Source organism: Nycticebus coucang, chromosome 1 (genome assembly GCF_027406575.1).
Source record: "Nycticebus coucang isolate mNycCou1 chromosome 1, mNycCou1.pri, whole genome shotgun sequence".
In the NCBI taxonomy this organism is placed as follows: domain Eukaryota; kingdom Metazoa; phylum Chordata; class Mammalia; order Primates; family Lorisidae; genus Nycticebus; species Nycticebus coucang.
Window position 1 is genome coordinate 64,007,765 of NC_069780.1, and position 144,179 is coordinate 64,151,943.

Sequence of the window (144,179 nt, forward strand, 5' to 3'; positions counted from 1 at the left end):
TGACATTCTAAATTTACAAAACTGAATGGACGTACAAGACAGAATGGGGGTGTGGTTAAGAATGACAGCCAAATCTCAGACTTAAAGCAACAAGATAAATGCTAATATCAATTTCAAAGGCAGAAAAACACAAGCCAGGGGCGGAGTCAGGGGAAAGTCTCATGTAGACAGGGCCATGAGAAAATACGTGAGGCCAGAGTGTTTGATATGTTTATCTATTTGTCAGTGTGGTGGCAATTTTCTACACTTATCAACCTCGTTGGAGCAGTATCAAATCCTATTCATTAGCTGGTTACATCCTGTGATTTAAACTTACAAAAGAACCAAAAAGCAGTGGAGACATAAGAAAATGTTTTACCAAAGGTAATAAAGTAGTGAAAATAAATGCTTACACAATAATATGCTTTAACTCATTTGGAGTAAGTGCTGGCTATTAAATACAGTCACAACAGATACCATGCTGTGAATTACAGGGTCTTAAACAACCCTTTAACTGATATTTGACTTGTGAGAGTGTAATGGTGGAGAGAGGAGTATCACAATAAATAATAGAAGACAAATACTAGGCTGTCAGCAATGATTTCTTACGTGTTATTTTCACTTAAATACTGAAGGAAATGACAAAGGCATAAACAGAATAAAAGCCAACTTAATGAAGTCTTTTTTATACAGTCAGCAACACTGAATCTAAACCAGACAAGGTGATTTCAGCACTAGGTCAGACCTCAGGACTGGTTTGCTGGAATGAAAACTAAGATGCATTTCTAGAATCATCTTTGTTGGAGTGAGTTAAAAGTGTCAGTATCTTCATGTCATCTATTTTTTGTGTTTTCTTTTCAACATGATAGTGTCTGCAAAATCCTTTCAGAATTATCAGGTTCACTCAGCAGTACAAAAAGCTGTGCTGCAGACGAGTGCTACTTGGTCACTTCAGAATTTTGAGGGTAGCAATAAATCAAAAATAATGAAACACTATGAACTTCCAAAGGTTAAGAGGCCTTCAGTACTAGCAAGTCTATCTTTCAGCTTTTAAGGAATACTTATATCTGAACTGCGATTGATCTAAATTTACATTGTCATTGCAAAATCAAACAAGTCAAAGGTTGTGCTGTGTTAACCTTCCACACACAAATAGTTGTGAAGAAAAGTTGCTTCAAAAAAGTCAATTGGTATTGAATTAATCCATTCATTTGGCCATCTTATTTGAAGTTCTATTTTCTGTCAGACTCCATGTATGTATCAATATAATCCAAATATTAATATTAAGTGTGTCTTTCCTGTCTCTCTTAGGAACTTAGCTATGTAAGGAGTTGAATAACAAATTCTAACAGGGTTGAAAATCTAAATATAGTGTTTCTCATAATTTCTGTAATTCCAGCACCTTACTTTATCTTGGTGCCATCTACTTCCTTGATCTACTCATAAAGAAAAATTAGTTCTTTCAACAGTAAACACACACATAGACACACACACATACCTATTCTCAAGTTCAGTAATGCTTTAAAAAATTTAGTTCTCAGAAGTACAGAATTATATGGCAGAATGCACAGTCTTCTCCCATTTCTCACGTCCCTGCATATACTTCTGTCTTTTTCTCCACTCTCTCTCATATCTCAAGACCAAAATAAATTGTTTTTCAACCTGACACCCCTGAAATATTTCTTTGGAATGTTCTAATAAAAAAAAAAATTTCTCGGGTGGTGCCTGTGGCTCAAGGAGTAGGGCGCCGGTCCCATATGCCGGAGGTGGCGGGTTCAAACCCAGCCCCGGCCAAAAACCACAAAAAAAAAAAAAAAAAAAAAAATTTCTCTTTCCACTTTGCAGTACCTAATAACATCTCTAATCTCTAAAATAGAGTTCTTTACTGGGATTTTTCTATAATGATAGAAATGTTCTATATTTATCTTCTCTATAGACTAGCTACTGACCATATGTGAAATGTGGCTAGTGCAATTGTTAACTTTTTAAAAATTTTAATCAATTTAAATTTAAATAATCCTATGTGTCTAGGATAGCACTGCTCTAGATAATTTCTGCTAAGCATTCAAGTACTTGCTTAATAATCAGAGCTTGTTTGCAACCAAGTCACCAGTGTATTTTCATAGGCCTCATTTTCTTCATAGTAAATATTTTAATCTCTTAACAAAAAAACTCAAAAAATCCTGAATTATCAAATTAGACTCACCTGAATCAAGGAATTTACCTCGTATCAAGATTTCCTAATAATTCTGAGCTTAAATGTAATTCATAGTATGAGAAAAGTAAGGAAGTCCAGGGCCTCTCCTGGTGTCTCCTCATGATGTCAGAATACTTTCTGGCCCTGAATAACTTACCTGAACTCTTAATAACATCTACAACAACACTCCTTACACAAAAGGAGGTTTCTTTTAATTATAAAATATCTCCATTTTATACAAAAATATTTTCATGAGCTCTCCTAGAAAGCTATACCCAAACATCGAGAGATTTCATTCCCAACATTCCAGTTTGCCATCAGCAGCCAGTGATAGACCAGGCTCATCTGCTCAAAGCCTTCCATAGATGAAGACTAGCAAAGGTCATTAGTGTGTTACCAAATAGGTTTATGATTTGAACGTATATAAAATGACTTGACTGGGTTGCCTTTTTTTTTCCTCTTGGGATCATTTTCCAAGTAGAGAGAAAATACATGGAAAACCTGATGCTTAACCATGTTCTGCCTCCTCAGGAAACTGTGTTCATTTATGTTAAGTTGATACATCCAACAATTCAGCAGAGCACACAAATGAGATTTTAATATTGAATGCAGATTATCTACACTACAGAGACTTAGACTTGATGTCACAGGACAAGTCTCCAGGGGGTCTTGGCAACCCAGATCTTCCTCCCTTTCTCATTAGCAGTTCATAGAATAACTATAGATTGTGCTGGGAATGCAACCCCCAGGTATTAGGAGAAACTGACTGGGAAAGGTTGGCCTCTGTTCTCATCCTTCTAGAACAGAATGCCTGCAATGCTCAGCCAGGCAAGTTACTCCTGGATAGAAAACCCAGGGTGGTGAGCCTTTCAGAGTCCTTCAGCTGTGCTGTGACAGCGGATGAGACTCCACTTGCCTTGCGCATGGTTCCTCTGCCTTGAGACACTGGTTCATCATGAATCCTACGTGTCTGTTGTCCCTTGCTGCCTATCTGTGAACAATAAAGTTGCTTCACTAAACTTGCGAGTGTTCTGTCTGATGGACTGATGCCAGAGTATAGCATTGGTAAGATAATTAGAGTCCCCCCCAGCATTTAAACTAGTGCACAGAGATCCTGCTTCATGGATGTCCAATATGGTAGCAACTAGCCACATGTGGCAATTAAAACAGTTGCATACCAGGGCGGTGCCTGTGGCTCAAAGGAGTAGGGTGCCAGCCCCATATACTGGAGGTGGTAGGTTCAAACCCAGCCCCAGCCAAAAAAAAAAACAAACAGTTGCATACCAATAGGGGAGGGGTCAGGGACATGCAAAAATAAACAGACTCTGACCCCTCATTGGTATGCTACTGTTATAAACATATGAATTGTGGCAAGTCCAAAACTGAGATGGGCTATAAATGTAGAATGCTCATTAGATTCTACCAATTTGGTACAACAAAAGAAATATGAAAGTTTTTTTAATAATTTCTATATTGCTTACATACTAAGATGATAATATCTTGGATATATTGTATTAAATAAATATTAAATTTACTTATTTATTTTTACTTCTTTAATATGACTACTATAACACTTAAAATTACATATGTGGCTTGTGTTTTATGGCTCACATTTAATTTCTATTGGGCAGCACTGGTTTAAAAAATCCTATTTCAGACACCATTGGCCTATGAAAGTTCAAAGCCTCTCCATGATCTTTTTAAATTCCCAGATATTACATTTTGATGAGACTTTCTTCAAAAATCTGCTCTATACACACTGTCTCTGTTTTGCTTTATATCAACTCAAACAAAAATTCTGAAACTTTATTAGCTATCAATTTAAAGAAAAAGATTGTTCATGTAGAAACATTATTGACAATTTGTAGGTTGTAGACTCACATTATAAGATCTGCCTTCTCTTTGGCTCCCCTTTTTTACCTCTTTATGTTTTGATCATTCTTCTTACCTTCTCTTTAATCCTCAGGAGCAAAACATTTTATCTCTTTTTCTCCTACTTTGTAATTCAGTAAGCATCTCAGTTTGTTTGAACATGCTTTTGAGATTTGTCTCTCTCTTCCCTGGAGACAGGCCGTTTTCTCCTTAAGTTAAGGTGTAGTGAATACAATTTTCATCATTTTTTTAACACTTGCAGAATGAAAATGAGAGACATTAAAATGATTTTTTAGTGTGTTCACAGTCAGGGGGGCAATACAGGAAAGTTAAAACAAAAATGAAAATGGAGTGTGAATAGCGCCACCCTAGAGGGATATATTATAAATGCTGTAGGAATACTGGAAACAGCAACACTTATTAATGATGTGAATTGGTGAACGTACTCAGTAGCTGCATCCTTTGGCCACATTCACACTCTGCTCTAGCCACCTGAACTGGGGTCATTTATCATTTTCTACTCAAAAGGTTTTCAAAATTTAAATATAATTTATCAAATAAAATCCGATGGCCAAAATGTAAAATAACTCAAATGCAGTTGACTCCAATTTTGGTGAAAAGTGTGAAGTCACATCTATTCATTCCTCTATTCTGATACAAAATGTGGTAACCTCTAGTGGGAATTTGGGAACACAATGTTAAAACCAATGCCCTGCTCTCCTGGTTCTCAGGAGACACTACTCTCCCAGTTTCCATTTCTGACAAGTCCTCTGTCAATGCTTAGGGCTTTTCGTCTGTCAGACAGGGCTAAAATGCTAACTTCCTGTTGGTCTTCTCACTCTGGAGCTTGCCTGTCGTCATCCAAAGTGGTTTCAACTCCTCTCCCTAATGGCTCAGCACATCTAAATTTAGACCTCCCAACCAACCCTGATGCAGGCTTCAGGTTCAGATCATAACACACCTGCTACATATTTCCTGTTGGCTTGAGGGCCACAGGCTCCTCAACTTCTACTACATGCCCCAAAGAAATTTTCTTCCCAGTATACTTCATTTCAGTGGCTAACACCTCTGTTCTTAACATCATTAATAAATAAATTAAGTGCCTGGGAGTTTTTTACTTTCTTACTCATCTCACACCATCTTCATAAATTAATACGTTGGCTCAAATGTTTTCTCAACTTAGTCCCTGTGGAAGACACTACAGTGGCCCACCAAAGACGTCCACATCTTAATCCCTCAAACCTTTGAATATGTTTCATTAAATGGCAAAATGGACTTTGCTGATGTTATTAAACTGAAGGTAAGGAGACAGTCCTGTGTTTTCTGGGAGAGACAAACCCAGCGTAATCACAAGAGACTCTAAAAGGAAGGCAGAGTGTCACCATTGGAGAAGAAGATGTGACAACAGAAACAGAAGCTACAGTGATGCCGGGTGAACACCATGACCCAGTGCAGGAAAGTGGCAAAGAAATAGATTCCCCTCTAAAGCAGCCAGAAGACTCTGCTGACTGCTAATTTGCACATACACCAAAAAAACTGTGCTTTGTGCTAGAATGCACAACACAACTTGGGACATACTAGTTGCCTATTCTTCTTGCTTATTGGATGAGTGAATTATTGAATTAAACTATATAATATTGTGTGTCTATGAAAAGATCAGGTTCTAGCAAAGTGAAGAGAATTACTTAATATTTAGAAACTATGATAGAAACATACATCACCAGGAAAAGAAATTTTCAGGCATGTTATAAACCATGGGTGTGAACATCTGGTGGGCAATTTAACCATCCTTCTTCTTTTTTATTTTTTTCTCTTCTCCTTTTTTAAACATCAGATGCATACTTAACATAAAAATTGGTGGTTTTTTACAGCATTCATTGACAATTTTTCACTGGTATGTGCATTTCTATCCTGTTCCTCAGTATCATTCTGATTTGTTATTAAATATCTCATCTTCTTTTCTAAAAACTGATTTGAATGATGTACATTATTACCACATTTAATTCATTCAAAATTATTTTCTTATAAAAATATTATTATGTTCATGATCCTTCATCTTGATCAGCCTGTATAGTCCTCCTCTCACTTTTTTTTTGTTTGTTTTATTTTGTTTTTGTTTTTTGAGACAGAGTCTCCTTCTGATACCAAGGCTAGAGTGCCATGGCATCAGCCTAGCTTATAGCCAGTTCAAACTCCTGGCTTCAAGTGACCCTCTGCCTCAGCCTCCCAAGTAGCTGGGACTACATGCACCTGCCACCATGCCTTGCTGATTTCTCTATTTTTAATAGATGGGGAAGGAATTGCCTCACTCTTTCTCAGGCTTGTCTCGAACTCTTGAGCTCAAGGGATTCTTCTGTCTTGGCCTCCCAGAGTACTAGGATCACAGGTGTGAGCCACGGTGCCCACATCTCTCTTGGTTTTGTCACTACTGTGTTATTGCTATTATTATTTCCATCTTCTAAGCCATATTTTCTTTACCCCATTTCCCCTACAAATTAAAGATGCTGGCTTGCTGCTTTATTCACTATCATCTACTTCTAAATATTTCGTACTTTTTTAAATCAACTTTTTTAACAACTTTTTTTTAGGATTGCAGATACATAAGATTTTAAGCTATCCTTTTGCTACTGATTTCTAATTTTGCTATATTGTTGCCATAGTCTCTATGATATTAAATCCTTGGAATTTGGTTTGTTTCCATTGAGTCCCAATAGAAACTCAAGGTTTGCGAATGGTCCATGAGTGTGTAAAAAATATTTTTCTATATTACATGCTAAGCATATACATTGTATACCAGTCGGCTTAATTTTACATATGTGTATATATATACATTAAACACATTCTAGATCTTCATGTTTTGTCAGTTTGATCTAAATAATTTCAGAGGACCTATTAAATTCTCCAACTAAAATTGGTAACTCATCCAAATATCCCTGTTGTTCTACCCACTTTTCAGTCCTACCCCACTTTTAACAAAACAGAAACTTCTGAGACCAGGAAACCAAGGAGGAAATGGAATTTTTTCATTAGAAGTAAAACCATTTTTTACTAACTATGGCCTCCTCATGGCAGATTTGTAGAAATGAGGTCTGTAATTAGACTCATTTTCTGGATTTTCTACTGGTAAGAAAATCTCTATGGTGCATCTTAGAATGGGTACAGGCGATTGCACTAATGTACACAGCTATGATTTAACAATAAAAAAAAGAGAAAATCTGCCAAATTATAATTCCATTTTTAACATCCCCCTACAGCTAGGGGAGGCCTTGTCCAGATAAACACCAGTATAACCTATCATCAGTGGATAGCCTAAAGAACCAGGTAATATTCATCATCAATCCTCCCATTGATGGAAATGTCTTTTGCTCTTAACAATAAGAAAAAAAATCCAATGTTTATGAATAAACTAAAAAAAAAATTTGATAGAAAGGAGGAATAATTTTAATATTTAAGACACTTACTCCATGATTTTGGACAAACTAACTCCAACTTGCCTCAGCTTCTTCATAATACACATAGTGTGAACCTGATAAAGTTGGCATAAAGTGATTAAGCACGAAGTTAGTGCTTCAATGGTGCTAAAGTCATATAACGTACATTTGATACATAGTAGCTATTTATATCTGATCACTGGCTGCATTTCATACTTCATATTCCTTCCAACTTCTTCATTTCTTCATGCTATATGAGTATGTATAATGTGTGTGGGGGTGTGTGTGTAGAGGAAAGCTTTTATAAATATTACATTTTCTGGGAATTCTACCTCTTCAAAATCATTCACCCATTTACTTGTATAGGGACCTTAGGGCCATTGTTGAACTCTATTTGAGGTTAAAACTTAGTCCCTGTTATTGTGAGTAAAACATTTCAGTATTGAGTTGTTCTCTTCATTGAGAGAGATGTATAACCTCAGGCATTGTGTAGAGAAAGCCAGTACATGAAAGGATAGAGGTATAATACAATCATACAGAAACATAGAGATAAAAATGGAGACTGTTACTGCTTTCTTTTAACTTTCCATTTCCAAATTTTAGGCCTTTTTTGAGGCCATGTTGTATTCATGACAAAGAGTTTTCAAGATATTACTCTACCCTGTTCATATCCCTCTTTTTGCTTTAAATACTTGAATTGGTTACTGTTTTTTGCATCTAAAAGAGCCCTAAATAATACAATATAATACATCACTACAAGCCTGTTAAGGCTGAAAATTGTACCCTTGACAGTACTGAGTCTGGGATTAGAAAACAATACAGTAAGCATATTTTGACAGCCTTTCACTTACCTTGTACCTGAGCCACAAAGTCCAGGATGTTTGACATCCCTTGAACTTGAACAAATAAGCGAAATAGAGGATAACATCAATGGAAGTATTCTGAAACTACAATAAATTGTTTCATCATCTGAAACAGGAATTCATCTTGAATCCAGAGAGTATTAGTAGATGCCCACTGCTCTTTTCCTTTTTAGTTATTCTACCTCATTCTATTCCCAGTCCAAATCATGCAAGCTTCCACCATGCGGCTGTGCTCTTCTCTTCCCACACTCTCTCCAATGGAAAGGCATCAAGTCACATCATCTTCAACTGTCAATTTTATTTACTCACTTAATCAAAAAGTATATGCTTAGATTAATATTTTCCAAGCACCATACTTGAGTTAGGTTGTGGATACAAAGTACAAAAGACATGATTTCTAAACCCGGGTGTCATCTCTCTGCAGAGTACCGCTAAGTGTGATGAGGTTGGGGAAAAGGAGAGATGGTTGCTTCCATATAGGAGCCATGTTAGGGGAACCACTCTCGGCATCTTTCGAGAATAGTAGTGTCTTCACCCTATTGGTGAGTTTGGAAATTAAAAACAAAAGCTGGTTATATGTGTTTCCTTCTGGGGAACTAGCCTGACAACAGAGGGCATTAATTATGCTGCACTACTCTATGCTGTAAGTTTTACAGGATTAGAAATCCATGAGAAGGAGCTTACATGGTACAAGGCTTCTTGAGATGAAATAAATAAATCTTTCTAACCCTGCAGTTCCATATTAGGAAGTCCACTTACCCATACCTATGAGTCATATTCTCCTATGCTTGCTGTATCAGCACAAGGATGATATTTTGCTCTTCTTTCTGCCTTACAACTTTGACTTATGAGGCCTAAGAATTAAGTTTGCTAACTTTTTACCACACACTTGTGTTGGCAGCTCTGTACAAACAGCTCAGTAAGGTTTCATGACCTTGGCAGTGTCTCACAGCTGTGTTCATGTTGATATACGGTGTGGTCTTGCTGAGTGGCATTCATTATTGTGTTGTATGTCATTGCAAAAATGTGAGAGCTTGATAAGAACAATGAACAAACATTAAATTTCTTGCTAAAAATCAGGGCCATGTTATCCAACTTCATGAAGATAATGCCATGAAGAAAATGGCAGTGTACAAATTGATTAAATGTTTTTCTGAAGGGAGAGAATGTGTCACTGATGAAAAGAGGTTGGGATGGCCAATAATGAGAACTGACAAAAACATTGCAAAAATTCATTTAATCATTCATCAGAATCATGCCTTGACAGTGAGAAGCATAGCAGACCAAGTAAACATCAATTGAGAAAGTTAAAAAAAATTTAACTGAAAATCTTGGCATGGGAAAGATGGGTGCAAAATGGTTGTAAAGGAGCTCCCTGATGAACAATAACAAAGGAGAGTCAAAGTTTGCTAAGACTCTTTGGAGAGGCAAGACAGTATGTGTGGCCATGTTATCACTGGTGATGGAACATGGGTGTACCAATATGCCCCTGAAACAAAGTGTCAAAGTGCACAATGGAAATCAGCCAATCTCCACAACCAAAACATTTTGTCAGTTCAAATCAAGAGTCAAAACTATGTTGCTAACCTTTTTTAATATCAGAAGGATTACTTATTACAAATTTGAACCAAGTGGAGAAATGGTTAACCAGTTTTACCATTTGGGAGTGCTGAAAAGACTGTGAAAAAGTTAGATAACGAAGCTCTGAACTTTTCACCAACTCGTGGCTCTTACAGCATAGTGCACCAGCTCACACAGCACTGTCTACGAGGGAGTTCTCAGTTAGTAAACAAATAACTGTATTGTAACACCCTCCCTACTCTCCTGATCTGGCTCCCAGTGACTTTTTTCTTTTCCTAAAGATAAAAGAAATATTGAATGGAAGACATTTTAATGACATTCAGGACAACAAGGATAATACAATGAGAGTTCTGATGGACATTCCAGAGAAAGAGTTCTAAAACTGCCTTGCAAAATGGATTACGTGCTAGCATCAGTGAGTTGCTTCCCAAGAGGAGTACTTCAAAGGTGATATTCAGCAAGGCGGTATGTAGCACTTTTTCTAGGTTAAGTTCGAGAACTTGTCAGACCTTAGTATGTCTTGCTTGATATACAGTTCAAGTGTTATTTGCACTTGGAAACTTCCTCAAGAATATTGACAAAGTATATCTAGAATCCCTGTCCTCTTCCCACTGTATACATTCATGATCGTTAGATTGTATTTGCCCTATAATCTAACAATTGTGAATATATACAGTTAGAATTTTCACTACCCAAATTTAGCACTTCACAAATGAGAATGTGTGACAATCTTCAATCACTCCATAAAAGGAAATTAGGGGTTTATCACCAAACAAACCTGTTTCAGTCACATCCTTCCTTATTCGTCAATTCATTCAGGCCTGAAACCTCAAAGTTACCAATGACCCATCCTTCTTGGCACAGAGTCCATTTTTTTACTTTAGAGTTCTTCACTATCTGCCCTTTGGTCTCTAGTTCTAATCTAGACTTCTTCACACCTGCTTCTTGTAAAAGCTCATCAACTAGATATTGCTAAGCGCAGCCTTATTCCTTATTAACACTCTAGCAAAGCTGACAACATTTCCTTGCTCACTTGTCACATTGACCACATTTTTCCCTCCAGAAATGCCCTCAGTGTATTCCATCTTCAGATTAAATTCTTTTTCCTGATTGAAAGGCTCTGCCATAAGTGGACATGATACAACCTCTTCATACTTGTGATTCTGTGTTCTACTCAGACTTTACTCTTTTATAAGCCAAAAGCATGGTATGTTTTTACCAAATATCTTTACTCTGATTGTAAACCACATACACATCATCATTCAAAATCAACCTCTACCCTGTTTGTCACCTCCAAACATTTGAGAACTACTACAAAGTCCCACATCTCTTAACCTAATATACTTTACAATTGTAACATACAGTTTCACAATTAATCACACTTTATATTAAGTTGTATGTTCCTGTGGTTTATTATACATTCTTCCTTATCCTGGTTGAATTATTATTCCTAGGCCTGAGGAATCCTGGTATATTTCCTATATCATAAAAGTTACTATTAATCATATAGCAGAAAAATGAATATTTAATTACTGATCACTTTATACCTAAAATAAAGTCATTGTCTTTGGTGAAGAGTCAATTTGATTCAATAGTGAAATTTAAGAGTGATTGGATAATCATAATTTCTACTCTGACCTCTGTGATTTTCTCTGTACATGAAAGAGAGAGTTTGGACTCATTTTCTTAATCCAAAAAGTGTAAGTAAGGCTTGTCATTTGTCTTATTCATAAAGAGTGGCAAGGAGTATCCTAGTCAATGCAAAATACATGGCCAATACAAAGTTTAATAAAAATGATAAATAACATCTATTACAAAATTGAACCATTGTTCAATTTCTTCTGCCCTTTCAGTTCCTTGATTCAATATTCTTTCACTGAAATGTGAGAGCTTTAATTTGAGAAAGTGTTTTACTAATAATTGTAGACTTTCTGTATTAACCTCTTTTTTTAGTCAGTAAGCACACCTGGAGGATATGAAATGATTCCTTAAAGGAAATCAATATATCACTAAAAATGCATAGAAAAACATCTGGCAACAGGATTTCAGGTAAGGGAAATTTGAGTATAAATAAATAATATCAGAAAACTTTGTTTTCCATGGAAAGTTTCTTTAATAATTTAAAATAATATTTTCTCTTTATTTTATAATTCTTTAAGCAAAAATTCATGTTTTCTTACTAGAAGAAATACTTTTCTTATATTATAACTTGTGAAAAGTAGAGAAAACAAAACTTCATACTCTATTTTTGAAGTATCAGGAAAATCTGTAAATAATTTTATTGCATTGAAGACTTTCATAATAAACCAATGCAGTCAAATAAATGATACTACTTGTGAGATAATAACATGATTAATAACCTATTGTGTGAGGTAGGTTTTGTTTGGCATGTGAATGTGGGTTAGAAAAAATTTTAGAAGGGATGAATGGATTAAAACAACAGAAGAATCCCTCCCTTCCTCCCTTCCTCTCTTCTTTCCTTCCTTCCTCCCTTCCTTCCTTCCTTTTTTTCTTTCATAAACGGATGGGATCTATTGCTGTATTACCCAGGCTGTAGTGCAGTGGTGTGATCATAGCTCACTTCAGCTTCATCAAACTCCCAATTTCAAACGATCATCTTGCCTCAGACTCCCAAGCAGCACTACAGTTGCACACCACTATGTTCAGCTCACAAAGGTATTTCTCTAAAAAGAAAAAAGAAAAATCACAGGCTATCCTAGAGGTGATAGTTAGTGAGTGTTGAATAGCATATTTAGATAGATAATCTAACATGGAAGAGATGAGAAACAAGGAGACGATAGTACAACAGCACTAAGGAGTGACAGGAAAATTTCTAGAAGATTTCCCATTTGTTAACTATATAATTTCTCCAATTATTTTCTCTTTAAAAATATGTATCTTCACCTATTTCAGTTTACAAACACTTTTGGCAGTGCGAACTAATTAGGTAAAATTGCAGAATAATACAAATGAAATAATAGTCAAATTGTGTTTTTGCTATTAAAAAGAATTTCATTTGGGGGTGTTGGAAGAGGGAAAGATTTTAAATGTTGATATAGCTCAGTGTTTATATTATGTGTGAATTTCATTTGTCTACACTATGTCCATCATCCTGGATAAAGTCCAAGATCTAGATATTACCAAATAAACCCTCTACAATTGCTCCTTTGTGGAGTGTATTCGGTACTTTGCCCAGTGCTCAAGTTGTACTGGTCTTTCATTTATTTCTTTCAACAAGCCTTCTGCTTTTTCTGAGCTTAGGACCTTTATCATACAGTTTACTGAGCTTTTCACTCTCCTCACCTTCTCCCCTCTTGCCTGGATGTATAATACGCACTTTTATCCTTCAATAACAACTCCTGCTACTTTCTTAAGAAAGCCTTCCCCAACCTCCCAGGCTAGATCATATCTGCCTTGTAATACTGTCTTATATAACATGAGACTTACACTGATTTGTAACTATGCCTTAGAATAATGAAGAAAACTCATTGCAGCTGGGCATGGTGGTGCTTGCCTATAATCCTAACACTCTGGCAGGCTGGAGGAATTGCTTAAGGCCAGTAAATCAAGACTATGCTGAGCAAGAGTGAGACCTCATATATACCAAAAAAAAAAAAAAAAAAGAAAGAAATAAAAAGAAAAAGAAGAAGAAAAATATATATTAACTAGGCATGGTGATGCCCACTTGTCATCTCAGCTACTTGAGAAGCTGAAGCAGGAGTATCACTTGAGCCCAGGAGTTTGAGATTGCTGTGAGCTGTAATGACATGATTGCACTCTACCCAGGGTCACAAAACATGATCCTGTCTTAAAAAAATAATAATAATAAAAGGTGCTAAGAAAATTGGATAGCCACATGTAGAAGAATGAAACAGGATCACACCTCTTGCCATTCACAAAAATTAATTCAAATGGATAACAGACTTAAACCTAAGACATGAAACAACAAAAATTCTAGAAGAAAGGTAAGAAAAAACTCTTATAGATTATTATCCTGGCAAAAAATTTATGAAGTAGACCCCAAATGCAATCACAGAAAAAAGAAAATTTAACAAATGGGACCTGATTAAATTTAAAAACATCTGTACAGCCAAAGACAAAATCAATAGTGTAAATAGACTACCTACAGAGTGGGAGAAAATATTTGCACACTATATACCTGATAAAGGGCTAATAACCAGAATCTACAAAGAATTCAAACAAATCAGCAAGAAAAAATTAATATAACATCACAAAAGAGTGGACAAAAATCATAAACAGAAGTTTTTCCAAAGAAGATAGTCTAATGACCAATAACCATATGAAAAATGCTTAATATCTATAATCATCAGGGAAATGCAAATAGAAACCACCATGAGGTATCTTCTAATTCTAGTGAGAATAGCTATCAAAAAGTCCCAAAACAACATATTCTGGCACAAATGAGGAGAGAAGGGAGCTCTTATATATTGTTGGGAGACTACAAACTAGTATAAGTTCTATAGAAAATGGTATAGAGACATCTCAAAGAATTAAAAGTAGACTTATCATTTGATCCAATAATCCCACTATTGGGTATTTACCCAAAGGAAAAAAAGTCCTTTTATCAAAAGGACATGTGTACTCAAATTTTTATTGCAGCACAAATTCACAATCACAGAGATGTGGAATCAACCCAAGTGCCCATCAATACATGAATGGATTGATAAAATGTGGTATATGTAGACCATGGAGTACTTCTCAGCCATAAAAAATGGTGAACTAATATCTTTTGTAACAACCTGGATGGAACTGGAGACCATCCTTCTAAGCAAAGTATCACAAGAATGTAAAAACAAACACCACGTGTACTCAATATTAAATTTGAACTAATCGAAGAAAATCCACGTGCACATTTGGTAGTAAAATTCAACTGAAAGCAAGCAAGTGGGAGGGAGAGGAGGAGATAGGTAGATTCACACCTAATATGTGCAATGCGAGCTGTCTTGGAAATGGGCACATTTATAACTTTGACTTAAACTGCACAAAAGTGATCCATATATTCAAAACATGAGTACTCCTATAATGTTCTGAAATTTGAAAAAAGACAAAAAAAAAAAAAAAAAAACAAAGAAAAAGAAAATTATCTCTCTTCCCAACTAAAAGTTAAATTCATAAGGCAAGGGCAATGCCTAAACTGTTAACTAGTGCATCTCTAGCACCCACATTATGGTTTGGCATAAGGAAATGACTAATTTTTGCTGCAATGAATAACTAAACTTTATCTTTAGATCACTGAGTAATGAATTATGAAAGGAACACAGCAATGTGATAATAAAAAGTAAACATCAGTAAGTTGAAGGCAGAATTTGAAACAGGGAAGAAAATTATATGATAGCTTTAGATTTTAGGAAATGTATGCATGAAAATCATGACAGGTTATATAATTATAATGTTAATTACTATGACAAAAATAAAATTAGTTTCTCTTATTTTTAATAAAAATCAAAATAAGAGGAAAATAACTGGCTGTGCTCACATTTCTTAGGGTTATATTCATTTACACTTATAAGTTACTGTAGCTGAAGGTATTTTGATTTTTGTAATGTTTAGCCTGTATTAATAATACCTCTGGAATCCTATTTAATGCCTTTCAGAGGTTAATAAATCTTAGAAGCTAAAATTTTCAGAGACTTGACTCTTAATTATATTATCATTTTGGAATTTTTTTCAAACATCAGGCATTTTTTTAGATCATTGTTTCGGCCAGTTCCTACTACTGCCTGGGTATTCTTAAGCTTAAGACCATAAAAACTAAAGAGCAGTGAAGTCCTGACTTTCAAAGTCAGATCTCGAGGAGTGTGCAAATTTTTAGTGCTTATAGAGACAAAAGCAATAGTTCACTTATCCACCCAAGGCCTGTCCATCTCAACCAAACATACATAATCATATCAAATATTTATAAATTAGACACAGCCTAAAAATTTCAGCCTAAATTTTTAGACATAGCCTAAAAATTCTATATTCAACTAGAATATAACTAAACATTTTTAGTTATATTCTAGTTGAAAAGTCTTTGTGAACCTGAACCCATATGTTTAAAAGCTGAATGATGGTACAAAACCCAATTACTAGACATTATATTTTCATTAATCACATGCTCTGTCATATTCATTAATTTTACAATAATATACCAACATATCACATGGTTTGTATTTCTTTTCAAAGTAATACAAATTTAACAGATGCCAGAGTTATTAGGGTTTTTTTTTTTATTGTTCTCTGAAAACATTTTACCAGAAAAAGTGCTACTTAACTTTCATGTCTATTTCAAATCAAAATTTGGGAATCAAAAATTTCAGATCACTAATCCTTTTCAAGGTCTAATGAAAAGATATTAAGTTATTAATTATGAAATGTCCAATTTTCTTAAGTACTGACAGTTGATATTTCTGACATTTCACTTTGACACTTCTTGTTTATTATTTTTATTGTAAATATACATCCTCATGTTTTAAAATGCATATTTTGGCTTGTGATTATCTTTTAGGGTTTTTTTTTTAGAGCAATTTTTATGAAATCCTGGGTACATCAAAAACTTGTGTTATTTTTTAAATATGAGTTCCATTGTGGAACCAATGCAGTGCAGACAGTTCACAATGTCAAAGAAATGTTCGCAAAAATGTGACTAATGAATGCACAGTACATAGACGGTTTGAGAAGTTCTGTTCTGGTGATTTTAATCTTGAAAATGAGCCATGCAGGTGACCTGAAACCAAGGTGGATAAGGATGAGCTAAATCTGTAGTGAAAGCAAATCCATCCCAACCTATATGTGAATTAGCAGCAAGTTTTGACCTTACTATTCCAACAATATTGGACCATTTGACACAAATTGGTGAGAAAAAAAGAACTGGAGAGATGGGTTATATATGAATTAAATGAATGTCAGAAGACAAATCATCTCAAAGCTTGCTTTGTTTGCTGTCACAACATAAAAGTCAACCACTACTACCCTGGATTATTATGTGTGATGAAAAATAATTTTTTTTGACAATCATGGGCATTCAGCACAATGGTTGGATAAAGATGAAGTGTCAAACACAGCCCCAAACCAAATATTGATCAAAAAAAAGCTAATGCTGCCCGTTCCGTGGTCCAGTGCTGGTATTATCTACTATAACTGCATGAAACATGGTGGATTGACTATAGAAGATGTGTACTGCAACTGGTAGAGTGAAAGGATGAGGATGAACAGCAAGATTGATCAACAGAGACTGGCTAATCCTCTTGCAAGACAATACTGTTACACAAACAATGCTACTCGAACTACAGAAGCCAAACTTTAAAACTATCGTCTACTGCCACCAGACTTTATGCCAACTGACTACTGCTTCTTTCAGGCTTTGGACCACTTCTTGCAAGAAAAAATATTCAGTTCCCAACAAGCTGTGGAAAACACCTTTTGCAATATCATTGCCACTCACTCTCCAGGTTTCTTTGCTGCTGGCATACACAAGCTACCATAAAGATGGCACAATTGTGTTGATAGTTTAGGTGTATACAATGACTTAAACTGCTTCTTGTTTGAGACATAATAAAGTTTTGATTGGACATGAGACATTTCAGATTTAATGACCTAATGTCTTATCAAGAATGCAGGAACCTATATCTCCTTTATAGGCTGGGTACTGGTTCATGCCTATAATCCTAACACTCTGGGAGGCCGAGGAGGGTGGATTTCTTGAACTCAGGAGTTTGAGACCAGCCTGAGTAAGAGTGAGACCCCGTCTCTACTAAAAATGGAAAAAACTAGCCAGTCCTCATGGAAGGTGGCTGTCATCCTCGCTACTTGGGAGGTCAAGACAAAAGCATTTCTTGGGCCCAAGACTTCGAGGCTTCTATAAGCTGTGGTAATGCCTTGGCCCTCCACTTATGGGGACCGAGTGAGACTCTGTCCTTTTACAGGAAGAATTCATAAGAGGTTATTTAACTGAGAGTTTATTTTATCGCAACCTACCTACCTATGAAGGTTGAGAGATGGTGAAAAAGAGAGAGAATCAAACTTCCTAGTCAGTTTGCTTTTGTTCTGAAGGTAATAGATTTTATAGAAATTGCATTTCCACAGAACCTAATGGGTTGCCTGAAAGAGATTTAAAAAAAAAAAAACAAAAAACCCTGCATCTAAGCTTATCATAAAACCTAATGTTATTCATGCATGCATTCATTTATTGAATTTATAAATTTAATAAACACCAGTTCAGTACAAACTATGCTTTAGTCACCAAAAATTCTACAAATCCAGGCAGAGAAATGAGCCCATTAAATCAATTACAACATTGTACAATGAGTTCTACAAAAGAAATTTTCTATAATACAGATGTGCCCCAGATAATGAAGGATTTCAGGGACTGAGTCCTGAAACAACTTGAAGAACATTTCTGGAAGAGGTGACTTTTGAATTCAGTCCTGAATGTTGGGTAGAAGTTTTCTATGTGCAGAGAAAGGAGAAAAATATAATTCCTGTAAGAATATAAAGTATATCAGAATAAATAATGGCATCTGTTTTTGTTGTTGAACTACTGAAAAGACTCTTAATATGGTTGCAGAGAATGTGGAAAGCCGGAGAAACAAAGCCTTGTAGCTGGAGAAAGAAATGTGACAGCTTAGGCAACTCCTTCTATGATACATTCAGGAGTCTGGATTGTATTCATCCATAACAAATAAATAAATATGAAACCATTGGAAATTTTGACCTTATTTGCATTTCAGGAAGAACATTCTGGGGAAATGTGGAGGCTGCATTGTACAGAGGCAAGAGAAAAGACTCCTATTAAAGGCAAGAAATGGAAAGATTCTGAAGTTGCACAGGTGAAAAAAGAAAACGGAGTAGACACCTCAGGCCAGAGGCCAAATGAACGTGCACCGTAAAGAAGAAGAGCATTTACAGGACACTAAATCTGCCACCACTTTTGGGTTTTAGTTAATATTGAGTGAGATGCTCTAACAAATTCACAAAATCAGTGACAGGTAAATTTTATCATTAAAACGGAGGCCTTTAACTTAAATGAGCAGACAATGCTAAAAAAGAAAAGAAAATATGACATTTGTTATATAAACTATCAAAGGTTTATTTCAATTTTCCTTTAAAATGTATTCAAGTAAAAATATGTACAAAAATGATAGTAAGTTTGAGGCAACTAGAAGCATGACAGGTATACACACCCTTAAATACAACTAAAATCCAATTCAATGCCAAATTCAGTGACGTCACATTGCTCCAAAATTTATTCCATACAGAAGGACATGCATCAAGAGTTCCCATCAGATGAAAGCACACTTATTTCATAGCATCTTACCACTTACACAAATAGCCCATAAACACCATCTGGCAGTGTGAGTACTGCACCAGAACGCTCCCCAGAGGGGAATCATTTAGCTGTAGAAGAATCCATTTTATTTCACATACCACATGCTGGTACAGGCTTCCACGCCAAGGAACCCTGAGAAACACACACAAACTACAAATGAAAGTCCCTTTGCACTGTTTATATTTTCATAAATAAATATGCTAGTGCTCCTAATATGATCGGAATGTAGATGTAGAAAAGTAATTTTTCTCTTTAAAGTTTATCAATTGATGCAAGATATCATGTTAAATTTACATAAAGTAAATTTACACAATCATCTTTCCCAAGGTCTATTGTCACAATGCCAGAGTGGAGAAATCTTGCTAGAGATGAGGACCAATTAGCATGCAGAGGGTCATTCTTTCTCAACTGGATCTCTTTCTTTCTGCATTTTACATCATTCAGCCCTAAAATCCACCATGCCCCAGCAATTTTGAGAATGGTACAAAGTTAAGACAAATGCATTCCGGATCCAAGTTAAAAATTTAGCTGGTGTATAGATTACAATTCAAGCACAGATCAAAGATATGGGTGCAAGCATAACCTTCGAGAGTAACCTGACTACCAGCTTTTTGCGGGGCTAAATTGATCCCCCTATTCCAAATTGTTGATGTTTGTCACAGAATATGAAAGATACTGAAATACATTCATTCATAGTACCTAACACTATATTAGTACGAACATACGCAACACACGTACAAATTATTCTATGCCTTGAAAACTGAAAAAGAAGTTTGTTTTACTCAATTGAATTTTTAAATAAAGCTCTTCCCAAGCCCATTTTTATACAGTAAATTCAGATATACTCACAATAAAAAGACATGAAAGATTCATCATGAGATGAATTCTGAGTCAATAACTAAAAACCCTATCCACCAGTGCATCACTACCATGTAATCCACTCTATGATAAATAAGAAACAAGCTCAATGAAATTTACAGTCAAACCCTTGTCAGAAAGGTAAGACAAATCAAATTCACCAAGCGTTCAGTACAGAGACTGTTTGTCTTGCCTTTTTCTGACACGTACTTACTATAAAACCACAGGTAGCCAACATTTACTATCAGTAAAACACAACTACATGTTTGTTCACCTGTTTGGCTCAGGAAGAAAACAATGTGTTTCATAGCATTTAAGTAATACATTCTTAACACATCTGATGCTTATGTTTGCAATGTTTCCAAATGCTAAAAAGTGTTACCGAAAACTCATTACCATTATGCTACAACCCACCTACAGAGAAATAGAAATGTGGGGCCAATGTCCCTATTCACAAACCAAATTTTAAAGCAAAATATACACTAATATTACTACAGATTCCAGTAACTGTGCTAAAAGAGTTAAATATTATCTCACTCTAAGAACATGAATAATATCAAAAGAAGAACCTGGTTTTCAAGATTTAAGTATAAAATGTTTGGTTCCAGACGTATAGCAGATGCATTAATATTCACAAGGGAAAATAATTAGGCAACAAATCTCTCCGAGGAGAAGATCAAGATTACTGAAAACTGTTGAAGAATTCTGGTAGATTTTTACTTTCAGAGCAGTAAGGAAGTGGTATGGAGTTGTGCTTGAAATACTATACACAGCAGTTTAATGTAGATCATTTCTAATGTAAGCATATATTCATTTGAAGCAATCCATTTCGTTTCTCCAAAGTATGTTTCTACTTTAATATCTTATACTTTATATTGTATTAGTAAATGTAAAATTGGAAATAAAGGAGAAATTCCAGGAAAAATTAAGTCAGACATCCTATAAAATAAGACCAGCGAACCACATTGCATTGCCTCCCCGGGTTATATGACTGTGCTTGTGAGCCTATGCCTAATAAAGTTAATTAGTAGGAATATGTGAGGTCCAATTTTATAAGCCACCCTTAAGCCAGGCCATTCACTCACAACCCAACCAATTATATGGCTGTAACATCCAAAGGCCTGATATGTTTTCCCATAAGCTGCTGTGCAAAAGACTTGGTGGCACAAAGGGTTCAAAACAGAGTTACTTTTACGAAAGAAATATCTGTGCATTAATCTTTCCTCTCCATCTGGCTTTTAATATGGCTTTTAGAGGCTTCAACATGAGGTAATAAGGACTTAGCAAGCAATTCTCCCAACCAATAAATCAATTCACTTGAAAGTCCTACTTTTCTTTTTAAAATCAGTAGTGTATATGGTGAGGGGTGAAAAGTATATATTCATGTTCAAACAAATGTGGCCAACAGTATGGTTCTGAGATTCTTATGCCCCACAGTTGCTTGAGAGAATTATTATCTATAAAACTGCAAAAGTCATTGATACTATAAATGTACCTTGCTCCACCTGCACTGTAAGACACACATATTACAGACAGCAATTTGGAGACTGTAACCATTCTCCGTGCATTTTAAAGCCAATGGTAACAAGAGAAGGAGGAACAAAACTCCCCCAAAGTAAACTTAATTGGTAGATTCACAGTAAGAAAATCTACATAATGACATACATTCAAATTAAGACTCACTTCCTATTTTGAACACATATCAAGAAATAAATGAAAGAAATTAATTCATTCAAATAAAATAGAGAAAGGGTTTAAAAACATCAAGTGAAATTGGAAGACGATACCTCATGACATACAGAAAATTGGTGAACTTTCTGTAAAACCATAGTTTATGTTTTTGTAGATCTGTATCTGATCTAAAATTAGACAAAACATTTATTTTTCGATACTCATTAATTTGAAAGTGCAACAGAAGAAAGAATTACCTCCAAAAATTGACTATTAAAAAATATTTTTAAAGTACAGTACTAAGAAACGAAGGCCTAGTTGGAGGTCACACTTTTAGGTATCATATATATTAGGATAGATTTAAAAATACTGTTTATGGGACAGTTAAGCTAAAATACATATACAGGTAATAATTCTTTTCTCATACATAAGTAATGTAAACAGAAGCAATCATGATAACTCATTATCAATTCTGATTATACTCACTATGAACTTCTTGCTAGTTACACAATGCTGTATTTTAATTCCTGACTTGGAATAGTTAGGAGAGTAAAATGTAACTCTGTAAACATTATCAGCACCAACACACTGCATATAAGATGGGGTAAAATGAAGCAAGATTATATTCAAGTAAAATCAAATTACTTAAGTCATTTGCATCACATCCCAAATCTCTTTCTATTTCTTTATGAACTGAGACAAAGAGCTACAATTAAAATCATATTTGTTTTTTTCTATTATGCAAAATGAAGGTGAAACTATCTCCTTATATATTGTACAATAAGTATTATGAGAAAGCCACTTACAGTTATAGATATTTCAATTACTCACAAGCTTAATATTCAAAAATAGATTTTACAAGTAAGCCATGCTTATTTCTAGTAGAAAAATAATAATGAGAGTTACTTTACCTTACTCACAGGGACAGATGCAGATTTTTGTGGGGCCAGAAGGATACATAATTTTGGTAGCCTCCTTCAAGAAAATTGATACAAAATCCCTGACGTAAAGTTAGGTTTAGAACCTTGAAAGTGGCATGCTTAAGTAAGGGGCCCTGAAACTTATATTTCATTAGCTTTTTGGAGTATCTGCCTATGCATAGCAATTAATTTTTAGTATTTTTCTATGTTGCAAAACTCCAAAATATTTTTACCTCCAAACACATACTGTGATATCCTGCTACTCTGACCTTCAGTTTTCCATCTTTCCCTAAATTATACCTCAATTATAAGAGATCAACTTTAACAAAAGTCAGAGTTTCTCCCTTCCTTAGCTTTACTTTAATCTGTAAGTCAAGATAAAATGAGTTTCTTGAAGTTTGATTATAGTTTATGAAGATATCTGTTATGTAATTACACTCTTGTTAACCATTCGTTGATATTTCAAATAGAAATAGGGAAAATAATTTATTGGAAATATAAAAAGCCTGAAAATGTGTTTCGATGTGCATATTTCATGTTAGAGAATTGCCATGCATGGCTAATATAGCTTAATAAGTGCAGATACGCGTGTGTGAACACATCTGACTTGTATGTTTCAAACTGGAGTCAACCATCTTTTCTAGGACAAATTTTTTATCTCCTAATGACAAGGAACAAGGTCTACTTTCAGCTGACCCATTCGCCATTTATAATATTCCAGTTTTCCACGTTTGGCCAAAGGAATATATTCTACCTCTTTAAAAATTGGGTCAAAATAGCACTGTGAGGAACATATTTACTATAAATATTCATAATTATGTAATGAGAATCATTTCCTCTTTAACCACATTTTTTTTTGTGAGTCTTTACTAGTCTTTTAGGATCATAATTAAATATGTGCCTCTATATATGCCCCTCCAAAAAACTTGAAAATAGTGTATTATTTATTTTAAACTTTATTGGTTATAATAAACTCATAATATGTACTAAACTTTTGGATATACACTGGTACCAGTGTAGCACATGTAATAGTATATATGGGTGTATATGTGTGTATATCATTATAAAAATGTGAGAAAAAATTTTACTTAGTATAAAAAGTATACTGTACATACAGAGGGTGCCAAAGAATGTATACATATTTTAATAAAGGAAAAAACTATAAAATTGTAACGTGAAATGTTATATACAGATAACAAAAGATGAATATAAGTCACATTTGACTTTTGCAATTACAAGAGATGCTCAAAGTGGTTACCATCAGCATCCAGACACTTCCGATTACAGCAAAATACTGCTTGAACCATGTTCACTCATGTCTACTTGTATCACTGTCTGTGCTTTTTTCAACTTCTTCCTGAAGCAGTGCCAGCATAGCCAGTTTTCTACGGTACACTGCATCCTTGAAAGTTCCCCATAGGTAGAAATTGGAGGGTAAGTCAGGAGATCCTGGGGGAAACTCAACTGCACCCCTTCATCCTAGCCATTGTCCTGGCAAATTCTCATCAATGCACGCTCTCTATCACCTCTTCATGCATGTAATAATCTTGGGGTGAAAACTTTCGGTTTTGCTGTTTTAAGAATGTGTCATATGCTTATTCTGCTAACTCCCATCTCAAGTGCACATTGTAGCTTTCCGTGGCAAGCATGTAAACTGTTCTAACACCGTAGCAGAAGCAGAACTTGCTGCTGTGCGAGGCCTCTCAGGTCTTCCTTGTGCACATCACACGCAGCACCATATGTCTCAAACTTATCACGAATATGTTAAATCGTTAGGCATGTTGGAAGTTCTGCTGCATACTCATGCTGCCATTGCTGATACACTTCCACAGTGTTTTCAGATATCAAATACCACTTCAAATGGTCTTACACTACTCAAAGGACAACCATGCTCCTGCCATTTTCTTTGACTGTCCTGCCTGTTGTATGGTGGTGCTCACATTCATTTGATTAATGTCAACTTTTGAGCAAACATCATACTGCACATTGCATACTGTTCAACCTCAGAAAGTAATACACAGATAATATCACTTAAAATGTGTATGCATTTTTTGGCACCCTCAGCATAAATGTGTGTGTTTGTACAGGAGAGTTTTTTAAACTAGAATGTACTTTACATACAACCATTTTGAATAACAATTATGAATGTTGATTTCTGGATTAGAGAAACCCTGTGTCCTCTCCTGATGGGTCCCAAAAATAAGATGAAGTACAATTTATATTCATTCCTTTTTTTTTTTTTTTTAATACTGGCTGACTTTCTGTCTGGCTATAATGGTATTACAGTCACAGTAGAAATTTAATAATGTAGAAATCATTTTTGAAAATAAGAAAAAATAATGAACATATATTTTAGTTAGCTTATATAAGGGTATATTCAAACAGACATTAGAATAAAAAATAACAAAAAAATGATGAAACTGATCTGCAACTATCAGTATAAGTACATTACCCTTGGGAATAGCCAAGAACTATACAAATCTCTTCAAGAGACTTTACTGGTTTTTTCATTAAGCAAGAAACAACTCAAGAGTTTATGTGTTTAGATTTTATAAGCCTCGACTGTATAAAAGATAGGGATATAAAAGAAATTTTTACTACTCACCACGAAGAATTTGGAGACGTGGACAAATGAATAATATATACTGAAAATAGGTAACAATATTGTTTCCTATTTTCAACATATATTGAAAACCCTATGCTAAATGTAAGAGGAAGAAATGTTGTCAATTCAGTTGGACAAACCAACACTCAAGTTTGGCTAAAGAAAGGTCAGTCTTAGATATATACTAAATGTTGTCAAGGGCAAAAATTGAAATTTTTCAATTTTTTTGAATTGCTCCAAATTATAAACAGCATTTCTACTCTGGACAATTGTCTATGAATTCTATGTTTGCTCTTAATAATTTCAACCAGTATAATTCTTCTAAAAATTCTAATTTTCCAATACATAAAAATTAAAGGATGAAATGAACTCTAACAACAACCATTTTGTCTTAGATGTATATAAATAATTGCTTAAAATTTCATTATTATTTTATTCCTATTTGTAAATTTCATAATAATTTCTAATACTGGCATACCAACACTTTCTGAACACATGCATTCAAAGTTTTTCTTTCATTCAATGAACTCATTATTGGTTATCTCTTTCACAAGTTGAATGAAGTTAAGGTGAGACAACTATTCACAAAGTTTAGATATAGAAGTAGAAAATTTTTTAGAAACATCAGTTGTAAATCTTATTTAGCAGAGACATTTCTGTCTCAATTTTTATGTTACTATATTCCTTTTCCTAATGGATCTAGACCAGGGGATCTCAACCTTCCTAATGCTGTGACCCTTTAATACAGTTCCTCATGTTGTGGTGACCCCCAACCATAAAATTATTTTCGTGGCTACTGCATAACTGTAATTTTGCTACTGTTATGAATCATAATGTAAATATCTGATATGCAGGATGATCTTACACAATCCCTGTGAAAGGATTCCTGACCCACAGGTTGAGAACCACTGATCTAGACAATTTTATCCAAAGAGATATTTTAATAGGATGTAAAATATATAAAAGAAATACACCATCTCTCAAACTTCGTCACCACATAAAAATAGCCATATTTTTTTTGAATGTTCAAAATTACTAACATTTCATGTAGGTACGATTATAGAGATGGGGTTAATAATAGGAATATTTTCTTTACTGGTGATTTCCCTCATGTTGATCATTTGAAGCCTAAAAAATGTGTATGTTTAGATATATTCATCCAAGGTAAATTATTAATGAAGCAGATGGCTAGTCTTAAGAGGATTTTAATATCAAACTAACTCTTGCTCAAAAAAGTGTTATACATTTTCCAGATCACACAGACTCATGTGAAAATGAAATGGCAAAGAGCTGTGCAACTTTCTGATAATGAGTGAAAAAACATCTAACATATACTCTCAAGGATTTTCATTCAAACATAAATCTTGTATTTGTCTCATAAACAATAATCCCTAGAAGCTATTTTTTCGTGTAGTCAAGATATCCCCTCTGGCCTTTGTTCAAAATGCTCTGAGTATAATTCATTGAAAGATGAGTGATATTACAATTGATATCTAAGGGGAAGCAATGCAATGTCAATATAAAATAAATTACTTTTTGTCTTCTTTCCTATAATTATGATGTATGCTTTTTTAAAAAGAATAAAAAACACTTTTCATAGTATAGTCACCTATAGTGTTTAAAACCATGTATACAAAACCCATATATACAGAAAACACCTCAGTCTTCAATTTGAAGGCTCTTAACCATAAGATACGGTGTTGAGAATGATCACTAAAGTAATTCACCATTTTCTTAGTCTTTTTTCTTAACTCCAACAGGTAGAAGGTATTAGTCACTCAAGAACTATGTGAACACATAGTACAATTGCATATTAGCTTTCTATAACTACATGGAGTTATAAGTAAATTTCTTAGAAATTAGTTTAAATACACTAAATAATACAAAGAGAAATAATTGATGTCTTTAGTCCATCACCAAAGTTGCAATTCTCTGGATTTTCGCAAAACGAGAAGTCAAAATCCACATTGTTATTATGTCTTTGCCCTTGGGAAGATGGCCAAGATTTCAAATGTATTAGTTCATAATTTATGACAGTCGTCTTCTGGTACTACTTCAAGTATTATCTGTAATGTTCTCGTTATTCTGTCTACAAAGAAATAAAGAAGAGAAATTAAAAATGCGCAGAAATCAGAAATGCATAAAAATAGCAAAATATGAATTATTTGTGTTGAATACTGAAAACACACAACCACCTATTTCATAGAGAACTTTCAAGAATTATTTACTTCATTAGAATCCTATCATGCTCAATTAATTTATTTGTCACTTCTGTAACTTCCCATGATGGCTTCTCAGCAAGAATACATTAATATTTTGCATTCAAACAAGGTTGTTTATTCATGAACCAAGGGGCTGAAAATATTTTGAAACAATAGAACCAAGATATAAATAAATGTTCAAAAACATACTTCGTATTAAAACTGGTTTGTCCTTTTCACACCTAGGAGATTACAACCTGTTCCTCAGAAGAATCACTAGAAGAATCAGTATATAATTTCCAGTCTCTAACTTGCAACATATTACAGAGGAAATTATCTTATCTCTCAGGGCCTTATATACCTCATCAGTCGAATTGAGAGACCAAATCAGTGTTTCTCAAAATGTGGTTCTTGGACTAGCATTAGCATTACCTGAGATATTTATTAGAAATTAATATTTTCAAGCTTAACCCTTCAACCCTAGACCTACTGAATCAAAAACTGAAGGTGGGGCCTAGCAATTTGTAATTCTGATAAACACAAAATGTAGAAACCCCTGGATTAGATGAATTTTAAAGTCATTCTATCTTGGCAGTCCTCGAACTCTGTGGCCCCATTTTCCAGGGACATTCACTCTTGTTTGCCTCTTATCTTTATAATGAATCCCTACAGAAACTCTTCAACTTCCCACTGGACCTAGAGAAGTCTATGGCCTATCCCTCTTGATTGTTTTAGACACAACCCTCTCTCACCTGGATATATAATCTTTCTTCTCATGTATGACCTGTTTCCTGTAGTAGCCCCTTCCTAGAAATATTTAATGGCATTGCAAAGGTATTCCTTTCATCCTTTGCTTTCTACCATGTTTTCCAAAGGTCTTGTCCCGATACTGATTTTACAGTCTACATTAATTGTAAAGGGCCGAGCATGGTGCTGGCAAACACAAAGCTTCATATAATTATTTTTCAAAGAAACTGCCATTTTCACAGCCTGCTCTTTACATTGAGATGTATGTGTGGAATAAGGGAGCACTCAAGAGCAATTAAACTTCGTATTTATATCAAAAGGAAATGATAAAATTGTCCTATAAAAATAGACTTTTGTGGGAAAGCTAAGTGTCAATCAGTAGTAAAGGAGATGTGAGGTGTGGAGGCAGAGAAGGGTCTGGGGCTATTTGATAGTAGTTTGAAAAAACAAGAGGTCCAGGCACCTGCAATAGCCAAAAGAAAAACAGTAGTATTGAGAAGACCTATTCTCTGGCCTCGTCTCCTTGAAGAGGTCCTGCCCTAGCCTCCTGAACTGATCTCCATGACATCTGCCCTCCACAGCCAACACCAAAGCCTTTTCCAAAAGTGTTTCGCTATATCCTGGGACCCCCTATACATGTGCTTTCTTAGCCATCGTGCACCCCATGTCATAACAGTGGCTCCATTCCAGACAAATAACAAGCAACTTAGATCCAGCTGCGCCCCAAGTATGTCACTTTGCATCCTCAAACCTGTTTGGATCCTCTGTTTGGGAGCACAAAGAGGGCTAAAGAATCTCTCTTCTGATTCGGCACCCTTTCTAAAGTCTTCTATTCCTCCCTCTTTCGTCAGCCCTCTTAACAGTCACCCCTGCAGCTTTCATATGCTCTCTCTTGGGATATCAAGATTTGAATAATTTTCATTGTAATGAAGGATTTTGCAGAGTGATTGATTTTGGACATGATTCCCTTTTGGAATTACATCAGCTTTTCCTTCTGAGTTATCTAACAGCAATAGGTCAGACACAGGAAAGTAAGCCTCTAGGGAAGCCTACTTCTTGCCAGAAACACTGCAGACCGTGAGGCATTTGATGGTCATTTCTTCATCCATGTTCACGATGAGGCTTTGGCTTGGGGCTCATCACCTCTATGATGTTACTGTTTTAGGTAAAGGCGAGCCAACGAGTGTTTTCAGTAAAGGCAAGTTATAGGACCAAATAACACTTGCAGTATTTTTAGCTTTATCATTCATATTCAGTAATTATTCCTGAAATAAGTTGAAATAACAACTGATCTTGCAAACTCTGATTTATGCAACTGTACCTGGTACCTACATGGGAACTCTACGGTGAAAATTGAGAACGTTTGTAAAGTAACACAAAGCCACTCTTCCCTGCAGGTCAAGATAAGAATAATAGTAAATAATTTTTAAATATTTCAAAACCATTTCACAAGTGTGACTTTACTTCATCCTCAAAATTGAGATGGTTTGGGATCCTAAGGTATGTAGGCAAGTTTAATTAATTGAAAATGTTGTACTGCAGTCGTGGAAAGGCTGTTAAATGCATTAACCTGCTTTTATAAGTTATCATCAAACACAGTATGCGATATGTGCTTTTAGACTCTAGAGTTGCAAAATCACTGTCCACAAAGATGCATTATAGTCATTCTGCTGGTGTCGCCTGGTGTGATTTCTTTTTATATGAAAGATTTTGTTTAAATAAGGCTGTTTACTGTGTTTTTCCCAGAGCAAAAGGAATCAACCTCCGATCACTCTCAGCTGTCACAGGGTTTGGCTGACAGAAAGACAGCCAAGTAGCAAGACTGGGGTTTGCCAGGTCTTGCTACATTGGTATATTTGTGTATGTCACTGGGGTATTTGCCCCTTTTGTCTTCCATGAGAATCTGGGGTTTCTATGAGTAAAGAAATAATATAAATAACCAAACTGGAGAATTAACCACTCTGTCACAGATGGGGGGAAAAAAGAGCTTTACACAGTATCTGCCTATTCCCTAAAGAGCAAGTTCCTTTTCTCCCTAGAAATGCTGTCAAATGAAAAGTGGTTCAATACTGGCATCCTGTGGCCAGAAAAATTCATCAAATCTCTGAAAATCTCAGGTCCTCGGATCCTAAACATTCCCTGGCTCTCGGTACTTAAACAGCCTTTCAGCATTTTCGGAACACATTTTTACTTCTCATTTTTCATAGAAACAACCCCGGTAAGATGTATTTTGATAGGCTATCATTTTCACAAGGCTAATCTATGCATGTATGTTAGGGTGAAAAGAAGTGGTAATGTAAAATTATAAGAAATTTGGCAATCAAAAAAATGATTTTAAATCACTGAACAAACTGCTACAAGTTCTCCGGGTCTCCAAGTTCACACTGAGTTTCTCTGTAACAAAAAGGTCAGAGAGTAGCTTGGAGAAGGGTTAGAGCAGTGGTTTAGGACTCTGTTGCTTTGTGTGTCTGTGTGTGAGTGTTTTGTTTTGGCCAAAGGCTAAGAAAATACTTGCTATTGCAGCAATAAATATTATGAATTTTCTTTATTTTACTACAAGAATTCTGCCTAAGAGGAAAATAAAACAAAATTATGGAGGATTGTTGCTTTTTGCTACTCACTTTCAAGGCAGCTATAAAGATAAAGAGTTACAATGATCGCAGTTTAAAGGCAGAATTGCCGTGCTTCCTGGTAAGACTTAATGGCAGTTCTGAGAACCAAATAACTATGATGGGACTGCTCCATCGCTACGAGTCTCACAAATGGCTCACGCTAAATTTGGAAGCCTTGGAGATGTTCAACACGTCATCAGAGACAGAAAAATAGCAAGGATCAAGTATGAAAATCTCTTGTTGGTAGGAACTGACAAGGAAGAAAGGGCCCGAATGCTGTGTGTTAGCAAAAGGAAAGAACTTGCATTCAAAACTATTAAGGAAAGAGCATAATTGTGATGGATGTGTTACTTAGTTCAATGTAAATATTTCACATTGTACATCGAAGCAGTACCCTGAACCCCATAAATGCATCAATGTGCAAAGTTATGATTTAATAAAAAGTAATTTAAAAATAAAGAAAAATGAAGAAAAAAAAGGAAAGAACTTGGAGTTGGCTGACTACAAACAGAAGGAACAAAATACCTACGCAGTGGGATATAATAACAGCTTTGCTCTTCCTTCATGCTCCCTCTCATTCTCCATACTCCAACCTAGCATAACCAGCTTTTTCTTCCTAAATTCTCCTGGTTTTCCTGGTGAAAGAGGTTTTAACTTATCCCCTGGTGCTCAGGAGTTTGAACTTATCTCTAGGTAGGATAGGAGACAGACATGTATCCCACAGTGGTGAGTGCTAATCTGTGCTAAATGTTAGTAATGAGTAAAGCAATCCTAATGTAAATAACATGTGACAATTTCTGTTCTTTTGAATAGGCTTATATTGAGTGTCTACAACAGAGAAAACTTACATAAAATTATTCTACAGAAAACTACTGTGATCTAACAATAAATGCAGATCAAACACTCACTTGAGGCAATTGGTGTGCCTATGTTAGGCGGCAAACACCTAACTTGCATAGTAAGACTTCTTTGAGGGATAGTGTTGCCAGCTAGAAAAATCCAGGTATAAATAGTAGTATAAGGTCTAAAGACGCCAAATACCAATAATTAAAAGCTAATAAAGAGTAATAGCAAAACTCTGGCTTTTAAACAAGTTTGCATAGCATACTAGAGATTCAATATGTTTAAGTTTTTGTTGTTGTTTTATATAGTAACGATGAATAATTTTATCAGAATAATTTTATCAGAAATCTCCCTAAACTTTTAACTTGGATTTTAAACATTAATTATGGTAAAGTAAGTAAATCAAAACGAAGAAGTACAAAAGTTGTCCTCTAAACTCACCAGCAAGAATCTATCTGCTGCTCTAGGTATATATTTTTACCTCTCTCTTTCTCTCTCTAAACAGTGCAGACTTTGAAGGCCAATAGACGAGGGTTCATATCTTAGCTCTATGGTTTAAAATACGTGCACTGAAAAATAAATTTTCCATTTCCTCGAGCCCGGGTTTCCCCATCTGGGGGTCTGGGATGAACACCACTTCACACATGCATCTTGTTGGGAATTGCCTGAGATGATAAGGTAAGGGAGAGAGCTAAGGAGAGCCCCTGTCACAGAGAGGGGCATTCCACACAGGTTATGGAATACCCTTCCTATTTTGTGATCTGCTAGACTTATTCTCCCCCAACATAACTGTCCCCACATCATGCTGGGTCTTCCTCTTTAGTATGTTTCCCTTTCTCTCAGACGCTCCTGAAACTGCCTGTGTTCAGATCTCCCTCAATTTCATCCAGACTGCTGCAGTAATGACCAAACTTGATTCTCTAAAGTTAGCCTCGATCCTTTTCAATCCATCCACACTATCTGTAGGGCGATTTTTCTAAAATACAAAAATACCCTGAGTATGAGCGTGAGCTCTTTTGTATCGTGTGGAACAAATGAAGTGAATTTTCCATGTCATAATTTGAAATCTATAAAATGGAGATAATAATTTTTCCTACTTCAGAAGCCCATTTTAAGAACTAATGAAGGAAATACATGTGCAGACATGTGGAAATCACAGAGAAACGGGAGCTGTTATTCTTCTCCTCACTGTTCTTGCTGTCACGATCATCTGTGATTCAATGTTCCTACCAAGGTAGTGTTACTGTCATGATACTGAAGACACTTCCAGGCCTCTGCCTAACTCCACCACAAATCTCATTTAACTCATCAGGTTATGATACAGAATTGCTAAATTGCATTCAACCCAGAAGAAAAATAATTAGGTTAGGAAGGGATTCAAAGGAGCAATTAGGTCATTTACTGAACTGCCGATAAAATTCAATCTAAAAAAGCAGTTCTCTTAAGAAATGATTAGAGCATCCCAAACTAAATATCCTGAAAGGATTCAGTGGCTGTACCCTACGTGTCCATTCTGCAAAAAAGCAATTCCAATTAAAACGCAACAACGTACTCATACTAGCAATTGTGTCACTTATATTTTTTAATTTTAAGATATGCACGTTATATAGGTTTTCTGTAACGCTGTCTCTCATCTCACAAGGTCCTGAAACAGTTTAAAAATCTTACCTGATATTTTTCTAAACCACTTGGGTTTCTTGTCCCATATGATAAAGAGATAGTATGCAGGGACCCCAGTCAGAGTGATGACAAAGCCAATCCCTGTGCTAAATGGGTTCGAGTAGAGAGAAAGGGCAACCATGAAGAGGCATGTGAAGGAAAACAGAGCTGGGATGAACAGTGGCACCTGAAACACAGAATAGAAAAAAAAAAATAACTTCAAACATAGTCCAAGAGATGGATGGCAGGTGTTTCAAGATAAGCATGTCAGTCACCTGATACGCTTTCGTGATAAGCATTCTTCACGTGACCAGGTGACAGGCACCAATGTACCTTGGCATCTCTTTCATGGGGCACAGAGAGGCCCCCATTTAATCCTCCTCCCTTATGTTTAATCCAACTTAACTTAAATTGCTTTAAAGTCTGTGGATTGAACAAAATCTAAGCTTAAAGATGTACTACTGCTGGAATTACATCGCTAGTAAAACATTGTGATGTATGTTTTTGATTTTAGAAGTTTGGTTCGTTGATCATTATGATTAGAATCCACTTTCATGTGGAATCAAGAGCATCAGCTAATAGTTACCGCTAAAATCTTTCAGTGCATATTGATTTTCTGTTGAGATTCACAATAAGAACTGACAGGAACAAAACAGGCCAACTCCTATTCAACCACTAATAAAGATGCCACCAGCATTAGGCAATGAATATAATTAGAAACAAATTCTGACAACATGACTGACCGCATTATCTGTGCTATGTCTTAAAAGCAAATAAATAGTGAGGTTAAGTCAAACTGTGAACACTCAAGACTGAAGGAGATGATCAGCATATTCTTCAGTCTTTCCAAAAGGAAATGTTTATATTTGCTAAACGGGCACTGTCCTCAGTGGTAAAATTTATAGATCTCCCCTTTTCCTCGATGTAACAACTCACAACAATGATGTACTTAAAATGCCTATTTTGTAAAGCAACAGTCGTGGCTGTCCACGACTACTCAGCGTGAAGACAGAGTGTCCCTTACTTTGAACATATCAGGTTATTAGACACACCCATGACAAAAAACCAACATAATACATATCCACCAATACCATCTTTTTAAAAAAATGAGACCATACGAAGTTTAGTATCTAACATAAAAAATGTGACTGTTTTTACCAAGTTGAAATAAATCCCATAGGAAGCTGCTGCGGCAAGAGTTAAACGTTTTAACCGGCAGGATGCTGCCTCCCGCCCAAATTCCCCATCATCAGGTTATGACAAAAGGAGGACGGGGTGCTAGGAGAAAGAGTTATGTAAACCCATCAAGATTACTGAGGTTACCTTGAAAGGACGATGCATATCTGGGCGTTTGTATCGAAGATAAATCAGCCCAGCAACTACCAGCCCAATAAAAAGCCACCTGGCAAAACTGAGGAAATTCAAAAGACTGTCGAGGTCTCCAGAGAAGAGCATTATCAACGTCAAAGGATGCTGGGGTGGGGAGGGAGAAAAACCAAGCTTGGTGAATTAAATGAGAACAGAGGTGAAAACAAACAGCAACATTCCTACACATCATTATCTTTGTCAAATAATTATTTATACTGATAAACTCGCATCCTGATTAAAATCACAATTGGACTACCCTCTTTTCTATGTTCTGCTCTTACAAGACATCAGTAACAGTGTAAGAGTACCACCGTCATCATGCTTTATTCAAGTGGAATCTTACATGAATGTTTGATTTTGGTTTTAGTTCCTCCTACACTTGAAAGAAGAGAACATATCTTCAGAGAGCAAAAGAAAGGATATTCAATGATTCGAAGTTTAAAGACCCAGAGACTGAGATGCTTAGTAAATAGCCAATAATAAACACTAAAAGTGCACCCAATTAGAAAATTCACAAAAAGGTCTGCAAATGCTCTCTGATGAGCTCTTGGCTATACACACACACATAAAAAACCCCACAGTCACTTAAGGGTGATTGTGATGGCTCTTGATGGCAAAACATTGACCTTTATTCCTCCACATTTACTCTCTACGTGGGTGACCTCAAGACCAGGGAAAAGAATGAAGCGCGGAGATCAGCTTAGCAAGTCCCTGCAGCTGCTCATGCCAAGGACAGCATGACTGATAGCAAAAGCTTACAACGAAAGCCCTCTTCACGGAATAATACATTCTGTTCCCACAAGTGATGTTAACTTGCAGATTCCGCACGGGGAGTACATGTACTTTAAAAAGAAATTTCAAGGAAACATTCTGAAACAAATTAAATGCATGAAAAAAATGCCCAACGTACTCTATGGTGCTCCTGACAACAGATTCCAGTCAAAAAAAAAAATGTTACAAAATCGTACGGGAAAATGAATATAACATGACCACGGGTATTTAAAGGCTTTTACACTTTATACTGTCTTTTGTAGCCCATATTTCACAAACACTTTTCTCTGCATAAAAAATTCTATGCCTCAAATTTAAATTTTAGTGCTTTTATTTTTATCCTGTAGGTTTGCTCTCAAATGTTTCACTTTTAATCAGAGTCATCGCACTGAACGATTTTTATCAATTATTTGAATAATTTTGTGTGCGTTTCATATGAGGTGCCTATGATGAGACAGCTGGGTGTTTTTTGGACTGGAGTTTTTTTAGCTTTATTCTCCATAAGTAGTTGGGACCTAGTATTCTACATCCTTTTTATGAGGCTTAATGTCAGAGAGAGAAGCCACACTGGCCATTTTCCTTAGGCCTTTGCATATTTCTGCAAAGGTACAAGAGAAGTGATGCTGTTATTGCCCCAAAGCATAGGATGCACATCAGAAACGCTGAGTAAAGGGAAGTGGGGAAAACATCCCACCTCCCATACTCCACCCTGGCACACGTTAGTAATGAATGAGAAAGTAAAGCATTCTCTAAAGTCTGACTTGAATTCCTTTTTGCTAACCTGTTATTTGAGGTTATGTCTAGATATACTTGTTAATATGCATTACCAAAACAATAACAGCTGGAAGAGGAGTGTGCTTGCGGACATGAATCATGGAGAGGATTTCTGGAAGGTGACCCTCTCGAGACGCAACATAGAATAACCTGATGGGAAAAAAATGTGGGTGGAGTTGACTATATCATTGATCATTTTCAAGGGGAAATCCAGAAATCCAGAAGAAAACTTGCATCTTTTTCATACCAAATGGTTTAGCATTTCTTTGGTGATTTACTTAGGTTTGCTTTTCAGAGAAGTCAGAGAATAAGAAATCTAAATTTGAATTTTACAAAATCTGGCAAGATTGGATTATTCCTTGAGGAGAAACAACAGCAATGTCTGAGTCAGGATAGCTCCCCCTAAATATAAATAGCAGATGCTGAATTTATTTTTAAATTCTTAATATTGTATGTATCTTGTGTATGCACATACATGTGTACATACATGTGCACAGTGTACATGCACATATGTGTATAAACACACATACAGTATTCACATTTATCTGATTGGGTTTCAATATTTTCATAGTTAATACTAAGTAACAATGAATTTAAGTCATATATATATAGTACATTCATTTCCCCTTACAGATGAAAAATGAATTAAATAAACATAGAACTATAAAAACAATTTTCAATTTTTTTCAAAGGACCTTCTGAATCAAACCAAACAAAGGGGATACAGATGGTGGGGTGGTGATTTTTTAGTGTCTCTTACTTGACTTTTATCTTGATATCTTTAGAGAAACAAAAGATTTTATCTTCAGAAAAGGAAAGCTGTTTTTAGACTCTATAGACACACTATTAAAAACCCCATGTCCGTGCTCAGAGTGGGCTATGCATAGACAAGCAGTGCCCTCTAATGGGCAGAATATAACCTGCTATTGATACTTGAACCAACACTGCAATCTTGCATGTCCCTTTAAAAACAAAGGTTTGGAGGCACTATTTCTTTTCTTTTTAAAGTTATCCTTATCACATCCAATCTCAAAAACAGAAATGTGTTTCTGGAAATATGTGAACTCACTCACCTGGAGACAGCAAACACACCACCATTCATGGAGCCAAAGCAGGAGAGGGCAACAAAGATCGGAACTGCTAATGAGAAATTTCCCAGTAGCCGCTCAGAAAAGGTCTAGTGAAAGAAAGAACGAAGCAAATTAATGCTCTGCTAGAAGTGAAATAAAATGAAACAATTTAGGCCAAACTTGCTCTATGACTTTCTATTAGCCTGGCGATACGTGTATGTTTTTAAATCCTTCTCTTTGGTTAGGGTCAGACTCACTCCACCAACAATAATCAAAAGCAGGTGCCATGGCATTGTTTGTTGCAAAACTATAGGCAAAGGTCTAAACAAGCACCTTCTCTCCTTTCAAAAAGCAATGATCCATTTACTGAATCTTTATCAACTCTGATGTGTATCATCTCTGACTCTGGTAAGTGGAAAAAGCTCAATTCAGATGTTCTACTTTTGGAGACAGAAATCCTTCTGCAAATATCTTCTCCTTAGGCCGGAAAGCCACATTTTTATAGTGAAGTACAAATGTACACTGAGAATTATTACAGGCACTTGTTTCACATACCAATCCCACTGTCAGGAGGTCAATAAAATAATTGATGACTTAATAATTTATGCCATATATATAAGCACCACTGAAATTTTTCTTTTTTCAGGAAAAATCATACCGGCTGAACCCAGTTTATGGAGTCTCTCCCTCCCCGTTAGGTATCCTACCACTTCCTTTTGCGACTCCCTATAACAAGTCTAGAGCACAAATAACAAGTTCAACAAGCTACAGAAAATATGAATGATAAACAAAACTTGTGAAATTTTCTTTTATGCCATGACATGTTCAACATTGCAAATTCCCATGAAGATGTATTTTTCCCCAAAATTATGTGGATTCTTAAGTTTTACTTGATGCAGCTGGTGCTATATAATGAATGGACCACATTATTTCCAAAGAGTAAGCACCGTCCTCTGTCTAGAAAGATGAGACAAATAACCCAACATCAAGCATTATATATTTGAGCATCTGGTCAGAAATTTTATTAACAAATTTATATTGTCCACAGAGTTAGAACAGTGGGCAAAGCCTTTAAAATATAGTGAACTTGTACACAGGTTCACACAAAATGGGATAATTTATTCCTTGTGAATGCTGCTGATATGAAGTAATACTGACTATTTTAAAAGGAGCTGACTTCAAGAGATGGGAAGTTAATTTTTTGCCCTTCATTGTCACAGGGTCATGAGTGAATGGTCTCTCACTTGCTAAGTTTTTATACAAAATAAAAGTATGTGTCAGAGAATAACATGATCTTCGGGGACAAAGATCTTCCTGGTGTCAATAAATTCTGGAAAATGCTGTAAAATTATCTGTATCCACTTCTTAGGGGGTTAAAATGCACATTAGTATCTTTAATATTCTGAGAAGTACTATAACAACACATAACAACTCTGTTTAACTTGAAATAACACAGTATTTCCCAAGTATATTAATATCTCAGGACTAGTATTCAAAAAGATATACCAGGAAAACAAATGTCTATTGTCCACATGAAAATTCTTAAGTGGTACTTTGGGGAAATGATTTTCTGTTAGAACTTGAAAATTTTATAAATAGGAAAGAATGCCGAATAAATTGCAATTTTCATACAAAAAAAACCCCGCCCCACATTCATTTAGATTCCATGACTTCCCACTATGCTTAAAGGCATTGAAGAATAATGCCTTCCACTCAATAATGCCGGGACAGATTTTTAAGCATGTCCGTGTGGAAATGTTTTACAAGAAATTAAAAATAAAGAAAAATCATATAGGACTTTAGCTATACCAGTCACATGGACTATGCTAAGCTGTGCTCTAAATTTTTTAAACACTTTCATTATCATTCAGGTCAAGAAAAGATTACTAAATTTCAAAACGCTTTCTGCTAGAGGGACCTACTATAAAATTGAATCAACTCATTAACCTAAATTTCAATTGGCATTTTCCCAACCTAGACTTACCACTGCCACTGCATTTGAAAGCAACAGCTCCTCGGCGCTAATGGTGGTAAAGTAGGCCACATTTGTCAGCACGTAGCCAATGGTGACGATGGCCATGGATATACATATTGCAAGAGGAATGGTTCTGAAATGCACAAAGGAATCATGTACCTCTTGTTAATCATTCTCCGACACAAAAGAAAATAACAAGCTAATCCAAATGAAGAATATACTGGTATCTGCAATAATTATAGGCTCTGTGTGATATGTATATTTCATCAGGGCAAAGAACCACATATTTCCTCGTAATTCAATAGGGTTCCTGGGGGCAGCTCCTTTGTCGGTCCTGTCTACCTCTATCCCCCAGACATATGGATCTCTGGCATTCTTGTACTCCGTAAGTGCTTTCACAGTGTTTCTCCAACTTCAGCATGCTTCAGAATCACCCGAAAGACTTGCTAAAACACTGACTGACAAGTCTCACCCCAGAGCTTCTGACACAGTGGGATTTGCATTTCTTATTATTCCTAGATGATTCTGATACTGGCAACCAGGGGACCGCACTTTGAAAACAGCTGTCCTATATACATTTCTAATGCTCATTCACTGCCTTGACACCTAACACTAGTCCTCAAAAACATTTGTTGTGTTCAGTGTTTTCCCTCACCGTAGCTTCCCTTATAAGCAAATAAATGCAGACTTTTAGAAACATGACAGTGGCATGTATCCACCTTTCTAAATGATGGCAATAATAATTTTGTATATAACACAAGAAGCACAGAAGTGTTTGCAGTAATGACTTTGCGCTGTCCTGCTGTGAGTTCAAAGGAAGCTCAAGATCATGAGTATCTAATCAAGCAATAGCACAGATAATCCCATGAAATTAGAGGTGACATGCTGTGAAGTACAGATGACTGGACAGCGTTGACACCATGTGGCATCAAGAAGTGCCCAGCACAAATGCAATGTTATGTCTTCATCTAATGCACAGGGAAAGCCAGACAGTTACTGACCCTAGTAATTTGATTCCATGTTACGGATACACATTACATGTACTTGCTTAACATAATCACTCTTCAGACTCTTCACAGTTCAGGCAACTTAAACCTTCAATTCCCTGCACAAAGACTGATCATTTTTTAGCCAAAGTGCTTATCGGCCTTCATGGTGTCTTCCCCCTGCAGGGTGCCACTAATGAAGACCCCAATATGATTTCTTCCAAAATGAACATGCAATTCAGAAGCAGGGGAGGAGAAAGGCACAGCCTGCCTCACTATCCAAGCTTGGTGTGTTTAGCACACTAAGTCTCAGCTCATTATGCTGTAGAGCAATGTCCCCTGCTGAGAACAGGCAAAACTACCGTCAGCAGCTGCCATTCATTGTGCTACTTGGAGCCTGACACTTCCCGGATCCCCAAAGCCTTAAGCCTTGATGGAGAAACACATTGACCTCTAAATCTTGACATCCTGATACGGAAGTAGCAGATGTTCCCCTTCCCCAGTGTGAAGAGGGTGCTGTGGAATTTTCTGTTAACACCATAACATGCACTGCTAGCTGTGATTGATAAATGCTAAATTTAAGCAAAGGAAATGGCTAGGCTAATAAAATATAAAGGAGTGAAAGGCATGAAGCAAACTGAAGATGAATGCTGTTTCTTTTTTAGAGGGATACATGTAAATGCAAAAGGGTAAGGAGGAGAACATGAAAGTATATAACAGCTTTTCAATCAGTCACTATATTATTTTTAAACTGGAATTCTTTCAGCTTTTATAATAAATCTATCATATGGGAAGTAAATTCTTTGTTTAGAGGGAGGAGCAGAGACGGAGAGAATTCTTCCTGTAAGCATGTAATTAAGATATGCAGAAGTTCCATTGATTAAAAAGTGAGGTGACTTATTATTAAGTGCAATGAAGTAACTGAACCTGTTCAAGACAGGTAGTGCTGTCATATCCCACACTGCTGCAAAATGCCAGAAAGAAATAAACTCTGAAATTTGAGACTGTGGTTTTCGCAACATAAAACTTAGCCCCCCAGCCTGGCTCTTCCAGCCAGTCGTCTGTTCTCTGCCTAGACATTACGGTCTCTGTGAGAGTTGTTTTCTAAACTGATCTTATCAGAAAGGAACCTACAAAAGCCAACCTTCTAGGTTAGCTTCCCTTCTTTCTCAGTTTGTTCATAAAAAACAACAGCAGTAGCTGCTGCTATGTGTCCAATGTTTTATTTGGTACTTTACCCTTTTGCCTTATTTTGTCATTGCAAAATTGTCTGCATTAGGGACAGCAGCACTATTTTAAATATGAGTAAATGGAATCTTCGGGAGTTTAAGCAACTGTTCAACGATACATAACTGGTAAGTGGAAACCCCAGAATTCATCCATATAAACCCTACCTTGAAATCAGGACACTTTAACCACCAAAGTGTATTCTCATTCTCTCTCTTTCTCTCATGTAAGTCTCTAAACTCTATAAATTTGGGGGGAAATTATAGTTGTTGGATATCAAGTTTATGGGAAAGACTATATTTCTTATCAAGACTGTATTTCTCATGTATTCACTGGCAATGCAGTTCCATCTACTATAAAGAAGGGAGAAAACATATTTCATGATTTTTTTATCATTTTTCTTTGTGTCATGAACTATAATGTCAAGTAAATGTTTTTAAATAGTTTCATTGTTTAGGAAGTAGGGGGTTTTTATTATTATTTATAATTTAAAAGAAACATAAATTTTCCTAAACAACTTTTTAATAGAAAATGGGAAAATAAGCATGCTGGTCACAAAAGCAGAAATAGAAACAACTTGACTATCAGCCAAATATACTACATAGATACTAGAGAAGGAAATAACTGGAGCTTAAAATATAAGACAAAAGAGAGTGAGGGCCTAATCTTGTTACAGTGCACAACATACCCAGTGATTTCTCCTTAATAAGATAACATTGAGCAATGGGAGTGGGAGCAGGTATGGCTCTAGCACCTAGTTTCAGTATTTAGATTCCATTTCACTTTTGCAGAAGGGATGGGGAGCCTGTCATGGCTTCCTGGGTATCAACAGCCATTATTTACAAGGGAGAGCAGCGGAGTTGTTCAGAAGGGCTTGGCACCATGTGGTTAACTTCCGGTTTCAAGCATCAAGGCATAGAGCCATTGGGTGAGCTGATAAAAGCTATTAGGCCATGCCAGAGCAATCTTCCTGGAAGCTTTAGATGCAGAGGGCAGATAAGAAGGGCTAGTAACCCAAGATTAAGGCAAACGGCACATGACAATAAAAGGAATTACAGGAAGGAGCCAGAAGGCCACTGATTATTTCAAAGCCTCTGTGTTATTGTAAGGTATTAACCAATCCTATACACATTGTCTCAACCTGAAAAAAAGACTCACACTAGAGGTTTATTCTGTCTCAAATGTTTGTACATGTTTACTCTGACTAACAAAACACAATGTTATCAAGAATCACTTAATCCTTAAGAGCTTTTTGTCATTATGCATGTGCTTTTCCAGTAACAGACTTTAACTATCTGAGTCTAATATTTTTATTAGTGGCAAATGATTTTCAATAAAAAAGGTCTTGGACAATCTCCTTTTCTATAGTTTTATTTTAAATTGGCACCTATGACTAGTTTATATCACAGATGGACAAATTTCATTTTATTTGAAATTATTAAATGGAAGTTTCCAAAATATCTGCTTAGAATATCACTTTTATTCTGAGTGACAGACCCCCTCATGAATCCAAATGGCCTGACACTGATGGCTGGTGGCTTATATTTGTATAATCTACAAAGCGGTGGCAAATACATTTTATTTTATCTTTAAATATATGCCTATCACTCAAAATTCTTCATGAAATGAGAAAGAATGTGAAAAATAAACAACATTTCCAGCAACCCATTGAAATAGGAAGTAATATCCCAACTTTTAAATAGGAAAACCAAGGCTTAGCAAGGTTAAATGACGTGATCGAGGTCATAAAAGCGCTAAGTGGGATGATCGGAACCTGAACCAATATCTTCCACCTCTAAGTTCCTCACACATGATATATCTTATTATGATAGGAGGCTGTTTTGTGCCTATGTTAACCCTAGGTACAAAAACCCTAGTATCACACATGCTGACAAACATGTATTTTATATAAGTGATATGAATACCAGAAGGCCAGTTATCATGATGTGACACCTTTTAAACCAAGCATATTTTCTATATACCTAAGTCACCACAAAAAAACTTGCAAATAATGCAGCAAAAAGTGCATTTTAATATGTTTCATAACTCTATGATAGAGTATCAGAAGTTACTATTGTTTCCACATTACTATTGTTTCCATTGCATCTTGTTGACTAACAGTGACACCTTGTGTGAAAACAGAATGAGTTAACCTAGCTTGATTGTTGATCCAGATAAGTCAAGGAACCTGAAAATTAGAGGGATTTCTGATATTCAGACCACATGAGTAATTCCCTAATCACTTGAATTTATAATATTCCAAGATTGTTTTATACTGTGAACAAAATCTGAAATTTATGTAAGCCAAAATAAGTCTCATACAATTCCCTGTGCTGGATATACACAAAGAAGATCACAGAACTTATTGATCATGTGGCACCTAAACGTGTCTTTGTGCCATGGAGCTGACCATGATAGTGGGCAGTTCTGTGAAACCTACTCCTGTGTGTTCTAGAACCTTCTAAGAGAAGTGATTGGTGCTTCACATTTTCTACTTAAAATCATTAATGTTTTTAACACACATATTTGGCATTAAGAAAAAAGAGGGAGAGGAAAAACTAATTAAAGTCAAGGAAACAACAAACTTTTTAAAGTGTGAGAAGCAAAAATAAAGAGAAACTAGGGACTATTTCTTTATATATAATGGAAATGAAAATGGGATTTATTTTAACACATAGTATTTAGAATTATATTAAGTGCCTTAGGAATCTAAGTATTGATTTTAGAACTATATTTGTTTCATAAACTCTTTTCTATTTATTTTTTAAGGTTCTTTGTCAATTTAATGAATTATTGTAATAATTGCAGAATATTATAGGCGTACATAATTTTGGTTTCATAATTTGCTTTCACATATTTTAAGTCAAGATTACAAGTGTACCCTTCACCCAGAATATGTGCATTGCATCAGATAGGTGTGAATTTACCCTATCCCTCCTCTTCTCCCACCTACTTAATGGATTTGCTTCCAAACATGTACCTGACAGTTGATTAACTAGTTCCAATTTATTTTGAGTAGAGGTAGTGCTTGTTTTTCCATTCTTGTGATACTTCACTTAGAAGAATGGTCTCTAATTCCATCCATGTTGCTACAAAAGATATAAATCGTCATTTTTGTAGTTAAATGGTATTCCATGGTATGCATATACCACAACTTATTAATCCACTCAGGTGGATTGACGGGCACTTGTGTTCTTCCCACCACTTTGCTATTGTGAAACATGCTGTTATAAACATTTGAGTGTAAGAGTCTTTTTACAAAATGTCTATTTTTCCTTGAGTAAATATCTAACTGCAGAATATATGTTCTTATCAGGTCATGAACATTCTCTAAGATTGATTACATCCTAGGCCACAGATCATGTCACAACAAATTAAAAATAAATAGTAATCATACTATATATCTTCTCAGACCACAGTGGAATAAAACTAGAAAAATTCCAACAGAAACACCCATCCCTATACAACATCACAGAAACTAAACAATCTATTGTTGCATGATAGTTAGGTCAATGAAGAGATAAAGACAGAAATCAAAAGATTCTTCAAACTGACAATGGAGATACAAGTTATCAAAGTCTGCGAGGCACAGCAAATGCTGTCCTGAGGGAAAAACTCATAGCCTTACATCCAAAAGACAGAAATATCAGAAAACAAAAATCTAATGAATCATCTTAAGGAACTGGGGGGAAAAGAACAAACTCATTCCAAAACCAGAAGAAAAGAAATAACCAATATCAGAGCAGAAATAAATGAAACTGAGAATAAAAAAAAACTATCCAGAAGATTAATGGAGTAAAAGATTTGAAAAGATAAATAATATTAACTGGCCAAATTAATTAGAAACAGAAAAGAAAGGACTCTAAGAAGCTCAGTTAAAAATGAAAAAGGAAATATCTACAACAAATATCACAGACATTCAAAACCATATCAGGATATCGTAAAAATCTTTACACTCATAAACTTGAAAATGTAGAGGATATGGTCAAATTCTTGGAAGCATACAACCTTCCTAGCCTCAATCATGAGGAAATATATCACCTGAGCAGAACAATATCACACACCAAAATTAAGGCAGCAATAAAAATTATTCTAACTAAAAAATTTTCTGGACCAGATATGAATAGATACAAAAATTCTCAACAAAATCTTAGCAAACCAAATTCAGCTTCACATCAAAAATTAATTCACCACAACCAAGTGGGCTTCATCCCAGACATGCAAGGATAGTTCAATATTTGCAAAGTTAAAATTGTAATTCATGACATAAATAGATACCAAAACAAAGACCATATGATCCTTTCAATCAATGCGAAGAAAGCATTTGACAAAATTTAGCACCCTTTCATGATGACGACACTCAATAAAATAGTTTTAAATAAGACATACCTAAATTATAATGCCTATATATGACAAGCGTACAGCCAACACCATATTTAATGGGGAAAAATGAAACGATTTCTGGTTAGAACTGGAACCAGACAAGGTTTGCCCACTTTTACCACTTTTATTCAACATAGTGCTGGAAGTCCTTGCCAAAGCAATCAGGCAAGAGAAGGAAATCAAGGGGATCCAAATAAAGGAAGAAAATATCAAATTATTGCCCTTTGATGATGATCTGACCTTATATCTAGAAAACCCTAAAGATTCAACTAAATTCAGCAAGGGCAGTGCCTGTGGCTCAAAGGAGTAGGACACTGGCCCCATATACCTGAGGTGGCAGGTTCAAATCTGGCCCTGGCCAAAAAAAAAAAAAAAAAAAAAACTCCAATAAATAAATAAATTCAGCAAAATCTCAGGCTACAAAATCAATCTATACAAATCAGTAGCTTTAGTATCACCAAAACCAATGAAGCTGCAAATCAAATTCAAGACCCAATTCCTTTCACAGAGCCAACAAAGAAAATAAAATACCTAGCAATATACATTAAAAAATGAGGTGAAAGACCCCCATGAGGAGAACTATGAAACACTGGGGAAAGAAATCACAGAGATGTAAACAGATGGAAAAACATCATGCTCACAAATTGGCAGAGTCAACATTGTTAAAATGGCTGTGGTACCCAAAGTTATCTATGGACTCAATGCAATCCCCATCAAAATACAAACATCATTTTTCACTGACCTAGAAAAACTAGATCTATACTTTATATGAAAGAGACCTCAAATAGCCAAGATTACCTTATATAATAAGAAAAAAATCCAGCACTCCAGGAGGCCAAGGCAGGTGGATTACTTGAGCACACGAGTTCAAGACCAACCTGAGCAAGAGCAAGACCCTGTGTCTAAAAATAGCCAGGTGTGGCCACAGGTGCTTATAGTCTCAGCTCCTAAGGAGGCTGAGGTAAGAGAATCACTTGAGCCCAAGAGTTTGAGGTTGCTGTGAACTGCTGTCTCAGCACCAAGGGCATCAAAGTGAGACTTTGTCTCACAAAAAAAAAAAAAAAAAAATTAAGAAACATTATATTACTAGACTTCAATCTATGGTACAAGAAAATGGTAAACAAAACAGCATGTTACTGGCACAGAAATAGAGACATAGACCTAGGGATCAGAACAGAGAACTCAGAGATGAAACCTCATACGCCCATCTGATCTTTGATAAAGCAGACAAAAACATATACTGGGGAAACAAATCCCTATTTAACAAATGGTGCTGGGAAAACTGGATAGCCACTTGTAAAAGACTGAAACAGGATCCTCACCTCTCACTACTCACAAAAATTAATTCACAATGCATAAAAGACTTAAACCTGGACAGCACCTGTGGCTCAGTGAGTAGGGCGCTGGCCCCATATGCCGAGGGTGGCAGGTTCAAACCCAGCCCCGGCCAAACTGCAACAACAAAAAAATAGCCAGGCGTTGTGGCGGGCACCTGTAGTCCCAGCTGCTCGGGAGGCTGAGGCAAGAGAATCACATAAGCCCAAGAGCTGGAGGTTGCTGTGAGCCGTGTGACACCACGGCACTCTACCGAGGGCAGTAAAGTGAGACTCTGTCTCTACAAAAAAAAAAAAAAAAAGACTTAAACCTAAGGCATGAAACTGTAAGAAGTGCTAGAAAAACTTTTATCAGTATCAGCCTAGGGAAGGAATTTACGAGGAAGACCCCAATGGCAATCACAGCAACAACAAAAATTATCAAATGTAACCTGATCAAATTAAAAAGTTTTTGTGGGCGGCGCCTGTGGCTCAGTGAGCAGGGCGCCGGCCCCATATACCGAGGGTGGCAGGTTCAAACCCGGCCCTGGCCAAACTGCAACAAAAAAACAAATAGCCGGGCGTTGTGGCGGGCGCCTGTAGTCCCAGCTACTTGGGAGGCTGAGGCAGGAGAATCGCCTAGGCCCAGGAGTTGGAGGTTGCTGTGAGCTGTGTGACACTACGGCACTCTACCGAGGGCGATAAAGTGAAACTCTGTCTCTACAAAAAAAAAAAAAAAAAGTTTTTGCACATCTAGGAGCACAATTAACAGAGTAAATAGACAACCTACAGAATGGGGAAAAGTATTTGCATGCTATACATTTGATAAAGAGCTAATAACCAGAATTTACCAAAAAAACTCAAGTAAATCACCAAGAAAAAAAATCAAACAAACCTCATTAAAAAGTGGGCAAGAGACACGAACAAATGAAGTTAATCTGATGTCCTACAAACACGTGAAAAAATGCTCACAACCTAATCATGAGGGAAATGCAAATCAAAATCACAGTGAGATATCACCAAACACCATAAGAATGGCTTATATCAAAAATCCCAAAGCAATAGATGCTGCCATGGATGCCGAGAGAAAGGAACACTCATTCACTGCTGGGGGGATTGCAAACTAGTTCAGCCCCTATGGAAAGCAGAAGATACCTTAGAGAATTAAAAGCAGACCTACCTTTTGATCCAGCAATCCCACTGTTAGGTATTTACTCAAAGGAAAAAAACGACATTTTATAAAAAAGGTCACATTTTCTTTATAGTGACCATGTAGAGATCCTTGAAACCTTTTCTATAGAGCTGACCCAGAAATGATTCAAACATCTCTTCTCTCTTTTTGATCTCCCAATTTACTTTTTGCAGAATTACTTTGCTTATCTTATTACCACTGCTATTCATGTTATGCTACCCTTCAAACTTTGGTCATGTGCTATAGTAAAAAAAAAAAAAAAAAACATATTTCAAAGAAAAGCTGCCCATATTTTTCATTGGCATGATTTTTCTTCTGTACATTTTGACATGTACAGAATTCTTTTCCCTGAATTCTTGCTCACACAACCAAACTCTCTAGAGACTTCTGGACATGGATGGAACTGTCCTATCTGGGTCTCTGATTTCTGACATTTCTAGCAAGAACTGATTTACAAATAAGTGTTCAAAAAAAAAATAGTTTTCTAGACCTAAAAATTTAGACTACAGATGACTGAAATCTTACTACCTTCTTTGTGTGTTTTCAGTGATTCGAGTCATTGTCATTTAAGGCTATGACAACATCCCTACTTTACTATGAATGGGAATTGGACTACTAAAAACCTACAAAAGAAAAGTATTTCAGGAGACAGAGCAAGTAACTGAGTGGAAGAAATAGGTTGTCACTGAAAGAAAAAATATAGCAAGAGGAAGAAAACATTGAATAAACATGAACATTTTGAAAGTCCGTGGTTCATGTTCTTGCTTAAGTTAATTCTGGGATAAGACTGAACAGGGATGTGATGAACATATTGTCACAGAAATGCATACAGTGATCCCACTGGTTTTTATCACTGAACACCTGCCCTCCACAGCAAGGCTATGGATGTTTTTACTGAGACATTTACATTTCAGTACCACTGATATCTAATCTAAATCTCACCATTCTCCATTGTCCATAGAGGAGGAACTCCATAAACGAGAAATAGAAGAGAGAGACAGAGACCTGTAGGGAAATGGTAAGAAATGAACAGACACAGATTAGAAGACTGCAAGGCTAAAGGAAGGAAAAATGGACAAGGATGCATAAAGGAGGGCAAAAAGTGCGGCCAAACCACAAAGAAAAAAGGCAGAAAGAGTCACTTTTGGCCAAAACCACACAGAAAAATGAACTAAAATGGAAACTTACAACTCAGAAATACAGGATAATAAGAAATCAGAACATAAACATTTTTATCTTTTACTTTTTACTATTTGAATAAATTCATGAATAAATAAAATTATTCAGCAAAATATAGCTTGAGAGTAAATTTTCATTTGTTTGCATTTCATACAGACAAAAATTTTGCATTGTCTGCATCTCATTTTTTCTCATTTTCCAAAGATTTAGAGATACATTACAGTTACCCATGTTTATTATGGAAAAACACAAATAAATTCTAGTACACAAAAACAAAATTTGTTTTAAATAAAATGCTAGCAATTAACCAATGAAGAAGATAAAATATTTTAATAGTAATAAACTAAATTTAACACTGATATTCAATTCCTATTTTGTTATTTTGCTTTTATAACATTTCTTTTAAAATTATGTTATTTTCCTCAGGATTTGGCCTATAGAACACTAAGATAATGCAACATCTCAGTGAACTATTTTTTATAATAGCGTTTCTGAGATTTAGATTTATGACTGTGGCAATTAACTATTCACCAAAAGTTTGTTTTCCTCTTTCCAATGTATCAGTTAGTCTCAAGAAGCAACTACCCACACAGAAACCACATTTTTCCAGCCCCTTTGTATGAAGGGGGGAACGTTCATTCTTGTAAACATACTGTGAATAGATGTGTGAATTGAAGGCCAACATGGTTAAGAACTGGGTTACCTTATCACCTCCTTTCTCTGGCTGGGAGCTAGCAGGGAAGGACTCAGGAATTTGGACCCAGAATCAACAAGTGCAAGATAGCCTACCAGCCAGCTAGGGACACTGACCAACAATGAACAGTCACATGATTTAAAAAACAAACTTTTGGTTGTTTAAAGCCATTGAAATTATGTGGTTTATTTGTTGTAGCAGCTAGCATTACTCCAACTAATTTAAAAATAAAGGGACTCATTATGTCCAGACCGTTTTGTGGCTTTTTATTAATTAAAAGGGTCTCAATTAGACTTAAAATGGGTCCTCATAAAATTTTATTTTATAGCATATTATTTGTTTTGTAAGAGGCCAGCATATGATATATAATTTTTTACATGATATTTCATATGAAAATACCAAATAAAGACACATTTTAATCTGAAAAAGAATAGAGAATAGAGAATAGAGAAAAATAAATTATCATTGAAACTTCCCAAAAATTCAGGTGACCCAGCGGTCACCATACATATATACCTACATACACAGAGAAAATGGGAAATTGTAGCGAAACATACCTTTATTTACAAAATTCATTATAAGATTTTACAAAATATTTCTCTATGTGTTGCTATGTAAATATAAATATATCAAATATAATATGAATTTTTTTTAATTTTCTTATGTATGGCAACCTTAGGAACACCTGTAGAACAAAGAACTGACTATTCACGATTTTGAAATAAAGTCTCTTGTAATTCTGAAGATTACCATCATCCAATAGAGATCAAAGCACTACTGTCCTTTGTTTTGCTCAAGGACACAAAATAAGACCTGTAATGTGAAATGAATATACTCTTATGCTATGAACAAGGCAACATAAAATAAATATACACATTGAAGCATGGTAAATAGGATCAGAGTTCAAATTTCCTCAGTCGTAAGCACTTATCTTACAGGGACTGATAACGCTTATAACTAAACACATATAAACTAGGTCCAGCCACATTTCTGATAGCTGCTCGATAAGAAATGCAACAGGTAAACGTGAGACATTTAATTAAGGCAAAGAACTACTAGTTCTACCACCAAAGATCACCTCTGATATTGCTGACAATGGCAAGTTTAATTAATACTATGGAGTAATCATTTTACTTCCTATCTGCTGCTGTTTCAATCAACAACTGGCTTTCAAATTGGGTCTTCTGGGAATCAGAAAGTGGACAGGGGTCAGGCTTACAGACTATTTTTGTCTCAATCACTTCAACTAGGTAAGTCCTCCGTTCCTAGTGTTATGTATTGCTACCTTACGAAACACACAAACATGCTCGGGTGCTCCAAGATAGTTTTAAAATCACTGCTGTAAATACTGTAAGTCATTTCTTTGTCATTTTGTGGACCCAATGTTGGCTTCCTAAAGTATACTTTAAAAAATATATGAATTTGTTTTATGGAGTGCCTATATAGGAATAATTAAATAGGTATGTATATACAAATTTGACCATTACGTTGAAAATAATTTTTCACTGTAGCAAATCCTTATTCATACTCCCAAAGGAAATGAAGGAAAATAATTTTAGAAAGTAAATCTAACGTTAGTAGGAAAAGTACAAAGTTGATAGGGGAGCCAATAGCTGTGGCCTGGCTTTAAAGTCATAAATCTACATGGCAGGGCCACAGAGGAAAGGACATAGCAGCTTAGTGGAGCAGAGGGAAAGGTGGGGATGAGAAAAAAATAGAGCTCATGAGCTGAGCATCCTGCCAGTTTAGAGAGAGAATATGTCATTGTCAAGAAAGTGACTGTGAAGACTCCTGGTTGGAACAGCTGACAGCTCCTGAGTAAAGGTCACAAAGGCTGTTACAATAGCAGATCCTCCTACAAGCCCTTCCTCTCCTCTCCTCGGGCTGTCCATTTATCAAAACACTACTGTCCTTAATTTTGCTCAAGGACACAGAATGAGACATGTAATGTTAAATGAATGTGCTCTTATGCTAAGAACAAGGCAACATAAAATAAATGACTTGTGACCCCCCCCTTAGTATGTACCTGTTGAAAGTATTCCCCAAAGTCTACATTTGTGATGTCTTTAGTGTTTTTCTGATTATTTAAAAAATAATTCCAGACAAATGTGAGAACATAATTTAGCCATACTCATCCATGGAAAAGCCTATATTTTTACAACCTTTTGTTCAGAAATTCTTTTAGCATTAAAATTTACACATTCCTAGCTCAAGATAGATGCAAATTTGAAAGTATATAGAATAACAAAATTGGAGGATTTGGAGAACAAATGAACCCCAAAATGTTTCCATGGCCTTAAGTTGCATATCAATTTATTTGCAAAAGTAGGTTGTGTAGGGTGCAATGAAGTTCATTTCCTTTGTTTAGATTGGAAATACTTCCTGAGCCAGGGAGCGAAACTATATTCAACCTCCCTATTCTCCAAATGTTTGCAATTATCCACTTAGGAGGTTTCCTGAGACATTTCCCTTGAATTTCTCAAATCTATATGTTTGCTTTCTTTATCTTTAAGTCAAGTATCTCAAAAAGAAATTTAATTGACTTTTACCACAATATTATGTTTACAATGAGTTTGGGTTTACCATGGTGAAAATATTAATAATGCAGAACTGGTTCTTAAAAATCAATATTGAGGCATCTGACATTATTTATGTTGGTTCATGTGTAATATTTCATATTAGACAAATAGTAGGCACTATCCCCCACTTTAAAGATGAAAAAATAGACACTCCAAGAGCTTCATTAAGGGGCTGAAGGTCACACAGGTGACTGAAGCCAGAAATTCAATCTGGATCAGTTTGACTCCAAAGCTCAAACTCAAACTCATAACCACCGATTTACTATAATTCCTGTATTCTGTATTACTGGCTATTTACCAGTGTGGGAGTCAGAGATCATGATGATTCATATTCCCAGTGGAAGTGGAAATGTGATCTTTTATCTTTCAGCTCTAAAGTTGAAAAATAAGCTTATGCACTTTCATTTTATATTCACTAATGTCTTTTCTTAGACTGCAAAGATTCATACACAAAACTCTCTCCAGGGATTATTTTCTCAAATCAAGTGCACCCCCCGCGGCTCAGGGTCTGTCTGCCCATAGGAAATAGAAGTAGTGCATAAATACACACACATCCATTTCCTTTTTTTTCCATAGTTTCCCTCAGCTCCATTCCTCCAAATTTCTATAACCAAAAAAACTTTCTGAATACACCATCCCATTGTAAACTGTCTTTTGGCGACATGTTTTCCTCTGACGTTTTGTCTTTGATATTTGTTTTAACCTGATTTCACAGAATCAAGGAAGAGTCTCTAGGTTCTGATCTGAAGGCCAGGCTTAGTCCTGTTTCTGTCACTGGCAGAAACACATCACTGGATCTCTCACATTTCTCACATTACTCTTCCCCATTAGTTGAAGAGGGTATTGATTAGTAAAATCTAAAATCCATTTCCTTGAAAATTCATAACTCAATAATTTCAGCAAATAAAGATAATCCATAAAGACTGTTCAACAGAATTCTCTGAAAACTCAGTTAAACACTTGATCATGTACCAGAGCTTTCTAAGGAAATTCATGCCTTTGCTTTGCTCTGTCGTTCAAAAGAGAGAACAGGATGCCAACTTTACAATCTCTACTCCTGTCTTCTGAAGATGGGATTCTGTCCTCAAGCAGGGATACAGCACATCAAAGCATCTTCTGTCGTTACAACTTCAAAGTGCCAGCCTGGCTGGAAAGAAACGGTCATTATGGAAGATCATTTAAAGGATAAATGGTCTGTTCACTCTTCTGCATTTGCAGATAGCTGCTGGTGGGTCAGTTCAGAACTTTGGAAGGCCACAGGCATCGACAATATTACCGTATCTATGCAATGTCCCCATTAGTCACTGTATCTTATACTTTTACCTTTTGTCAAAACTGTATTCCAAGAAAATATTTATAAATCATCTTAATGTCAGGGGGGCATGTGCAGTAAAGTTATTAAAGATATCACAAATTCCATCTACCACACCATTTATGTAGAGTTGATTCATTTAGCCAAAGTTTATTAAATCCCCTTTGTATGGTAGCCATTACTGTAAGTAAAGGGATAAAGACATCATCCATCACACACAAAAAAATTCATCTGCTCAAGGAATCTAAACTTCGAAGAGGACAAGATATCGGGACTGTCTCCCGGGAGCACTGTTGCCCCCAGATCATCACATAGCTGCCCACTTCTTGTCAGTTAGGGTCAGACCAAAGTCTCCCTCTCAGAGAAATCCTTCCTCCTTTTTTAATTAGGCCTCCCAACCTGGTTCTCACCATTACCTACTGTTTTTATATGGGGATAAGCAAAACATCCGACTCCTCATAGTCTTTTCAAATATCTCTGTGTATTCGTACTTACTCAAATCTATAAATGAAGTAAGAGTGTTCACTGCATGTCACGAAGTATCCTCTAAGTATTCCTTCTAAGTCTCTAGTGGAAACATTTCTGAGAAGAGTTGTCAGGACTGTTTGTCATCCTCAGCAATAACTCTGCTTTGTATGTAGCTTATAACCACATATGGAACAGGTTTATGGCTGCTTTGGCTTCTGTTATTTTTTAATCTTAACTTTTTGTTTCTACTTTTTATCAGCCTTTTCTTTCCAGGACATCCCCTAAAATAAATGGTCATTAAAATAGGAAGAGACAATAACTACTTGGAAGATACAACTTTGATTTAAAAAAAAAAAAATCAAACAACTAAAATAAAAGCACACTTCTAATAGTGATGTGAAAACACAAAACTCATCAAATTTAAACTTCAACCAAACTAAGCTATCATTTTTATTTTTATTTTTATGTTATCATCACAGCCATGAGAGAACTCTGTACAAATCTCCCCAAAGAAGATTTAAAAATAAAATAAATCAAGAGAAGGACAAAAAAAAAAAAAAATGGAAAGTGAAGAGGAAGCTTAAACAGAGAAAGGAAATGTTTATTCTATCAAATCCTCATGTGAATTCTAAATTATTAAATCTCAGAGAACACCTGATTTATGAACAGGATAGTGCTGCCCCTAGCCAAAATTGCTTTTAATAAAAAGCAGGAAACCTCCTGAAGTTCATCTCAGATTTAATATCAAACACAGCAGCCACACATGAACGTTTCTCTATAAAACACAGAACCAACGTGGTGTGATCAGCTGGCAGCCATCAGCGGGAAGTTGGGTGCAAACAAACAGGGTAGCAGAGCCATGGATGGGAGAAGAGCTGACACATCTAGAGAAACCAGCCAATGAAGAAGAACTAGAGGCTGAAATGATGTCCATACTAGGAAGGAAAAGCAACACAAGTAAGGCTCACTTCGGAATATGCTCCGCTGACACTCCCTGTTGAAACATGGCGCTTCTTGGTGACCACTGGAATAGAAAGAACACCACAAGTGTGTTTTGTGGTAAACTTTTATGCGTAGTTTAGAATGTAGTTTGAAGATACTGTTCTGGAGCTGATCAGGGTCTGGTGGAAAAAAAGTTAACTGGTCGGGTGGAAAAAAGTTAACACGTATGGTAGACCCACCAGGGAAAAACAAAGCCTAGTCATGAAATAAGCTAATATTACCATTATTATGTTATATGGAAAGTAGCAAATATCTAAGAGATTTGCAAAAATATGATTCAAATATTTTCCTACAGATACTTAGTTCAAAAAGATTAAAGATGTCAAGGAGGAGAAGGTATGCTATTTGTGCTAATGTGTATTGTTATATTTATTACGATTTTTATAACATGGAGTGAAGTATTAATTCACAGGACAATATATACACAACTACTTGAATATACATATATATGTATAATACCATGAAAATCATAACATTTTACTTTGATTTCTAAGAGGATACAGAATACACAAATTTTCCTTCCTCTAACATTACTAAATGGATCACAACTACCAGGTGATTTGTGTCCCAGCCATTTAAAAATAGAATAAACAAAAGGTGTCTGTTAGGAGAAATACAGGAACAAGATAATCAGGATGTCCTATACCTCTAAGGGCCCCTGGATCAGAGACATGGTAGAAAAGTCAGGGTTAGGAGGTAAGGGAATTCCACCCAGCTGTCACTGTAGAAATCTAATATGAGCAGTATTAACACGATGTTTTAGCGAACAGGAAATACCTGCTCTGCCGAGTCCCAGGCTTGTATCATAAAATCAATGGTTTGAAAAGTACCTAGGTATCCAAACTAAAGCTCTCTCCCTCGCAGCCGTTCAGAGTTCAGGTTATGGTTTGGCATAAAGACAAACAGCTCTGTGGGTCAGATAAAGACACCACTGAGTTCAATTTGTCGTTGCTTACTCCTAATATTTGCCACTTGGTCACCTCTCCTTGGCAAGAGGACGCTACATGATGATAAAATAGCTAAATGCTTCCATACATTGAAAACACATTTAACTTTTTTCCACCAGACCATGATCAGCTCCAGAACAGTATCTTCAAACCAAGACTTCTCCTTCCTATCTACCTCACTCATTTCTTTTGTCCTTTTCTGGATGAAAAGAAAAGTTAATTTTGTTTTCTATACCAATTTCTCTTTTTCTTGCCTCTGGCCAGAATATACAAACTGAGATTTTGTTTGACAATATCAATAACAGAAAAATTAAAGACTGCCCCCAAATAGATTTCAAACCTATTTTAAGGGCCAGTGTATCTTTAAAGAAGTTTACAGACAATAAAAGATTTCCTTACGATATGTGAACATTACAACATTTCCTAATCATAAAGTTTCTGTTTTAATATTGTAACAAAATGACCTTCAGTAAATGACCTGAAATAGATTACTTACTTCAACTAGCTTAGCAACCTCCTTCATTATTTGTTTGAATAACAGCTTTAGAAAGTCGAACGTAGGCAAATGTTAATGCTCTTACACATTTTTAAAAGCAGTTTTGTTCTATTCTGAAATGACACGTAGGTCAGTTCTAATGATTAAATTTTCTCCCAGCCAATTTCAAGGCTAAAATCTCACCATAGCCATCTCTCTCAGATTTGTATTCAACAACACTAAGTCTTTGGAAAGAGTACTAGAAAGGATTTTAACTTGTAAATATAAGCAAATTAATCCATCTCTAGGGCTTCAATTTATCTTTAAAATCAAAGGGTTGGAAATCTGATGGTACTTGCCCTCTACCCCTAACATCCCAAGCGTTTGTGATTTATTCTATGAAGGTCAAATTTATTCTATGAAGTGCTTTTAATTGTGACAATAAATTATCCCAATAAACAAAGATGAGTCAATATATGAATGGACAGAAGTACAAGTAGGTATAGAACTATTTTTGCACACAGGTGATCTGAAAAGTGAAGTAGTTTTGGAATTTAGAGACATGACTACATCCTCTCCCCGAGAGACTGACCATGACAGTAGAATGTCAGGAAGGAAGGAATAATGTCATCATGAAAAACCAATAGGAGACATGCTTTGGAAGACATGGGATTTGAGATGTCCAGGAAAAGCATTGTGTGGGGGATGTCTACCTAGCCCTAGAAACAACTTTGCTCATAAAATCATGCATTCTATTTTTAATCTCTCACTTTGCGCTCTATGGCTATATATTATAAGCTTCAGTTTCTACATATCATGGCCTATTTAAGTGCTAGCCTATAAACTTAATTTCATAAACTATTTTCCATATAGCATTATATAACGTAATATTTAAAATAGTGGCCTTTGTATTTTTTGATCATCACATTCTCAGCTAATGTGCGTCAGTATTGATTATTGTTAAGCTTTTGTGACAGATCTAGCCATTCCACTTCTATAATTTTAAGAAAGAGAATAAGAAAAGGAAAGAAAGGTAACACAGCACACCAACCAGTCAATAGTTACCCAGGAAAACCATCTGATGTAAAAAACTATGCCAATTGTAGAAATACTACATGTTCTTGAAAAACAGCCTCCAATATTGGAGGTTAGAAGTGCCTGACTCTGAGACTGAGATAATTGCTGCTTCCCATGGTAAGGTGTTTCCAAAAAGGGTGTCTCTACCATGTAATAATGAGTATCCAATCCAACATTCCAGCAGTGTAGAAGAAAAGAAATACCTTACCTCAGTTCACAAATCCTGATCTGATAATCCCTGTGAGGCTACAAATGAGCTAATGAAAAGATGAATCCCCAATTCTATTTACTATTTTTATCATATATGCCCACAGAAGATATAAAATGGTCTGTAAGCCTCTGAGGACCAAGAGGCTTATATTAGTCTTTTACTATGTGATTCATTATTTTTCTCAAGTAAAAGCAAAAATAAAATGTTAAACGTACAATAGCCAACATTCAGATCAACACCTTGTTTGTCAGAATTCATAAAGGAATTTCTAGGTAAGATATTGAACTATTGAACATAAAAAAGTAAGCATTTCACATTGTATATCAAAGCAGTACCCTGAACCCCATAAATGCATCACTGTACAAAGTTATGATTTAATAAAAATAATTTTTAAAAAAACAGGTGACTACAATGAAAGTACAAACAGTCCATCCGTGATATCAGCACAATCAGCCAACAGTGTGACAAAGACAATATGGGTGTGGGCATATAAATATTTGCTTCAAGAGGAAAAAAGAACTGCTAAGAACTTCTGATTATAATGTGTGAGCATATTGTCACCTTAGGGAGGTTAGGAGACTATAAAATAAACAGCAATTCTCATCATTTTCTGATCCTTTTAACTACTAATAATTGGGCACTTTGCTGATGAGGCAGAACAACTTTTCAAGCTGATTAATAGGTCATGTGTGTAGAAAGGCACCCTCCCCCGTTCATAAAACAATTATGCTAATCCTCTCATTTTTCTCAAAGATTATAAAATATTCTAATCTTCGAAGAATATAGGTTTTGGTTGCAGACGTGTTTGTATATTCCTTGTCAAACTCATTAACATTTTTGGATTTCACATATTTTATCCTCACAACCCCATGAGAACTATAATATAGGGATTATTATCCTCCATTTAAAAGTGGTAAACAAAGATTCAGAAGCAATTTAGAGGTCTGTCCAAGGTCAAACAGCTAGTTAAAAAGAGACAACATTAGAATTTTGATTTCCTGAACCATTACTATTTTCAAAGAGTCAGTAAATGACTATTTTTCTAGCTCAGAGAAGTGAAGGAAATCTTTTCTTTACTGGGAAGTCTCAACTTCATTTGGTTCATTTTAGATGTTTATATTGGTAATACAATTTTAGCTTCTGCCTATACAAATTCAAAAGTTGCTCCTTGTCCTGAGCAAATCAATAAGCTGAGTCAATGTTTGAATGTGACTAGAACAAAATTATCAAAGTGAGTCTAGTGCACAGTGTACGCAAACATAATAACCTGGATACATCTTGTCTCTGCCCATAATGAACAACACGTGACGTTATTCTCTTTCAGTAAGAATCTTAGAAAACACTGAATTTGCATAATTGAATTTGCCCAAGCAGAATGGACTAGATGTTACTGGTCTAAAAGGGTTTTTTACCAAGTATGACCCAGAATAATAATTTACAAATGAGCCACCTTTGAGGCACAATCACTGAGCTTTCATATCCAGATATAGACAAGAGAATGAAGGTAACTTATGTGTACTTATTTTTACTTAAAAATGTGGATGAGGGGAGCTACAGAAGTGTCAATTCAAAAGCAGGAGACAATCTTAACACTGACTTCATATTTCTATTTATGGAAGGTATTTCTTTTCAGATCAGAAGGATTCTAACTGTGGAATCTCTGGTACGTGTTATTTAACTCCTCAATTTAACTCCTCATTTGGGTTGTACCTACTTGGTCTGAGACATTTGATCTGCCCTACTCATGCCACCCAACCAACAATTAATCTAAACTTGAAATGATCATAGTAATTAGCAGCTTGTTAATCAGCATAAGTGAAAAAGATTAGCATCCCAGTTAAAGGAAGTTCTAGCGAATTCTTCCTCTCATGAATTATTGTTTAAAGACGTTATAGAGGAGATCTGTGCATCTGGTTTAAAAACTAAATTCGATGAGCTCCAAGGTGCCCTCACATTATGAAATTCTGTGATTCTATCCTTCTACTCATTGGACTACAGTGGTCTCCTTTTGGGGAAGGGCTAGTTAAAGGGAATAAAAACATAGGGTAAAGTGAATCAACTGCTGTTACTGAGTTTATTATTCTAGACTCAAAATATAAACTTCTAAGATTCAAATTAGAAACCAGAAACAATCAATATGGAAAGAGGTAAAACATTCAAAAGCATTGCCCTTCAAACGTTGCCTCATGATGGGGTTGAAATCCTCAAAATTAAAAAAAAAAAAAAAAAAGCTAAATGGCTTCCATAAAGCACTTGAAGGATATCTGTCTTCTTTGATTACCTCATGATAAAATATTATAAAATAATCCTATAATTTCTGCACCACTTATTTGACATTTCAGCCTTACATGAACAAACTGTCTTTGAGTCAAATGTATTTTTTATGCATATGTGAAGCTGAGAAATGCAAGAAGTTTGATCTCAAGGTACATGAACCACATGTCTCATCAGTGAGAAATTCTTAGACTGAACAAAAGCAGGGAAGAGCAATTTGGTGACCTTGTTTTATGAACATAAAATCATCTCTTCCTTGTGACATATGGCCAAACAAATACGGACCTTTTTGTCTGCCTCAGTGGCTCAACCAGTATAATTCTATTCCTACTATGAAACACTTAAAAATGAATTTACCAAGCTTTATGTATATTTCCAGAAGAAAAGCCCAGCATAGAATGATTCTAATTTAGGTTATTAAGTGTTTCAACAATTGAAGAAACATAGTGTCACATTTTAAGATAATTCTAATGATGCTTTATTTTTATTAACTAAGAGATGCCTTATTTTGTCGAAGTATCTTTGTAAACATGGATGTAAATTCAATTTCACAATTTAACTCACTCTTTAAGAGATTTTTTTGGCAAATACTTTTATAAAGTAAATCTGTTTAATAATCCAGATTTCTCTCTATGTATTTATTTATACTGAGTTAACTTTCTATGAAAATTTGTTTATATACTTTAAAAACACACATCACTGTAGTATTTGTAATAGAAACTTTGTAAATATTTTAAGATTGTAGTCAATACCACCTTGTAATAAAAAATCACAACATATTACTGCTGTAATCTGTACATATGTATTCAAGACATTACATGCTATTTTTTAGCAATTTATTTGTGTGTGTGTGTGTGTGTTAAGACATTTACATTCTACACTTAGTAGATTTAACATGTACCCTTGTAAAATGCACCCTAGCCATGGTCCTACCAATTACCCTCCCTCTGCCCATCTTCCTCCTCCCCTCCCCCTCCCCCTCCTCCCCCTCCTCTTTTCCCTTCATCTTGGGCTGTAGTTGGGTTATAGCATTCACATGGAAGTATGGGTGTTTATAAATTAGTTTCATAGTAGGGCTGAGTACATTGGATACTTTTTCTTCCCTTCTTGAAATACTTTGCTGAGAAGAATATGTTCCAGCTCCATCCATGTAAACATAATATTTTCTAGCAACTATTAAATGAGAACTATCTAAAGCATATGAAGAAGAAGATTTGTCTCTCTCAGAAAGCTGCATCCTTAAAATACCATAATGTAAGATAAAAGACTTCAAATTAACTTTTGGCCTCTAGTCACACAAGTTTGCTGCAACACATTTGAGCAAGATTTTTTTCATTTGTTTTTCTGTGTTTTTAATCAGGTGAACACTTTCATGTGTTCTATAAGCAGCAGGTCTTATAAAACCTTATGATATAATAACTTATTATATAAGATATAAAAGTCAATAAAACCAAAACTACAAATACTAAGAATTTAAGATGGCAACATCTGAACTGAATGGAAATCATGGGACTGCTTGTGGACCAATCTGATTGAACACACTGCCTTAAGGGTCTTTGAGCACTTTTCCCAGAACAAGTTTCTCTTCTTGGAAGTTATCATTGGTACAAGGTGTGATGACTTTGAGGCATGAATTAATATCAATTGGAAGCAGGCAAAGTATTAATTAAACATGACACTCTGATTATTTAAACCTTCTATTAAAGTTGATTATTCAGAGCATGTTGATAGCCTGTTCTTCAAAAATGACTGATGATATCAAGCTTTACTGACTTCCTCTAAGTCTACTATTTCCAACTCTACAAAACAGAAGGAATAAATGAAGTGAGAAGAACACTGGAACAAGTCTAATAGACAAACTGACTAATATCAGACCCCCAAGGTCAAAGCAAAGCAATTCATTTCTTAGCTTTCATCAACCCAAGACATGATTTATCAATCAAAGAGCAGGATTACAAACATTATACATCTCAATGATATGTTCTTTGCACTGTGTAACTTTTTGAACAATGACAGATTGCATAGTGCCCACAAAAGTAATACCAGAGAGAAAAACTCATTATATTTTCACTTTGATTTAAAAAAAAAAAAAAAGTTTTATACATTAGCAATCATTATTACTACCCATGCTATTTGGGGTACAATAGCACATTAAAATTCAAGTATTCTTTGAGATTTTATCACCTTCGTAGTCTAAACTAGACTTTAATGTCCCTCAAAATAAAATTCTTACTCTAATATATTTGTGGAGCCAATCACCATGCTATAGATGATTATTAAAGACAATATTCTTACATTATTATAAAATCAGTGGCAATTATTGGACATGAAAGATTGTTACTTTCATAAATCCAAAGCTACTATTGGAGAAGAAAAAATTGTAAGAAAGGTCATGGGGGTGGTGCCTGTGGCTCAAGGAGTAGGGCACTGGCCCCATATACCGGAGGTGGCAGGTTCAAACCGGGCCCTGGCCAAAAACTGCAAAAAAAATAAATAAATAAAAATAAATAAGTCATTAAGAATAGCTATTAAAAAAAAAAAACAAACAGAAAGGTCATGGGAAAATTTCTTGTTATAAATGTAATTACATACACAGGAATTTTTCCAAGTTTTTCTCTCCCCTGTTACAACACTAAAGGAACTGTTCTATCTGTCATGCTTATCATAGCAGCTATGAAATTGTTTTATAGAGTAATGTTAGGTAATTTGACAGATTTCTTGAAATAAAAATACATGTAAAGGGTAGTCAATTGAGATTATGAAAACTTACTCTGCATTCTATGCATTTTAAATCACATCATTATTTTTACTGATCTAAATTAATTAACACCTTTTCCATTAGGTCACACTTTAAAGGAAAATTTTATTGTCTAGGTGGAGGAGGATAGTAAAAAGGGGATGATTCATTTCACCTGCTGCCAGGAAGTTGCATGTTGCAGCACACCTGGACACGCGCCCATGACTGATTGGGAAACACATTTATCTTGGCACGTCACAAAGGAGACGGAAGCATAATTATTCTCCCTTGTTACTAAAGGTATTTTGGTGCTGGATCTACCTATGAAATAATGCAAATTTCACATCTGGACTAGGCCTGCATAGTTTTACCATCTGTTTTTGATATTTAATTATAGATATTTCTCAAAGCAGTCTCTGTGTCTAAAAAGTAGAATTCAGTTTTAAATGACATGAACTGATTATCAATATTTCAAGAGATGCCACTTTTAAAAGAAGGACAATAAATTGCTCAAAATCCTGAGTTTTCTGGTTGATAAATACATAATAAAAGATTAACTTTTACTGTACAATAGGGGACTTTGTAGATTTTTCATATTTTAATTTTGAAAAAGTAAATGTGTTGGCTAAGTTTTACATAAACCCCACCATGTAAAAAGTGAATGTCTAAGTAACTCATGTGAAAGAATAAAAAGACATCAGAGTTTTCTTTCTTACTTTAGACTTCGGAGTTAGTCATTACACTGACCTTAAAAATTTAGAGATTCTTAATCTCTCCTGAGAATTTCATTAAGAGCTTGAAATAAGATATCAAATTAAAGTATTCTAGATATATTAACTGAACTATTCAGAATTATGATTTTCAGAAATTAAAAATATTTCCTCCAATGTAACTAGTGATAATAATCTTTGTTTTAATAGTGTCTTTTAAATTATTGTGACACTCTCATGTTTTTCCCCTTAAAGTAAATTTATTTTTTTTACATATGAAACATCAATGAAATCTGTACACGAGAATAAAAAAAAAAAAAGATTTTTTGACTAAGACCTCAAAGCACAAGCAACAAAAACAAAAACAGATCTGTGAGATTCCATCAAACTGAAAAGCTTCTGTGCAGCAAACAATCAACAGAGTGAAGAGACAACCTACAGAAAGAGAAGTGTTTGCAAACTGCCAGACACGGGGGCTCATTCTGTACTCCTAGCACTCTGGGAGACCAAGGCTGGTAGACCTCTGGAGTTCAGAAGTTCAAGACCAGCCTGAGCAAGAATGAGACCTTATCTCTACTAAAAATAGAGAAATTAGCAGGTGTTTTGGCAGGTACCTGTAGTCCCAGCTAATCGGGAGGCTGGGACAAGAAGATCTCTTGAGCCGAAGAGTTTGAGGTTGCTGTGAGCTATAACACGATAGCATTCAACCCCAGTGTGACCGAGTGAGACTTTGTCTCAAAAAAAAAAAAAAAAAAAAAATTGCAAGCTGTGCATCTATAAATGAATAACTAGAATACATAAAAACTGAAACAACAGCAAAAAAACAAATAATCCGAAAAATGGCATATAATCTGAATAGATATTTCCCAAAAGAAAACATAACAAATCACCAACAGCTATATAAAAAAATGCTCAACATCACTAATCATCAGAGAAATGCAAACCAAAACCACAATGCCACAATGAGATATCATCTCACCACAGTTAAAATGGCTTGTATCAAAGAGACAAAAAAATAACAGCTGCTGGCAAGGATATGGAGAAGTGGAAATTCTCATATGCTATTGATGGGAATATAAATTAGTATAGCCGTTATGAAAAAACAATATGGAGGTTCCTCAAAACACTAAAAATAGAACTATTAGTTGATCCAGCAGTGGGGCACATATCTAAAGGCAAGGAACTAGTATACTGAAGAGATATCTGCACTCCCATGTCTATCACAGCACTATTCACAACAGCCAGAATATGGAATCAAATCAAGTGGATGGAAGGATAAAGAAAATATGGTACTTATATACAACAGAATACTATTCAGCCACAAAAGAAAATAATGAAATTCTATCATTTGCAGCCAACAAGGACGAGCCTGGGTGACACGAGGTTAAGTGAAATAAGCTAGGCCTAGAAAGACAAATATCTCACATCCTCACTCATATGTGGGAGCTTCAAATGTTGATTTCATGGAAGTAGACAGTAGAATGATTGTTACCAGAGGCCAAGAAAGGTGAGAACATGGGAAGTAAGAGAGATTGGCTAATGAGCACAAAAATACAGTTAGGATGATAAATTCTGCTGTTCAATAACACAGCAAGGCTGCTATGGTTATCAGTAACTTATTGTGTATTTAATAATAGCTGAAAGAGAGGATTTGGAATGTTCTTAGCACAAAAAAATTGACAAATATTTGAGGTGATGGATGTTCCAATTATCCTGATTTGATGGTCACACATTGTATGCATGCATCAAAATATTACACGTACCCCGCCAAATATGTTTTATGCTTCAAAAAAGAATAATAGAGATGCAAAGAGTGCATATTTAACTTCAGAACTGAAAGTTTACAGAGCAGGTTTCAATATGGCACAAAATAATATTTCATATTCCTTTCAAAAGCACTGAAGAAAAATAATTGCTTGGAATAGTGAAACCTAACCAACATCATGTGAATAGTATTTTTACCTTGCTCTTAAAAAAAGATGTCACTACAATAGTAATTATGGCAATAATTATGTAGAGATTTAAAAATGTATATAAAATCAGCACATTGTCCCCCATAAATGCATTAATGTATACATGATCTATGTGTTTATGACTTAATAAAAATATTTAAAAAATAAGAAAAAATAAAAAATGAAGGCAACTAAACTAAGCATTTTATACACATTAATTCACCAACACAACCCAGTGAGGTACGTGCTATTATTTCCTCGTTTTGAGATAAGTAAATTTCTTTGCAAGAAAAAAGAAAACTACCGAATCAATCCATTACCGTCACTGGTCCTTAGTATTAGTATGGCCTGAATCATGGACATTATCAATGAGGAAAAATAAAACCCTAAATTCAGGAAAGGGCGAGAGAGAGAGAATCCATACCTGGTATACCACACTGCTAGGACACAACGGAAACTCAGATGGGAGTAACAATGGCGTAAAAGGTTAAGGATATGCTTAAAGTATGCAAATGAAATATTGTATATATGGCAAACAAAAACTATGTTCCAATTGTTAAATAACATTCAAAGAGGATGTGAACTGTATCTCCACCACTGACGTAGCACATAATAAATGCCACCTTATAGGTCATGTCCACAAACATACAATGTGCTGTTTGTATAAGAAGTATACTCTTATATTAGATTCTAGTAATTGGTTTCTATAAAATGTTTTCGGAGTTAAAAAACACAAACCATAATAATTTCTTTTATATAATATAAATTCAATAAATGTTTTATATAAAATCTAATAAGAGCTGTCTTTTTTCTATTTTGCCACTTATATACTAATTATTTTCAAAAACTAAAAGGTCAACCTGGTCTTCCCTGGGAAGCTGTGGCCTTGGGGACTTTTCAGATCCCCAAGTGTGGCCCCTCAACCAATTCTAAGCTTCACAGAGAAAAAAAAAAAAACTCTTTATTAAAAGAGTTTATTCTGTAAGAATTGGAGTCAGTCAAAAGGCCATGTTCAAGGATCCGGAAGATCACATGTGGCCCCAAGGCCACAAGTTTACACCCTTAGTTGGTAGCTATCGTTTACCATTTCCACTAGTGCCAGAAGGAACTAGTTCCTGGTAAATATGTATTCTCTGCCTATAATTCCAGCTATAAATATAACAATACTGTCATAAATTGGTTATATTTCTCAATAAAACACCTTTTCCGGTGTTTAAATTACATGTTGATTTTCATAACAATTGAATCTGATACTATGAAACATCATTTTTGACCTCAATTGCTGGCTTATGTCTTCTAAACTCTGACATCCTTGGTGCCTGGCCAGATCTAATCAGCTCATTATCTCCCAAGACACCTGGTGCCAGAGTTTCTTAGTCTATTTTAATTGGAATTGTCAACCTGTAGGCATATTCTCTGATGTCCAAGCTATTTCCTACTGACTCACCTTCGTTCCTGATGTTCCTTTTCCTAGAAATCATGGTGCTTTTGTTGTGTATATACGTGTTTCTTTCTCTCCCTCTTCTTTCTACCTAAGGAACACTAACTCATCATTTGAAACTCTATATAAGCAACTTCTACCTGGATAGAGTTAAGTATTCCCCAGTTTTTTCTTTGCCAAACTGGGTAAATAATCTATTATGGTATCAATTATACTGTTACATCTATTTGGTTAAATATTTGACCAAATTTGATCAACTAAACACTAAAATACTTGAAGATAAGCAAGTCATATTGATTATATAAGCTGTTACTAAAACAGGAACATAGCAGATATTCATTAAGAATGAAATAAACTAAACAACTATAATATTTAGTCTATATGGTTTTTATATTTTTCCTCTTGTGTCGATTTTTTGTTATTTTTATGCACAAAGTCAAATGTTTATACACAGATAATAAAAATAATTCATTTCTTAATTTAGTCCATTTAGAAACACTCTATAAATCATTACAAAATTATCTAATTATAAAACTGTTACCTAGGAAATAAAGTGAAAACAATCTCAGCTACTAAAATTTACAACTTCCTATAACATTCCCCAAGTAGTTCTAAGGCTTCAATAACTAATTGTCCATTAATTACATTTCTCTCTTTAATTGGATAGTTATGAAAAAAGTTTACATGAATTATTAGAAACTTTTTGAGTTTAAGCTAAAATGGAACTTTATTCCCCTGCTTTCAGGGTATAAGGCAATTTAATATGAAGGTAGAATATGTGATTAAGTTATTTGTATATGATTTATGATAAAATCAAACAAGTTGTATCTACCTAAGAGAATAATAATGAATATGATAACAATAAAGTTGACTAGTCCACACTGAATTTCTTCTTCAGGTCTACTTTTTGAATTATGTAATCTTAAACTTTATTCTTCTTAAAAATTTCAGTGTAAATTTGGCTACTTACTTTTCAGGGTTTTCCACTTCTTCAGTAACAAAATTGAGGTAAAACCTAAAAATAAATAAATAATAAATAATTCACAAATTATTTTAATATATTTTACTATTATAGTCCAACATTACAAGTAGAACCTCTGAAAGCTGACCACCCAAGGGACTGTAACAAACTGGTCCACATATGGAAGTGGTCAACATAAGGAACTAGGCCTACTATAGTGATGTGTACATGTGGTGCATGTCTGCTCTATGAAAATTCAGTCAGCTTAACGAGGTGGTCAATGTAGGGAGGGGTCAACTATGGAGGTTCTACTATATTTAAAATTGAACTAAGAATCATGAAAACTTTATAAAATATAGCAGTATATAATAAGATCAAAATATCCAATAGTCAAAAACTTCCACAAATCATTTTCTATAAAACCCTATTGTGCTCGGTCTGGAAGGTCTTATATTTCACATGTTTATCATATGTCAGTTACTGGGAGCATGCAAGTGGAAAGTCCATAGTCTGTCACAAGGAGCTCATGGTTTACAGGATGGTCTGTAGTAGAAAGTAACAGGGAAAAAGTATATTTCAGCAAGGATGTGAAGCAGAGGATAGGTCTAGCCAAGCCTAGTAGGTCAAGGAAAGTTTTTCTAGAGGATGAATCAACCAACTTGAGCCTCCAAGAATCGCTTAGTCACCTTGAACCTTGGTGTAGCCATTTGAGGACATTCCAGACTAAGCATAGCACACGAGCACAGAAGTGGGACAGGGGAACTATGCACAGGGATAGGAGACACAAGTCTGATGTTCTGTAGGACAAGTGTGGCAGAGGGAATGGGGACAGAATTTAAGTATAAGATGACATTTGACTGCTGAGAATCCAAATATTAATGGTGAAGACAAGTCAATTAAAACTCAGGGTGCAACATAAGTCTGAGAGCAATATGCCTCAGTTTTAGGGAATGCTTACTGACTTCCTAGATAGTATAAATGCAGGGCATAAGTAGGAACTGAAAATGGTACAGATAGTAATGTATTGTACATTTCAAAATTGCTAAGAGAGTAAATTTCAAATGCTCTCCCCATGAAAAATGAATGTATTTGAGATGAATGTATTAATTAACTTGATTTAATTATTCTACCTTATATTCATAAATCACTTTGTACCCCATAAATATTATATAGATATTCTTCAATTTACAGTTTGGAGCTATGTCCATTATAAAGAAATTATCTTAAGTCAAAAATGTACTTAACACACCAATAAACCCATCAGAAAGTTGAAAAATCTTTAAGTCAGGGCATCATAAGTAAGTGACCATCTATACAACTATAACTTATCAACTTACTATTAAAAATAATTTTTTAAGGTCGTAAATTCTCAATTCACACTTCTTCCTTCTAATTTTCTGCTTTCCAGTAAGTACCTCAAATAACCTGAAGTCACAAGACTATGAAGTTACTATTTTCTTTTTTGTATATTTAGGCAGATAATTTTAGGCACACTGTTAGTCATTATACCATAAGTCAACAACTAAAGAGCAGGCAATGTTGAAAATTTCCCAAGTCCAGAGCACTTTTCTGCATCTCTTATGTGACAAGAAACATTCTACGGTCACAATATTTCAAGTTCCATACAACTGCAAGTATTACTTTAAAGTCAGTTCCCTAAGAAATTCACATTCCTTTCCTTCACTTTGTGACTCTACTAATCCCACCCAGGAATGCCTAATGCCTTGCTTCCTTGATTTTGTGTTGCAACTACGGGGAGTGCTCGAGACCCCTCACAGTGCTCCTAGTTCTCTCTTAATGTTCTATGATGTCAGCTTGAGTCATATGCCATCCTCAGAGAAAGTGTATTCAGATAACTGGATAGTGAAAATGGAAAAAACCTAAGAGATCATAATAGAAACAGCTAGACATATACAGATAAAGACTTGTCTACCTCTTCATATTGTAGGCTTAGGGCATTTTTATAAAAGAAAACAATCGTATTTTCAATATACTCTTCTGTTATCTTACTACCCTTTGTAAAGTAAACATAACATTTTAGATATGTACACAGGAGCACAGGTGCAGAGGTGCAAATTCTCTAAAACTTAAAATCAAATGGAATATTATACTATCAATCCTTGATATACTTCAAGTATCTTGCAATCTAAGACGAGGATGAAAAAACCTGTCTTGCTCCATCTTTATGAAAACCTCATCTAAATTCACAAGCAGGCAGTTTGATGTTCAAGGCTAAGGTGTCTACAATCTTAAGGACTTTATTTTGAGTAGAAACAAGTGAAAACCTGAAAGAATAGTAGCAATAAAAATGATCTAAAAAGTTGGCAGCCAAGGATTTTTAATGACTAGAAAGTTTCTAAAAATAGAGGTTGTATTTGTACCAAAAAAAACAAGCAACAATCAGTATTTATATCTGGAATATGCACTTCAAGATTTGATGTGTTTGTTATAAGCCTGAGGCAATGAGAAGTACAGGAAGAAAATATAAAACTAAACACCAAAAAGCAAGCAAGCAAAAAAAAAAAAACAAAGAAAGGAAGAAAAATCACACACACTCAGAAATATTTCTGTGCTTCTCATGTCAAAAATAGCCATTCCTTCTTAACAGTTGTTTTAGAAAGTGGTCTATTCTAACAATGCTAAAGCAAGAAAGGAAATATTTATGAAAAAGGAACACATTTTCAAATATTTGCCATAGCTTCAGAGAACAGAGAAAAGAAAGGTCTGGGGGGAGGGAGGAAATAGGAAAAGCTTTTAATTTTAGTCCCAACATTCACATCCTATGGGAAATCCCCCTTTATCCTCTCCTAGTCTCCAGAAATTAGTCCAAAGTATTCTCTTTGGTTTACATCTCTTCATGGCCTCTAGAGAATGTTCACAAGGTCCATTGTTCCAGCTTTTCCATGCCTGTGCATAAAAGACCCTGTAATGCCAGCAATGCATTCCAATACCCAACTAAGTGAATTATTTTAAAAAGAAGCTTATTCTGTAGATTAGATTTGACACAATGGTAAAAAATAATCCCAGCAGGTGCCTTAGAAAGACCAAATCCATTGAGGATAGGATTTAAAAGGAAGGAAAAAGATACTGAAAAACTATTTTCTATTACACAATTAAAAAAAAAATCACACCAAGCAATATTTGGCCTTGGATCAGGATATGGGACTGAAATTGGTTGAGCTCCCCAGGGCCACAGGACAGACTGGCAGATGTATTTCTCTGAATGTGGACATTGGCAATATTAAAGTTACTCTGACCTAACTCCGTGACCTGGCTGGGCTAATGATTTCTTTTCTTCTAATCATGTTTCTGTGAAGTTTTTGTCATTCTAGAAAGGTTCTTTGCTCCTCAGAAACAAAAGCGTGTTCTATTCAGATTCTTCAAGGTTTGGTGGAATTGTCTTTTTAGGCTTGCAGAGCAAGGTCTCCAAGACAACAGTGGTCTCGCTGCTTTTATTCGGGCTAACAGATTGGGCAGTGAGTTCTGATGACAATAACTGTCTTACTCATTTACAATACCTCCACCTTTTCTCTCTCTCTCTTTTTTCATTTTTTTGGTCACACATCATTACTGCATCAAAGAAGCAGGATAGGGAATGGTGGCTCATTTACAGATCCCCACTGATAATTCTATAGCACAATCTTACAATTATATCATGAAAAATAGAGAGACCAGAAAAGCAGCGATTACAACTGAAAAGTGAATAAATGCCCCTCTCTTTGGGAATTCTTTTAGTCTCCATCTTGTTCCATTTACATCCAGATAATAACTTTTATTCTGGAACTCCAAACCAACAGGCTATTTTTTTTTCCTAATCACAGTTTCCTTTTTCTCAGACTGATGACCACAGATTAACAGCCAGATTATTTCTACCTCTTCACAAAGCAGCATTCAGGTAGCACAACAACCTGCTATGGAAGCGCAAATACTTATCTGTCCCTTACATAAGCCACTTGCATCAGATAACTTTCCATTTAAAATCCTGGACTTCTTTGCCAATGCTGTGATCAAACTCTCTAGGATATAAGGAAATCAACGGTTTCTTATTTTCTAACATAGAGAATAGACGTGAGGATTAAATCAGTAAAAGCATAAAAATAGTTCATGTCCACCCCTCAGACTCTATAAACAGAGTAACATTTTAGGTTCAGCATCAGCTAAACCAAATATTAATAAGACAACACAAAAAGAATCTTTATACATGGAGAAATACATCAGCTCTCAAAAGCCTAGAGAAATGGTACTCACAGGCAAAAGAACTTCATTCAACAGGACTAATCAAGTCTCCCTTGTGACTACATCTACATTCCACATCCCTGATTGCATATTGCTCAGCGCCCAACACTTGGCCGGAACTGAAAGCTTTCGCCACCTCTCCCTTTGCAACCTGTGGTGAATCTCCCAGTGGTTTGGCTGCAGCCCCAGGACGCAGACTCTGATCCCAGGCTGAATACACCTAGAACGTTTAATTCTCCTTCTAACCCTGTGATCACACTCAGTTCTTTTCTCTACCTAGCACCACAGTGCTCTTTGGACAAAAGTAACAAGACTTCAAAAATATTGAGGGATTCACAATTACTGCTTACAATGACTACAAAAATATTCTGGTAATATATAAATATGTTACACTGATGTTCTTAGAGCCACAATCATCTAGTAATCTTCAAACAAATTTTGCTTTAAAGGCCATTTAAGGTTTTAAATTTCGGTACACTCCTAATTCTCCTTTATTTTCATAATTCAATGAGATTAGTAGGGTAAACACTCCACTTATTTTGAAATAGATCTTTACATTCCTTGCATTAGCTGGAAGGTGAGATCCCAAACACTAAAGAAACTATATTTGTGTTGAAAATGCATTTATAGAAGTTTTGAATTAATGTAGTTTCCTGATATTCTTAGGCTCATAGAACATTCTCACAGCTAAAGCTACATAACTATTAGTTTTTTAAATAATGGAAAAAGAAACTTTGCTATCATTTACCCTACACCAAGGAAATGTATTCTTTCTAGAATGGTTTTGGTGTTTAATTCTTTTATACCTACTGGGCTTTCTTGCAATTGTCACTTCAACAAAATTTTACTAGGTAAATAAAATGTATTTTTAAAAAAATCCCACTCTTATCCATGATTATTGTTTTTCAAATGCCTGAAACAGCAAGGCCTATTTACAAAGTCCTAATGCCTTATCCAGACAGTATTATAGACAGATTACAGATGGATATACCTCAAAGTAAATTTATCCACGGCTTTCCTATTTTAATCATCTTTGTTGTATATTTTTCTTTTCAGATACTGGGGAAATTTTAAGGAACTTGTAAGGTCCTTCAAAATGTAACAGATTGTCTAGTACACTTGATTTTGTTATGTCGGTTTCTCTTTCCCTGCCTTTGGAGTATTATTTTACCTCCTGGGAATGTCTTACTTAATTCTATATCTGAGTTCTTTTTACTTCTTATGGGATGGTGGGAAAAATCAATTACCATTTGTGAACACCTTTGGAGCTTTAGCTGGAAGCTCCTTTGACAAGGAAAGTACTATTCTTTGGTACCTTATGGTGCTATTGTGTCCTTACTGATACATACTTGTAAGTAATTTGCACTGGCTGCTGGGACTCAGAATTTGTTTTTTATGACATCGGGCTAAATCTAGTAGTCATCCTTACTAGAAACCTGTTATGTTTAAATCATGCACACAACAATTAGACTGATAGAGGACCATACATATTTCTCATTTTGAGTACAGCACATCACTCTGGATCATGGCTGATCCCATTTGCCTAGCTCCCTGCGTGGTATTAAGCCGAAGTACCGAGCAAAGTGCTTGGAGGAATGAATAAACCATAAAATTCACCAGATCTGGGGATATCAACTTACCAGCCAGCATATGCATACATTCCATAATAAAAAGCTAGGGGCAACCCCATAATACTAGCATCTCTTCCTGAAAAGGCATCTTTAAAGTGTTGTGTTTGACCTGTAATCAGAAGAAGATGATGTTAGGGTTTTTCAGAAGACAGCTTATTATTCTGTCTTTAATCATGAACATGGAGAAGGGGATCTGAACCACACTATTTTAGGTCTAGATTTCCTTACTTTCCACCCATTACCTGCTCTATTATTAGTACTATACCCATTCTAGAGAAGGAGTCCAGTAAGTATATTCATCACATTAACACTATTTCACATTTCTCTTTTACTAAAGTTATAGCAAAGATGAAAATGGCATTTTGAAAAAGAATCCCTTGTTTGAATGTGCTTCTACTGTGACCATGAAAGGGGACTAAAAAATCTTCTGTAACTTATAGTCATTAGGAATGTGATAGAATATTAAAAGTAAAAATAATGCACTGCCTGACTACAAAGAAATATCCAAGGTTCTATCCTTAATGAGAAGGTGGCAGGAAACCCCAGAACCACTTTTCTCCATCATGTGATTCTGTTTACCATGTGTTGTTCATTAGATACCTGTCGCTCAGAACAGGGGTTGAAAACACTGAGGACCGTCTGGCCAACCCAACCTGCAAGCCTCTCTTACAAATAATGTTTTCTTGGAATCTAACCAGGCATATTCATTTAAGTATTGTTCATGGCTGGTTTTACCCTACAATAGCAGATCTGAGTAATTTCAACAGAGACTATATCACTCACATAGTTGAAAATATTTACTATCTGGACCTTTACAGAAGAAGCCCACTGACCCTGTGGCCTTGGCCTACACAATGGTATGGTTTCCTTTTAGGAACATTGAAAACATAATTATATAGAACTAAAAGGAAAAAAAGAAGAAAAAAAGAAAACATAATTATATAAAACTTTAAAATAAATGTTTCAAAAATGTGTCAATTGGTGGATTGAATGCATTTATTCATCACATATTTTTCTATTTTATGAATCGCAGAGGATTCATATCTTCTTGCATATCTTTTGAATAGTTTAAAAACTAGCAATTTAGGTTTACTTTTGTCAGTTAATAGTCAAGCAGCAAAAAAAAGGCTTCTTTTTTCTGAAAGAAACAAGCAAGTTATTCATTGGGAAATGTAATTTTGTTTTAAAATAGATCTCAATGCAATTAAATGAAAGGGGTGTGAGAAGTGGGTGAAGTATTTGAGACACTCTAACTTCAAAGGCAAATCTTAGTTGTTGCCTGCACCATCCAACACATCATATATTGATATAACATGTGTGAGCATGGGACCAAAAATGAAGAATGTTGACTCATACATTAAGTAATTTTTCCCTCAAAGTAAATAATTCCTAAACATAGGTCATTTTTTAAAGTAGTAAGGTGAATTTAGAAATTCCCATTTTGCTAAAACATTTCTGTGTATTATAGGAGAAAAATATAAATACTGAAATTCAGATAAAAACATCTGTTGATAGCCGGGCGTTGTGGTGGGCGCCTATAATCCCAGCTACTTGGGAAGCTGAGGCAAGAGAATAGCTTAAGCCCAAGAGTTGGAGATTGCTGTGAGCTGTGATGCACAGCACTCTACTGAGGGTGACATAATGAGACTCTGTCTCAAAAAGAAAATCTGTTCAATATTCTTTTTTTCATGATTTCTAAATCTCTTTGGCATCAAAGGGGAATATTTCTAAGAGTGTAGCACCAAATAATCAATAAGAAAAATCAAACTCTGTGAAGACTGATTTACAAGTACCAATCCTCAGAAATGCTATTTTGAAGTTTCACAAAAGGGAGGAATTTTATTTCTAAACTTCAGAAATATTTTGTCTGAATATCAGAGGTCTCAGGAAGATGAAAGTCAAAACATTCAAAGGAAAGTTGAACAAATACTTATAAGTGATTACAACTATGTTCAGGATCTGAATAGAGTATAATCTCTACTAGTAATGTCTCCATCTTCCTAGAGTTTCAAAATAAGTGATCATATTTGTGATAAAGTCACAATTTCATAGCAATAGAGCAAATATATCTGCTAAGAATAACCTCCAAAATATTACAATTTATATTAAATATGGTAATGTTCTCAAGGAATTTCTCCATTGGGTGACATCATAAAAAAGCTTGGTCACTTTAAACACTGACATCATAATAATTAACTCTATTGTATAATAATAATATCCCTCTATTGTAATTGTCAAACAGAATTCAGAGATACATCATGATCTCTGCTCTTAAGGAATTTGCAGTACAGTATCAACTGGGCAACCGAACTTTGACTCTTGTGCAAATAAGTGGCAAAAATCCACTACAGTCTATAATGTTCCCTATAGCATCTTACACCAAACAGAAAAAGGAAGAAAACAGATCTTAATTTCAGGGCTGGTTTATCATCTTTTCTAATCAAAACTGAGACTAGAGAAGAGCCAATGACCTAGAGATTCTGAGCTCCTTATAAAAGACTAAAGATTTAGCCCAAGGAAAGAAAGCACCAACAAAACAGATTATTTTGCCTACATCCCGAACGAATGTACAATATGAGCAGACCAGCTCTGTGGAGGTTCAGGTGAACTAGAAGAGCAAGCTCATGGTTTCTCTTCAGTGCAAGCTCTGGTGTTCAAAATCTCTGTTCTGTTTATTCTGTGCCCGTTGAGGTTGCTGAATTTGATAAAAGCATTTCCGCCAGCAGAGCTCTGAGATCTCCCACCAGGCTTATTAAATGGGCAAGAGCATCTCCCTCTCCCAGCTACAGAGTGGCTGGTCTTCCAGTGTTTTTTACTGTTTAATGCCTCTACCCACAGAAATGATTTTGCTGAACTTTGGCATTTTCTTTTGCCTTGTGTAACTCTCCTCCTGCAATGTCATTAAATTTCTCTATAAATTTTCTTTCTTGGAACAGACAGTATAAATGTAAACATTAAATACTCAGGATGCCCAAGTTATATGTCACTCTTTTACAATGTTTTTTCATGTTCTGGTTCATTTCCTTCTATGGTGGCGATTGCTAATTAAATATCTCATGTGGACCTCTTTCTATTCCAGCAATTTCCACTAAAACACTGAAACTAAATTTCACCACTTAACTTCTTTTTTTATTATGTAGTAAACTTTATAAAGCAAATCTCAAAAATGTTATATTTCTGAAGAAATGCAAAATTTACATTAAAATAATGAAGCAATAAAATTAAGTTTTTTACATCTATTTTTAGTGTCATAACATATTTAGTTTTTAGGAATGATGTTCCCGTGTCTGATTCTGCTATCTAAGGATACCACTATCAAGGTAAAATAAATAATTATGAGAAAGCAAAAAAAAAAATCATTTTTTATTATTTTTCACATATCTGCCTTTAATCTTTGTTAATATTATTAGACAAATTTAAAGTAAAGATAAGAAGATACATTTATCTATAGTTAAAACTAAATGGCAGATTTTTTTTTTTCACTTAGATTTTTTCACTCCAGTTTGTACTGAGAGAATTCACTGATACCTTATTTTGTTGCTTGGCCCAGTCTTAATCCTCTTGCTGCCATTCAACTGTGAATACCAACTCATCCACAGTGTAGCAGGCTTTCAAATCAATTAGATGACAGTATAGAATTTAAGTTCCACAAGCAGAAACTAATTAAGGATTCTGCTACTATAAGCAAAAGTTAGTGTTAAAAGAGACCAAAAGCAGATACGTATTTTAAAAAGCATTTACGTTTCAGCCCATACCTTTAATTAGTTGCATAACTCCAGGGACTATAATTACCAGAATTGCTGTGAGCTTGCAAAAGGTTAGGAAAATCTGGATCCGAGCACTCCAGCTGACACTCATGCTATTTAGGACCATCACTGTAGCTGCAAACAAATAGGAGCAGTTAAAGAAAGTGAATGCTCACTGGCAGGAAGACAGCTTACATTCTTGTTACTCAAAGTGTAACCTGTGAATCAGCAGTGTTGGCACTATCTAGAAGGGTTTTAGAAATGCAGAATCCCAATTCCTGTTCCAAACCTAATGAACACAATTCTACTCCTCATTTAGCTCGCTGGGTAATTTTTATGCATATTATTAAAGTTTGAGAAGCTTAAATAAAACCTCTGGACAACAAGAATTCCTCTCTTGTTCTTTGTGTATGTCAATAGGACATATATTGTAGTACTCTAAAAATCAGATATTTTTGACAAAACCCTGCAATCACAGCAGGCAAACAGATGTGCTGAATTCGACTCTTTAGCTTGATAAGGCAACTGTGTCCTGACACACCTGCGAAAGTGGACCACACTCAAGAAGGGGCAAGAAGAAAAGCAGTGGGCTAAAATCTTGTTCTTCCTTCTCAGGACTAGCCTTAGTTGGCACTTTTTCTTTTTTTTTTTTTTTCTGTAGAGACAGAATCTCACTGTACCGCCCTCGGTAGAGTGCCGTGGCATCACACGGCTCACAGCAACCTCTAACTCTTGGGCTTACGTGATTCTCTTGCCTCAGCCTCCGGAGCAGCTGGGACTACAGGCGCCCGCCACAACGCCCGGCTATTTTTTTGTTGCAGTTTGGCCGGGGCTGGGTTTGAACCCGGCACCCTCAGCATATGGGGCCGGCGCCCTACTCACTGAGCCACAGGCGCTGCCCTTGTTGGCACTTTTTCAATTAACACATTAAGTAGTGACTTTTAATCTACCATACACATACAAGCTTCTAAAACATATTTTGGGATTTGAGTAAAATATCATAAAGTGATAAGCCCGAAAGAGTTCTCCCAAACTAGGATGTACACTGGGTTCAAACCAGTAGAATTTCCTGGTTTTTTTTTTTTTGCAGTTTTTGGCCGGGGCTGGGTTTGAACCAGCCATCTCCAGCATATGGAGCCAGTGCCCTACTCCTTTGAGCCACAGGCACTGCCCTGTTCTTAATGATGCTACCCACAATTTTCCAAGCAGCAGTCACTATCTACCCTTCCTACCTTCTGCACCATGAAAACCTAGAGGGTAAAACAAGGGGTATTGCTAGTATCCAGCCCCACACTTGACCCAGCTAATTTTTTTTTTTTTTTACAGTCTCACTTTATTGCCCTCTGTAGAGTACTGTCGTGTCACAGCTCAAAGCAACCTCCAACTCCTGGGCTTAGGCGATTCTCTTGCCTCAGCCTCTTGAGTAGCTGGGACTACAGGTGCCCACCAGATCCAGCTAAATTATTAACACATTTTTTTAATTCAGCAAGTGAATGAATGGATCCATTAGAAAATCTATGGCAGAAGGTAAATGCTGATGTTCTAAGACCTTCCTCCTCTACTCTGCTAGAATGTCTAAGGTTATTCTAGACAGTGGATTTCAACTTTGTCCTCTTTCCAAAACCCTGTTTAGTGTGAACAAAATTTAAAAAATAGCTAGTTCATTCCTGACACTCACAGTTATTATCTATAAGTTTTACTTTTATAAAGGTGAATTCCCCCTAAATATAAAAATATATAAAAATATTTCTCAGGAGATGAAACAAAACACAGAATTCTCGTAATTCAAGTTGCAATTGCAATTGGAAGTTTTCCTATATACAGTACTAAGAGTTAACTTCATGGTTTCCATGGCCTGATATATAATCATTAGCTCATTTCAGAATTTGAAAATTAATGCAGGCCTTTTTACCTACTTGCCCTGGCAATGGAGGCCCATTCGCTTTCTATGACTGTTTCCTGCTTTGTAAGCTTTCTTATTCATAAGCCTATTTTTCTCTTCCTCAATAAACTTTGTTTCGTGCTTGCCTTTAAACAAAAGTCAGTGCAATTATGAACACATAATGTATAATCGCAAAATTTTAAAACAACACAGACCCCTTAAGGAAGGTTAACTAAGGTATATCCTTTTAATGGTTTACATGCAGCCATTTAAAATTATGAAATTATTTCTTGTAATTTAATATAAATTGTAATATAAAATTATTTCTTGTAATTAAGTATTACAAGAAAAGATGTTCATATATGGTACTGACCAATACAGCAAGTTACAGAAAGATGAAGGGATGGATAGAGAGGGAGAGAAAAAAAAAAGATCTGGAAGAATATTTATCAAAACATTAGCAGCAGGTACCTAAAGATGATAGAATACCAAACAATTTTTAAATTTTATATTTATTTTTCTTAGTTTAATAAATTTTATAGTAAACATAATTTTAGTGATTATACTCAACAACTTTGAATTGTATGTGTGAAACGTATTTAAATGTTCTCATCACAAACAAAACCAAAAGAAAAGGAGAGGAAACTAGGTCAGTTGATTGATGTGTTAACTTGATTGTTTTCACAAAATGTCTAGATATCAAATCATCACAGCGTATAACTTAAAAAAAATTTTATTTGTCAAATATGTCTCAATAAAGCTGGAAAATTTAAAAAAACAAAGCAATAAAGCACATTTTATTTTATGGTGTCATATCATATTTTTTATTTTTCAGTTCTAGTCATTCAACCAAGCACATTTTATTTTTGACCAAAATTTAAAATTAGGGAAAAAAGTGTAATAGGAGGTTACTAATAAAGAGATATTTCCAAGGAGTAATGATGAGAATGACCAGAAGGGCCAAAGCCCTGACTGTGGACAGGGGAGGTGAGGAGGGCATGTTTTATCTATGCTTGAAATAGAAAACATGAAGAAATAGGTCCATTGTCAGTGCAAAGGGCATTATTTTATCAGAGAAATGACAAACATATAATCATTTCTCTCTCCCCAATATAATTCACTTATATATGAAAAATTATTTATTTATTTATCTGGAAAATAATTTAGTGTAACTCTGCTCCCCCTTCATCATCCAGTAATTCCTTCTCTTTATTCCATGTAAATGACTGTGTAATGAGTCATCATATGAAAATGATTTTTTTTTTAATTATGAAGGCTCAATATTGGCATGAAAGTGAAAAAAAATTGTCTCATGTTCCCACCAGCAACAAAAGAGCACTGTTTTCTTTTAAATAGAGCTCCTAAAGCCCAAAGCACTCTGTTTCTGAAAGTACTCCTCAATAGGAATCAGCTGTGGTATAAAGCGGACCAGAGAAAAAGAAGAAAAAGAGAAAGAGAAAAAGGAAAAAGAGGCAGGCACAAAAGCAGGAAGGAAGCAAGGAAGGAGAGAGAAAAATGCATTCTTATTTTTGTAACATCTAACCATCTATATATTTAAAAAAAGAAAAGAGGCCTTATTACTTTCATGAAGAACGCAAATAACTAATGCCTATTCAAATTGAAAAATAAACAATACGTGAGATTTTATTTCACATGTTGTAAAGTTTTCTTAGTTAAATGGAAGATGAAATCAAACAAACATCATGAATATTTGTGAAAAATCTCACTTTATTTTCCTCTTAGCTGAAACAAAAATTCTGGTTAAGATGCTAGAACACTGCTGGTGGGAATGTAAATTAGTACAACCACTATGGAAAACAGTATGGAGGTTCCTCAAAAAACTAACACTTGAATCTACCCTATAATCAAGCAATCTCATTGCTGGGTATATATCCAAACAAAAGGAAATCAGCGTATCAAAGAGATATCTGCATGCCCTTATTTATTGCAGAACTACTCACGAGAGGCAAGATAAGGAATTATCCTAAGTATCTATCTGAAGAGGAATTAATAAAGAAAATGTGGTACATATACACAGTGGAATACTACTCAGCCATAGAAAAGAACAAAATGCTGTCATTTTCAACAACATGAAAATTATGTGAAGTGAAATAAGCCAGGCAGAGAAAGATGAATAGGTGGGAGCTAAAAATGTTGATCTCATGGAGGTAGAGAATAGAATGTTACCAAAATGCTGGAAAATGGAAGAGGAAGACAAGTTGTTTAATGGGCACAAAAATACAGTTTGGTAGATGGAATTACTCTAGTGTCCAATAGCCCAGTAGGGTTACTACGGTTATCAATAAATTATTGTATTTTAAAAAATAGATAGAAGAAAAAAATGGGAATGTTTCCAACACAAAGAAACAAATGGGTAGGTGACAGATACCCCGCTTACCCTGATTTGATTATACATTGTAGACAGTATCAAAACATCTCAAATTCTATAAATTTGTATAATTATGTGTCAAAAAGTTTTTAAATAAAATATGTACAAAATAGTTTTAAAAACAATACTTCAAAGAAGATATATAGATTGCAAATAAGTACATAAAAGGATGCCTCTTTAGTTTTGCAGGAAGCACAAAATAAAAATATAAGATCTCACAACTCACCTATTAGAATGTCTGAATTTAAAAAGACTGATCCTATCAATTATTGACAAACATGTGGGGCCAATATACACGGCCAGTGGGAATATAGAATGGTATGACCACTTTAGTAGAGTCTGGTAAATTTCTTGAAAAGTCAAACGTATATTTACCACATGACTCACACATTCCACTGCCAGGTTTTTGGCCAAGAGAAACGTAAGCATATGACTTTACAAAGGCTTGCACTTGAAGATCAATAGTGGCTTTATTTGTGATAGCTCAAAACTGGAAACAACCCAAATGTTCATTAACATATGAAAGGATAAACAAATTGTAATATACCTTGATAATGAAATACTAGACAGCCATTAAAAGGAGTGAACTATTGAGACAATACAGCTATAGAAGATTCTTGAAATAATTATCCTGGACAAATAAAGCAGAAGCCAGACAAATAAGAGTCCATGCTATATGATTCTAAATACAATTTTGGAAAAGAGAAACTAGGGTGATAGATAATAGCAGTTGCTGGGATGAGGGGATTGGAAAATGGCCCCAGGAGAGAGTAGAGATGATTAACACATTCAGCATCTGGATTGTGGTGATAGTTGCATAAGTTTATGCCTACACCACACTTTATCAAATTGTACATTTTAAGTGTGTGTTTTATTGTATGTTAATTACACGTCTATAAAACTGTTTAAGAAAAACAAAAGACAGATTTTTCTCAAAGGTTTTTCCAAACCCTGTTTTATCTGAGTATCCAGACATTGCATTCATTATTGGGTACACCAAATTCTAACTGAAGCGCACCTGTATGACCCTCCAGGGACAGCTTAGCAAGTAAGAAAGAAACCTGACAGAGGCCCAGTGACGCTCTCCAGCGTCTGTAACTGCTGCTTGCCCAAGTTTCCTTACCGCAAAATTTCAATCCGTGTATGTTGCTTATCCAACAATATTGAAAAGGGATTTGGGATTCACTAAATGTAAGAGTTTTCTGAGTTCTCAAAACAAACAATATCTACTTTTTAAAAAATACCCTGTGTGCCCATATTGTAATAATCAAAGAAATTTAAGCCAGCTCTCTAGCCCTACCTTTAACTCCCTTGGATTATAATTGCTAATTTTACACATGAGGAAAAAATCAGTTTGGGCTTACTTTTTGACTTCCCTTAAATATCAAAATAAAAATACAGGCTACGTAGTTTGTATTTACTTATTTACAGTGCAGTTTCCTAAGAACTGAAATGCAGCAATGAAAGCTGTATCTATAAATCCTGGAGATAAGAAATACATATTTGAAGGGAGCTGTATTTGAAGAGGATGTTTAGAGGAACGTGAAAGACTGAAGCTGTGATTTAAGGACTGGCAAGTGTTTCTTTCTGCACTTGGTGTAATTCAAGTCTGCCTTCGGTTTTGAAGAGTGAAATTACAGAGACTGGATATATTAGGTTTTCTACCATGTTCACTTTCTCCTTAGCTTCTGACTTCTGACTACTTCGTGCTAAACCAGTAAACTATAGGGAGGCTGTCTACATGTGCTGCATGTGGAGATAAAGTGGGTTGATCCACTGCTTTTTGTAATGGCTGCCTGGGTTCCCTTTATCTTTTTGTTAAAATCCATTTCCTGGATACAGTAAGTTCAGAAAGGGTATGTAGCAATAAATACCTTTAACAAGCCAGGAGACCCTCAATATCTAGGCCTCCCCTACCGGGAACAAAAATGGTAAGCATCACATAAATATAAACTATTGTTTTCAGGGCAAACATTGTATAAAGATTTTACATGGATCATGTTATTTAATTCTCATTTCTCTGTGACATGGTTACTATTATTGGCTTCCTTTTTCTGATAAGCAGCTGAGACTTGAGATACTATTTAACTTGCGTATGTTTACATAGGTAGTAAGTGTGAAGATAGGGTTGGAGCCCAGGTGATCTTACTGCAGAGCCCACACCTCTACCATTAGCACCCAGGTAACAATGAGGAAGAAGTTCAAAAGACATTCATACTGCCTCAATAATATACCTGATTTTTTTGAACTTGTGATGGATCTTCCTCTCTGAAAAGATTTGTGTTTATCTAGCTGGAATTTCAGGACACTTCGATTATTATTTGTCATCCTCCTAAAAAGTATGATACTTGTACTTGCGTATTTTAAAACTACGCATATCTACCTAAGTATTAGTTGTCTTGATAATTGGTAATTTAGTTACGGTAGGAAAAGAGTAGGTATAGCCACTTCATGTGCTAGCTTTGAAACGCTAACACAGAGTCTTAGATTTTCTTTCATGTAATTTGATGGTGCCAAGAAAATATGATCGTCAAAAAGAATATAAAGTAATACATTTATAGAACTGGTTAATTTTTCTTTTCCACAATGCAATCACAAATGCTATTTTGTTTCTCCCCTTTCCTCCCAACAAGTTTTGAGACATAGGATAGGGCTTGTAACTTATCTATATAAAATAAATCAGCTTGGAAATTGAGACATAACAATTGAACTTGTTGGGGGTTGATCTGGGACTAGATTTCATATTCTAAGGAAAGTATTTTATTACAATATTCTGCCCGTCAAGTTTATGGTCTAGTTTCAGGAGAACAGAATGGACTAAATATTTTGAATATTGCATATACTTCAGTGCTGATTGAAGCTATGAAAGCAGTGAAAATTCATAGACTTCCACAGAAGGAACAGTGAGTAATGTCAGCATTGGGCGACAGGAGAGCTGTCGCACATGAATATAAAAGATTTTCCAGCTAAACTTTCATGTGGCTGACATACTTACCAGAATGCACAGGATTTGAGATAAGGAAAAGCATTTCATCCTTACTAATTTGACAGAAATGAAGTATAGCACTTTTTTAAATGGGGTTCAATTAATGTTTAGCTAACTCCCACCCCCAATGCATTGTCAGTCCTCAAATGGTTAGTTAACATTTCACAAAATTTGAAATTTTATTCATCTGTGATACAATAGGACCCTTCAGATTTGCTCTTTTTCTATATTTTACTAGAGATTTCAAACTACCACAAACTGTTTCCTTCCCCAAAGATCATAGAGGAGCAATTCATCCAATTAAACTCTATTTTCTACATCTCAGTAACCTTCCACCCTGAACAGGTAGGAAATCTCCTGCACTCACTTTGAAGAGTCCAGGATGTAAGAAATTTGCCCTTAGGTAAATTTCTCTTTCTCTCTCTCCACCTTCATTCCTGTTGCTCCCTGCAAACTAAATTGTTCTTAAAGACAGTCTGACTTTCCCAGTGAGGCCACTGATTTATATTACCTACCACCGAGTCATAAGAATATCCAGTTTTCTCCTTCACTACTTCTGAGTATGAAACACAATTTTTTCTTCTCAGAATCTCAGGAGCAAGAGATTGTAAAGAAACATCAAAATTTATAAATTGTTATAACTAGTGGCAAAAAGAGAAGAAAATGTCTGGGTTCATCTAATATTTTCTCAGGTTATTTGGTAACTATTCCATGATGAATTTCTACTACAGATGTTTTATAAAGCCCAGCATACCCAGTTAACCTTCCCCATAGCTGCTTTAAAAATTGGCTTGAACAGTTTCCATTTAATCTTCTAAAATATAAATTGTCCCTTTATAACGTTTAATAGAATTGGGATAAATAAGAGGAACAGTCATTTAGACTTACGAAAATATATTATGATCCATCTAATTTCAAGTCCAAAGTGGCAAAATTTGTGGATCTACTAGGATCTACTTAAAGTCCACTGCACTGATTTTCAACTGGTGTGTCCTGCAAAGATTTTAGGTGTGCCAAGAAAATTCTTAGAGATCATTAATTAAATTATTTTTGAAAGAAGCTCAAAGCACAGTAAATGTTTCCTTTTCTTTTTCTTTTTTTTTTTTTTTTTTGAGACAGAATCTCAAACTGTCACATTGGTTAGAGTGCCGTAGCATCACAGCTCACAGCAACCTCAAACACTTGGGCTTAAGCGATTCTCCTGCCTCAGCCTCCCAAGTAGCTGGGACTACAGGCACCTGTCACAATGCCCAGCTATTTTTGGTTACAGTTGTTGATGTTAGCAGGCCAAGGCCTGGTTTGAACCCGCCAGCCTGGGTGTATGTGGCCAGCTCCCTACTCACTGAGCTACAGGCACTGCCCTATTCTCTCTCTCTCTCTCTTTTTTTTTTTTTTTAACTCTTTCCTTAATCAACATAATTTAAATGTGCTGTGGAAGTTTAACTATAGGTTCAAAAAAACATGAGAAAATACTGGTCTACTGGTTATAGCTTTTAATTAATAAATTTCTGTTGTTAACTCCCCAGAATGCTACTTCTGCCCTTCCCTTTTCTTAATGGAATAGTTGTGATACAGTTCTGGAACAGAATAAGGTAGCTATAACAATGGCTGTTAGTCCAGTCTCTTAGTGGAGTGCCAAAGTTATCTGCCAGAACTTTCTACAGGAAAAGCATTCTGTTAAAGGTCTTAAAAATATGACTTAATTTCAGTTTTCTACAGCCATTCACAGTAGATTATATATATTTTCATAGCTATTTTACCAATAAATAAAACCAAAGCTTAGAGTTTTAATAATTAGCCCCAAATCACATTATTAAGAAAGTATGAAACCAAATGCAATTCCAGGTTTTATTTGCCTCTAGAGCCTGAGCTATAATCACTGTGCTAAAATGGTTCATCCCACAAAAACTTGTGGTGCTAGATTGAAACACTGTATTGTGGACACTATTTCATTTCGCCACACTTTTTCTACCACTTGAGAAAACTGAAGATATCTAATCAAGTTCAATAAGTAAACAGATTATGGACTTTTCTACTATAGAAAATAATTCTAGACCTCTTCTCATAAAATCAGTCAATCAAAAAATATTTATGGTGCACCAATAACATGCTAGGAGATGTGTGAGGAGCTCGAAAGACAGCAATGGACAGATCCCTAATCTCATGGAACATGGAAGGATGTTTTTCCAAAAAGCATAAAGAGCTGTCATTTATATTGTGTTCTTCATAAGTTACAAGCATTACCTCCAAACAATTTACATTTAATCTCATGTAATCCTTATAACACCCTGTAACACTGGCATAATTTACAGTAAGTATCCTGAGGTACAGTAATGTCCAGTGATTTGAGCCCTGTCTCATATCTGCAGGTTATGCTAAACGCAAATTGAATCAAGTATACCAGTACATTTCCAAAACTCAGAAATGTCAATTTGGAGTATTTTTCTTTGTCTTTTCACAGATTTCACAGAAGAGCAATATGTATACATTTGGTAAATAAAGCAGGAAATACAAGCTGAACCTATTTAAGTTCAGAAATATAAGCACCTAGCAACTAGAGATGTGTTCATGTGTAATTCCTAATGCTTTTATGAAAACTAACCCCTGGCCTCTCTATTGTCAAATGTGCGTTGATCTCTTCGTTGCTCATTTGAAACACCTTAGTCATACGTGACTAAAAATTCTTTCCTGAGCAGGCAATTCAGTTATTCCTCTGTAACTGTCTGAGTAGTTAAAACTTAATCAAATGTGATCATACTGATTCTTAAAACAGTCGATTGGAATAGTGTCTAGAATTAGATGGCTGGATGGGTCCGTTCCCACATTAATCAAGGATTTGATGTCTGGAATCCATAGGAAGTTGGAGTTATATTGGGATTCATCACTTACACAATTTTGTACATATTCCTCTTTCTTTTTTCTTTTTTCAATTTCTAATGTCTGCACCCATTGATAAAAGATAAACAACTTCTTAATTTGGAGACTATAAAGAAATCTCCTAATTCAGAAATGCTACTAATAATCAGATCTCAAGGAAAAAACCTTGTATGAGCAACAATAGGCAGCTAAAGCTGTAACACTGAAAGTGATAGCTAGTAACCCAATACAATGTATCACTAAGGTAAATTAATTTCTAATTCTAATTATCCATAAAATAATGAGGTTTTCATTTTTAAAGTGTCTCGTATACACAATCCACTAACTATTTTATTAACAAAGTGGGCTTTGTACGCCTATTTTAAAAATCAGCCATTGTTGGCACTCAGAAAACCATACCCCAAAATGAAAGCCTCAGAAGCAAAAGTTTTTCTCTGCCTTTTTCCCCATCCTCCTGTCTCTCAGTCCCTTTCTTCCCTGAAGCTAGCCATAGAAACAAGAATCCTTCTTCTCCAAGGCAGTTCATAGAAAACCAGAGACCCTTTCTCCCAAAGTCAGACGTAAAACTTAAAAATATTACTCTAACTTTCCATCCGCCTTCCTGTGTAAAAGTCACACCCCCAAAAAAGTAACCTGACCTACCTTGTTTGACGGTCATAAGACCCTCATTACAACAGGGTCCCACCTTATACCCAGGAGGAAGGAATACATGCTCAGAAAGACCAAGAAGTATCCAGACAGAGAGGCTTTGCTGGGGTTCCCAGTTAGTCTGTTAGCATTAGACCACACCCTTTTGATCCAATCACATTTTTATACTTCTGTCCATACTTTGTTGAGCCTAAGGTTAAAAATAGACAATTTCCCCTATATCTTTGGGTTTTCATTTTAAAGGCCCCTGCATATTCATGTTAAATAAATTTTGTATACCTTTTTTCAATCAATTTGCCTTTTGCGAGCTGCTTTTTCAGCAAAAAGCAAAGAGGAACTTTCACTTTGACCCCTAAACCATTTTATCCTTTGACGCAATAAAGAACTGTCGAGTAATGTAATGCTAGACAAATGTATATTCTTTTATAATTCAACACAAATTTGGAACTATCTGCAAAAGAGAACATAATATGTGGAGCAGTCTCACCATGCAAAAATCTAAAGAAACTTCATCTCATATCACTTTTTTGCTTTTATTTTCTTTTTCACATGCATACCTAGAATACTCACTTATGCCCACAGCTGTAATAAGCTTCATTGCAAGTTCAGGAATTTCACAATGAATAAAAAATGGTTCCAGAATGTAGCGTCCAAATGCCAGTGATATCACAGCAGTAGCTGCAGGGCTAAAAATAAATTAATTAATTAATTAAACACAGGGGAAAAAATAACATTTTCATCAATCTTTTTTTCTACCTTAAACTATTGCTATTTAGCATATGGTACAGGACAATACCATAAATTTCTTAATTTTCTTCTTTACCTAAAGGCCCTTCCTTCATCCTTCCCAACAAAACTATTTTTCTTATTCTCCACCATTTCTACAATTTTCAATGGGTAAATTATAATCTGATCATGGCATTTTAGCACTTTCAAAACATGCTCAGGATATATAAAAATCCCTCACGTTGCACTCATGGCTCCATCTGGTCTAAGCCCTCTTCTACCTCTTCAGTTGGCTTTCTCCCACTAGAAGGATCTGAAATTCCCTTCCTGGAGACTTCTCAACTCATTGACTATTTTTATACTTCAGATCTCAGATCTCAGTTCAATCTTCCTTGCCTTGTTCTCCACCTTCTGCATGAGTCAGGGCTCTTGGAGTATACTCTTGCTGAAGCCCTTGGCTTCTCTTCCAAACAACACAGTAAGTAGCACTTTCACATTCACTTACTTGTTTTCTTGATTAATAACTATTTCTCCCACTTAACCTCAAGCCCCACAAGGATAAGTCTGTGTTTATCTTAATCACAATTTTATTTCTGATGTTCTGTTCCAGCAGCTATCATGTAGTAGAAACCCACTGCATATTAAATACATAGTAAATGAGTGAATTCAATTTAATGGCCTATACTATCTACTGATGGATGACATTTATTTTCTTGAAATATGTGTTTTTCAGATCATATCTGGTAATTCTAACTTAATCTGAAGGTTTAATTTTAATGAGAAATATTTAGCTACTATGAGTATCTGTAATACAAGAGATATGTTAAATTACTTAGACATCTTGTCCCTCCTGAAGTTCTTTGTTATTCTGTCTATTTGAAAGACCAACTCAGCAATATGAGTCCATTATAACAAATGGATATATAAGCACATTAAAAAGTTTCTAAAATACATCTAGGTAATATTCTCTGTTAAGAAACATGTACACACACACACACACAACATGAACCAGTTCTCTTGAAATTAAAGCAATATTTGATTATCAACTCCTGGCAGCAGTGATTATGGCTCATTCCACTCAAGAATTTATTTTGCCATTTACCATACCATTTGGGAGCAGTTTATAGAATAAATAAATTAATGAAGAAATACTGTATCTGTTCTACTGTAAGATGAGAGATACTTAAATGATCATGCTGATCATTTATCATATTTCTGAGCAAGGAACCAAAATGACACAGCTAATACATGACTGGAGATGAATTCAAGTCCAACTATACAAGGACCACCAGCTTGAGATGCCAGCTCTCAGAATAAATAGTGTGCTCATTTGAATCCTGAGAACATTGTGTTCAAAATATTATAACCTTATCTTTCAATCACTTATTCAAAAAGACATTAATATCTACAATATACAGGGCGCCAATTTATGTACTATAAGGGTTACAAAAGTGGAAGATCTCATCTTACGTTCTTGAAATGTTTGCAGTTTTAATAGGAAAACAGAATACAGACATCTAAAATATTAAATAATTAAACAAGAATTATGTCAAAGGAGAAACAAAGACTGCATTTTTCAAAAGAATTATGAAATAAATGATAAACATTAAAATAAAGAGGAAGGTAGCTGTGGGAAAGATAGAATTTGAGTTGCCCTTTGAAGGGTACATAAAATTCAAATAATCAAAAAGAAACAAAGATATATCCCAGAAGGAGGATTTCGGAAAAGGAGCAAAATACTCCTGTATCATTTATTTCATTATAACAAATTTAAACAAGGCATAATTGTTTACCATCAGAATAGACTTAATGATGTTGAAGCTCTTTATTAAAAAAGAGACTCCATAAAAATCATTGACTTATTTCTAAGTCAATACTAGTGGCTCAGCCTTTGCTGCTTAGCCACTAATGACAGGATAAAAGTTCACAACAGTTTCTCAGGTATGTATGTCTGAGAAGTTTACTGAGAGAGCAAGTTTCCTTAGTTAATTCTATTAAACTCTGTAATCGGAATGTACAAGTTGCATTTTATGGAAGGAACTGTGATACTCTGAATTGCTCATGTGACATCATCAGTTTCCCACACAGTTGAAGAAAATTTACTATTCACAGTGACTTAGCACTATTTTGTTTCTTTTTAAACCAACACAATCCAATCAAGAAGGTAGACGTATTCATACAACAATAAAATCAAAAAAGATTTTCACAACTGCAGTTCCTGATTTGCTTAATGGGAGGAAGTGAGTCATTTATGTCACGTAAATTTGAGTTTTTATAAAATGTAAGACTTGGTGACACCTAAGTTGTTAGGCATAAAAGTTCCCTAGTAACACAAACTGAGCATAGTTATAATGACTTGCAGGTGTCTACAATAAGAGAAAACTGTAATTACTAGCATAATATTTAATTTTGTCTGGTTAGTCAAAAGGAATTATTTATCAAGGTGAATTTTGATGCTTCTTATCCTTTCAAGAAAGCATCTTTCCTGGAAATGTCAAAGAGAATAACTGAAAGTTAAAGAAAAGCAGTACTTTAAAAGTTTGTCATTGCTAATTAACCACTTACCAGTGACAAACTGAATTACAAATGTTAATTCAGAAAGGTATATTATCACAGGTTTTATTTCCTAGGTAGACAAGTTTTTAACATATTCATATGACATGCATATTTCCATCTAGCTAAAAATAATCCAAGTGCTTCAGAAAAATGAGGTAATAAATACATTTACTTTTTCTTAGTTGTTTTCTATCCATGTTCTTACCGTATTACGAGTAGTTCTACCCAGACTCGTACAAAAGCTGGTAATGGACCAAAGACTTCCAGAATATATGTGTAATGACCACCAGATTTCTTTATACTTGTTCCCAGTTCAGCATAGGACAAGGCTCCTGTGAAATATTCATTTTTAAAAGGTACAAACTTAATATATTATGAAGCCACCATGCATTAGAATTGACACAACAGTGTTGATGTTGCGTGAGATGTAACTACCTCCTTTAGTCTGAGCGGCATCTTTATTTCAAGCCAAATAATTGTCTTGACCTACCAAGTTCCTCTAATTGCTAACACTCAACAAGTTCCTCTTCTAACTTCCTCTCATTTGAAACCTACTTTATTCTATTTAAACCATGTAATTTTACTTGAAATGATAAAGACAAACTTCTAAAACAATCTTACGTTTCATAATTTTGAGTTGAAAACTTAGAAACGGAGAAAAGAGAAGATAGATGCCAATAGCAGTGACCTGTTTTTAGAAGAACACAACCACACACAAAGAATTATTCCAAACTGACTTCATTATATTTAGAACCCTTTTCATAAATGATGTTTCTGTGGCAAATCAAAATAAATAAGGCTTATCTGCTCTTCACAAAAGCATAGACTCTTTGAGCAGTGCCTGTGGCTCAAAAGAGTAGAGCGCTGGCCCCATATACCGGAGGTAAAAAAAAAAGTATGGACTCCAAGCCTTGAATGATTTCATTTCATTTTTAGGATATATGTTGTCAACAAAATGAATTCTGACTCACATACGCTGTTTCCAGAAAAGTTTAGCTTAGATGTTTTTGAAGTGTATACTCTCAGTTGAAAGAACATACTTTTTAAAAAGAGATGCCATAATTTATACTTATGTATATTAGATCAAATTAAGTATAAGCCAAGCTTTTAACATTTAGCAATACAATTCACATGAAATTAGACAAGTTATGTAAGCCCCTAGTTCTATTCCCTGTGAAATGGAGTTCTCAATTTTGACCTCTTAAGGAAGTTGTATGTATAAATGTGGCAATGCATAGCATGTACCAAAGACAGTATTACACCCAACACAGGAGATAAGAACACAAGAGATATATCTATACTTAGTAATTTTAGTAAGACTAATATTAATTTCAGCAATTAATTATGAAGAAAATAAAAAATATATTTTGCTATTATGTGAAAAGTTCTATTTTTTTGTGTCACTTAAATGCTCAAAAACAATACATAATTTTTGCCCAAGCTACTTTAGAAAATAAGAATATGGAAAAGGGGTGGCGCCTGTGGCTCAGAGGAATAGGGCGCCGGCCCCATATGCCAGAGGTGGCAGGTTCAAGCCCAGCCCTGGCCAAAAGCTGCAAAAAAAAAAAAAAAAAAAAAAGAACATGGAAAAGTATTACTAATCAGTAATGCCTAAGACAGAACTGTTTAATACAAATATAATTTGAATGTTCAGCGAAATCTTGGTATCACTTACCTGATTCTTGAACTTAGCATTATAAGGGTCACCCAGGAATAATTCTTAACTCAAAAGTCATCAAAATGAAAAATGGACTCTAAGATCATACCCTGGACCTACCCTCCTGTCAAGAGAGTACAGACTCTTCAAAAGAGAAAACCAAAAATCTCTATTATTTTAAATTGCCAGAGATGATTCTAAGTTAGTTTGCAGATTGATATTTGGAGGAGCCAGACATATTTTTTCTAATTATAATCAGTTATAACTAGCTACAATTCACCCTCCATGGGGAAAGAGTTGCCATGCTGATAGGCCGTCCAGAAAAGAATCCAATATAAAATTGTATTGGAAGGAGACTTAAGAACCATAGAATTTATTGTCAGAGAATCAATAGCTAGACCTGCGTGTGTATGCTTTGTTGAAACTCCGGGATGGTTGCCTTACGTTTAAACTGAGTTCTGGGGGAAATGATTTTCATTTAAAGATCTCAAGCTTCATAACCATTTTTCCAGGATTAAAAAAAAGTTCAAAGCAAGATGTAAAAATCCATGTATTGACCATGGCTTAAAACAAAATTGCAAACCAAATATATAGATTCTTTGTGCTTGGTCTCAAAATTCTTAGAAATTTTAAAAAAGAAGGATTTTGTTTTGCTTGCTATGAGGGAAGAACTCCTGTCAAAAAGCGCCTAGTAACTTAAATGGTAAATGCAATGCAAACATAGATGAGTAGATTATTATACATACAGAGTTCTCACAATTAGTAATCAAAGAATATCAACTCAACTGGGCCTTTGCTAGCCCCCTTAGCTGTTTTCTCTCTGTTATCATTTCTTGGAGCTTCTGTTTGAGATGATATACTTATGCATAAGCATATTTGTAGTACAAGTCAACACCACTTTAACTAGTTCAATACCCAGAGTAATCTTTCTTTTTTTTTTGTTTTTTATTGTTGGGGATTCATTGAGGGTACAATAAGCCAGGTTACACTGATTGCAATTGTTAGGTAAAGTCCCTCTTGCAATCATGTCTTGCCCCCATAAAGTGTGACACACACCAAGGCCCCACCCCCCTCCTCCGTCCCTCTTTCTGCTCCCCCACCCATAACCTTAATCTTTCTTAATGCATCTGAATAAACGTTTACTGTGTGTAAAAAACTAAATCACATGGTGGGAGCTGCATGCACATAGGTAAGCAAAGTTCAGGAAACCATGGGTGTTTTTCTGATTAGATGTTGATTCACTCTGGATATAACAAATGCTGTAAGAGGATTTAAAGGCTAAGGGTGCTCAAAATCATGTAAGATGATCAACAATTAGATTTCTCTTTGTTTATCTATAAATTGACATGCCAGACCACTTTAACATTAACAGTAGCTAAGAGTTCTAACAGTTTTTCATAATCATACAACTTCAAACTATTCTATAAGCATGGGGAGTAGTACCAAAAAAAATTGTGACACAATTGTAAGTAAATATTTTGAAAGCACAGGCTAGTCATATAACTAATATTACAAACTCTACAAACCCCAAAATAATTCCTCTGCAGCTATTTCTATGCTGTGACTTTATTGTAACAAGTTTTATTTAAAATAACTTCTTTCTAAAACATGGAAATTTGAATTCTCTAGATGAATGTCTGAACCAATGAATTAAACATTACCAGGCCTGATTGGAAAGAATGAATGGATTGTTACACAGGACCAAGTGTTAGTACTTGGTCTGAGAGTACTAACTTTAAAGTACAGTATCTTTTAGAATCAAAGCACACTATTTTCCAGAGAAGAGTAAATATATCTTAGACACTTGAATCAAATTTAATTTTTTTTAACAATCCACCTGTTTTTGTCATTTTCATAACTCAGATAGGTTTTTAGTAATTTCCCCTCCTCATGAAGAGGCATTTATTACTTCTTGACTATTAATTCTTAAATCAATAGAAGGAACATAAATCATGCTACTAATAGTTCTCTTCAGATTAATTCAGTGAACAGGTGGACAAATTATCTGTGTCCCCAGAGACCAAGTGAACTATAGATGAAAAAAACAGATCTGGGCAAACACAGAAATTTAACAGCCAATGAAGACTTAAAACTTATACTACAAAAGTTTACAGCTATGGAGAGGAAATAAAGGTTGAAAAAACTTGGAACATGCTTAGGTCATTATAGTATTGCCCCTTATGATAGGGATAGTGCCATCCTACATCTTTCCATTGAAGGACCTTTGAAGGGACTCCCAAAAAATTAAAAAGGGAAAGACTGCCATGGGTTTGTTTTGCTAATAAAAAGGCAGAAAGACTTCTGCTGAACACTCAGTCCTGAGTCTTACTAGGCCACGCCAGGTTTCACTTTCCAGGTGATCATTCAGCGTGCCTGCTGCCAGAACGCCCCAAACAGACGGGACTAAACACAACTCGTTTTACTGGGTCATCCGAGTTAGCTTTTGCTCTCATCGTCACAGGGAAAAGTCACAAAATAGTCTCTCGGTCAGGAAACCAGGCTGCAGGACTCAATTCGAGGGAATTCAGGCTCACACTGGCGGTGGACCCTTAGTTTAGGTAAGTTACATGCCTAAACAAAAATTAAAAAAAAAAAAAAAAAATGGTGTAGCCTCTGCCATGCATTCACTCCCTTAAAAAATACCCTTTACTTCCCCAGAAAGCAAACTTCCCAGGCCCACAGCCACACCCCCCAAGAAAAATGTTGTACTCACCAAACAGCGACAGGACTCCACACACGGTCCAGACGATGAGGGACAGGCCCACGCTGCCCGTGTTCTGAAGCACGCCCTTGGGAGAGATGAAGATCCCGGCTCCGATGATGGTGCCGGTGATGATGGAGATGCCCCTCAGCAAAGTGATTTTCTTCTTCAGCACCACTTTCTCCTGCCCCGGGGGCTCCTTGCCGCCCACGGAAGGCAGCCCCCCGTTCACATTTCCCTGCAGATAGCCTCCTTTGGAGATGGTGGACACAACAGGCTTTCTGACCATAGTAGTGACACACGGGGAAAAATAAAAAAGAGGGGGAAAAAATCCAAAACTTTCAACTTTAGTGTCTCTTGGTGTGACTAATGGACTTCTCCCTCGTTGCTTTCAGGCTGTCTCTCTCGGCACTAGTTTGTGCACAGGTAAAAGCTCCAGGTGTATTTTATCCTTCCCAGCTATCTAATTGCTACTTAGAAACACCTGTGTGTTCATGGTGCGCTCAGTTCTCCACCTCCTGCTTCCACCAACGTCGCTGCCGCTGCTGCTGCTGCCGCCCTATCATTACAAACCAGCTCAGCTTCCTCATGGGCTTGTATTTAAGCTCCTGCCTGTCACACCAATTTACTACAGCTAAATGATGATGCAAATTCTCCAGGTTTGCATCAGCCACATGAGAAGGCTCCAGCATTACTCAGCTCTTTTTTTTTTCAAACAGTAGCAGCATGTTGCTCAACTGACCTAATCTTTTCTGAGAACAAAGCACACACTTTAAAGAGATCTTAACCAATCCAGAAGTAGTAAATTCGGAACAGACCTACCCAGAGATTTAAAGCAACTCCTGGGGAGAGACAAAAGCTTTTGGAGCGAAAAGAAAATGAAAAATGAAACAGGAAATGATTACTTCATTTTAAGAAGTTGCTTTTTTAACTCGTGTATAAAACATTTTACACACGACTGTTTTGTTAATAGAATATGCCCTAAAGCTGCATCGTTTATAACAACAAAATTTAGATTTCATAATTTATATCGTACTTCGTTTTATTTTTTGTTCTGAGTTACTTAGCAACAGTCAAGTCCAATATTTACAAAGCTAGAACTTTGCATAACTGCTGTCACACAACTGTGAGTTTACTCAACGTTAAAAGATGCAATTATTTCTTACTAACTACAATAAACCAGTGTTTAAAAATCAGCATCTTAGTGTGACAAATTTAAAAATCACGGTGACTCCAGGAAATGATCATGTTCTGATTCTCATCATTACTAAGTGCTTTTCTAAACTAAATGGAAGATATAATTCTTCATTTGCATGTTCCATTGAATTACCAAGAAAGTTCAAAAGTAGGCAATATTTGCACCTACATAAAAATATGCATATTGCAAAAACCTAAAATGGAAAACACAAAATAGTAGTTGTGGAAGGTAACAATGTTATATGATATTTTTTCTAAATTGTATAAACTGATGTTATACTATGGCTATAAATATAAAGTGCATTAAAATATAAGCAAAGATCAAAATCTTTACTTTAAAGCAATCAAAAAGGCAAAAAGCTTTTAAACCCTGTACCTTTTCCACTCCACCCAAGTGTCTAAAAAAACAAATACAAAAGAAAAGAAATCCTTGATATATTTTTGACTATGTTTATATGTGGTTTTAGATTCAGTGAGAAGAATCAGATGTTATCATTACCCTGATGCTACCTCTACACACATCATTAGATAAGCTTCTGAACAGCTGAACAAAAACAGCAAACAAAAAAACCTGTGTGTGAGAGAGGTGGGCTGAGGTGGTCGGAAAGATCAAAGAAAGAAAGAGCCAGTGGGAACGAACAATAGAAAAGGTAACAGCCATTTACTGTTATGCTGGCACCTGAGAAAATCAGACCACATCAATGCTTTACTATCCAAATAATAATTACGGCTACATCATTTCCCTTTTAAATTATCTAAATTCTATATAATTTGTTTTGAGTATATGAAGTCGAGGTTTTATAAAACCAAAATACTTTTTGTCAGCTATTATGTTGTTCAAAAAATAAAAAATGGGTCATTTTCCTCATTTAACCCTGTTGAAAATCTTCAAGAAGGAAGCTAAAGAATGATTCTCTGTTCCCAATTCTCTTCCTCCTACATATCCTTCAACTCACACAATTCTTCTGATTAATGCACACTGGGGGGAGAAGAGAAGCTTTTGTTTCCAAAAAAGAGGGACACCTTGGCTCTGAAGAAATACGAGGGAGAGTACGAGGAACCTCAGGAAACAGCTTTCTGTTTTTAATTAACACAGTTCTACAGTTCAGTTTGAATTTTGTTATAAATGACTGAACTAATAAGTTGAGGCTAAAACCCCACTGAGACAGGTTGTTAGATAAATTAGAAAGGAGAAAAAATGTTCTTTTAATATTAAATAACATTCTCCTGCTAAGCAGGATTTTTAAAAAGTTGTGAAGTTGCTGATATTAGACCAATAGCTCAAATGGTTATACTAGCATGTAAGAGAGAGTCACACTCAAAATTGCTGCAAAGTTTTGCATAGTTAGCAAAAAACACCAGCATATCTCTTTTAACCACCAAGAAATCTATAGAAAAGGCAAATTTTATTAGGAAAATGTTGATTTACTTTCAGTGTGAACAAATTTGCAATCACCAGTCCTAACCTTGTAAACTCAGAATCTAGATGGCCTTCAGATATGTGTGTATCATAAATATGAGTTCAGAGCAAATGAAGTTGTGGTCTTCCCCCTGCTTTAGGCCTTATTTCAATCATTCCTGTCAAATTAAGAAACTATTCTAGCACTATTTGCAAATATTTATTTTGTTCTTGCCCTACACAACAAATAGTCTCATCTCTCCAAAAGCATCTCATGGAAGAAATAGACATAATATACTGTGGTAGCTACCATTTTCTAGTAACACTTTCTGTCCCATGATTATAAATATGGGCATACAATCCAGTCCTGGCCCCACAGATAATCATCCCTCTGGCTGCTTAGTATTGGAATATGGCTTGAGCTGGGATATTTCTAAACACAATTAGAATTATCTTCTTTTTTCATCTATTGGAAGTTATAAAGATGTAACCCCAGAACAACTGGCAGCTATGTCTTCTCCCATGTTCTAAAAATCCTCATGGAATAAGAGTGAATATTCATAGATGACATATATTTAGGAGGTGCTAGTATCATCAGCCCTGTTTTAGCTCCTGAGGGACCCAATTTGCCTCTAAATCCTGAAGATCTTCCTTTGATTCCACAAGCTACCTAATTCCCTTACTAGGTTTTCTACCTAATACCACACACAAAAATCAGTTATACAGGAACGATGAATCTAAATGTGAATGGCACATTATTAAAGTTTCAAGAGCTGGGATGCCCAATATGACAGCCAATAGATACATGAGGTTATCAGTTCTTGATATGTGACTAGAATTCGAACTTTAAGTTGTAAAAACAGGAAAAAAAAAGAGTTTAACAATTTTTTCTTGTTCATATTAATTTTATCTGTTTTATTTTACTTTTAATGTGGCTGATAAAAATTAAAATAACATCTATGGCTCAAATTTTAGAAATTATGCTTCTAATAAACAGTGCTCATCTACAAGAAAGCAGAGAATATGTTTGTGAGTTTTTTGTTAGCAGAGATTTCTTAAAAGGGACACACAAAGTGCTAAGGTTAAAAAAAAAAAGGTAAGATATAATGGAACACACTAAAATTAAGAATTTCTGCTGGGTACAGTATCTCACACATGTAATTCTAGTGCTCTGGGAAGCCGAGACAGGTGAATTGCTGAGTTCACAGGTTTAAAACCAGCCTGAGCCAGAGAGAGACCTCATCTCTAAAAATATGTAGGCATTATGGCAGGCACTGATAGTCCCAGCCACTTGGGAAGTTCAGGCAAGAAAATCCCTTGAGCCCAAGGGTTTGAGATTGCTGCAAGCTAAGACACCATGACACTCTACTGAGGGTGATAAAGTGAGACTCTGTCTCAATAATAATAATAATAATAATTTAAGATAATCATAGAAAAGATGGAAAAAATAAAGGAAAAAAGAGAGAGAGAAAGGAAGGAAAAAAGAAAAAAAGAAAAATAATGGAAAGAAATAATTTGTAACTTCTAAGCCAGAAAAAAAGAAAATAAAAAACCTCAATCACCCTGAATTATCATCAGGAAAAAAGGAAAAGTAGGGCAATAAAAAACATAAAATAAGGGAGTAGGGACCAAGATGGCAGCAAAATAACAGCTTCTTTGCAAATGAGTGCAGTGAGACTGGGGAGACAAGACTCCAGGCATCTCTGCCCAGATGCCTGGAGTTCTGGGTTCTGCCCAGAAATACCCCTTTGGGAACAGTGAACGACTTCTGGACCCCAGGAGGAAGATAAAAGCAGTGGATAATTGGACTCATCAAAACCTTAGGCTAGAGGTACTGTAACTTAAACAGCAAGAGGAAGTAAAAGGAAAATTAGGGCAAGGAAACAGATTTAAAAAAAAAAAAAAAAACACTCATGAGGAAGAATCATCAGAAAAATCCTGGCAACATGAAAAACTAGTCCACAGCAACCCGCCTCCCCCCCCAACCCAAAGGGACCATGAGGTAGCTACTGCAGAGGATTCCAACTATAAAGAAATGTTAGAAATGACAGAAGGAAAATTAAAATACAGATGATGAAAACAATGAAGAAAATTGCTGAGAAAGTGGAAAACAACCAAAAAACAATCAAGGAAATTGCTGAAAAAGTGGAAAATAACCAAAAGGAAATGAAAAACATAATCAAATAAGACATGAATGATATGAAGAATATAGGATGGATATAGCAGAGCTGAAGGAATTGAAGCAATTGGGGAATTTAAAAGTACTAGAAAGTATCAACAACAGATTAGACCATGCAAAAGAAAGAATCTCAGAGGTAGAAGGCAAAGCTCTTAAGATAGCTCAGATAGTTAAAGAGGCAGAAAAGAAGAGAGAAAAAGCAGAACGTTCACTGACAGAATTATGGGACTTTATGATGCATTTAAACATATGAGTGATAGGTATCCCAGAAGGGAAGAATAATGCCCCAGAGGAATGGAAGCCATTCTAGAGAATATTATAAATGAAAATTTCCCAAATATCACCAAAGAATCTGACACACTCCTTTCAGAGGGATATTGGAACTCAGGTCACCTCAACTCAAATAGAGCTTCTCCAAGACACAAAGTGATGAACCTGTCCAAAGTCAAGACAAAAGAAAATATTTTGCAAGTGGAATAAGCACCAATTGACCTACAGGGGCAATCCATCAGGGTGACTACAGACTTCTCTAATGAAACTTTTCAAGCCAGAAGACAATAATCATCCACCTTAAATCTACTTAAACAGAAAAATTTATAGCCCAGAATTTTATATCCCACTGAGCTAACCTTTAAAACTGATGGAGAAATCAAATCTTTTACTGATATGCAAACATTGAGGAAATTTGCCACAACAAGACCAACTCTACAGATAAAACTTCACCCTGTTCTACACACTGACCATCACAATGGACCACCAGCAAAATAAGCACCCAGAAATTAAAGGACAGAACCTAGCTTCCACAATGATGCAAAAGACAAAACTAAGCAATGGACTTTCACAAAATAAGATGAATAGAACACCATCACATTTATCCTTTATCTCAATAAGTGTTAATGGCTTGAATTTCCCACAGAAGAGGCATAGATTGGCTGACTGGATTAAAAAACACAAGCCATCCATTTGCTCTCTACAGGAAACAAACCTAGCCTCAAAAGGCAAATTAAAACTCAGAATTAATGATTGGAAGACAATTTTTTCAGGCAAATGGAATTCAGAAGAAAAGAGGAGTTGCAATCTTATTTTCAGATACATGTGGATTTAAAGCAACTAAAGTAAAAAAAGACAAAGATGGTCACTTCATATTAACCAAGGGAAAAATACAAGAAGAAGACATTTCAGTTCTACATATTCATACACCAAACTTAAATGTTCCCAGATTCTTGAAACAGACCTTATTCCGTCTGAACAATATGATATCCTATAGCACCATAACAACAGGGGACTTTAACACTCCTCTTACAGAGCCTCTAAACAGAAATTAAACAAAGATATAAGGGACTTAAATGAAACCCTAGAACAACTGTGCTTGATAGACATATATAGAAAATTTCATCCCAAAGAAATAAAGAATATACATTCTTCTCAACGCCCCATGGAACATTCTCCAAAATTGATCATATCCTAGCACACAAAACAAACCTCAACAGAATCAAAAGAATTGAAATTTTACCTTGTATCTTCCCAGACCATAAGGCACTAAAGGTGGAACTCAACTCTAACAAAAGCATTCAACCCCAAACAAAGATATGGAAATTAAACAACCGTATGCTGAATGACAGTTTGGTGCAGGAGGAAATAAAAGAGGAAATCATTAACTTCCTTGAGTATAACAACAATGAAGTCACAAGCTACCAAAACCTGTGGTATAGAGCAAAAGCAGTCCTGAGAGGAAAATTTATCACTTTAGATGCCTACATTCAAAAAACAGAAAGAAAACGCATCAACAAACTCACAAGCCATCTTATGGAATTGGGGAAAAAAAGAATAATCTAAGCCTAAACCCAGCAGAAGAAAAGAAATATCCAAAATTAAGTCAGAGATTAATGAAATTGAAAACAAAAGAATCATTCAGAAAATTAATGAAACAAGGAGTTGATTTTTTGAAAAAATAAATAAAATAGATAAACCTTTGGCCACACTAACTAGAAATAGAAAAGTAAAATCTCTAGTAACCTCAATCAGAAATGTTAAAGGAGAAATAACAACTGATGCCACAGAGATACAAGAGATTATCTCTGAATACTACCAGAAACTCTATGCCCAGAAATTTGATAATTTGAAGGAAATAGATCAACATTTGGAATCACACACTTTCCCTAGATTGAGCCAAGAAGAAATAGATCTTCTGAACAGACCAATTTCAAACACTGAGATCAAAGAAACAATAAAAGATCTTCCAACAACAAAATGCCCTGGCAGGATGGCTTACCAACTGAATTCTATCAAACCTTCAAAGAAGAGTTTATTCCCATACTGCAGAAATTATTCCAAAAAATTGAGGAGAAAGGAATCCTCCCCCAACAAGTTCTACAAAGCAAACATCACCCTGATACCAAAATCAGGAAAAGACCCAACTAAAAACGAGAACTTCAGACCAATTTCACTTATGAATATAGATGCAAAAATTCTCAACAAAATCCTAGCCAATAGATTACAGCTTATCATCCAAAAAGTCATACATCATGATCAAGTAGGTTTCATCCCAAAAATGCAAAGCTGGTTTAACATACACAAGTCCATAAATGTTATTCACGATATCAACAGAAGCAAAAATAAAGCACATATGATCCTCTCAATAGATGCTGGAAAAGTATTTGATAAAATCCAGCATCCTTTTCTAATTAGAACACTGAAGAGTATAGGCAGAGGTGGCACATTTCTTAAACTGATTGAAGCCATCTATAACAAACCCATAGCTAATATTTTACTGAATGGAGTAAAACTGAAAGCTTTTACACTTAGAACGGGAACCAGACAAGGTTGTCCTCTGTTGCCATTACTATTCGACATACAGCTGGAAGTTCTAGCCAATACGATTAGGCAAGACACGGAAATCAAGGCATCCAAATGGGAGCAGAGGAGGTCAAACTCTCCCTCTTTGCTGATGACATAATCATATACTTAGAGAACCCCAAAGACTCAACCACAAGACTCCTGGAAGTCATCAAAAAATACAGTAATATCTCAGGATATAAAATCAATATCCACAAGTCATTTGCCTTTGTATATGCCAATAATAGTCAAGATGAGAGGCTAATAAAGGACACAACTCCCTTCACCATAGCTTCAATGAAAATGAAATACCTAGGAATATACGTAACAAAGGAGGTGAAGGACCTCTATAAAGAAATTTATGAAATCCTCAGAAAGGAAATAGCAGATATTAACAAATGGAAGAACATACCATGCTCATGGCTGGGAAGAATCAACATTGTTAAAATGTCTATACTTCCCAAAGCAATCTACCGAGTCAATGCCATCCCTATTAAAATACCAACATCATACTTTCAAGACTTGGAAAAAATGATTCTTCATTTTGTATAGAACCAGAAAAAAAACCATATAGCTAAGGCAGTTCTTAGTAATAAAAACAAAGCTGAGGCATCAGCATTCCAGATTTTAGGCTGTACTACAACGCAATATTGGTCAAGACAGCATGGTACTAGCACAAAAATAGAGACATAGACATTTGGAATCAAATAAAAAACCAGGAAATGAAACTAACATCTTATAATCACCTAAAAATCAATAAACCAAATAAGAATATACACTGGAGGAAAGACTCCCTATTCAATAAATGGTGCTGGGAGAACTGAATATTCACATGTAAATGACTGATATCCATTGTAGAAGACCACACCTTTTCCCATTCACAAAAATTGATTCAAGATCGACAAGGGCTTAAATTTAAGGCATGAAACAATAAAAATTCTCAAAGAAAAAATAGGAAAAAACACTGGAAGATATTGGCCTGGGGAAAGACTTCATGAAGAAGACTGCCATGGCAATTGCAACAACAAAAAAATAAACAAATGGGACTTCATTAAACTGAAAAGCTTCTGTACAGCTAAGGAGACAATAACCAAAGCAAATAGACAACCTACACAATGGTAAAGGATATTTGCATATTTTGAATCAGACAAAAGCTTGATAACTAGGATCTATAGAGAACTCAAATTAATCCACATGAAAAAGTCAATTATCCCATATATCAATGTGCAAGACAGATGAATAGAACCTTCTCTAAAGAAGACAGATGAATGCTAGCAAACATATAAAAAAAATGCTCATTGTCCCTAATTATTAGAGAAATGCTAATCAAAACCACCCTGAGATACCATCTAACCCCAGCAAGAATGGCCCACATCACAAAATCTCAAAAATGCAGATGCTGGCTTGTATGTGGAGAGGAAGGAACACTTTTACTGCTGGTGAGACTGTAAACTAATACAACCTTTTTTGGAAGGAAGTATAGAGAACCCTCAAAGCACTCAAGCTAGACCTCCCATTTGATCCTGCAATCCCATTACTGGGCATCTACCCAGAAGGAAGAAAATCCTTTTATCATAAGGACACTTGCACTAGATTGTTTATTGCAGCTCAATTTATAATGGCCAAAAGGTAGTAACAGCCTAAATGCCCACCAATCCAGGAATGGATTAACAAGCTGTGGTATATGTATACCATTGAATACTATTCAGCCATTAAAAAGATGTGACTTTACATCCTTTGTATTAACCTGGATGAAAGTGGAAGACATTATTCTTAGTAATGCATCACAAGAATAGAGAAGCATGAATCCTATGTACTCAATTTTGATATGAGACAATTAATGACCTAGTACACCATGGGGGTAGGGGAAAGGGAGAGGAGTGAGAGAGAGAGAAGGAGGGATGGTTGGGAGAAAGGAAGAGAAGAGAGAGGGAAGGAGGGAGGCGGGTGGCGTCTGGGTGTGTGACACACCTCTTGGGGGCAAGACACAATTTTAAGAGGGACTTTACCTAACAAATGCAATCAATGTAAACTGGTTTCTTATACCCTCAATGAATCCCCAACAATTAAAAAAAATAAAAAAGAATATCCAGGACAAATTAGAAGAAGTACTTAATTTGACTAACTTAACTAGTAAGAGGAGAATGGAGCCAATGAGAAATCAAGGCTTATTACAGGAGCAGCCCCCTCACTGTCGCACTCTCCACCATAGCAGCAGCTCCGCCATGACACAACTTTGGCATAGAAGTCAAATGAAATTTGTCCAAGGTGCTAGTAAACTGGCAAAGCACGATTTTGAATGTAGCATTCTGGCTCCAACATCTGTCCTCTTCCCCACCCTGCTGTAGAAGTGAGGATGCGCATTTACACAGCTCTTCATGGGGGAACACAAACTGATTGACACAAATTGAACACATGTCTGCCAAGAAGCCCATGCAGTGGCCCAACAAGTATGACAGGTCCATGTTGACAGTTACACTGAGCATAGTAAGCTGGGAGCTGAGAAAGACCGGCTTCCCCAGGATACATGTCAGGATGATTCAGCTATCCTCAAATCCATAGCATCTGAGGAGGTGACAGCTCGTCTGGCTGCTGCATCCTTTTACAGGATTCACAAATAAGGATTTTGAAGGCGGAACTTTTTTTATAAAAAGACCCTTTGTGATTTATTGAGGTCCCAGGAATCAGAGACTTCAATAATTCCTTGGAGTCTACCATTCATCTACCCTTCAAAAAACAAGGAAAATATTATACAATGGGTTCAGGGTCCTGTGGGGAAGGCAGTGGCTGCTGCTGTGGTGACAGGAAAGAAAAGGAAATGGCCAAACGTGTCTGAGTCTAATACCTCTCTCTGGAAAAGGCAGCAAATACGTTTGCTTAGGAAACTTTGAGCTACATTAGATGAATATACTACTCGAGTTGGACAGCAAGCTATTGTCCTCTGTATTTTATCCTGCAAACTCAGCCCTGGATTCAAAGTGTTGGGAGGCACCTTTGGAGAATGTGGTGTGCAAGTACAAGCTGGGAGACCTAGAGTCTGCTCTGGCAGAACACACCACTGACACAGAAGGTTATTTCAGAACTTCTACCTCTTAACCTAATCCATGGAATTCCAGTCTCTGTGGACACAATGACCTAGGCCCAGCTTCAGGCATTTATCCCAGAGATGCTTGAGTACTCCACAGGTCCGGGAAAGCTAGTCTGGGGGAAAGAAAGCTGCAAGCCCAATTGGTGGCCTTAAGATATCCCATGGCAAATGTCTACAGCGATGTTCACTCAGAAGAGCAAAAGTAGAGGTTTTCATGGCCCCGGGTGCTACTGACCATACTTTAAACTATCATAAACAGCATGAACTAGAAGGTCCTTTATATGCTTTCGAAGATCAGCTAACACAGACATAGGTCACAACTACACACAGTAGAGCCCATCTTTTACCATGGTACTTAACAGCGAAGGTGCCCCCACACTGTTACCACCCTGGCTGAGGCCACCTCACAAGGTGGGGGACACATCATCTTGTCTAGGGAAAATGCAGTAGATGTCAGAGCAGTTACTGGAGTCCAAGATGCCACGGGTCTGGTCCAGATCCCTGTGAGCATGCGCCACACTGTGCTAACCAGTCTGGCCCAGGGCAGTGGGCCAGTGCAGGTTCCCAAGGCCCTGTGACCACCAGGATATCAAACAGTTCAGTCACCGTGATGACCAGGCTGTGGAGTGGTAACAATGACAAGCACCCATATCATGGCATTGTTTTCCAGTCTACTTCCATTTTTTTTTTTACACGTTTGCAAAAGTGTAATCAAATGGAATTACGTCTCTTGATTTGGGAAGAAAAGTTTGGTTTCAACTTTTTTAAAAAAAGCAGCAGAATTGCATTTTTTAAAGCACCGCCTGATTTGCTGAGATTGGAGAAGCAAGAAACTGTATTGTCATTTTCACTGTCCCAAAAAAGCCAAATTGTGGGCAGGACTTGTTTCTGCAGAAATGTGTGTGCATACTTATGGGTGTGTACGTGTAAGTGTGAATATATGAATATGTGTACATATGGACATACACATTTACATATATATAAAGTATATGGATATGTTTGTATATAGATGTATGAAACCAACATCTGTACGAAATCAAGGTGAACTGTGGAAACAATAATTCACCCAGTTTAGTGGGTGGTAGGGTACATGGCCAGATACACCTAGTCTGAGTTCATACCAGGGTCGTGTGTTCAGCTACTGACAAAGTCAAACATAGGACCATGCCCTTCACCAAAGCTGCCTCCCAGTGCCCACCTAGAACTCTTCCTGCTGGACTCAGCTGAGGAAGGAGGTTCCTGAACAAAATGAGTTCAGAAAATTTGCTTACAGGTCCAGAAGCCACATGGTCTGACAGTTGAGACACTCCTTCAGCTGGCCAGATGCTGACATTGCCACAGACACATGAATGTCCTGAAAGTTCCCAGGCAGGGACAGACAGATTCTCCTCAGCCTCTGTTCCCCTCCCCTTCGCAGGAATCCTTTATCTCATGACTATTAAAATGTGGCCTTGGTTTTAAGGTAAAAGAAAGAAAAAAAGACTTATTCCAAAGTCATGATTATTAAAATAGCATGATATTGGTACAGAAACAAATAAGTAGACCTATGAAACCGAATTGAGAGCTTGTTTAAAAAGACTCAATTATACATTCAGCCAATACAAAATAATAGAGACATAGTGGCTTTGGTAGTAATGGTGCTAGACTAGATGGCTATCCATATGGGAAAATGTTCAAATTGAGTTCCTACTTCATTATACGCTAAAAATATTTTAGAAAATTTAAAGACCTAAATATGAAAAGCGAATTTTTTTAAATATCTTATCAGAATGCATAGGGGTACATTTTATATCATCAGGATAGTAAAAAATATTATAAGCATGACAACTATCGACATGACTTGCTCCCTCCCCCAACAAGCTCTCTCTTCTAACATTACTTAGTCCATAAGGCTTTCTTTTGACCATCAGTTGTAAAATACTGGCCCCCACACTTCAAGTTTATTATTCTCTATATCATTACCCTGTTCTGCTTTTCTTATCAGTTATTATCACTTACTTCTGAGAGGGGACTAAGGGACTTTGTAGACAGTGTTTGCTCTACTGTAACACAAGGAACTAGTACCTGGCACACAGTTTCCCAGAATAGAATTTGAAGAATCATTAAACTGTCCCCAAAGAGGGCGAAACTATAAAGAAAGTTACTTTTAAATTTATCACAGTAAACTGAACATTTTCTGTACATTAAAATCACTGTGAACATAGAAATAGCCCATATCTGATGGATCCCATTTGCTTTCCATATAAGAGAAAGTTGGAAAGTCCAGAATATATAAAGATATGTAGGTAAATGTCTAAGACAAATCAAACAATTTGAGAGAGAAAGGATAAAAGATTTAATCAGATTTTTCACAGAAAACTTAATTCTCAGAAAATATGAAAAAATTAACTTATTAACATTTGCCAATAATAAATATTGACTTGGAAGACCAGCACTGTTTATGAAAATCAAATAGAGTTTATTTACTTAAAACACAGAGGAGAAAGCAAATGCAGCCAAGATACAGCACAGAGATCTCAGCTATATTCTTCAGCACAGATGGTAGTTCACGAGCCACAGATCATAACTTATGAATAAGATGAGTGAGGTTGCCCAGGTTCTCTGTTAGCATGGCATTCTCTTTCCAGAGCTAGCCTTTTAATAAATAATACTGAAGCAATCTGCATGTAAGCTAATCCGGTATGTGTCAGTACCTCATCCGGGCCATGTTTACCTCTTGAATCTCAAAAGTACACAATCCATAATTTGATTACAAGTTATAACACATTACACCTAGATATCAACAAAGCTTCTCATCTATTCCTCTCAGCTTTTCTATGCTAACATAATTTCATCGACAATAGAGCTAGGAAACAAACAAACAAACAAAACTGTTTCTGCCAAACACACAGAGGAGAGTTACCACAGTTGACTGCATACTAGGACATAAAAATATCTCAACCTATTTCAAAGAAGAAATATTTAGATAATGTTATTCGGCCACAACACAATTGAGTTAGAAGTTGGAAATGGGAAAATCAAAATCTCTTTATTAAAAACTCAAAAAAAAGACGGAAAGGAATTTAAAAGTTCTTAGAGAGGAATGAAAATTGCCACATCATTTATATCTAAATGTGTGGAGAATACTTAAGTCCACACTGCTCACATGGGAAAACAAGAAAGACTAAAGATTAGATAGTAAGCATCCAAAAAAAGAAACTAGAAACAATCAGACCAAAAGAAAGATGAGAAAAGAATATATTGAGATAAGGAAATAGAAAATGAAAACAAAATAGGAAAGTTCAAAAAACTCTAGTTCTTTAAAAAATGCTAGAAAAAAGCAAACCTCAGGTAATATTGATGAATAAAAAGAGAAAATACACATATAACATGAATGATGAAGGAGACATCATACTAATAACACAACTGAAATTAAAGAGGTAAGTGAATACAGGCACTGGCTTTATTCAAATTAGATTGAAAACCTAGGTGAAATGGTCAAATCCTTACTGAAAGTTAATCTAACAAAACTAACTTGGGATGACATAGAAACCCTGAATGACATAATATTTAAAGAAGTTGAGAAATTGTTAAAATCTTAATACAGGATTAACAAAGATCCAGATAATTTTACAGGCAAATCTTATAAAAATTTTTGAGGATCAGGACAGTAGAAATTTCATATACCCTAAGCTCACTGGTACTACTCATAGCAATGTAACTAAGAGAATGCCTTATCCCTACACACAAGAATGATCAAAAAGCAAAAATTTACAAACAACCCCAAATGCCTTCAACTAAAAGGTTAAATGAATTGTGTTTTATTCACACAATGGAGTATCAAAAAGAAGCAACTGTAATGCCTATAGTTCTGATTATGGAAGAATCTTAACACAATCAAGTCTCAAAAGCAATTCAATATGATACTTTCTTCATGATATTTTGAAACAAGCAAATATAAGCCACACATGTGCATGCACACACAAACATACATATATGCAATTCCTAAAAGGCAAGGAAATGATAAATAGTTTAAAATTCAAGATTATGGGAGGTAAAGAGAGATAGTTTGAAAAGTCATAGGTGTCCATGGCATTATTTATCAACAAAAAACCAGGTAAGTGAAAATGTGACCACTCCTGGACTAATAACACTGTGTCATGAACCTGTATGCAGAAATAGAAATATTATGCCAGAGGTCCTACAGGAAAGAAAAAAATGTAATTGTATCTCTGGTCTCATAGCAACAAATCTTAACCAGCCACTATACACAGGGAAATGATAGAAAAGTTAATATTTTCTCTCTGTCATGTTGGCAAATATTGAAGATGGAGATATTATCTATGTGTTTGGGGAGGATATAGGCGAAAGGAAACCTAAATATTGACCTGAGAATGTCAATTTCTCTAACAACTTCAGGAAGAATTTTAGAAATATCTAGATAAGTTAAAGTTTCATTTGCTCTATGAGTTAGGAATTTCACTCCCAAACATCTGCCTTAAAGAAATTCCCATGCAAGTACTCAAGGAAGAGAAGTGTAAGGACCCTTCATTCCAATAATGTTTATAACAGGAAAAATACAGAAACATCACAGGGGAATGGATAAACTGTGGTTTATTCCCACTAGTAAAGCGTATGAACTAAATTTGCAACTCAAAACACAAGGTTAAGTGGAAGAAGCAAATCGCAGTAGGGTACACAGAGTATGTTACCACATTTGTGAAGTTTAAAAGTACACAATACGATTTTGTGTGTACTGTTGTTGAATTGTTAGTTGGAAATGGGATTGTATTGTTAATGAATCAATTTCATATGTGGTAAAAGAACAAAAACTCATGTAGGGATATTACCAATTCTTGAATAGAGATTACCTTTGAGGAAGTGAGATAGCAAGTGAGTTACAAGGATGAAGCTTTGCTGAGATCCTTAACATTTTATTTCTTTAAAATAAAAGTGTGTACTCAGGAAATATGGTAAAGTAGCATCTATTAAATTCAAATTGCACATCCTGAATGTTATACTATTTTCTAATTTTTTTGAAGGTTTTAATTATTTCATCAATAAAATCGAATTGAATTAGTCCTATAAAATAGTCTGACATCTCATTTCTACCTAAAGTTCCAATGAGCATCAACCTTTCTAGTAAGAATTAATAGCACACACCACCAAGGGAATTCTTGCAATCCTTGGAATCATTAGATTTGTCCTGTCTTGTCCGTAATTATTTCACTCAACTAAGTCTAAATTCCAATAGAGAAAGATTTGGGGAAGAGTACTTAACCTCCTATAATATAAATTTTTATTCTACATCAGGGAATGCTTGAAAGTGCTCTTTTATAACAGAAAGTTGAAGTTATATTAAACCTAAACAAACTAAAATCATTCATAAATATGCAACTTCAAAATACCTTGAGTAAATAGAGTAATTAAAATCTTCGATATTTTTGTACTATGATTCTCTTTAAGAAATAGGTAAACTCAGAGAAGTTTCTCTTCAAGTCCCTTGCCCACCCTGAGATGAGATCACTTGTTCTTTCCTTGCTAATACGTTTGAGTTCTCTGTGGATTCTGGTTATTAAACCTCTGTCTGAGACATAACCTGCAAATATCTTCTCCCGTTCTGAGGGCTGTCTGCTTGCTTTATTTACTGTGTTCTTGGCTGTATAGAAGCTTTTTAGTTTGATCAGGTCCCAGTAGTGTATTTTTGATGCTGCTTCAATTGTTAGGGGATCCTCCTCATAAAATATTCGCCCAGGCCGATTTCTTCAAGAGTTTTCCTTGCACTTTCTTCTAGTATTTTTATAGTTTCATGTCTTAAGTTTAAATCTTTAATCCAGTGAGGCCTAGAGACATATGAAAAATGCCCATCATCCTTAATCGTCAGAGAAATGCAAATCAAAACTACTTTGAGATATCATCTAACTCCAGTAAGATTAGCCCATATCACAAAATCCCAAGACCAGAGATGTTGGTGTGGATGTGGAGAAAAGGGAACATGGTGGGAGTGCAAACTAATATGTTCCTTTTGGAAAAATGTTTGGAGAACACTTAGAGATCTAAAAATAGACCTGCCGTTTGATCCTACAATTCTGCTACTAGGTATATACACAGAAGACCAAAAATCACATTATAACAAAGATATGTGTACCAGAATGTTTAATGCAACCCAATTCATAATTGCTAAGTCATGAAAAAGCTGAAGTGCCCATCAACCCACTAATGGATTAATAAATTGTGGTATATGTACACCATGGAATATTATGCAGCCTTAAAGAAAGATGGAGACTTTACCTCTTTCATGTTTACATGGATGGAGCTGGAACATATTCTTCTTAGTAAATTATCTCAACAATGGAAGAAAAAGTATCCAATGTACTCAGCCACTATGAAACTAATTTCATATGAAAGCTATAACCCAATTATAACCTAAGAATATGGGGAAAGGGGAAAGGGAGGGGAGGGGAGGAGGATGGGTGGAGGGAAGGTAATTGGTGGAACCACACCTACTGTGCATCTTACAAGGGTACATGTGAAACTTACTAAATGTAAAATATAAATGTCTTAACACAATAACTAAGAAAATGCCAGGAAGGTTGTTAATCAGTGTGATGAAAATATGTCAAATGGTATATAAAACCAGTGTAGGATGCCCCATGATTGCATTAATGTACACAGCTATGATTTAATAATAAAAAGAAATAAATCTCAAAAAAAAAGAAATACGTAAACGCCAGAAAAATAATATAAAAACAATTAATATAAATGTAGGTCATATGACCATAATTCTTGGGATATTTCCACTTCAAAATGTCAAGCTATCAAAAAATTGTGAGTCTTGATTTGAATCATGAGACTGAGTCATCATAATATAACCACAAGCAAGTCTCAACTTAGATTTCCACGCCTATCTTTTTAAGAAGCAGGAAATCTCATAATCTCTGAAAAGGATCCACCCTTCATCACTGCTTACAGCACATCTACAATATGATGTCTGTCTAGATTCACAGGAATAATTTGTTAGAGGCCCTGCACTTTGCACATTGTACTTGGAAAGTGGTTATTAAAGGAATTTTCCAGAGGAAATAGTTACAAAAAAAATAAAGGGAGGTAGAATGGAGAATCCAAGTCTCCAACATAAACAAATTTACGTGTTTACCGATTAAACAAAATGAATAATAACTTATGAGTTCAAACCTAATTAAGTTTAGTCATGAGTTATACAAAAATATCAATGTGAAATTTAAGGGCCAGAATTCACCAAAACAATGTCTACTAAAATCGCAAACTCACTGTGACAGTTGTCATAAAAAACTAGTAATCAAAAAAATGTAAAATTATTTTGCTAAAATTTGATTATTTCCAAATCTGCATATTATGAAATATTAGAATTAATTTTATGAAACAAATTCTCCTTCCATTTGAACATCCTTTGAAGGCACATAAATAATGTACAAAGTCATATAAAACTGACTGACTATGAGCCCTCAGATGAAAGCATCACTGTGGATCAGCCAGGCCAGTTTACTGACTTCTTCAGTCTATGCATCTCCCCTGTGCACCTGTCCATTTATTTCTCCCCATGGCAAACATTGAATGACTGTTTACCATGTTTCAGGCCTTAGAGTAGGTGGAAATCTAGAGTGGTTATAATAATAATGATAATAAGAGTGTGTGTTAAGTGCCTGGCACAGTGTAAGCAGTTTTGTGCTTCTCCCATCATGAAGTTTACTGTGTAGTTTTAGGGAGGAAGCAACTCATACATTTTAATAAGGGCTAATCCTATAGGATTCTAAATACCAGGGACATAGTCTGAAAGGCAGGGTTGATGTCCCTGAGAAAATTGCCAGTTTTACCAATTGCTTCTCTCTTTTTATTTAATCATCTTTAGTTTATTTTGTGAAACCACATACAGAAATTGGCATTTTTCTTCCCTGTCATGATGGGTAAAACAGAAAATTGAAAATACACGGAAAAATACAAAGAAGAAAAAAATCACCTGAAATCCTCCTATATGGAGGCAATCAGCTTAAACATTTCCTTAATATTTGAAAAATATAGCTGTGGCTATCTGTCAAGAAAACTCCATATATTTAAATATCTAGTTATATATGGTTAACTACCTGCTACCTAGCTATACCGTTAGTTAACTCTATTTTATATTACAAATTTTCTTAATAAAAAATGAAATCATACAGTTCTTGCTATTTGATAATCTACCTTTTTCTCTCTTCACAACATCTCATTAACATTTCTTTCCATACCATGAAGATATTCTACTGTGGCATTATTTTTTTTTAATTTTTTTTTATTGTTAAATCATAGCTGTGTACATTAGTGCAATCACCTGTACCCATTCTAAGATGCACCATAGATGTGGCCCCACCCATTACCCTCCCTCCACCAAAACCTCCCCCCTCCCTTCCCCTTCCTTGGCCCTTTCCCCATAGTCTTGTGCTATAGTTGGGTTACAGCCTTCATGTGAAAGCTATAATTTAGCTTCATAGTAGGGCTGAGTACATTGGATACTTTTTCTTCCATTCCTGAGATACTTTGCTAAGAAGAATATGTTCCAGCTCCATCCATGTAAACATGAAAGAGGTAAAGTCTTCATCTTTCTTTAAGGCTGCATAGTATTCCATGGTATACATGTACCACAATTTGCTAGTCCATTCGTGGGTTGATGGGCACTTGGACTTCTTCCATGACTTAGCAATTATGAATTGGCTGCAATAAACATTCTGGTACAGATGTCTTTTTTATATTGTGACTTTTAGTCTTCTGGGTATAAACCTAGTAAAGGAATTATAGGATCGAATGTCATCATTTTTAATGGCTATATTATATTCCTTTTCTCTTAGAATTTCTTTTTTTTTTTACCCATTGTTTCTTATATTGTCCCAGTTGCCTAATACTACTTTTCTCTGAAAACCTATGCTTTCTCCCCACTTACCTTTCTCAGCCTTTTCTTCCCTCTTACACATTTGCATGTCCTGACAAGCTCTTCACTAAAGAACCCAAGCTTGGCCTCCATATTTAGGTAAGCATGCTTTACCCCACCGGGTATTCACAGGAGCACTCAACACAACTATTTTTCTGCATGATGTTAGTAAAACCAAATAGAATGTAGGTGTTGCTAAATAAAAAATACCTTTCCTTCAAATTTGTACTTACGACTACTCTTCTCTATCATTGCTAGGAAGAAAATGAGAGTAGAGCAGGAACAGGGGTAATAAAGGAAGAGGAAAAGAAAAGGACGAAAAAAAAGAAGGTAAGAAATAAAGGAAGAGGAGAGAAGGACAACAGCAGAAAGTTCATTTTCTCTGTACAAGGAGAACTTTAGCATGCCTTTTCCTTCCCTGCCTTTTTTTCTTCTTTCTCTTCTCTCCTTCACCTCCCTCCTTGTGTCTCTTCCTATCTCCTTTGGCTACCAATACACATAAATGCAAGTTTATCATCATGGGATATCCTCAGAATTCCTTCCCAAACTACAGATTATATTGTAATGCAAAGTCAGCCCCTGGATGCTGAAAGTGCTCCATGGTTTGGAAGTAATTTCAAGTAAAAGCTGACAAACTCCACTTCTCATATTTGCTATAGAGTAGGAAAAGAAAGATGATGACACTTAGATTTCTGCCAGCCGTCACTGGCATTGAGTTTTAACTTTTGCCGAATTTTCTACACTACCCTGCCTTCGTTTCTTGTTCACGCTTTTGATTTTCCTCACCTCTTCACCCACTGGACACTGCTCTCAACCCTTTCTCACACGCCCGAAGAGGAAGCATTCAAAGTTGCATATTTACATGTGACAAGCAGACTGGTATGAAGTTTTGGTGCAAACACAGCTGGAGAGTTTACATATCACAGCAACACAAGGAGCAACTTGAAATTTAAAATTAGGTGTTTATGGTTTCAAAGTTTCCTAGCCATTTCTGACAACGGTCATTTGTTCCTGCCACCCTCCTTCATATAGAATGCCAAGCATTGCCTACATTTTTAGTTGCCTGTTTTCCCTGACTTTCATCTTCTCTCTCATTCTCAAGCTACTTAAAGAAACTCAAAAAATTTTTTTTTCTACTTTACCATTTATAGAAATTTGCTTGCCTTCGCCTCATTCCTAGCCTAGTTTATACCTATACTTAGAGACAAACCAAATGGTCTATCATAGTACTTGTCTCAAGAAAAAGAATGAGAGAAGTTATAAATTTCATAAAGGGCTAATAACAAGACTCTACAAAGAACTCAAACAAATCAGCAAGAAAAAAACAAAACAACCCCATCAAAAAGTTGGCCAAGAACACCAACAGACATTTTTTTCCAAAGAAAACAGACAAATGGCTAACAAACATATGAAAAAAATAATCAATAGCACTCACTAGTCATAAGGGAAATGCAAATTAAAACCACAATGAGATATCAAAATGGCTGTCGGAATGGCTTTTATTAAAAGTTCACAAATAATAGATACTGGCACAGACGCAGAGAGAAAGAAATGATCATACACTGTTGGTGAGACTGTAAATTAGTATAACTTCTAAGGAAAACAGCGTGAATATATCTCAAAGAACTAAACTTAAAAAGGAAAAGACATAAATTTATCAAAAAGACACCTGCACTGGAATGTTTATTGCAGCATAATTCACAATTGCAAAGATGTGGAATCAACCCAGTGTCCATCAATTCATCAGTGGATTAAAAAAAAATGTGCTCTATGAATACCATGGAGTACTACTCAACCATGAATAAATATGACTCAATGCCTTTTGCAACTATTTAGATGAAACTGGAGACTATTACCATAAGTGAAATATCTAAAAAATGGAAAAAAAAAACACCACATGCTCCCTATTACTCTGGAACCAAGTGGTGAGTGCTCATGTGCTGAAAGGTCAGTAAAACTTAATGGAAATCAAGTGTGGGGGAAGAGGACAAAAACCTACCTGACAGGCATAATGAACACTGTCAGGGTGACAGGCACGCTTATAACCATGACTCAAGCATTATGAAAGTGATCCATGTAACCAAAAATCTTTGTATCCCCATAATACTTTAAAATTTAAAAAAAATAGAAAAAAATATATTGATTCCACCTAAGAGAAATTTCTTCTCTGTTCTTAAATTAACAAGTTCTTTTCTCTTCTTCGTGACAATGTTAAAAGCATAACTGTAAAAGAAAATTTTTTTAAAATAAAGCAAAGGTAAAGGAAACAAAGTCTCTGCAAGGAATAACACTGAAAGGTAAAATATGCTATCATCAATTATTGAAAAGTCCTAACTAATGCATTACAGTCACAATGCTTTATTTAAACTATTGTAATGGAATTCTCCCTAACAAAAAATAGCACAATACAACTTTTGTTTAGTTTGTATGTGTGTGTAGGTATATATATCTATCAGTTTCTAAAATTGTAATGAAAACCTAAAATATAGTATAATACAATGTGAGGGCAACGAAAAAAAGGCTGTTAAGATTTTGGCTAACTGGCAAGCAATAGCATAAACCTCAAAAATTCAGGTATACTTAGAATCCTGGAAAAAGTCAAATTGATTGTGTATTTCTGTTGAGGGCTTAGGGGCCACAATGGGTAGAGGGTGGAATGAGGTTAAGTTGAAAAGGTGGAGACGGCTGAATGTGATTAATGAAGAGAACTTCTAATGTAGCCACTCAAATAACAAAATATGTCAGCCTGTTACCTTTGTTCTGCCTTTTACTAAAACTTCTTCTAATTGATCAATCTGACAAGTAAATGAGCAAACAGAAACTTAGCAGTCTGTCCTCCCCAACCCCACAATGATCAAACGCACAACAGCTTGTGAAAGAACCAAAAAAGAAAGCCAGGCGGGAGCGAACCGACAAAATCCTTCCCATGCTGGGAACGTGTCAATGAGCATGGAACAAACACTTTTTTGGAAAAGAAATTAAAGGAAAAAAGATTTGACAGTCTTTCACGAGAAAGCTGAGTAGGAGGAGGTGCTGATACACAAAGCTCACTCAAAACATGGGTAAAGTTTTCCAGTACATATGTGGTGGTATTACAGGCTCAAACACGGCATGATGGACAGTAACTTAAGTTTTACAAACCTCTAAATTAGAAGTGGGTTTCTAATTTGGCAAAGAGGCCTTTTTCCTTGTACTCATCTTAAATCAGAATGCAGCCCTTTCAGTAAAAACTCCAGGCACAACATTTAATGCATTTACCGTAACTAGTTACTTAGCCACATTTTTGTGGCTTAGATTTCTCAATAACAATGGTAGTAAATTGGGCCAGTTATAGATCTGAAATCTTGGTATTCGACATGCCAAATAAATAAGTCACATGAGTGTCTCATATCTTTTCCTAGCAAGCTGAGTCACTATTGGTTTGCATTTTAAAAGACAAAGGGAGGGAGCCATTTTTTAAAAAAAATGGCTAGATGTCTATGGTCATTTTAATTGAAAGTGTGCTACGGTGTGAAAGTCTGTGCCCACCTAAAATTTTTATTTTGAAAACTTAATGCCCAACGTGATGGTAACGGTAGGCAGCCTTTGGGAGGTGATTAGAACGGGAGGGCAGAGCCCTCCTGAATGGGATTAGTGCCTTATTAAAGAGATCCCAGAGAGCTGCCTTGCCTCTTCTATCACATGAGGACTCAGCAAGAAGATGCCGTCTGTGAACTTGGAAATGGGCTCTCACTAGACACCAAATCAGCCTGCAGCTGGATGTCCCAGCCTCCGGAACTATAAGAAATAAATTCCTGATGTTTATAACCTTAGTCTATGAATTTTGTTATAGCGGTCAGAACAGAATAAGATAGAGTGCCATTAAAAAAATTAATAAACCATATGACAATTTTTAAATACAAGAGACGAAGAATTTATTCGTTTTTACTTTTTTATAAATTTAGGGGTTACAAGCACAGTTTTATCTCACAGATACATTATGTTGCAGTGAAGTCTCAGCTTTCTGTGCAACCATCACCTGAACAGTGTACATTAGAGTTATTAGGTAGTTTCTTATCCTTCGCCTCCCTCCCAACCTCCCACCTTTCAGAGTCTTCAATTTCTATGATTCCATTCTTTATGTCCATGTGTACACACGATTTAATTCCCATTTGTGAGACATGCAGTATTTGTATGTTTGAGTCATTTCACTTAACATAATGACCTCCATTTCTATGTTGCTGAGGAAGGCATGATTTCATTTTTTGTGACTAAATAATATTCTATTATGTATATATACCACATTTTCTTTCTCCAGTCATCTGTTGACAGACACTTAAATTGATTCCGTATCTTTGCTATTGTGACTAGTGCTATAGTAAACCCACAAATGCAGGCATATTTTTGACATAATAATTATTTTCCTTTGGGTAGATATCTAGTAATGGGATTGAGGGATCAAATGATAGTTCTATTTTAGTGCTCTGAGAAACCTCTGGATTATTTCCCAGACAAGTTGTACTAATTTACATTATTATCAACAGTGTGTAAGCACTCCCTTTTCTTTGCATCCTCACAACCTCTGCAATTTTTGACTTTTTAATAGTAGCCATTCTGCCCAATGTAAGAGGGTATCTCATTGTGGTCTTAATTTGCATTTCTCTGATGATTAGTGATGTTGAGCAGTTTTTCATATGATTGTTGGCCATTCATTTGAAAAATGTCTGTCCAATGTTTTCCCCACTTTTGAATGGGTCTATTTGCTTTTTGTTTTGTTTTTTATTCTTGTTTGGTTAAGTTCCTTATAGATCTAGCTGTTAGTTCTTTTTCAGATGCATAGTTTGGAAATATTTTCCCCATTTTACAGGTTGTCTATTTATTGATTATCTCCTTTGCTATGCAGAAGCTTTGTAGTTTAATAATAGAATCAATTAATTCTATTCTATTTTTGGTTTTGTTTCATTTGCTTCCAAAGTTGAAATCATAAACTCTTTGCATAAGCCAAGAGTATGTTCTCATCAACTTTGTCAAAGATCAGTTGGCTATAAGTATGTAGTTTTATTTCTCGATGCTCCATTGATCCATGTGTTTATTTTTATATATTAGTACATGTTGTTTTGATTACTATGACCTTGTAATATGATTTGAATTCTGATAATATGATGCCTCAATATTTGTTCCTTTGTTTGGGTTACTTTGGCTATTCTGGCTCTTTCTTAGTTCCATATGACTTTTAAGATTGTTTTTCTAATTTTGTGAAAAAATGGTATTTGTATTTTGGTAGGAATTGCATTTGAGGAGTATGGTCACTTTAATGATGGTGTTCCAATTCATGAGCATGGGATATTTTTTTCAAATGCTTTTTCTGTTATTGAAACAATCATATGATTTTGGTTTTTAATTCTGTTTATGTAATGAATAACGTTTATTGATTTGTATATGTTAAACTATCCTTGAGTCCCTGGAATAAAACTCACTTGATTATTGTGTATTTTCTTTTGGATGTACCTGTGGATTCTATTTGCTAGTAAACTGTGGAGGATTGTTGCAGGTATGCTCATCAAGGATATTGGTCTGGGACTTTATTTTGTTGTTCTTATTTCCTTTCCTGGCATTGGTATCAGAGTTTTACTGGCTTCAGTCAGAAAGCATTCCCTCCTCCTTGGTTTTTGGACCAGTTTGGGTAATATTGGTAAATGTTCTTTGGACATTTAGTAAAATTCAGCAGTTAATCAATCTGGTCTGTGTTTTTTGTGTTGGAAAACTTTTTATTACTGATCCAAAATATCACTTCTTATTTTTAATCTGTTCAAAATTCTTCTTTCTTCCTGGTTTAATCTAAGGAAATTGTATGTTTTCAGGAATTTATCCATTTTCTCTAGGTTTTCTTATTTATGATCATAGGGATAGTCAAAGTAGTCTCCAATGGTCTTTTGTATTTCTATGGTATCAGTTGTAATGTTTTCTTTCATAATTTCTGATTGTGCTTATTTGAATCTTGTCTCTCTCTCTCTTTTTTTTGGCAGTTTTATTTTATTTTATTTTATTTTTTATTAAATCATAGCTGTGTACATTAATGTGATTATGGGGCACCATACACTGGTTTTATATACCATTTGACATATTTTCATCACACTGGTTAACATAGCCTTCTTGGCATTTTCTTACTGTGTTAAGACATTTATATTCTACATTTACTAAGTTTCACATGTACCCTTGTAAGATGCACAGTACGTGTAATCCCACCAATCACCCTCCCTCTGCCCATTCTTCCCCCTCCCCTCCCCTCCCTTTCCCTCTTCCCCATATTCTTAGGTTATAACTGGGTTATAGCTTTCATATGAAAGCCATAGAACTCAAACATATAAGCAAGAAAAGAACAAGTGATTCCATCTCAGGCTGGGCAAGGGACTTGAAGAAAAACTTCTCTGAGGAAGACAGGCGTATGGCCTACAGACATATGAAAAAATGCTCATCATCTTTAATCATCAGAGAAATGCAAATCAAAACTACTTTGAGATATCATCTAACTCCAGTAAGATTAGCCCATATCACAAAATCCCAGAGATGTTGGCATGAATGTGGAGAAAAGAAAACACTTCTACACTGCTGGTGGGAATGCAAATTAATACATTCCTTTTGGAAAGATGTTTGGAGAACACTTAGAGATCTGAAAATAGGCCTGCCATTCAATTCTATAATTCCTGTACTAGGTATATACCCAGAAGACCAAAAATCACATTATGACAAAGATATTTGTACCAGAATGTTTATTGCAGCCCAATTCATAATTGCTAAGTCATGGAAAAAGTCCAAGGGCCCATTGATCCACAAATGGATTAATAAATTGTGGTATGTGTACACCATGGAATGTTATGCAGCCTTAAAGAAAGATGGAGACTTTACCTCTTTCATGTTCACATGGATGGAGCTGGAACATATTCTTTTTAGTAAAGTATCTCAAGGATGGAAGAAAAAGTATCCAATGTACTCAGCCCCACTATGAAACTAATTTTTTGCAGTTTTTGGCCGGGGCTGGGTTTGAACCCACCACCTCTGGCAAATGGGGTCGGCGCCCTACTCCATTGAGCTGCAGGCACCACCCTCTTGTCTCTTTTTTTTTAACCTAGCTATGGCCTATCAATTTTGTTTATCTTTCAAAGAACCAACTTTTCCTTTTCCGGATCCTTGTATTTAATTTGGGGGGAGGGGGGTCTCAATTTCCTTTTGTTCTATTTAATATTTCTATTTTTATGCTAGCTTTGTGTTTGGTTTATTCTTGTTTTTCTAGTTCCTTGAGATGCAATGTTAGAGTATTAATTTGTGTTCTTTCTTTTTGATGCAGGCACTTAATGCTATAAACTTCCCTCTCAGCACTACTTTTACTGTATCCAGAGGTTTGGATATATTGTTTCTCTATTTCCATTCATTTAAAAAATTTTGTAATATATGTCATAATTTTGTAATTGACCCAAAGATCGTTCAGGACTATGTTGTTTAATTTTCATGCATTTGTATAATTTTGAGGATTCCTCCTGGAGTTGATTTCTGGTGTTATTCTACTGTGATCTGAGAAGATGCTTATTGAAACTTGTTTTGTTGTCTAGCATGTGTTCTATCTTGGAAAATGTTTCATGCTCGTCTAAGAATGTGTATTTTACAGTAGTTGGGTAGAAAGTTTAAGTTTTTTAAGTGTGCCTTTAGTCTGTTTAGTCTATAGCCTGGTTTAAGTCCAGTGTTTATGTGTTAATTTTCTGTCTTGATCTGTCTAGTGCTGTCAGTGGCATGTGTAAAAGTCCTCCATTGCTATTGTATTGTTGTCTATCTGTTTTATTAGGTCTAGTAGCATTTGTTTTATAAATCTAGGTGGTCTTTTTTTGGGTGAATTTATAGTTAGACTTGTTATATCTTTCTATTGAATCAGTCCCTTTATCATTATATAATGACCTCTTTTTTTTTTTTTTTCTGTTGGTGGCTTAAAGTCCATTTTATCTAATGTAAATATAGCTTCTCCTGCTTGTCTTTGGCTTATGCTTTCATGCAAGAACAGTTCCACCCTTTTATTTTAAATCTGTGAGTGTCCTTACCAGTTAGGTGAGTTTCTTGTAAACAATATTGTTTCTATCCATTCTGTCAATCCGTACCTTTTAAGTGAGGCATCTAATTCATTTACATTCAAACCTAATATTGATATATGAACTTTTGTTTCTGTCATAATGTAAATCATTACCTAGTTGCTTTATAGTCTCAATTGTGGAACTGTTTTATAAGACAACCTATGAGTTTTATACTTTTATGTTTTTTGTAATGATCAAAATTGGTTTTTTGTGTGTATGTGTTTATTTTTATTTTTTTATTAAGTCATATGCACATAGATCATGAATACATTTATGCATATGTGGGGTACAATGTGTTAATTTTTTTTATACAATCTGGCATGGTTACATCAAACCAATCAACATAGTTTTCACCTCATTTACTTGATTATTGTATTAAGACATTTATGTTCTACACTTGATAGATTTGACTTGTTCCCTCCATAGGTGTGGTCCCGCCTTTTACCCTCCTTCTATCAAACCTCCCCCCTCCCCTACCTTCCCACTCCATTTCTCTCCTTCATCCTGGGCTATAGTTGTGTTCTATCTTTTATAAGAAAGTGTGAGTAAATGTAAGTTGGTTTCATAAAAGTACCGAGTACATTGGATACTTTTTCCTCCATTCTTGAGATACTTTACTCAGGAGAGTGTTCCAAGTCCCTCCATGTACACATAAAAGAGGTAAAGACTCCATCTTTTTTAAGGCTGCATAGTATTCCATGATATACATATACCACAATTTATTAATCCATTCATGGGCACTTGGGCTTCTTCCATGACTTGTCTATTATGAATTGAGCTGCAATGAATAATCTGGTGCAAAGTCTCAAGAATCTCAGGCCGTAGTACTATACGGGCACTTGCATCTATTTTTTTATGATTGTATTAATTTTTCATTCCCATTTATGTGACTCTCTTAAATATTTACTTAGTTCAATGTAAACATTTCACATTATATATCGAAGCAGTACACTGAACCCCATAGATGCATCAATGTACAAAGTCGTGATTTAATAAAATAATTAATTTTAAAAAAATATTTATAGAAAACTGTTTGTTGACCTTTAGTCTCTGCTATAAAGAATAGCACAAAAATATGCAAAGGCATTTTCACTCACTCATGATCATTAATACAAAGAACATTATATTTCATTAAAAACTACAATTAAACTGCATAATTAAGATTAGAATTTAAAGAAAGAAAATTTTATGCACACATATATAAAAAATATTAAAATCTTATCTCTTGTCCTTGGGGGAAGACATATTAGAGTCTGGACTCTAGAATTAGATCTTGTCAGTGTGACTTGCTAGTCCTATGATGTTAGACAAGTTACTTAAATTCTGTAAACTCATTTTCCTATCAATAAAATGAAGATGATGTAGGGACTATGTCTTATATTAGTTGTGAAAATTAAAGAAGATTATATAATGTTAAATCTATCCAGGCTTTAGTATACAATAAAAATTTCAATCAGGGTATATTACTACTCTTATCATTTACCCTACAATTTCACATTTCAAGATTTTAAGCAAATCATCTTCCTCTATCTTCTACACCTATCACTGAGAATTTACAACACACAAGTCTGAAGGATTGTCACTCTAATGTAGTCGTATGGGCCTGTCCTCTGATTCACCCACACAAACTGAGTGAAGCCAGAAGTCCTTACAAAGGCCTAGAAGGCCACTCGGTTCTTCTCTGACAGCCCTTTCTCTTCCCCCACTCAGTCTACTCCAAATGTTGCTTTTCACACTGTACTTGGAAAATGGCTTCTTCCTTACTACTGTAGGGCATTTGTCCTTGTTCTTTGCTCTGTCTGGAATATTTTAGCCCCAGAAATCTGTTGGCTCCCTCTGTCTTTCACATCACAAGGCCTTTACTTATCACCCTGGATAAAATAGCCTTCACTCCTCATAGCATTCCCCCATTGTCTTCTGCTTAATTTTTCTACAAAGCACTTACCTTCTTTATACATTATAAATTATCTATTTATCTAATCCATCTATTTATTTTATCTTATATAGGTAGGTGGGTGTGTCTTACCCACCCATATATAAACTCTAAGAAATCAGGAAATTTTATCTCTTTTTTTCTATTACTCCAACCCCTTTACCTTGAACAATGTCACAGAAATATAAGATATTCAAGTGTCGTTGTTTAAATTGATGCTTTCATTGTCTTTTTTTTTTTTTTTGAGACAGAGTTTCACTTTATCACCCTCAGTAGAGTGCTGTGGCGTCACAGCTCAGAGCAACCTCCAACTTCTGGGCTTAGGTGATTCTCTTGCCTCAGCCTCCCAAGTAGCTGGGACTATAGGTGCCCGCCACAATGCCTGGTTATTTTGTTGTTGTTGTTGAAGTTTGGCCAGGGCCAAGTTCAAACCCACCACCCTTGGTATATGGGGCCAGTGTCCTACCCACTGAGCCACGGGCACCCCCGCTTTCATTGTCTTTCAAATGAAGAAGAACCAAACCAGGGCCCATCATTCTTTGTAAACCTCATCTATCTTTTTTTGAACAGCATACTCCCCTCTACTATTCTCCCTTGTCAGGAATGGGTAGTTTATGGGACTTTCCTCTTAATAATTTTTATACATCCCTGGATCATGTACTTTACTTGTCAGTTTTTCACATGGCAAGATCAAATATGACAGACTATACACCATAATGAAAACACCTCTAAACCTCTCATTGTAATTTGATAACATTTTTCTCCCCTCTATAATAGATATCTTTTGCTATTGATGTTTTCCTCTCTTAGTCACACATTATCCCACTTTATGTTCATAATAACTCTATGGAGTATATGCTACAATCATTATTTTACAGAAGAGAGAACAGAATTTTACAGAGTTTAAAGGAACTGACAAAGTTGTATTGATAAGTTCCATGAGGAGTGATTTGGATTTAAAGACGTCGCTCTTTTATGTCTATGTTCCTGGAACTCTGCATAAAGCCTTCTCAACTATGGAGAATCTGACATCATTTTTTAAAAGTCTTAAAATGTTTAAAAAGAAAAAAGTCTTGAAATGTAAAGCCACTTGTTTTCTTGGATTCCTAGAGAAAAATTAGTAGTTGAGATCTATAAAAGTATTTCTATTCTGTACAAATTCCAATAATGACAAATTCTTTCTCTTTATATTTCTTATACTATGTGTAAACTCCAAATATAGCTTTACTGCAAAACATCCTGTGTTGTTGGAGAAGGCAGTCGTCACTTCTGTTGTTAAAGCATGATATAAGAATAATTGGGATATCCATTTAAGATTAAGTCAGACGCAAAAAGAAACGGATTCATAAAGTTGACTAAGTAAAGAATAAAGGGCCACTCTCGAAAGAATTTGAACACTGAAAACAAAAGAAGGGAGAGAAGGAAAACGCTTGAGTCAGCACAGGTTCTCTGGAATAAGAAATAAATTAAAAATAAAAATGGAGAAGACATCCTGAGTATGAAATACAAAGTCTTTTAGATAAGTAATATCCGATCACATAAAATGTCCTCTGAGTGAGTTGAATCTGTCTTCCACAGATTCTAGAGGGTCTCATTTTTCTGCATCTTCCTAAACAATAAATGCTTGCACAGAAAAGGCGTTACTTAGAGCTCAGTCAAGGAGGTCTACCAGTTTGTGGGAGCACAGTCTATATTTTACTCCTGCGTTTTTATTGAGATCATTATTTTAGCCTTACAAATATATTCTGAAATCTATTCTGACCTTTTCCTTTCTTTACTATCTGAAAAAGTATCAGACCTTGACTCCTCTCTTTTACACTATGCTCTTTAGTTCAGCATATTATCTTAAACATTTATAGCTAAAATGTTTCAACCGAATCAAAACAGAAAAATACCAGCATGTTGAGTTGAATACATTGCCCAAATAATTTCAAGGGATCTCCAAGAATATTTTATAGTTGGGGACTTGTGTCATTCTTCTATTTTAAAAACAATTATATTAGATCTAACATTTAAAATACATCCCTAATGATTGCCCAGTAATAGGTTTCTAGAGAATAGTAGTCATGTGTCTAATTGATAAATCACTTCATCATGTACCAATTGACAAATCACTTCATCATTGCTTTTGTTGATGAATAACTTTTAATGGACTAAATTGCAAACATAATACATGAAAACTAGGAAAAGCTGGAGATTTTAAGGTAACAATTATACTTAAATCAAAACCCATGAAATCTAATTAAAAAACAATTCTATTCCCTCAGTACCTAGGATGAATAATCAGGGGACATTGATCTTTTGCTTTTTAGTTTAGTTGCAATTGATATACGTACCAGTATGCATGTTAGAGTAGAGTCAGTATACCAATTTTATTTAACTCTAATTGCTCTATGTCACAAACCAGGGAGGGAGATTTGGAAGTTAGTTTCAGTTTTTGCCAAAGTCATTAATGTTTACTTCCTTAGACTCAGTGCCTGCTCCAACATATTGGAGAACCTTGGGCCCTACTATTTGTGCGAAGTTTTGTTAAAAAGAATGAGATTTTGGTAGTCTTGGGCATAGTGAAAAAAACATTCAAAATACTGTAGGCAAGGGATAGCAATTCTTAAAAGATCAACTGAATTCAACCAGAATCTGAAATTTTACTACACTCAATGGATTTTGTAGTATTACATTTATTTTAAACGGAACCATGTGGCCAACATCAAAAATACACTCATTAGAAACTCATTCTCAAGGCATGTGTACATATGGTAAAAATAAGCATCTCCTGAAAGACAATGAAAAAATAAAAATAGTTACCTACAAATTTGAAGCATCAGAACATTTATGGGCGGATTTATTCTGATCTCCAGATATTAAAATAAGACTTGAATGCACAAATAACTTCAGCTGTAATTGTTTGTTTACTCTCTTGACATCAGTGATGTTATTACCAACAATTGTGTATCTAAATCTTGATTAAGCTTATGTTAATTTTAATGTGAAAAGCATCTCATTAAGGCGATCCTAATTGATAACTTTTTGGAGTGCTTGCTATGTTCACTTAAGCACTTGACATTTATTTGTTCATTTAGTCCTCATAACAAGAGCATTAGAACTTACCCCAATGGGCTGCGCTGATGTTTAATGAGTTTATGCACGTAAAGTCAAGGGTTTTTTGGTACATAAAATTTTATCAACTGCTAAACATTTAGCAAGTATAATTATTATCAACATTTTACAGTTAGAAACTTTAAATTGTTGAGCTTCTGGAATCATGCTCTTGGCCACAATTCCGTGTTTAGTGTGGACGGTGTAAAGTTAGAAGGCATGTGCATAAGAAACAGAGTACTACTCTTTAATGTCTGATTCTCTCCCCATACAGGTCTACTCCCTTGATCTTATTTCTCACTAGCCTCCATGTCATACTCTGTCTAAAAATAAGCATTCCTTGCTTCAAAGTCACCTTTGAGTCCTCTTACTCTGGAAAAACTTCTAGGAAAACAGACTGTATATTATGTCTATTGTTTGCTTCAAGGTTTAACTATTTTCTGAAGTTTTCTCACATTTACTCCAACACTTTTCAGTCTCTAACCTATCCATATCACCCCTGCCCTCTTAATAGTCTTCAGTTTTTTCTTTATAGTAAGAAGTATATTTAGGAGTCTATCTGCTATTTTCTCTTGAATCTTTTGGATTCTTCCCAATTTGTTATAAACTGTAAGTGTCCAAGAATGTCCACATCAAGAAGACTTCATCTTTACCAATGTGTTCCAAAGACAGATGATCTTATCAAAGAAATTTTTTAAAGTTGATTAAAAAGTTCAAATTTCTAAATATACCAAGTATTACACTATTGTGAAGTATATTCCCAAGATTCAAATGACTTCTTTTTCTCCATTTAATAGATCTGAATTTCAAAAGCAAATACAGACTTTCTATCCACTATTAAATTGTATGCTGTGTCCTAACTACTGAAGTAAATTACACAAGGAGCCCACAATGTTCATTCAAATAATAAATCACCTTGGTATTTACAAAGTATTGTGCCAGGAATCAAAACTTTTATTAGAATAATGAAATATTTTACTTATGTTACAGTGGGGAGACTGTGAAATGTCACACAGATTTTCAATATGAAGTTATATAAATGTTTTCTGATATTAAATTTACATTTGATTCATATTACAATGCTAGTCTTAAACTCTGGAAGGATTTTTAGAAAGTGAGTGTAATGGATTAAGAATAGCTCTCTATGCTTATTCTGTACCAAATACTAATGGGACATTTGGCAAATGATTTATCTTATGTAGGTCTCAATTTCTCATCTGAAAAATGGATGGATTGATACAATCCAGATTTGTTTCTAGATTTTACCAAAAATTTCTAAATAGTTCATATAATTTTTAATGACTGGAAAAACATTATTCATAAGAATTATTTAATTTAGTCACTGTATTTATGACATTTATTCTTCACTGAAAATTAATAGTACAGGGCTATGCTGCTTATAGGATTATATCATAAACTATGCTAATTTGAGCAGTTTTATAATTTATCCTACTTAAAGTATTTCTATAATAAATATTTTCTTGATCTTCATAGAAAAACAATCTTTCTATTAAGAAAGATTTGGAAGGAAAATGAGAACATATAAATGCTGCACATAACTTTTTAATTGGGTACTTTTATAAAAAATGAACTAGTTCATTAAAGTAATTACAAAACTTGAATACATTTTCAGAGAGGCAGATGTAATGATGGTGATATTTTAGGATAGTTTGTTCCACTATCAGTATATAAATATTTCTGCCAAATTCCCCCTCTACCCTTACTTCTATACCTGTTTTCATGCACTCTCCTTATAAATACTGAGTGTTCTAGGAGGCATATCAGAAAAAAAATACAAATATGTCATCTTAGTAAATCACACTCATTTTCTAAGCACAGACATTGGCACAGTTTTTATGAAGAGTGTGTTTCTTTATAATGATCTCTATCCACAAGAACTCTGATTATCAACAGTTGCAGAAAACATACTCAGGAGAGGCAGGAAGACCAGGATGCTAAGTGCAAATAATGACATATTACGAATAATTCAAGTAACTCCAGAGACTTATTCAAATAGGTGCACCTGGGTTATGATTATATTCCTTACAGCTATGTAAGGTGCAGAAATAGTGGCTATTGGTATATTGACTGTCAAAAGTAGGAGCTTTTAAGCATTTTTTCCAAACAGTTTTTTGTAATGGAAGGGAAAATCAGGTGAGTAGAAATCAAATTATTTTTTGCTCCCCCCTTCCAATTACTTTAAAATAGATTCAGAGGTTGTCTTGCTAAGGAATTTGCCAGCATACAAATAACGACATTTACAAGGTAAAATGAACTAAGATGGTATGACTATAAACCCATTATCTACCTTTCTGGATTTGTCCTGGTTTATCTTATCACTTGGTATTTTGCTTGATTTAAGCCTTATTATTCCTGTTAGGATATATTGAAGGAAAACATTGTTTAAAAGGAAAAGACAAAACAAAGATCTAAGTAATAGAGTATAAGAAGAAAAACTCCACTGGGCTTTACAGCTTTATTTTTCAGGACATTGATCTTTTTTTATTGTTTACTTACAGACTTTTAGATATAACAAGAAAATGATACAATTTTTTTGAGCCCAACTATCCATTTTAAAGTAATCTTTGTTTCATTCATAAAATGCAAAAATCATCACTGAACTACAACATTGTATATTTTCAACATACAACCTATATAATAGGAAGTATACAATATTATACATTTTCTATTGTGAATATTCTTTGATTCTGTCTCTAATATTGTGATTTATCCCAATGAATACCTTTTCAGCAAAGTAAATCTTAAAATTTCATGGCAACTGGAACTTTATTTTCTAATATACATGCAAGTTTACACTGTTTAACTTTAAAGTCCCAGACTCAGAGACATATGTGCAATTTTTTTAAAGGTACCCACTGACCTTAGGACAGGTCACACCTCATCAAACTGGTTATATTATGTGTGATTCAATGTCAGGCCTGCTAAATCAATTAGAAAAGAAATAAACTGAAATATGGGCTGTGTCTTGCTAAAATGAAAAATCAGATGTTAGGTCTGTTTTCAGTTTGACATGCACCTTGATCTTCAGCTGTCAGATCAACTTTGGGTGTTTCTTTTCTATGGTTTAAAACATATTTAGAGGTAAAAGACCCCAGTTTTTTAAGCAAAGAGATTATTTTTTCACAATTGAAATAATCTAACAAATAAAATACTTTTTTTATCAACTACAATTGCTGTTACTAATGGGCTATCACATCATAAAATGATAACACTGAAATCTAATCTTTTATACTTCTATGTTAAAAAACTGTGCACATGTATCACACACATGTATATTCAGTTATTATAGTCTTATACATGTACCTACATCTGAATTTATATTAATCGTAAGTCACCCAACTAAAAATTAATACACTATGTGTATTTTTTCATTTTTATCCAAAATCTATAAACTGAACACAAAATTTGGCAACCATGGTGTTATAATCCACAAACAGACATAAACATGACCAGAAATGGAGATGTTTTCCCCTTTTTTCTGGTGTTAACTCTGTGGAATTTATTCAGAATATCAAGTGAATGTTTGTATAGATAACGTCATCAGGAACCACTGACTTTTGAGACCATTATATGTATTGTGTGGGGAAAAAAGTTCTAATGGACAATGATGGAAAAATATCATTGTCAATATTACAACAAACAGGAAGAAGAGAACACAGAGAAGAAAAGTAAGATAGAAGCGAATGTTTACGTAGAATTTTATCATCTTGCATCTTATTCTACTTTATTTATTTAGGGCCACCCAGAAATATGTCTTTATTTGCTTCCTAATTTTTTCTCAATAAAAATAGTTTTCAAAGATACTAAAATATGCATTGCTCCATTTTCTATTTTTTACAATCTACATTCTATTCAATGGGCATAATTAGAACCATAAGGTTCCTAAGAAAATGTTAGAAATTTTTCATAAATCTTTGCGAATTTTAGAAGTACCAATTCCTGCCATGGAAAGATTACTGGATCAATATTTGTTTGAATAGAGAGAAACAGAACTTTAAAACATAAAATAATTATGCTTAGCTATAGCACTTTACAGTCTCCACAGTGTTTTAATGTACTCAATCTTGATTTGGTTACTACAACAACTCGGTATTGTGGGTAACTTCATTATTATTATGCACCGCAAGCATCCCCTGTATGGCAACTTGTCTCCTTTCTTTTATCCTAGCAGTGTCTTTTGTACTTTGCCCATGATTTCAACTACCACCAAAAAACATCTGAGATTAACCTGGCAGGTAGGTCATAAAGAACCCATTTTACATAAATCTGTGATCCAAATGATAAAGTATTAGCAATTGAACATTGATCCCTATTTTAAATATCTGAACATACTAGTATGTCCAGTTATAGGAAAGAACCATTTATTGTTGGTGGAGACATGATACTATCTTTGTTAAAATGCCTCAAAAAATAAGGCTATTTTATATCCACTTCATACATACAGCATATCTCTGTATCTATATTAATTTGTCATCACAATTTACAAATTTCAAAATGCAATGTAAGCAGCATTAGAATTTAAGTTGATGAGGATTATTTTATTCCCAGATTTGGAGAAATGTCTTTTGACTTTGGTGTTACCCATCATTTGGCAAAATGAATAGACAAGAATTCTAATCTAGGCCCCTCAGATGATGGTTTTATTTAAAATTACAATAAGCCCCATCAGTTCATTCAGCGCCTAGACAATAACATTGTCAGTAGTTTAAAAGTAATATCAAGATTTAATTCTTCATCTAGATGATTAAAAATGAAATGAATATTAATTTGTGAAAAGCACATTGTGAAGGTTTTCAAGTGAGCAGAAAGACTCTCCCAGGCTTCCTGGTCCAAGTCATCCTGAAGTTTCCTCCATCTCATCAAGTATCAGTGTTTCCTGGCCAACAGCAGGTTTGGGCTCAAATATTTGTATGATGTTGGTGATTCAGGGCAACAGAGGAGAATCCTGAAAAACAAGGATCAAGAGGGAATCGCTTATAATCATGTGCTCGGTTCCATAAAAGATATTCATGCCTTTCCTTTTCCTTTTTCCCAGCTCCACCACCCTGGAGAATGCAGAGGCTATAAGAGTTGCCAGATGAAATACAAGATGACCAGTTAAATGTGAGTTTCAGAAAAGCAAAACAATTTAGTGTAAGTAGGTCATACACAATATTTGTAATATACTAAAAAAAAAAATTGCTGTTTATCTGAAATTCACATTAATGGGCAAATTTTGCTTTTATTTTTGGTTTTTTTATGTTGCTTAATCTAAGGGAAAGGAAGTAGTGTCTGAAGATTATACCCTTTTCCATTCCTACCTCCACATACAGTTCTAGACTGGTCAGTGAGGACAGAATAAAAGTTCAAGGAGAAATGAGACTGAGACCAGGCACAGTGGCTCCCACCTATAATGGTAGCACTCTGGCAGTCCAAGACAGAAGGATTGCTTGAAGTCAGGAGTTTGAGACGAGACTGAGCAAACGTGAGACCCCTCCTCTACATAAAAGTAAAAAAAAAAAAAAATTAGCCGGCATGGTGGTCTGCACATGTAGTCCCATCAGCTACTCAGAAGGCTGAGGCTAAAGGATCACTTGCATCCAAGAGTTTGAGATTGCAGTGAGCTGTGATGATGTCAGTGTACCCCACTGTAGGCAACAGAGTGAGACCCTATCTTAATTAATTAATTAATTAATGGAAAAGAAAAGAAATAAAGAAAAAAGAAATGAGGCTGAAATTCTAAACTAATCTAAGACCAGAGTAGACTTCTTCCTATGCAAAAAGAAAAGCTCTCAGTCCTTCATAAATCTTATTAAAGGGTAACAAGAAGAAAACGTAAAACATTTCTGTGTTTCTGTGTCCCATCAATTTCAGGTTTTCTCAATAAGACAATTATATGCCCAGAGTTTGATATATCAACAGAATTTAAGCCTGGATTGTCTTTAATCCTAATGTGGGAATATCTATTTCCACACAAACTAATAACATTTCCAGAAATATTATAGATGCAGTGAGCATTTTAGAAAAATAGTCATGACATTCTTTGAGGACAGATGCGAAAATTTGGATGTGAGTTCTCAGAGATCACTACAGGTTTGGGAAATACCAAATAACTGAGATGATGCTGAAAATGAGGACTCTCCAGCCAGTTCTTTAAAGCCCCTGAGCAGACATAAAGTTCTTTTGCTGAATGTTTAAGTGGGAATCTCATAAATGCAGCCTTGATAAAGCTTTCTGAGGATGGCAATTCCCATACAGTCTCCAAGGAGTTCTTGTGAAAAAGGGATATCTAGGAAGTGATATTTAAACACAAACTCAAACAATGATTTTTCTTAAAAATAAGTAAATAAACAAAACAAAACAACTAATCCCTTCTTCAGGAAAGAAGAAAAAACTGTATATGAGTAGTCCAAGTTTATGTCCTGGCATCTCTCCCTAAAGTGTTTGGACATGCCATCGGAAAAGCAGGCTCATCTAATAGAATGGATAGAATAACATGGAATAACATATACTGTCCAGTTATTTAAGGTAACTAGGAAAACACAAAAGCACAGGGAATTCTGGACCCATCCCAGGGGGAGAAACTTTTAAGCTCTGGTTATAATAGGTCATTGAAATGCTTTTAGAAAATGGTGCCTGATATAGAAGACAAATCCCTTCCTCTCTGCCCTGAAAATATCATGTGATGAAAATGCCTCTACACAGAAAGCTATAAGAAAAATCAGGAAAAAACTATAGAAATATGTCTAAAGATACATCAGAAGGCAAAGAAAACAAATTCTTTACATATACATTATAATTAGAAACCTTGCTTCAAAGAGATGTTTAGAAAGCAATCAAATGTAGCAGAAATGGCAACCAGGTTCAACTGGCAAAAGTCATTGCAGTGGCCATTGTTAATTTTTTCAAAGGTAGGCATAAACTGCTAAAACAAAAAGTAAAGCTTACTGTTATGGACTGAATGTTTGTGCCATGGTTTGTATGTGTCTCTCAAAAGGTATGTTGAAAACTTAATTTCTAGTGCAACAGTATTGGTAGGTGAGACCTAATAAGAGGTAATTTGGCCACTAAGGCTTTGTTTGCGTGGATGGATTCGTGCCATTATTTCAGGAGTGGATTCATTACAAAAATGAGATTTCAGTCCCCTTCTCTCACTCTCTGTGTCTCTTTCTATCTCATTCTCTATCACCCTTTTCTTTTACTTTTTCACCTTCCACCATGGGATGACATAGCAAGAAAGATTTTGCCAGATGCAGGCCTCTCAAATTTGGACTTCCCGGCCACTATAATTGTGAGCCAATACATTTTTGTGTATCATAAATTACCCAGTCTATGGCATTCTGTTAGAGCAGCACAAAATGAACTAAAACAGTTTGTGTCTCTGCACAATTCATATATTGAAGTGCTAACCCCTAATGTAATGGTATTAGGACATGGGACATTTGGGCGGTAATCAGATTTAGATGAGGTTATGAGGTGGAGTCCCATGATAATAGTGCCCTTATACAAAGAAGAGACATCAAAACTTCCTGTGTTCATCATGTACAGACCAAGTAAGAAGGGTGCCATCTGCAAGCCAGAAAGAGGACCCCTACCAAGAACCAAACCCACCAGCACCTCAGTCTTGGACTTTCCAACCTCCAGGAATGTGAGAAATAAATGTTTACTGTTTAAGCCACACAGTCTGTGGTAATTTTTATGAAGCTTGAGCAGACTAAGACACCTACCTTCTCCTGAAGTTAATGAAGTTAAATTTGGAAAAGAAGGATAGGGAGGTCAAAGTCCCTAACAAGGAAAAGGAGAGACCAAATTATTTACAGAAATAAAGATCCCTGGCAGAATTGTGAGACCAGATGACTACTTCTTGGAACATCATTCAGGTGATGACTTCAGAGGCTTGGAATGAGTAAATCAGACAGAATGACTCTGCTTCCAAGAGTGAGTGCTTAAGTACCTGATACCAAGTTGGTAGGTTTTCTGCTTGTGAATTAATACAGTTCTATCTGAAAGTGAAAAATAATACAGAAGAGAAATATATTAATATTAAAGAGATAAACTGGCCTGCATAAGGTGGTAAGGGAGGCTCCTCTGATAATGCAGTATTTAGGATGAGAAGAAGCCAGCTTTATAAACAGAAGAAAGAGAGCAATGGAGATGGATGGAACAGTGCATGTGATGGTGTCAAGTTGAAAAGGATCTCAGCATGTTTGAGGTACTAAATAAAAGTGTGTTTAGTTAGAGCATAGTGGAAAGGCAAGTTGCTCAAAAGAATGCAAACAGGTAAATAGTAGTTTGAACGAGAAAATGAACAAATCAATGAATAAATGAGTCATTACTACAAAGAAGGATTGCATTACACATATCAGCCAGATTTGTGAAGGAAAGATCCTTTATGTACTTAGTGACAGTTTTACAGAGGAAAGAAAGCAAAATGAATCCCTAAGATCTACAGAGAGAAGAGAATTGAAAATCTTGTGGACAAACAACATGTATATGAGAAGTAGATATAGAGCTCTCTGATAAGTCAGATGCTCAAAAGAAGACTGACGAAGCAGAGATCCCCACCCAAGACCCCAAATTTGAAAACCACTAGTGCAATGAAAAGTTTCCTTATTTCTTTGCATGGAACCACAAGAATACCATTCCTTGGAACAGATGTTAAGGGATATCCTGTGTACTTAGGATTTTTTTTTTTTTTTTTTTTTTTTTTTTACCTAGCGAAGATTAGCTCCTAGATTACTTGTTTTTGACAATATAGTGGTTATTCCCACCATTGATCATTTAATTACTGATGATAAGTAAATACATCAGTATGAGAAGAATTATTTAGATAACTATGACTGTTACTGTTAATTTCTTGAGACTAAATAGAATTTAGTCTTTACAAAAAGAGATCTTAAATCACAAAGTTTTGGAGCTAGAAGATAATTTGGAGCACATGTCATTAATCTCTCCATTTTATAAATTAGGAGTGAAACGAAAATATATGAATTTTAGGACAGTCATAACACAAACAGGGTCTACTAGTTTAGGGCACTTTCTCCCTTGATCTTCTTTTACCCTCGAGTTTGTCAGGGACAAACTTTCCATTCATGAATTAAATAGAACAGAATGAAAGTTTTTATCTATATCTTGCAAGACAGAAGTTTGGGGGACTTGACATCATCTTCTTTGAGAGTACATAATAATTTGTAGAGGTGTTGACTTTTAATCATGCTCATGATGTTGCCTGAGGACCCATGTCATAGCCAGCTCAGTAAACTTGCTGCCGAAGTAACCAGTGATCAGACAAGATAAGCAGTACTCTGATCCCAGAGATACAAATCTGTAACAATTTTTTGACAGCAAAATATACTTCAGAGAAAGAAATTTTTAATTGTGAGTTAAGTTATTCTTTCATTTAAAGGACCTATTATCTACTCATTTAGTATAAATAGTAAAAAAAAGCATTTTTGCACAACATAAATTGTTTTAAAAATGCAATATTAGTTTAGGAATAATTACTAAAATGAATAATTTCATAGTTTGAGATATGTACACTTTTGGGTATCCAAATTTCATTTGTTTTTTTTTTATTAAATCATAATGTTGTGTCCATTAATATGATCATGGGGCACCATACACTTGGTTCATAGACTGTTTGACACATTTTCATCACACTAGTTGACATAGCCTTCCTGGCATTTTCTTAGTTATTTTGCTAAGACATTTACCAAATTTCAAAGCAAATTTTTAAAATTGTTTATATCTACACTTTATTCTTCTCTGAAGATAAAATTAAAGGCATTAACACATAAAATGCTGATGTACAGAGTGCCTTTTCCTCAAAGATTTATCATCCCTGATTATTTCTAATATATTTTATTCTTACACAAGAAAACAACATAAACAATATGGTAGACAAAATAATGGCCCCAAAGAGATGTTTACCTTCTAATCCTCAGAACTTGTGAATAGGTTAGGTTCCTTGGAAAAGGAGAATTAAGTGTGCAAATTGAATTAAGGTCACTAATAAGACAATCAGCTTGCATTTAAATATGGAGATTATCCTGGATATACTACATGGTCCTGTTACTCACAGGGTTTTTATCTGTAGGTGGAAGGAGGGCGTCAGAATGATACAATGTGAAAGAGACTTGCACAGCCATTTTGTTGGCTTTCAAGATGAAAGGGGATCAAGGGCCAAGGAACATGGGGAACCTCTAGAAGCTAGAAAAGAAAAGGAAACACATACTTGTCCAGAGACTTCAAAAAAGAAAAATAGCACAGCTGACGTCTTGATTTTAGCCCACTGAGACCTGTTTTGGACTTCTGACCTCTAGAGCTAAATATGGCCAAATGGTGTTGCATCAAGCTATAAAGTATGATAATTTGTTACAGGAGCCCTAAAAAACCAACAAACAAAACCTGGAGATATATAATGATCCAGATTTACAAACAATATTAAGTAAATTGAAGTTCAGGAAAAAAAAATGCCATTGAATTTGGAAATTAGTTTCTCAATGATTTCATGCCACACTTTCAAAAGGAAATTAACAGTGGCTGCCAGAGAGACAACTGAACCAAGGCATTCAAGAGCAGCTGCTTTCTCTATATTGGTGCATGTACCACATGGAGCCTTCCACAGAAAGTGGAGCTCAAACCTTTCCTCTTAAAGAACTGCTGCAGACTAACTGGTGCTCAGACTGTGAGGTCTGTTCACTGGCCCCTGGTGCTGCTCATCTAGCTACACTAACAGAGCAGGGCACACCTTGAAGTGGAGGGATATCAAACCTGCTTAGGACCCCATATGCAACTTGAGACCAGCATGCTTCCTCCTGGCACAGTCAAAGATTTATCTCCTGGACCCGGGGACAGGTCCAAAGACCAGATCCTTACACCAGCACTCAGTCATGTTGCTCAGGGGCATAGAGCAGAGATTTGTGAACTAATATGGGGAAGCAAGGGATCCTGCTTGGGCAGAGCTGAGAGGACAGCGCTGCATGCATCTGAGCCACAGCACACTTGTGGAACATCCATGCTTTCAGTTCAGGGTAGGATCCTGGACAAAGAATCTCCCACCCTGCAGTGCCATTGCTGGGGAGCTCAGATGATTTGAAGACTGTGGAGTAGGGGTGGGGGAGGAAGAGCAAAATCTGCTCCTGACAGCCAGATTGTGAACTGCAATTAGCCCCATGCCACAAACAGAATTTCTGGCCTGGTGGAGCACAGTAGCTCCTCCTTGGTGGCTTCACCCAGTATCCTAGGAGAGACCTTCAGCCCCTGATGAGACAGCTACTTTATTGGCTTTTGTGGAGAACCCTACCCACCCAGCCTCACTTCACCACCTTCTTCAGCAGGGTTTCACACACCATGGGGAGCATTTGCATGCTTCTCCTGAAGAGCTAGAGCTGGTCAAATGTCCCCAAAACATCGTAGCTGGCTCTTTCCAGCAAGCACTACTTATTGGTAGGGAGGTCAATTTGTATACCCCTTTACAACATTTAATGACTCAGCAATAGAAGTCATCATTGATTATTACCTACAAGCATCACCTACTGTCTCAGAGATTAAACTGGTTGTGCCAATATAGTTCACACCATTAAGATGTTTATCCAGGTACAAGAAGCTCAACAAACACCTGGGAGATTCATTGCAAAAAGGCAATCACCAAGACACATTGTCATCAGTCAGGCTAATGTCAGCATAAAAAAACTCATGTGAGCTGTGAGGCAAAAAGTTCAAGTAATTTACAAAAAAAAAAAAAAAAACCTATCAGGCTAACTGCAGAATTCTCAATGGAGACCATATAAGCCAGAAAATTTTGGGGGTCCATCTTAAGTCTTCTCAGTCAGAAAACTTCCAGCCTAGAATTTTGTATCTTGCAAAACCAAATTTCGTAAATGAAGGAGAAATAAAGAATTTTTTTAGACAAGCAAACACTGAATTTTTTAAGACCAGACCTGCCTTGCAGGAAATACTCAGAACCACATCACACATGTATCAGCACAGCAGACACCCACCAGTGTAAAATTACCCAGTAGCTAACACTCAGAGGCAGAATAAAACAATAGGACAAGAGGATAAAAAAGCAGAAAGCTACTACCAAACTTGATGAACAGAACAGCATCTCTGAATGGTCCGAATGCCCCACACAAGACACAGAGGCTGAGTGAATGGCCAAGTGGCTGAATAAATACAATCCAGTAATCTGTCATATACAACAAACACGTCTAAGCCACAAGGAATCATTCAGACTCAAGGAGAAGTGATGGAAACAAATATTCCAGGCAAATAGAAACCAAAAGAAACCCGGGAGAGCCCTCCTCAAATTAGATAAAATTGATTTTAAATCAACAATGGTAAAGAAAGACAAAGATGGTCACTAAGCAATGGTAAAGGGAGCAATTCAACAGGAAGTCATAATAATCTTAAATATTTATGCACCTAACACAGGAGCACCCAGATACATAAAGCAAATTCTATTAGATCTAAGCAATAGATAAATGACAGAATTGGAATTGCTGGGGAATTCAAAATCCAACTGACAGAGCAGGACCAATAATCTAAGCAGAAAATAAATAAGGAATTACTCCAGAACAATTGGGCTTAAGAGATATTTTATCCAAAAACTACTGAATGTAACTTCTCATCATATATTTATTTAATTGTTGATAATTGGTATTTATTTATTTTGTAATGGATGTGATAGTGTTTGCACTGGGTAATTTTTCTTACAATATTCAGAATATTCCATTATTATTAATATAAAAAGTTTCCACCTAAAGAATATGAGGAAATAAGTTAATTATACAAATAATTTAATAAGTAAATAAATAAATGCATGTACCTCTGTAAATAAAATAAATAAATAAATAAACACAGAGATTATTAGTTTAGGAGACAAGTAGATTAGCTGACAGGGACAATACTATCCACAATTTAACATGTGTAGTTAGCCAGGTGTTGTGGTGGGCACCTGTCCCCACTACTTGGGCATCTGAGACAGGAGGATCACTTGAACCCAGGAGTTTGAGGTTGCTGTGAGATAGGCTGACACCAATGCATTCTAGCTTGAGGACAAGAGTGACACTCTTTCTCAAAATAAAAGTAAAAAAAGAGTATAATTTAACATGTGAAAAAATTCAGTTTAGTGTAAAATTTTGTTATTTTCTGTGCATAGAAGATAAATATCACAAATAAACCCTCACCGTGGGCAAGAAGTAAGATTTACAAGTAAATTAATGAGAAGTATCTGGGGATTATTACACATTAATTTAGATATATGGGAGGCATAGAAGTCTCTCAGCTGCTAAATGCACTAACTGAATCAGGTGGCTTAGAGAGTAACTTACAAAATTGAATGGCATTATAATGGGAATACAAAAATGCCATAATTCCAAAAGCTATCGCACCATTCTATCCTATTCAATTGAGTATTACCATTGAATCATCATTTTTTTCTATTTAATAAACATTATATTTTCCTTAATAAAATAATAATTATAGGAAAAAGTCAATATGAAAACAATGCATTATAATCTAGTAATTTTCAAGATAATAAAAGCAGTCAACATTTCATTATGTATAATATGGAACAGGAGCATGGAATCGTTGTATATGCTTTGAATGAATTATTTAACTTATCCCTCACAGCAAACCTTGAAGCAAGGATTCATTTTACACATAAAGAAAGTAAAGTCTTGCAAGAGGGACTTTACCTAACAATTGCAATCAGTGTAACCTGGCTTATTGTACCCTCAATGAATCCCCAACAATAAAAAAATAAATAAATAAAAAATAAATAAAAGAAAGTAAAGTCTAAATTGGTTGAATTGCATGCCTGAGGTCACAAATCTAGTCACTTGCAGATGTGGGATTTGAAATCCAGGTAATGTCAAGCCAGAACCTATATTTTTCATTATCATTCTACGGTGCATAGTAAGTATATAGACAAAAGCTAGGGCATTAACTTTTTCCAAAATATAGTCAATGTTTAATTTAATAATTTGTAATGGCAATATATTGTAGTGTTTTTCTTAGTATAAAAAAATTATGTGCTAAGTTTATAATATAAGGATTCTGCCTCACTTGTAGATATTATTACAAAAATACATTCATAAGTACTGATACCAGTAAAAGCATATGTGATAACTTGAATCAACTGTTTTTCCAAGAACCAGAAAAATGTGTGCTAAACATTTTAACTTTTAAGCTGTTTAAAGATCTCAAAGACCTAACAAAGAAGTCATGAATTTCAGGGCCAACATCTAGGGGATAAAGAGAAAATTTAGGGTGGCTAACAGTTGTCGATAAATCTGGTCAGGATCTTATGAAAGATTTTGAATTAGCATCATTGAGAAACACTATTACACCCTTCTATCCAATGCAGTAAAATTGGATGTAAGAGGTAAGCCTAGCATCTAGACCCTGTTTTCACCTTGGAAAATTCACATATTTTCAAATTAGCATCTAAGAGTCCTCACAGCCCAGCAGAGTTATTAACATTTGTGTAAGGCAAAAGAGGAAAGTTTTAAGAGCCCAGGATGCTGGTAAATCTCTCATGCTTTAGAATGGGCACGTAAAGTCTACAGCTTAGAAAATACATTGAAAATACAGCAGTCTTCACAGGGCCTAATGCTCATTTTAAAATGAAATAAATGTGTTTAAATGGTTTAGAATTGTTAGTATTCTTATCCACTTCTAGATGCAAAGGCAAATCTCTGAATAAGGAAAATTGTATCTTAACACTCAAATTAGTTCAACGAATTTTTATAGCTAATATGCAACATTCAATTATAAATACACACGTAATAAAGAGACAGGTTAACTTGATCAAAAACAGAATTGACAATAAATGGTAGAAACAAATTTTTGAGGAAGACAAGTAAGCAAAAGAGAATTTAAAATAAATATGCTGCCTAAATTCAAGAAAATATAAGACATGACTGAGTTTTTGGCAGGAAACTAGAAACTATAA

General features: G+C 35.3%; 1 protein-coding gene and 1 pseudogene across 1 annotated transcript; one reads left to right on the forward strand and one right to left on the reverse strand.

The window, feature by feature from the left end:
* Nucleotides 1-26,640: 26,640 nt before the first annotated feature.
* Nucleotides 26,641-97,114, reverse strand: SLC7A11 (solute carrier family 7 member 11). The gene is made up of 12 exons (XM_053581348.1): nucleotides 96,493-97,114; nucleotides 92,328-92,454; nucleotides 89,411-89,526; nucleotides 78,068-78,193; nucleotides 74,322-74,421; nucleotides 68,455-68,499; nucleotides 39,335-39,458; nucleotides 37,354-37,457; nucleotides 36,334-36,430; nucleotides 34,691-34,840; nucleotides 33,377-33,554; nucleotides 26,641-27,394 (listed from the first exon to the last, which is right to left on the reverse strand). The coding sequence occupies exons 1-12, from the start codon at nucleotides 96,767-96,769 to the stop codon at nucleotides 27,327-27,329; spliced, it is 1,512 nt and encodes a 503-aa protein (XP_053437323.1). The 5' UTR covers nucleotides 96,770-97,114; the 3' UTR covers nucleotides 26,641-27,326.
* Nucleotides 97,115-106,234: 9,120 nt separating this feature from the next.
* Nucleotides 106,235-107,575, forward strand: LOC128590346 (nuclear respiratory factor 1-like; annotated as a pseudogene).
* Nucleotides 107,576-144,179: the final 36,604 nt, after the last annotated feature.

Coding starts and splice junctions, on each gene's coding strand:
- SLC7A11 (XM_053581348.1), bottom strand. CDS start 96,769: ATGGTCAGAAAGCCTGTTGTGTCCACCATCTCCAAAGGAGGCTATCTG. Junction 92,455..96,492: donor TGGAGTCCTGTCGCTGTTTG/GTGAGTACAACA, acceptor AATATTTCACAG/GAGCCTTGTCCTATGCTGAA. Junction 33,555..34,690: donor ATATGCATCGTCCTTTCAAG/GTAACCTCAGTA, acceptor TCTGTGTTTCAG/GTGCCACTGTTCATCCCAGC.